At 41.2% G+C, this 144,179-nt stretch overlaps 4 protein-coding genes across 5 annotated transcripts; 1 reads left to right on the top strand and 3 right to left on the bottom strand.

The window, feature by feature from the left end:
* Positions 1-46,925: 46,925 nt before the first annotated feature.
* LOC125288271 (rab effector Noc2-like) lies at positions 46,926-66,335 on the bottom strand. Its single transcript, XM_048234485.1, has 6 exons — positions 66,276-66,335; positions 64,349-64,401; positions 60,135-60,234; positions 59,777-59,920; positions 49,409-49,538; positions 46,926-47,488 (listed from the first exon to the last, which is right to left on the bottom strand). The coding sequence occupies exons 3-6, from the start codon at positions 60,209-60,211 to the stop codon at positions 47,357-47,359; spliced, it is 483 nt and encodes a 160-aa protein (XP_048090442.1). The 5' UTR covers positions 60,212-60,234; positions 64,349-64,401; positions 66,276-66,335; the 3' UTR covers positions 46,926-47,356.
* A 1,997-nt stretch (positions 66,336-68,332) lies between these two features.
* Positions 68,333-84,232, bottom strand: tmem248 (transmembrane protein 248). 2 transcript variants are annotated; one of them, XM_048236187.1, is made up of 8 exons: positions 83,842-84,232; positions 79,403-79,561; positions 78,864-79,149; positions 78,461-78,611; positions 78,100-78,283; positions 73,045-73,188; positions 72,820-72,925; positions 68,333-71,884 (listed from the first exon to the last, which is right to left on the bottom strand). In XM_048236187.1, exons 1-8 carry the CDS (start codon positions 83,842-83,844, stop codon positions 71,832-71,834), a joined length of 1,086 nt encoding a protein of 361 aa, XP_048092144.1. In that variant the 5' UTR covers positions 83,845-84,232; the 3' UTR covers positions 68,333-71,831. The 2 variants fall into 2 exon arrangements, with proteins under 2 accessions (XP_048092144.1, XP_048092154.1); XM_048236197.1 differs by lacking the exon at positions 72,820-72,925.
* A 44-nt stretch (positions 84,233-84,276) lies between these two features.
* rad51d (RAD51 paralog D) lies at positions 84,277-87,769 on the top strand. Its single transcript, XM_048236209.1, has 11 exons — positions 84,277-84,340; positions 84,630-84,722; positions 84,824-84,885; positions 84,999-85,117; positions 85,405-85,486; positions 85,839-85,973; positions 86,071-86,166; positions 86,266-86,353; positions 86,610-86,680; positions 86,784-86,945; positions 87,479-87,769. Exons 1-11 carry the CDS (start codon positions 84,292-84,294, stop codon positions 87,590-87,592), a joined length of 1,071 nt encoding a protein of 356 aa, XP_048092166.1. The 5' UTR covers positions 84,277-84,291; the 3' UTR covers positions 87,593-87,769.
* A 593-nt stretch (positions 87,770-88,362) lies between these two features.
* lig3 (ligase III, DNA, ATP-dependent) lies at positions 88,363-100,490 on the bottom strand. Its single transcript, XM_048237962.1, has 21 exons — positions 100,366-100,490; positions 99,030-99,603; positions 98,574-98,702; positions 98,017-98,226; positions 96,369-96,520; positions 95,968-96,134; positions 95,484-95,561; positions 94,496-94,664; positions 93,903-94,058; positions 93,570-93,701; positions 93,409-93,488; positions 92,705-92,792; positions 92,229-92,306; positions 91,223-91,346; positions 90,554-90,696; positions 90,374-90,448; positions 90,118-90,264; positions 89,838-89,988; positions 89,539-89,642; positions 89,335-89,418; positions 88,363-89,155 (listed from the first exon to the last, which is right to left on the bottom strand). Exons 2-21 carry the CDS (start codon positions 99,571-99,573, stop codon positions 88,922-88,924), a joined length of 3,045 nt encoding a protein of 1,014 aa, XP_048093919.1. The 5' UTR covers positions 99,574-99,603; positions 100,366-100,490; the 3' UTR covers positions 88,363-88,921.
* Between the last annotated feature and the right edge of the window lie 43,689 nt (positions 100,491-144,179).

Here is a 144,179-nt window from a genome sequence, read left to right on the forward strand (position 1 = left end):
ACCTCCAAAATTGAATCACTTCATCTTGAGATGTCACGTTCACGAGAGTGGAACATACATGTAGTCACAGTGACCTTGAACATTGACCACCAAAAAAAAAAGTCAGTTCATCTTGGAGTCCAAGTAAACATTCATATTCAATTTGAAGCACATGCCTCAAGGCATTTTTCAGATATAGCGTTCACAAGAATAGGACATACCTGTCACAGTGACCTTGAACTTTGACCTTTGAGCTCCAAAATAGAGATGCATAGAATCATTCATTTTCATTCAAAATAGAGTTCATCTCAGTTCAACTTTCTCACCCCATTTGAAACAAGTGCCTCAAGGCACTCTTGAGATTCATGAACGTTCACAGGAATGGGATTCTCATGGCCACAGTGACCTTGGACATTTGACCATCATCTGTACCATCATCTCTATCAAATTGAACATTTGTACCAAATTTGAAGCACATGCCTTGAGGCGTTTTTCAGATATCACATTGACGATATTTGGTCGGACAGATGGATGGACAACCCGAAAACATAATGCCTCCGGCAATGGCTATTGCTGGTGCGATAATGATTTTTATTACATTATTGGGAAGTTATTACATTATCAGGAATTTATTACATTGCTGGCTCTACAGGGGCCCATCTTGAGCCTTCCACCTCACGGTTCAACCAGCAGTGGAGGTAATGTGTGTGAAATTGAGGAAGGAAAGTAAAAGCTTTATCAAACAGGATTCCCGCAGTCTTGGTCTTCCTGCTGCCTGGGTGTTACCATGGTGATGCACTGTAGGCTGCTAACATGGTCATGCAGGAGCCCCTTCACAGGGACACATGCCAGAGACGAAAGGATTACTCCCATCAGTCCCTCTATCAAATATGCTTTCTCTCATCACTGCCATCCATGGCTGCAACTCAAAGGCATGACTAAGGGGAAAAAATGAGGAAACTACCAAGCCCAAATCAGCTCAGAAAATCATATTAACCTTTAAATCAAATTAAATGAGAGTTGACTTAATCTCATCCCAGAACTTAACAAAAACACTCACAAATGTCCACAACTGTATATCATGCAGGAAAAGAAAGATGTGTTTTTAAAAAAAAAAAAAAAACGCTACAAATCAATTTCATATTAACCAAAAAAGAGAATAGAGGGAGCCAGAACAGACAGAAGCAGAATGAGAGAAAAGCACTGCTGGTGCAGGAGCACGACAGAAATGAAAAGAAGAAATAAACGATGGGGAATGAGAAAAACAGAAAGTGGTGAAACTGCAGAGAAACACATGGAAACAGAGGATATTACAGCCCTGTGGTCTGCTGTGAGGCAGTGGGGCTCTTATTTATGTGATTTACCCCCGGAGAAGAATAGAGACCTTTCCCATTATTCAGAAAAGTGTTGAAAACGGTTGGGTTCTGAACAAATGGAGACATTTCAAAAAATGAAATGGGACAAAAGTATGGTATATTATTCCCTTGGGGGCGCCAATAAGCATGAGCTATTCTGGAATTTGACAGAATAGAATGGCTTATGCCCTTGTTCTGCTGATACTATTGTTCTATCAAATTAAACAGCTAATCGTTTAAAGCGATTAACCGCGGTGTCAAGAAAAGGCTAAATACTCTGTGAAGACATGTTGGTAATTTGCACTTCACATTACAACCCATTGTAGCAACCTGGCAAATACGCAGGTCCCACAACCGCGGCAGAGGAGAGTCCAAAGCCAGTCGAGAGCCTTCAGGCTTAAACAAGAGGCACTAAGTACCACAGCTGCGCATTGCCTTTAGGAATCCAACCCTTATTACAAGTCACAGTCTGTTTGAGAAAAACATTACAGGAACCCAAGACAGCATGTTGTACAACTGCAGCTTCTGCTTCCAAAGAGAACACTTCAGAACACAAGCATGATACTCTGCTCTTCTTTACTCTGCTCTTCTGTACTCTGCTCTTCAGTACTCTGCTCTTCTGTACTGTACTCTGCTCTTCAGTACTCTGCTCTTCTGTACTTTGCTCTTCAGTACTCTTTTCTTCAGTACTCTGCTCTTCAGTACTCTGCTCTTCTTCTGCTCTTCAGTACTCTGCTCTTCTGTACTCTGCTCTTCTGTACTCTGCTCTTCCAGCCACAGTTAGACAAATAGCCAAAGACAGAACAGCATGCTACAAGTACAGTATGTCACCTGAACCAATTCCTATTCTCAAATGTGAAATGGACTTATCTCTCATATGCTTATATTTATTCTCTATTTATTTTTCACTTTATCTCTTCCCAAAATGTTGAACTTCTTGAGCTTTGCACATACAGTAACTTCCTATGTACCGTACTGTCGGTGCGTGTACAAATGGCAAATAAATATCTCTCATCTCTCTTGTATCTTTCTCTCTGAACACCATACTGGAAACAAGTCCATTTTTGGATTTATTGTGTTTCATTCCCCCTACACTGCCTCTGTACACTCAACGTGTGAAATTTCATCTTAAAAAGATGCTGAACTCACTGTAGGCTATTTAAGCCAGTGAGTCATCCATGACAATGTGTCAGGCTGCTGCAGCCCGAGCCAGCACTCTACTGTATATGAAGTACCTTTAGTATCCAGGACCTGAAGAGTTTTTAAATAGCGTGTGATGACCATACTTGTTTTAATTGCTAGTCTCCCACATTGGTGGGAAGGCTGGCTTCAGACTACATGTCAACTGTGGCAGTCAGACCCTTCAAAGCGGTTCTGCCCCAGTTAATAGCATAGTATAGCCAAGAGGAAAACGCCATGGTTCCATAATCTATTTAGCACAGCCCTAAGGCATTTTCACCTGGTAAACAACCCTAAAATAACGCAACAGGCGCAACAAAGAACAACTAATTCGGAAACTTCACCCAAATAGAGACCTCAAACAGTTTCCATTGCAAATCGAATACCTTCATGTACCTTAATGAGTCTTTTCAGCTTTTATTATACTTCAGTAGAAAATGCTTCAAACTATTATTCTATTGCTGATTATGTAAGATTAGGAGCATTTGCTTTCACCCAGATCATCTATTGTTATAGTTGAAAAACAGCTGTAACAGTCTTTAAAAAGTTTTGCATGTAGGCAATATAACAATATACAGCAAGAAATACCATCTGTGTAGTCACAGAGATGAGCTGAAGGTGTTGTTGTTATGTGAGAAAATAACACTATCAAAAAGAGACAAAAGCTGCTCATTAGTTAGATAATCACCAGAATACATTGAAAGAAACAAATCATATGACAAAATGAATCAGGACACGCTGAAAGCCCCTCAACCAATCAGTTTGTGTCGCTGAGAGCAGTCAATGTAGTCTACATAACTAAGCCTCCAAATTTAGAAAGTATAATATTATAACCCTATGTTGTAAGTTTACCAGTAGAACTTGTACATTCTGTACAATTGTAGGGTAAATTGCAGGGTACATTATGTCTTGGTGTAATTTTACAGCACTAGTCTGCTCAGTACTCAATTAAGCTCTTGTTGCTCCTGAACTCCAGACAGGAGCGCTGTGATTAAATACACAGCAAACTTTGCAGCACAGTCGGTGGGCGACCTTGCCTTGCCGTTTGTAAAAGGGCTGCATGTCGCAGAAGAATGTCATGCTTCCAAGAAGCCGCGGAATATGGGGGCAGGCAGCAAGCCGCGTTGCCTAAGCAAAAGCAGGCACTGCGTTGTATTGTCTGTGCTCGGCGCACAAGGCCAGGCTGAGTGCTGCCACATACAGCATCTTTGCTGCAGCTCCGCTTCTTTGTGTGCCACGTCCAGCTCTGCCCACACAGCCCAGAATATTCTCGGCAAAGGCTCACATCAATTCCCCCCACTTTAATGGACTAAGCATTTGAAAGAATGGCGTCAGTGCTTTCTTTTTCGAATGACGCTGATTTTGTGTACACGCTGGCCGATTAATCCTACTCTGCGTGTTGGGTACTTTTTGTGAGACACGCTGAAAAGCTGCTCTAAAGCGACAAAGAAAATGCATTCTCATAATTTCAGTAGGCGTCATGGCCAACCTTGGAAAATGTGCTGAATGTTATGCCGGCTTGTATTAAGGTGACGAAAACTTTCAGACAAGTGAAGAAGTACAACAAATATCAAAACTTGCCTATATGAGTATTTAAGCTGAATTTCTGAAACAGTTCACCTGTGCGGTAACAACCAGGCTGTTGCAGATTTAGGCTAATTCAATCTGCCTTCACAATGGCAACTTCATGTTCAGAAACAAAGATTGTGGAACCTCCTTCACACAGTTAAGAGCCAATCTTCAAGTTTACTCAAAGGAAACAGATGTGAATGGAACCATTATAATGAGCATCAACAACAAGACAACAATAACAACAATAACAACAATAACAACAATAACAACAACAAAAAGCAGATACAACAAATAACAATTTATCTTCCTAAGATTTGCACATATACGCCTGTGTGATGTTGTACACATTTTGAATTGAAATATTATGTACCAGTGCTGCCACATAACACAGCTTAAAAAAAGAAAAGTGCCAGTGTTAAGACCAACTGACAGGGGACTGTCAACAAATCTGCCACAATATCAGTCTGAGCACAATTTCAAACCCAGTCAAGCAATTCAAATTGCTCACTGACAGAAAAATAAATACATTTCCTGTTCCTAGACTGGTTCTCCTCCCTCGCCCCATCTCTACAAACCCCTAGCCCACAACCCCACTCCCCTCAACATCAAGCGCTCATGGGCTCCCCCTGTCAACAATGGTGCCTTTGTGATTTGTTATTGCAGTGAGTCAATGTTTTTTTCATTTAATTTGGGTTTCAGGGTCAGTGAGAGAGCCAAGTCTCAAGTGCAGCACACTGATGAGTGAATGGTTGAACTGATTGCTCCTGAGCTCTCTCTCTCTCTCTCTGCATGCATTGTGTGCGTGTGTGTGTGTGTGTGTGTGTGTGTGTGTGTGTGTGTGTGCGTGTGCGTGAGTGTATGCGTGAGTGTGCGTAAATACACACATGGCAGAGAGGTGGAACCAGAGAGCTAACTCAGGCCCTCTCCACCCAGTGGCCAGAACATGGGTTGGTGATTGGGACAGCAGGGTCACAGCCCCCGGTCCATCCATGCTGGAGAGGTTGTGCTAATGAACGAGGCAGTAGGGGAAGAGAGGAGAGGCAGAGGAGAGGAGAGGAGAGGAGAGGCCAAGGGAGATTTTTGGAAAAAGGAGCTCCTCGGCGAGACCTTTTGCATAAGGCACAGAGGGCAAATGTGTGCGGAGACAGAAACCTGGAATCAAGAGACAATGGAAAACAATCAAGAGACCTGGAAAGTGCTTGTCTTTTAATGACATCAAAAGCTGCCATTATCCACTTTCTATCCAGTTTTTCAATCTAATGCTCTTGCTGCAAAGGAGTGTGTGTGTGTGTGTGAGTGTGTGTGTGTGTGTGAGAGAGAGAAAGATTAAGGTGGTTTATGATCAGTGTCTGTCCCAGGCTGTTGTTCTCTAGATGGCATGCACTGATATGATGCAGATGGCTTATACGAAAAGCTCCAACTTAATATCAGATTGTGTAGTAACTCGTTTGCGGTGACACTTCTACTTAAAATGAGTAATTAGCACAAGAGAATGATTTTAATGTTTTTAAATACTGTTTTCAGTGTTACAACACATTGCTTGTACTCCAACATGCACAGATGCTTAGAAGATGCAGAATGACACTAAAGATTTAATAACAATTTTTATACACAGGCACTGCAGGGCATATAATGTATATTAATGTATGTTTATCATAATTCTAATATATTTCCAGTACTTCACCCACAGTAAATGCTCAGTTTACAAACCTCAATCATCACCACCAATACAAATACGCACACTCTACTCTCACAACATGTAAACACACACACACACACACACACACACACACACACACACACACACACACACACAATGAAATGGCAATGGATATATTATTCACGCATGCTTTATAACATTTTCACTATCTAATGTAATTCATGTTTGTGCATATGAACAAATCCACGTCGACTTATGTCAACTAGTCACATAAACATGGAATTCCATTAGGGCCTGTCTCTGCTGCTCTTTCATCTCAGAAGTGAATTACATTCAAAGTCCTGCAAATGACACCCTGTTCTGTCAGCACCATATAGTACATCATAACAGCAAAACTACAGCCATCATATATGCAAGAACACTAATCATGGACCACCACCCAAGGCATTAAAGCACAGAATAAATATATGCTACAGTGGGCAGTGCTTCGACTTGGCCAGCTTCCCTCGCGGTCCGCGCGAGGGATCGCGCGGGATCACGCGGTATCACGCGACTTTAATTTGTATTTTTCCAGTGACGCTGCAACGACGCTGCAACAACCCAAACAACCGGCAGATGTCTCAAGTGAGCAGGGTGTCTGGTAAAAAGAAATGGAGCCTGGAAAACCCTACACAGACTTCACTACAGACTTTAGCAGACTGGTTTAGAAATAATTTAATAGCCAGAAATATGTCTGCCCTGCCCTAACAAAGAAATATTTGGTTAACTGCGAAGTGAATCCCGTTTGTAGTCAGAGAAGAAACGCGGGACAAATTAAACATTCTGGTTTTCTCCGAAAGTGCAACGATGATAGACAGACATTATTTGGACAAAATATAGAGCATATTATCCTCCGTTGCTCAGCCAAATGCCTTCCTGTTACGTCCTGTTATCACAGAGTTACAGGCGATAAACGATTTTTGATGGTCACAAGTTTACTTCATTAGCGTTTATTTTTTTTATTATGAAAGAGTGTTTTTTATTTAAAGGCTTGACTTCGTGCTTATTCAGTAGAGCATTTAGTGCTCTCCCCACATTGCATGTTTGTTTGTAATGGATGCAACCACGAGATACTCTTGTCATAGGCGCCGATACCGTGGGTGCTCCGTCACTCGAGCACCCACGGAAAACATCGAGCACCCACGTGTGCCAGCTTACAGTCCCGGCTAAATTTACATCTACAAGACTGCTTTAACGAATTTTTATGATAGTATGAAGTACTTTTTGTATAGGCTACTATCTTAATTGCTTTATACTCAATACTTGACCAATGACTATTGCATCTGTCTCTTGACAGTGAGAATGTGGCAAGTGATCTACTGTATAGGCTTCATAAAATAAAATAAACAGATTGCTAATGGCCTACAAGCTGATCTGGGGTGCGTTTCCCGTACAACTACGGAGGTTAGCTTTTTACTAACAGGATGCATCGTTCAACTAACCAACATGTAAGTTACGACTGTTTCCCAAAACTGTCGTACTTACATAGTACTTTGTAAGTTTGGACCATGATAGTTTCCAAACTTCAGTAGTCTGGACTAAGGTGGTTAATGATGTTTAGTAGGACGTGAACGGGCACCTGCACATAATTCTGTAGCGCATTAAGGCCGGCAGATGACAGTCGCCGTTGCGCAGCAGTTATCAGTCCCCTGTCCAAGAGTTCGAATCTGGGTTAAGATTTTGACAACAATATTCGTTGAAAAATATCGTTGTTTACCTAAGTTTATCTTTTGTGCAGATCATATTATCAAAATTAGAATCAGCCTTCTTGGCCTGGTTTGCGTAAACTAACAAGGACCCCCTCCATAAAAATCAAAGGCTACATATTCTCAACTGACTCGTCAAAAAGTGTGCACCACCTTATTATTATCTGCAAGTGTGTGACTTTTACTTACGTGCACATGGCTGCAAATTGACTTTTAATTTATGTATTTTCTGCCTTGGGCATTTTAAAATATGGATGTATGGTGGTTAGAAGTGTAAATATCAATTAGAAACCTAAATATATTTATAATTATTAATTTGCAAACAAATAACTGGCGTCAGTGACGTCTTTGACATGAAGATCCCCGGAACTATGCTTCTACTAGCATTCTACCACAGGTCGAGAGGTGTAGTTACTGTAGTTAGTAGTAACTACACAACTTTACGGTAGTGGTTGCGAACGTTCGTTGCTACTATGGTTTTGGGAAACACTAACGTAGTGTAACGATGCATTGGACTATGTAAGTTCCAAATATGAATGTAATTCTGCGGCATAAAGCAGATGTATTTGTTTATTGTACAGAAAAATAAAAATGACATGTCAAGCAGTCAGCTGACTACATTGCAGTCAAGAAGTAGGGCAAATTAATTTACGAAACCAAAACGTGGGTCATAGTTGTCTAAGCCTCTATAGCGTAGCCTGTTAAAAACGTCGCTAGATAGTATTAAATCGCCAACATTGTTTTCTGCAGAAGCCTACACAAGGCTACAGATTAATTCTGAACAGTTATTTCTCTACTGGCTCAATTATCACACCACTGCTTTGATTTGCGTAGTTGCGTTACCCCCAACACTGACAATAATGTAGACAGCAAATTTCAATTTCGATTTTCGTTACCACCGTGTAGTCAAGCCTTAAGCCATACCCAAGTAGCCTAAATCGAGGTAATGCTTAATTATGCATGATTTATTTTGTTATTGAATTCGTAGGCTGGGATTTCTCTCGGCAACAATTATGTTTAATGGTAGCCTCCTGCTTTTTCAGAAGGGGCGGCAGGCAGAGCGATGTACAGTGGCAGAGCGACGCACAGTGGTTGAAAGTGGTACTAAAGCTTCACGCAGCTTCACGCCTCTTAATGCGCGACTGAAGTGGCCATTTGAAAGCGATGCCCACTGTATGTATTAATGTATATTGAAGCAAAGTATAAATGACCGCAGCATTTACCGTGGAGCTAGCATGGATCAGAAAAGAAGAAAGATCACTCTGCCCCTATGACAGTCCCGTCCTAGTGTGTGTGTGTGTGTGTGTGTGTGTGTGTGTGTGTGTGTGTGTCGGCTGGGCCCGGCACTGGGGGAGGCCTCAGCAGTTGGGCCGGTGGTAATCACCTCTCAGCAGCAGCACCAGCACCCCCACAGCCCAAACAGCACACACAGAGAGCCACGGCTCCTCCAGCCGACCTGGGTGTAATTATCCAATGACTCATCGCAGGGGGAAAAATTAAATAATGAAAAAGAAATTAAAAAAAGGTACAAGCACGGCGCTCTCTTATGAAAATCAGCATTCTATACTCATCATCAGGAGAAGGAAATTAGTTTTTGTCAAGAGTGTAGAGATTTGTACCCGATCTCGACAAGGCATCTCAATGTGGTATCACTGCTATCTGTATCCTGTGCCCTTGCGTGGTACGCTTCTATTTTGAGAGGAAACAACATTTACCACATGACATGTTCTCTGATATACTAAAATGCATTATGCTGCTTTGCTTGATAATCTCCAATGGTGCGACTTCAACAAGGCTTAAGGTTTTGGCTAATTAGTAATTTCTGCAGACCAAATGATGAACCAATTTACCTTACTCTCTCCAAAATGTTTCCTGACGCACCATAGCAAAGCACGTTAATAAATACATCACCAATCCATTGTGAATCATTATTGAATCATAACATTTATATTTCCACTAATCAATGGCCCAAACGGTCCTTCACTAACAGGGTCTATTACAAGACTACTTGTTTTCCATTCAACTCTTAAACAATGGATAAATGAAAATCATAACCTCAGGTAGGCTCGGTGAGTCATATAATGTTCCATGTCTCATAATGTCATTTCATTAAAGGAACCGAGCCGCACATGAAGCTAGAGGTAAGCCTTGATTTTGTGTCTCCAAGCAACCAAAAGCATGAAATTGCAGTCACAGAACACAGTCAGTGATGATACATGAAAATATTCAATGCTGTTGCAAGGGGGCTGTCAACCAATGTGGATGGAGGGGACAGGAATGTGGCCATTCACAGAGCAACAAACCAGTTCTTCCATATAGACTAGAGGTTGCAAGCTAACATGTAAGAAGAAAATGTACTGTATGTGATAAAACAGGTTAAGATTACAGTACAGTGACAGACTACAGGACTTGCTAGCACAGATTTCTAGGGTGCACCCAGTGCATCCATCATATATGCCAACGATGGTAAATCATCTCCTGTTCTGTGCACAAGACAGCTGTCCCATTATCCTTGCAAGCATCTCTTTTGTAAATCAAACTTTAACGCCACAATGGTATTGTGCATCATAACAATAGACACTGTGTAAAAAAAACAACAGAACGTGTTAACTGTGGAGGCAGTAAATGAAATGCATGAATGAATTCAACAGGAGAGTATTTCACTTATCAAAAAGAAGAACATCTGCAAGAGATGGATGCAACCAAATAGGACCTCCACTCTCGCCTTAAGCCCAAAGCACAGGAGGTTTTCAGAGACGGATAGATATTTCCTCAGACTGATATGAAATGCTAAGATGTATAGCCTACACGGTGATAAGCATGCGAGAGGGACTGGAAAATATATGGGCCTTAAAAGATGTATGCTCTTGGCCACACAACATATGGGATTTTGAGGAGACCCACAGACATTGTGAATGTGATGGTACTACAGCTGAAAACTAATAAGATATTGAGGTGTCCATTTCTCTTCTCACTAACCTCCCAAACTTCCAAGACTTGCCCAAAAAAGGACAGGCTAACAAGATTCTTTTTTTATGGAAATTATATTATAATCAAAATGTTTAGACAGTATAGGGCCTAAAAACACAATAAGCACTAAATTGTGGCGGTAATTGATGCTTTGTGGCACAGCGCCGTCAGAAAATGCAGCTTGTGGACAAAGATTATGCTGTTTTTAAAAGCACCAGCTGAAAGCTAGAGTCTAACAGCTTATCATTATCCTCAGGCCTTCACTGAAAATGTGGTCAGCCTCTCCTTTTCTACTGTAATCATCCAAACACTTATATATGGTTACTGAACAATGTAGTTATGATAATAAAACCCGTCACAAACCTTTTGAACGTTTAACATTATAACCCATCAAATCCAATCTATAGAAAAAAGGCTTTTGGGATGTGAAGATGTGAAACAAAGTATTTCTCTATTCTTAACACAGATCATTATGCTAATTTAAAGAATGAGTAAGCATGATTCAGTGGTAAATCACAAAAACCACAAAGCTAAACAACCTAAACATCCTGTTTGAGGAATATTCATGGTTTTTCGACTTCTTAGAATGCTAATAAACATTCAATGACTGTCACGCCCGGCTATGCCGTGCTGGGTGTCTCTCTCCCTGACTTGGCCCTGTGTGGGTAATCCAGCCTGCATTTCCTACTGCTGCTGTTCTGTCGCCTTTAGGTGGAGCTGTTGCTGTGGGCCGTGCCGCGCTAATTGGTGGGCCGATGAGAGGGTCTTTAAAATCACCACCTTCGAGTCGGCTCGGTCTCTTTTTCTGCTACCCCGGCCTGACGACTGATATGCACGACACTTTTGGTTTGCTTACCACTTACTGACTTCGGACAAAGCATTCGTTAATAAACCAACATCATATTTAAACATTAAGTTCAGTGTGGTCTCCCCTATGTCAGCTCTACTTTGAGCCAAGTGGTCCTGACAATGACAGACAACTAAATTTGTTTGATGGGTTAAAAAAAATGACAGTGGAAGATGCAGTACTATGAAAAAATGCTTCAAGTTTAGACCTGAAACATCCCTCCCCCCCCACAAATTTCCTGAATGTGTTGGGTAAAAGTATTTGTAATCAAAGCTCTGAAGTTTCACTCATAGTTCTGCCTGTTTTGGTTTTCTATTCTTGCCAGCAGATATGTTAATATTATTGTTGAGCATATAAATTGTATAAATTGCTTAGTTGTGTTTTTATATTATATACTTTTAATTACTTTTTTTGCTGTTAGTGAATGTGTGTGTGTTGTACGACGGAGTATTAGGGCCACACATGAAGAGAAAAAATATTTTTGCCATGGCGAGATTAAACTCAACATTTCGAGAATAAAGTTGAAATTTAATGTCGACTTTAATCTCGACGTGTCGACTTTAAAGTCGCCACGTCGACATTAAACCTCGACATTTCGAGAATAAAGTTGAAATATCATATCTACTTTATTCGACGCACGACTTTTAAAGTCGACATGCTGACATTGAACTCGCAATAGGCCCTACTGTTTAAACATATACCTACACAGTTTAAGCTATGTAGCCTACACTAACACACAATATGTTACATAAAAGAAAAATGGGCTTCAAATAGGTGTTATTTCAGATAGATTGCAGATATTCAGATAGATTGCGCCTTGTCTGTTAACTACTCATTGCCGCATCGCGGAAGTGCTGTCTCGCGGTTATGGAAATACCATGCACTATGCCGCTTAGGCTAAATTGCTAGAAAAATATCCAATGATATAATGTTTCTATACAAAATGTTATTTCACTCTGTTTTACGGGGTTAAGGCCACTGCACATCCAAATAACTGCCCTTCATGACCCACAGGCCGCCACTCTCCAGGATAACATGGCAAAACTCATTTTTCTAAAACTGCTTTTCCATGTCTCACCTGCAATAATGTATAGGAGGCTAGAAACACAGGTATAGCCTAAGCATATACTATTTTGATCCCGGTGAGAGAATATGTGTGCATGCACTTTATTTATGCACTTTGTGTGCATATGTGTGCATGTAGGCTAGCCTACATGGGGTGGTCGGAGGACAGCTTAATTCGTTCCTCCATAGACATTCAGCAATAGGCTGTTTTGCATCCATTACAAACAAGCAACGGAAAGTCTAGATTGGGGAGAGCCTATGCCTCTAGTGCATAAGCATGAAGTTGAACCTTTAGATGAAAACAACACTTTAATAATAGGCCTACAATAAATAAAAAAAACGCTATGACGCTTAGGCTACTTTTGACCATTTATCGCCTGTAACTCCGATAAGGACCTAACAGCAAAGTATTTGGCTGAGCAACGTAGTTAATATGTTCTATGTTTTGTCCACATGATATAGGCCTATGTCTAATCATTGTTGCACTTGTTGCATTGTTTCATTCGCCCTCCCTTTCAATCTTCCCGAAAGTGGTCGCTTCTCTCCAAACTAACTTTATTCTCAAAATGTTGAGTTTAATGTCGACATCGCCGAGATTAAAGCCCGATTACGATATTTCAACTTTATTCTCGAATGTTGAGTTTAATGTCGACATGGCGACATTAAAGTCGATATTACATTTCAACTTTATTCTCAAAATGTCGAGTTTAATGTTGACATGGCGACTTTAAAGTCGACATGTTGAGTTTAATCTCGTCATGGCAAAAATATTTTTTTCCTTCATGTGTGGCCCTAATACTCCGTCGTAGTGTTGTCTGTATGCTACTGAGACCTTGAATTTCCCCTGGGGATCAATAAAGATCATCTATCTAAAGATCTATAGAAAAAGATTATAGAACATAGAGAGTATGCCTCACAGACACAATGTTGAGACCAGTACACATCACAGGCTAGATGCCCACACCTATGATAAAAAAAGCAGTACACATCACAGGCTAGATGCCCACACCTATGATAAAAAAGCAGTACACATCACAGGCTAGATGCCCACACCTATGATAAAAAAGCAGTACACATCACAACCACAGGCTAGATGCCCACACCTATGATAAAAAAAGCAGTACACATTACCACAGGCTAGATGCCCACACCTATGATAAAAAAGCAGTACACATTACAACCACAGACTAGATGCCCACACCTATGATAAAAAAGCAGTACACATTACAACCACAGGCTAGATGCCCACACCTATGATAAAAAAGCACAGGCCTGCGAGAGAGATGCTGTGATGATTTCATTTTGCATACCAATACCTTTTTGAATGGCAATGCTAAAAAAAAGCCGCTTTCCCCAAAGAGATAATAAGCTGCATGTCAAAGGAATGCATCCATCTGCAGATCAACGGAGAAGAACACATTAAAAAGCCACGGGGTCAAGGGTTAAGCACTCCGCTTCTCGTTAGCATTTCATCCACCCTGGCCATTACGGAAGCACATTTGCTCACACCAATCCATTCCAGCACCCCACACTCGCTCCCAACGCTAGCGGCTTGCTGCCTAATGATTACATGACCCTGATGCGTATGACACATGATGTATACATGCCTTTACAGAGGGGATAATCTCACTGAATAATACAGCACGGCAGAGAATGATATTACTGCATTTACATAATATTTGTTACGTCTCTCATCTGACGACAGCCACAATAAAGACATCCTGGGGGAAAACTAACTGTGACGCCAGCCAAAGAGCTCTCTGTTGGACTGGAGTGGAGTGTACAGGAGATGTTCACAACTCATGTTAATTTTGATTGATTTAAAAAAGAAAACATTTCCGCCACACTAGAGGCAGTCAGTAACATCTCGCCACTGTTTATTTAATAACTGCTCCCAAATATATCATTAGATTGAGTAACATATTATCTGTTGGCATGGAAGATGGTCCCCAGGATGTCTGCTGGCACAACTAATCTTGTATGCAAGCCTTGTCTGGAGCTAATCAGAGAAGACTGGAGTGTTATTAATTATGGCTGCAAATGACACCCCCCACACACACACACACACACACACACCATCCCAGGCTCCTGCATGCCCCCCCTTCCGCCACAGCCATTATTAGAAAATGGCAGTGGTTAGTCATCAAACATTTACAGTTGTTGTTCTCTATCTCTCTCTCTCTCCCTCTCTCTCTCTCATTGCCCATTTGTATTCTAGCAAGGTTGCTAGCTGTTTTGCATTTGCCTGGATATGATTGACACCTTCAAGCCATTAGTCTATCGCTAGAAGGTAATATCTTCACCCTGAAAATATATATATATATATTTACAAATACTTTGATCGAGATGATTACAAAAACATGGCTTGGACTAACTTCAGCATCTCTTTATGAGGAAAGAGCAAGCTGTTCAAAGCAGAGTAAATTGTGGTTGCAGGATAAAGGCTTAATGTTTTGCCATGCGGTGCTGTGGACGCACAGAAAAAGGTGTCCTTCTGCCGTTCTGAACCCAAGCCGTTAATTTGATTGTGTTGATGTCAGTAATTTCCTGAGTGGCTGTTTAGCAATTAGATGTAATTAATGGTATGATCGCATGGTAAAAGAAGAGTCTTGTAAAGAAAGCTCCCGTTCATTTACCAGAACAAGCACACCCACAATCCAATTACTACATAGCCTTAATTATGACCGCCGCTAGTGAAGCGGTCATATAGGGATTGTCAAAGTTTTTTTATTTTTCATCTATTTCCTGAATTTTTGGTCAACGATACCCGGGACACCGAACCACATGAAATTTGGTGTGTATGTAGCCCCACTAGACTTTTACGGAAAAATTTTGTTTCGTCCCCGGGGGCCACTTCCCCCCCCCCGTGCTGGGCCCCCCGAACCGCAAAAAAAGCAGTTTTTCCTAAATAACTACCTGAACCGTGGCACTGAGGATGAAGAATTTTAAATGGTATGTTGGTCTCAAGGGCCCACATCAACCTGGCCCATAATCACTCATTTGTGATTTGCACCCCGCCGGTAAAAAATGAAAATGCAATATTATTCTGCTTTAATCGCCCCTATCTTCAGTTAAGATGTTCAGAACTGCACCAAATTTTATTAGGTTATGTGTACATTTAGTGACTGTACACTCACTGGCCTGTAGATGGCGGTGCACACATATACACATGCACACACACACAGACACCCACATACTATCGGTATTAGAACGGCCGATACATAATTACAAATTCAGTAGGATTAAAAAAAAAGCCAAAATAAATATTCATCATCATCATCATGGCTGCATTTCCAGAGTCGCTTTGTCCACTAGATGGCGCATCGTTGCAGTGAGACATAATTTTGTTGGAAGTTAAAAGTGGGTTGGAAAAACAATGGACGCTTCCTACAAGGACTGTACCGCAGAGAACGTCTAATAAGGATAGGACGATGTTCACATGAATTGTAATTCCCATTTCTTCTTGAAGCCTAAATAAATCTGAGGATGTTTATCGGACATGCTTGGTTTTACTGCAGGTACGTTAATCTTATAATATCACTAAAGACTTGGTTGCGTTGGTTGAGTGATGGAGGCCAATTTGATTGATTGCATTTGTAGAAAACTATAAATGCGGTTATACCAAGCAAATTGATAACAGCACTGTAATTGTATCTTTCGACTGTCATTTGTTGCACGCTACAAAAATCATTCTGTGCAATGGAGGTTTTACCAACGCTACACTGGTCTGATACAGTTTTGCCTATACATGATGCGAGACTGAGACGAGACTGTTTATTTTGTTTTAAGTGCTGCAGGGTGTGAGAGGGGAATCGATGTGCTTTGATTCCAGCTTGGTAGTTGTAATTCAGAAATTAAAAAGCACGCGGTGTGTGAAGTATCCAAACAATGACACCTTCATTTCATTATGGCTGCTTTAGCAGCACACCTTTAACTACTGTGTAGTGGGTCCCATTTAGAAGTGGCTACTTCATTCAAGGCTTTCCTTGACTCATGGAGCTGCGAATTTTATTACAACTTTTCGCCAATGATATGGCAGTTTAAGTCCGCTTTGATACTGTAAGGCGTGAGCCATTGGTTTCCAAAGGAGATTTTATTTGTGTCGCTAGCCAGCATAGCCTATTGACAATTTATGTTGTAAATAGGCCTATCTTATAAGCCTACCTGTAGCTTAGGGAAGCTAACAAGCTTTCTATTAGTATCTAGTTTGTTAGTTACAGTTTTGTCATAACTCCCTGATGCATTTTTGCATTTAGAATAGCCAGAGCGTGGATATCTTAATCGAAAATGAAACAATATCGGTGCCTGAGGACTAGGCTGGGTGAACCCAGCCTGATCTGCCCGCTATTTTTTATTTTTTATTTCTTAAAAGATTGAGCTTGGTCTGGTGAAAGCCAGACTAGCCATGGACCTCAGTTACACAATGCAAGGGAACATGAATCAGCCTATATTTGCAATCTAACAATAACAACAGCTCTTCAACTTTGGCCCGTTAAAATGTGTATGAACAGTCTAGCGAATGATTTCATCAAGGCCCATTTGGACATGTCAGTTATTTGCACCACTGGTTAGATGTAAAACAGCATTTCGCTTCAGACTACTGTTACTTAATTTGTGCATTAACAATAACGCTTCAGACTACTGTTACTTAATTTGTGCATTGACAATAAAGTATTACATGAACTAAAGATGACTAAAATCTTATGTAGAAGAAGAAACATTCACAAAAAATCCATCCATCCAAAAATGACCTTTGTTTTTGATAGCTGTTGAAAACGGCATGGAACTGACAGAGATGTTTTGTTTATAAATACATAAAAAATAAATAAATAAATAAATAACATTATGCTGATACCTTTTGCTTTTTCCCAAATACAATGTAGCCTACAGGTGTAAGTGACCTTTCATCAATCCAGTTGCAATGGATGAACTGTGATGAACTGCCCTACTTGTGATTGTTTAGAGATTTTAAAGGTTTTATAACAATGCTACATCTTCTTTGGCTATTCTACAATCTATTCACCTTTTCAGCACCAGTAGGTTACTTTCTGTGCAGCCACACACACACTCAGGCATGCCAAACAAGCATACACAAAAGTTTCAAGAGTGGGGGATGGAGTAAAATATGGGGACAAATTGAAGTGTGATTTATTTTCGCGGAACGGATGTACAGGACTGAGCGGCGGTCATATTTTGTACCGCTATGCGGTACATCTAGTTTCATAGACATTTACAGACTTTTACAGTGAACTTCATCTAAAAACCGATGAGGATCTCATAAAAGCGCCTCGAGTTTTACACTGCCAGTCAAAGCACTGCTCACCTCAAATATTATCCTTTAATAGTGCTGTTTGTCTACACACGGCTACACCCAGACCTACATATATACCTGGTAAATAAAAACAAACTTTTTTACCTTTTCCCAAATATCTTGTTACAACACACAAGGGGCAAATATGACTATACTTTCTCCAACACCCAAAAAAACCTAGCCTAGAAATCTAGACGCACCCTAGCGGCGGCAAATTAATTTGCTCAGCCTGTACGTCTAGTATCAAACCATAGGGATTTCTATTGGCTAACGCCGTGGACTTCATCCAATCATCTTTTAAAGACTTTATTTCTGTAATAAAGTGTGTTTCCAGCAAAAATACTGAAGGGGAATGTCCACCAATGTCCATAATTCTTCCGTCAACCTATGATTTAGCTGGCAAAGTTATGGTGATAAATCCAATGTCAGTAGATGAAAAAACATTAGATTGAATCTTTAACAGCCACACTCCCTTAGCGGTCACAGAAAGGAAAACACAGCATAGAAACAAATAAATATCAGGGTGAACTTGTGTCAGCGTGGCACAAAACCCATTACGTGGAGATTAACGCCACACTACCACAGAAGCCTGCTCCAAGCATACGACAGAAAAGAACCAGTTTCTCGCATCTTTGGGGAATTTTCCATGTCATACTCATTCTGAGTGTATTCTCGAGTCCTATTCACTTGCAAGTGTTCTGTCAAGGCAACCCATGGCACTTTTCCAAGGTGACGAATTTCAGTTCTGACTTTTTTTTAAACCAGACTACCTTTGACTTTTGTAGCCAAACGACCCCGTGCCCAGAATGCTAATGAAATCATTACGTGATGAAGAAGAAGAAAAAGCTGCCGTAATCGCCGCATGCCTCCTTGTAGTGACATAATTGCTCTTTGAATAAAAAATTGCATATGGGGAAAAGGGTGCATGAAAGATAAGGTTAGATAGTGCGCCGCTATAAGTGGATTACTTTAGAGCGTGAGGGAGAGAGAGAAATCGGCCAATAGGGGAGAACAATAACACACTCCAAAGGGTCTATCAACTTAATAAGGACTCGCTCAGACTGTCCAACTTAAGTCAAGGGGCATGGGAGGTCTCACTTCAAACAACCGCCGTCACAAGACCGCCTGTGAAGACATGTTATCTTCCTGAGACTTCTATAGAAAGTGTTAACCTCTCACAAGCCATCGTTGGGCAAATGCAGGCTCATTAAGATGGTCCAGGTTACTAAGTAGATGACTGACAAGATAATTAAAATTGCACGGACAAACCATGCACAAAATATGGCAAATAAATACATTTTAATAGGCTGACAATGGTCCTAAAACATGTCTTGCTCAGTTACCATACACCACTTCAGAGAAATAAGAAGGCTTAGCACAGTAAAATCTGAAGTTTTGCATGCGTTTTTTAGTCCCTGAAATACAGTGCTGCAGAAGGAAACCTCATACACTGACAGATGCGAAAAACACAGACAATTAAACCTGTTCCGAAAACTTTTTTGACAGACGCAAGTTTCAGAGTCGGTGTGCAAACGTGATTGACAAATAAATAAAACCTCACGTTGTGTCAATCATCCGACAATTTTGCAAGAAAATTACGGTGCAAAGGCTTTGACTGACAGTTAACAGAGCGACGGACTGAGGCCTGACTTACTGTGAGAGAGGCGGCTGTGGTCGGTGTCCTCGTCCTCGGTGGCCGGGGGCAGGCTGCTGCGCTCGCTGGCCAGGCTGGAGTGGCTTTCTGACAGGACAGTGCTGCTGAGGCTGATGGGAGCGTGCACCCGGACCAGGCTGGAGCTGCCGCTGGACTCTGTGATGGAGTCACAGGACATGAGAACAGGGCAGTTGCGCTTTTCCCAAACAGACATTCTAAAAAGAATTTTACAAAGTTATTATCTTTTGCTTGTGACCACTACTTCTGTGTTTTATTGGGATGTTGACCATATTTTTTGCATATTGTTGACTTTTTATGCATGTATACATCAAGACTTTCACTCAAATGTTCCTATTTTTCTAGGTTTAGAAAACAGTAATTCATAATTCCATTCTTTTCCAGACATACGTCCTGAGGACATGTCCTTCAACTCACTTTCTCGGAGGAAGAAATTGTAACTTTCCTTTAACTAAGACGGAATGGAAAATGTTGACCCATTATGGCTACATTTCTAAATGTAACAATGCAGGATAAAAGTGGTGAAGTGGAAAGAGTGAAACTTTTATCAGAGTAACTTTATTTAAACATCTTAAAAACGAGGTCTGCTGAATGCCCCAGGAGGGCTGCCCTGTCACCTGCTTAATGGATCACAGACAGTGAGGAATGGCCTGGAGGTGACACAACAACCTCGCTGGCTGTCTGGGCTGTGAGGGACACTGTGTGTGTGTGTGTGTGTGAGAGAGTGAGTGTGTGTGTGTGTGTGTGTGTGTGTGTGTGTGTGTGTGTGTGTGTGTGTGTGTGTGTGTGTGTGTGTGTGTGTGCATGCGTGATTGTGTATGTGTGTGTGCCTGAGTGTGTATGTGCGTGCATGCGTGAGTGTGTATGTGTGTGTGTGTGTGTGTGCATACGTGTGTGCGTGAGTGTGTATGTGTGCGTATGTGTGTGTGTGTGTGAGTGAGTATGTATGCGTGCATGCGTGAGTGTGTATGTACGTGTGTGTGTGTGTGCGTGCGTGAGTGTGTATGTGTGCGGCACACCTGATCCTCTCCGGGGCCTGCAGTCTGAAGCGAAGCGAGGCCTTTGTAGTTCTCCACTACAAATGCTGAGCTCCGAGTCACTGTCCTCACTCTCGCTGGACACCACTGCAGGGAGACACACAGGACACCAAGTCATCAGCCCCGTTGGAAGGAACGTCCTCCTGGAGTTCCAGGGAGCAAGTAGTGTTGCGCTTTTCTTTTCTCTTCCTCCCGAGTCCAACTTTTCTTGATTTTCTTTTGGCGTTAACAAACATGTAACTAATGATCTTTTCAAACTCAGGAACACAATATTGATTCCTGAAAATTAAATTGGTTTGATATTCATTACTTTTATCTTACGTGAAATATGGACAAGACAAGTAGACAAATGCAGCCTGTTCCCTTGGTAATTATGATTTAACGTCACCCAGACTTATGGTGGCACAGCGAATCAGCCAATCAGCATTAACCCACAGATAGCTGATTTGAGCTTTCTGTCCTGGAAACAAGGACATTATCTTTTCTCTCCTCGGGACCAAAGATAGAAATGAGATTAGTATGTGTGAAAATGTAGCCTCATCAAAGCAAAAGACCCCATTATTGGCAAAGCTTACGAAGACGCGACTTTATATAAACAACGTAGGCTACATTTCAAGCGCAAGATATCTGCACAATATATACAGATGGGACTTCATGGGCTGATTGCTGCTTGTAGACTATGTAAGGTGAGGTAAGGTAAATGGATTCATATAGTGCAATTTCCCGTGGCTGTGGCTGCTCAAAGCGCTTCACATAGAAACAAACAAAGCCAGCAACAAACAAAGATATTGTTAACATCAATTAAACTTGTACAAATAATAATGACCATATTGTGAATGTCAATTCAGACATGGTATCCATTATGAAGGCTCACAATCCACTGAACTGCAGGAGTAGCACCAAAGCTAGGCCACCTTCAGCTACGTTGCTATGACACTGGTAAGCATGGCAACATTAGCCAGTATCTTACAATCATTCAAATGAACTTTGTTTTCATAATAGACTCCTTGGCCTTGACTTGGTTTCTAATAAAAAAATAAATAAAAAAGACTGGATTCAAACAGAATCTGGGGTATATCATAATCAACATTTTGTTTCACAAAGATAATTTGCGACACTGCAATTATAACAACAAAAAAAAAGACTGTTTCTTACTTCTGTAAGAAACACCGAAATTTGGTCTGCTCTGAATGAGAAAAAAACCAAAACTGTCCTAATCCTCAGACTTGCTGTAAATATTTGATAAAAAAAGAAGCTAAGGAGAAATTGCATTCACTTCAGAGCCCTCATCACCATAGGAGCACCCACATGGGTGGCCCCAGGCCAAGCTGAAAATGAATAACGCCAGCGTAGAACGACGAGGGGGGACGAGTGTGCGGAGAGGACCTGCTTCCAATTTGCCACACCCCATCTGATGCCGCTTCAATCAGAGGCCGGGGAAGGTCGGCAGAGAGGGAGCCGTGGCACACGTGGAACTTCAAGCGCTACCCCAATCTCCCTCCTCCATCTGAAAAAACCTGCTCTCCATCGCTCTCCCCCCACCCCTCTCTCTCCATCTCTCTATCTCTCTCTCTCTTCTCTGGCCATCACTCTATCCCTCTCTAACCTCTAACCTACCTCATTCTTTTTTAAAAATATCAAAATAACCTGTTCTGTGCTTGGCTTCTGGCACAGTGAGTCAGAGCAAATCCTTGTTCTTGGTTCGCGCCAGCCACGTTGCGAGTGCTTAACCCAGGCAGAGGGAAAACTTTGCTCAAGTCATTGCCTCGGCAAGGGCAATGGGTGACCAACCAATATGCTGAGACCTAGGCCATTGTGAGGGAAAGGTGAACACGTAATTTGCCCACACGTGTGTTGAGGACAAGCAGAAAATAGAAAGTTGTCATGACTATGAAACTAGGACTATACACAGAACAATACACAAGGAAAGAATAGAACAAGACATCTGCTTGTGATGTTTCTGTGTTACTGCACAGTTCTGCCATGTGTGAATGGATGTTTTATAACAAGTAAAGTCAACACTGCCACACACAGCAGGTACTAAAAACATTTTCAAATCTGTCACAAACATAGAGTTCAATGACAAAGAGTTTATTTAAAAAACATAAAGCAGTTATGTGATGTTCTTCTTGACGACTTGGACATTAAAGCAGTGAAACTGAAGTCCTTTTGCCGGCTGGATGGAGGGGATTTACTGTATACATGTCAGGTAAAGCACAGTGCTGCAAACACAAGATAGTTCAGCGTGCAAAAAATTGTTATAACTACCAGTCAAAACAGGAAAGCAACCTGCCATAGAGAGGCACCACCATTACGTTCCATTATCAGATACTTATCAACAACATGCCACAGAAACATGGGATTCAGTATGGAATAAATCTAATAGGATTACATAGGTCTCTGCAGCACACTCAACAAAATGCTGCAGTTGTTTCTTTCACAGTGTGTGCCTTTAAAGTTATGTGGTCAGCTACTCTAGGTAAAGGACACATACTCATCCTGCCCACGCACCTCTGGCGAATGAAAGAACTCACACTCTCCGTCATTGTATCCTAAGATGTTAACACCTACATTCCTTCCAAGTCAATATGCAGCATGAGTCACTGGAGAAGAGGAGTGTGCTTATTATACATCTGCCAGGCCTCTATGTGCCAGCCAAATCAATGTCAAGCTAAAAAACCTGTGCCCAGCTCCCGCAAATTCCTCCCCTGTCTCTTCTTTTAGATCCATCAACATGTCTGATGTACTATGCGCTATTTCAAATCCATTTGTAAAGACAAGGAGAATTGGCATGTGTGATCGCTGGTTCTTCCAGCTAATTCCCTAGCCAAAAAATAACCCTTCGTGCGCATCGGGTGCTCAGGCAGCGGGCGCAGAGGTACAGTATGTACAGGGGTTTCCATAGCAGAGTCCTCCCCGCCGGCATCAAAGGAACCTCTGGAGGGATGGGAGCCAAGGAAACATTTACAGGTAATGTCCTGCTGCTGAGTCCATAGAATGCGTTTGCATTAAATGTGCCGTATTTTATCGCGGAAGAGAGTCCATTTTGGCGTCCACTGGGGCCTCGCACTGAAGTGTCCCAATGCTTTAGCTTTACCTCCCAAATCTAGACCCTGAACGTGTGTGTGTGTGTGTGTGTGTGTGTGTGTGTGTGTGTGTGTGTTGGGGGGTTATAATTTAAGCAGCCCCAGAATTCTTCTATAAGCCTCAATTGAAAGCCCACACTACTCCTGGAGTAAAATATGCACCTACTCTACGAAGCATCTTCAGGCAGAGGGCACTTTAACACTGAGTACAGAACATGTGGGGAGTAGGAGTAGCACTGGGTATTCAGCACGCAGCATACAGGGTACTGGGTATTCAGCACAGTTCAGCACATACAACATACAGGGTACTGGGTATTCAGCACATACAACATACAGGGTACTGGGTATTCAGCACATACAACATACAGGGTACTGGGTATTCAGCACATACAGCATACAGGGTACTGGGTATTCAGCACAGCATACAGGGTACTACTGAGTATTCAGCACATACTGTAAAGCATACAGGGTACTGGGTATTCAGCACATACAGCAGGCCTTCATTATCTTCCTCACCGCAAAAGATAGGAGCTACAGGGGGCGCTGTGACATTTGGGCCCAAGTGTCATTTCCCGATCCCACCCCATCTCTATCTCCCAATCACTCCTGTCAGTCTCTTCACTGACCTGTGGTAATAAAGGCAGAAAAAGTCCAATATATATGCATATAGGCGCTATATGCATGTAGGTGCTATAGCATTACATTAATAACAATCACAATTCCAAATTTCATGTAAAACTCTGATTTGAAAAACTTCCAAGAATACAGTATATTGCGAGGAAAGTTCAATTAATGGGTTGCAAATAGCTAAGATGTTTCCCATCTACAGAAGAATACTTAGCATATACAGTAGACAGTGCAGTCCCTGTTATTGACAAATAACACACACTTATACTGTAGGAACATGGAGAATATTGAGCATGGGAAATTTAGTTCAGGTTCAGATCTCCCACTATAGTAACAGCAATTATACTCTTAATAATGTAAATTGATCCACTTAATAATATAGCCTGGCTGATCGATGGGCTGCACATGAGATTGCACACTCCACTGAAAGCAGAAATAAACAAACAAACAAACAAATACCGGTAACAACTTCTGTATTTGTGCCGTCCCCTTTTCAAAATAAGCATTCATTTAGCTCTGAAAGGCCATCAAACTGGTACATTATCCTCCCAAATCCGTTATGACTACCAGATGCAGTCATTTTATGCCATTCAAATGAATGCCATTTCGAAAATTTACATAAATTTAGTCTAATTAACCCGGGCAGATTAACTCGGGAAAATATAATACGCATTCGGAAAATTCAAGTCAAAGCTAATTATTTGAGATTGCTATACTCTCCATGATTGTGCCATGCATGTAACTAATACTTTTGGGAAATAAGGAGAGTATAAAAAAACAAGAGTGAGCGGGTTACTTGGACCAAGGCCAAACCTGGTCAAAGAGCAAATAGATTTTTCATGGAAAGCAGATCATTGCTTTTAAACCTGAGGTCAATATTGTTCGGAAGGCCAGTCTGAAACCCCCTTGTGTACGGTTAAAGGCAACTGTACAATACAATATAATCAATATCTCCCAACTGCGCTGCAAAAGTGAAATCATACCTGCGTGTCAAATCCATTTCAAAACGTGTAATAAGCCCCAAAGCTTATTTGTGTGGGGTTATATGTGCTCTTTCGAAAACAGACATAATAGGATACTGAAATAGAGGACTGCGACCTTCATTGCACACATCACACAGCTGGAATAATATTTATCCATATTGCAAAGAAAAGTAAGAAACACTCTTCCTCTACCGAGGCACTGAGTGTCTGACATGTTGAGATCATCTGTTTTATGCTTTGTTCATGTTACAAACTGTTGGAAAATGTTTATAACATAAAATAAATAAAATAAGTCAATAGCTGGATGGACAAATGAATTCATGATTACAATGATTGATGGATGGATGGCTGGAAAGCAGTGTTTAGTGTTCCATAATGGAAAGCTGAATTGGCAGAAAGAATAGCTGCAACTTTTTACTGTTGTTTATAGTTGCTGTTGCTCTTGGCAAAGGCATCCTCTCGCCAGCAAAGAAAAAAGAAACTAGAAGTTAAAGACAGTCAACTAGTGACAATTTCATTGGTCATTGTAATTCAATTTCAGTTATGTTAATGTGTAGCCTAAATTCATCAGTTCATCAAATCTTCTAAACAAGCCTTGGTATAAACTTTTAATTAAAAGCAATTTGTCATCAATGAGTGTTCTAGGAGATAACCCACAGTTTGTTAAGGAACCTAAAAAAAAAGAAGCTGGCCAAATGCCTCAGCATTGATAGTCAGAATGTTATTCACAAACAGCTGGGTAAGAGCCAAGAGCAGTGCACAGACTTTTTCATTTCAGACATCAGATTAGCCTCCTCCCTTCTGTTTGCATCCTCTATGGTCCAGATTGTGGCTCCGCGGCCCTACTGTGTGCCGTGCATCCGCCACCGCGTGTCACGACGGCAGCGTGCAGTTCACACGGGTCACAGACCCAGCTGACAAAACCATCTGATTTCCCCACAGTCATGCCAGGATCGCACCGGCATCCCATCAAGTCGGCCAGCTTCAACCAGAATACATGTGGAGCCCACTATAACATGACAACTCCATTCTTCAGACAATAAAGCACACCTCGTAGGGCTGACAGGAACGGATGGACGATGGTGGGTTGTCAAATGGTTAGCAGGTGGATGAAATATCTGCCACTGGCAATACACACAGTAGCATAGTGCTTTTATATAGATGCGCATGCTGGATGAGAGCACTAGGTGTGTACGCCACACTGTGACTACAAGCATAAGACAGTAGCCATACCATTAGGCAAACATAACACCAGTGTTGGGAGTAATGCGTTACAAAGTAACTCATTACTGTAATTCCACTACTTTTAGTGGTAACGAGCATGTAACAAAGTATTTTTGTAAATCAAGTAACGCAATTACAATTACTGAAATTTCCAAGAGTTCGTTATTTGCGTTACTCTGTTGATCTTGAATGAACGACTGCAGACAAGATGACAAATGCACATTTGCTGCTTCTGATCTAACGTCTCCCGACATTAGCTGTGTTTCCAGCGATTGTGTACATGTTTAAATTGCAGATGCATTCTTTACATTTAATAGGAGCCTCCTCACATTCCTCCTTATTTCGTATTTATGCTAAAACACACAAGAGTGCATTAGGCTACAATTTAAATGGGGATCTTAAAAGCCTTTTCCCTTTCATTTCCATCTCGTAAGCTCCACTACAGTAAAAGCGCATTGTTGTTTATTTTATCTCTGCTCTTTTTCGCCTATGTGCAAAAGCTTCGTTATATCAATTTCTCATTAACATAGCCACGCCACAACACCAATAGGCCTACATACAGTAGCCTATATATAGCCTTGGCACAAGCAAGCACACGTTTAACTCGAGAGGAAAATGCAGATTTCACTTACCAGATAAAGAAACCTCCAAATAGCCTACCGCATTACTACAGCTACTTTGAGTTATTTGCACAGTATGTTTACATCGGAATTGACGTCCGTGGTGTTATGGATTCATTTGTCTGCGACAGAACATGCAACTTTTCTCTGGAACACCTTATCAGCCGAAGAGTAACCTTCTGCATAGTGCACGACAACCCCAAACCCTCGGATGCGCATCAGAACTTATTTCGGTAGGTCAGCACTTGTGAAGCGCAGGCTTTTCCCAAACTGGTGGTCCTTAAAATGCTATATAATACAACTGTGTTCAAAGCAGGATGAGGATAACCTAAGGTTGTATGTGTCTGTGAGCAGACAATAACTGCTTTGAAAATAAGCCATTTAACATTGTTTCACATTACATCCCATTGAACTCATTCCATGTAGCCTATAAGGATTGCAATAATAATGATAATAATAACTTACTATATTGCAGAATTCAGTGTCAGTGCACCACCATGCATACCATGCAGTAGTAGAAGGCAAGCAGTAGGCAGTGTGCTGTACATATCTATCAAACCACCTAGATGGTGAGGGTGGCACAAAACAAGGTCAGGGAAGCCTTCATGCATTGTAGAATGTTTTGTGGTCGGAAAAAGTTTGAGAACTCATGCACAAGGCTATTGATTTGAAGGCCCGTTGAAACTACAATAAATAGGTCTAAAAATTAGGTTTATTGTGTGACTTCGGTACTGTTCATATTGACATTTTAAAAGCAGACTTAAAAGTAACTCAAATATACAGTAATTGGTAAGGTAATTCAATTACTTTTGAAAGAAGTAACTAGTAACTGTAACTAATTACTAATTTTCAGAAACTTTCCCAACACTGCATAACACCTGGGCCCACTTCCCCGAAAGCATCTTAAGCCTAAGAGCGTCGTAAAGTCCCTCTTACGAACGTCTTAAGATTTGCCGACTGTTTCCCAAACCATCGTGAGCTTAAGAGCATCGTGAAAACACTCAGAGATCTACAAGTGCTCCAGAGTACTTTCGTTACCGCTAAGAGCGCCTTAACAGTACTTCTCACTGAGGTCACCAACAGGACATACAGAGGAATTACAACTTAGAATACATAATCCAATTTACGTTCCCATTCTTTATTGTGTTTACTTGTGATGAATCAGATTTTAGCGTGCAAAATAGCCTACATTTAATGGTCATAATAGTGTGATGAAAAGCGGACAAAAAATGCAATCAAGTTATGAAACGAGACGCTGCCAGAATAGTTTGACATTATCTTTGCTAAGTGAATATTTTATTAGGCCTATGAGGTAAAAAAGCAGAGAAAGCAACATGTGGTTTAGTCTGTAGCCTACTGCATCAAAAATCTAAGCCTACACATTTCCTCTCTTTTTACTCGACTTCTTTCTTATCTTCAAACGTGTTCTTAAGTGGCACCACAAAAATTATTGCATGGTGCAACAATCTAATCTTAAAATAATTACAATTATTTATGTATCTGTGTGGTATATAACCTACTTGGGATCCTTACATGCAGATGTCAAAGTGTTTCTATTTTCGTATTGATGTGAATTAATGTGTAGATCCGAAGTTTAAATGGTAGGCCTATAGCTGTGACGATGCAGTCACCTGACATCACCGTCAAAATCAGAGGATATTTCAGAACTATTAACGTGGACAGCTCCCCTTAAGAGCATCTTAAGAGCAGTGCATGCGCTGCTCACGCCACGAAAGCATGTTCGGGAAACAGTCGGAAAAACCAAACGAACGATCGTAAGATGAATCGTAGAAAACCCTCTTAAGAGCGTGTCTCCGTCGTAATCGGGGAAGTGGGCCCCAGGTCCATCTACATGCATTTGAAACCTCCCTAACTTTGTAGTCTTAATGGTCCCTCTGTGGACACAAACTACTATATGAGGTTCTGGCTAAGAAGCAAGAATGCTTACTCCAAGTCATATAAAGTTTACTGAACATTTAATGTATGTGCTTTGAAGTACTACTACATGCACAAATGCCTAATCAAGGGAATTTAAAATATACGCTCGCAGTACAAGAGGCTATCATTTTGCAAATGCCAAGAGTTTCTCCAGCTCTGTCAGTTCTGTCACAGAATTGAACACTTTGAAAACACTGGAGGAATGAACTGAAAACATCTTAATTTAATAGACCACCAATTAAAAAACAAAATGTACCTGTGGCAGTATCGGCAATATTACGCAGCATAAGGCCTCAGGTAAAGCTGCTGAAGGCATGATACTGGTGTTTTTTTAATTGGTGGCTAATTAAGATGTTTTCAGTTCATTCCTCCAGTGTTTTCAAAGTGTTCAATTCTGTGACAGAACTGACAGAGCTGGAGAAACTCTTGGCATTGGCAAAATGATAGCCTCTTGTACTGCGAGCGTATATTTTAAATTCCCTTGATTAGGCATTTGTGCAAGTAGTAGTACTTCAAGAGAGTGGATGTTTACTTCTAGCATAAAAATGAGGTCATTTATAAGATTTTTTTTAATTGGTAAGCTGGAAGATTTTTTAGAAGATTTTCTTCTTTCACACCACCACATTAATATATATTATACTTACTTATTATACTTATCATATATTATACTTACTGTACAATCCTCTGTGACCACCGCTAGCAAAACTGTCAGACCCTTTCATAAAATGTTCAGAGTTACGACTTAAATGGACAGCTGGGGTAGACCATAAACGAGCGTGACTGAGGAAAAATACTGTCTGTAATCGTGAGATGTTTATGACTGTTTAGATCATTTAGACGGACATGAGCACACGAGCCGTGGCACAAGGAGGGGAGCTGCTTTCCATATGTTTGTTTTCAGATATGCAGTCTGTGTAGACACAAGGAGATTATCATTCATGAAATGTCGCCATTATAAAAAAATGGAGAAAGAGTAAACAGAATACAAATCCGTGTCCTGGCATGGCCAGAAACCTGGACGTAATTGGAGAGCACAGGTGACCTCTCAAGTTAAGAAACTGGGCATAAGGTCTCCCACGGAACTGCAACTAGAGCATTCTGAGAAGCAAAAATGTGTCGTTCAACAAAAAAATAGGATCGGCCCAAACCTGGAAAGTTTATTGTGATGGCTTCTAATCGGGTATCAAACTACACAAAGAATTGGGCAGGAATTTGGGCCGAGTATAAAGTTTGATCAATCCGATTGATTCAGAGCTAAAATCATGTCAAATCATCTGTTTAGCTTTAAGTATGGCTCAGAAAATGGCTTAAATGTCCGTTTTGAGGGCACATACAAAGTCATTATGAGATAACATTGCTGCAACAGTTGAAGGTTTCCAGCTTTATGTGCTGCTTCTCCCTGTATAGATTCATGGCATGCCTTGTCAGATTATGCCTTTGTCAAAATAGTTTCACTAGAAACAAATAATGAGCACTGTACTTTAATGACAGAGCTGTGATGACTTGAGAGCTGTTTGCATAATGAGAGCAACGTTCACAAATCCACCTCTCAGACAGACAAAAAAAGGCAAATTATATTGTCCTGAGGGCTTAAAATAATTGGTCTTAAAGCAAAAAAAACATGAAACACCTAAAACTACTGATATTTCCAGCTAACCAGCAGAGGCTAAGAAGGGCAACTTCAGGCTGTAACTCCAGACCTACGCCCTTGTTATTTATACAGAAGACAGAGAGGACAAAACTAGCGCAAGTGACCGGTTAATCAAACTCAGTGGTTTGGCTCTATTCCTAATCATCTTCCTCAACAAAGGTTTCAGGGTGTTCTCCATTAGAGCTTTTAGACTGATGCTGCCAAGGCATGTCATGTGTTGTGTTTATTACAGGGTAACAGTATCCAAGGAGACAGTTTCCATTTTTGATTTTATAACACTACTCTTGTGCGTGCCTTCTTAACTGCTTGACAGCATCAGAATGTTCCTTCCCCCACCAATAAAATGTACTGTTGCATGAAGAGGCTTCATGCAGAGAGTTCTGAACCGCGTCATTCTAGCAGTGTGATGACGGGCTGACGTCAAGTCTGAACGTTCCAGTGTAATATGCATCCCAAGGTAAGTGAAAAAAGGTAAGTAGATTATATGAACTTTCTGTTATTTCAAGAGTTCCTTTACATGCAACATTATCATCAGAAACAAAACAACAATGAAATGGAAGCTGCATTACTGAAAGCATTACAGCTTGTATTAGCACATGCATAGGCCTACTGGTGATATAAACTGTGTGCTGAGTGTGTTTCACTAATTCACAGATTGGGTTAAATGCAGAGACCAAATTTCCCTCACGGGATCAAAAGAGTATATACTTATACTTAAAATTCTGTGCTAAAAGCATAGCTAGTAAATGCTTCATTAATGAAGCACAAGAATAGGGCTCAGTGTCTGTGCTGCTTGTGTAAGGACAAACATAACTGTTATATAATTCTTACATTGTTTGATTCTGCTACAACACACGCACACACATACACACACACACTTTATACACAATCGCAAGGACAGCTCACCTTTGCTGTGTGCCCACTTGAAGGTACGGTTAATTTGCAAACTGCTGGCTACCTTGGGGTCACTCCTCTCCTCAGTCGGCACCCTGCACCCGAGAACTCCCTCCTTCATGGGCCGCACGTGCTTGGGCAGAGCCTTGTAGAACCAGGCTCCTGAGCGTTTCCACACCTCAGAGAGACACAAAGGAATGATGAGCCTGTGTGGTACAACATGAATCATTTCTCCATAATAATATGAGGATATGATGATAATGTGATGATGAGCCTGGGGGGCCTTAACTGATGGCCTTAAAGTGCAACTGTAACCTTAATGACCAACATAATGTTGCTGTTGTCACCGCTGCCGTATAACACTTCTGTGTGCTTGGGAACCCAATTCCCACAGATTACATCATGTATAGCGTTCTACCGATAAATCGGCAAGACGACTAACCATTTGCTAATCTATCAGTAACGTCATCTGCGTTTGTAATGGCTAATAAATATTTTCGAATTAAGTAAAGGAAAGCTGAATGTTAAGTCAGGTGAAGATAACAACAGGGTGTTATCTGTTGCTTGCAGAGCCCGTCTATGATGTGTCCTTAAAAACACTTGGCTGGAGCAGGTTTTTCTTTTAAAACATGTTTTGCTGCTGTTGAGTCATTTACCAACGCTGTCACATCGTTCATACCATTTCTGGTGCATTGTACACTACATTATGAGACACCCACTTACCCCCTGGTTTCATTCTTGGGTTTCTTGCATTTTTAACAAAGGTGTTTATACCAAGAAAGGAAGTGCATAGTTTACCATGGCTTTTTAAATTAAAAGTATCAGATGGCAGTTGATTCATCGATAAATGACATCAAAGTCATAAAGTTGTCAAGTCGTAAGCACAAACTGTGAATACTTTAAAATAGCTATTGTGGCAATGGTGTGAGAATAAAGAACAAAAACCTGACACTACCTATTTCATAACTAGAAAAGAAGACTGCCACTCAGTGCCACACCAATTAATTTATTGTATGGCCCCCCATGAACAGAATTCCACAAAATTTGGCATACATTCAGAGGGTGTATAATAAGATAGTCAATCAAGGTATAATCGAGATATTCCCAGAAAACTGTGTCCGGCCTTCCTTCCTTTTGGGGGGTCCAGTCCGGCAGGGGGCGACGAAAATGACACGGAACAATGGTTCCGTGTCATCTATAGTGGCTTCTATAGTGGCTATAGCGCCTACTAATAAAGAGAATATGTGTACCAACCCACACTGAAGAAAAGGCTCTGTTAAACCAACTGAGCATGTACATTTAGACAGACAGGGAGGTCTGATCAGCCCTGGATACAAGCACTTGGCCATAGTGGCAGACTAGAGGCCTGCCACCAGACGATACCCTGGGCTCTCAAACCAAGACTGAGGGATGGCAGACCAAAATGTCAGGTCTGATAGCAGCTGCTTGGCAGTTGGGAGGGGACTCCTTCCAGCTGTCAGCCAACGCAACCTGCCAGCCTCACGCCCAACATCTCAAGGAAGCATTAGACTAATGGAGCTCACTTATAGTAGCCTATTATTCTAGCGCAAATAATGCAATAATTATATTCCAAGGGCAATAACAATGCTACATTATGGAGAAGTTCATAAAACATTAACTGAAAGACTCTACATACTCTTGTCTAGAGAGTAATTATTTGTAATTATAATCTTAAAAGGCAGATTAAAATGTGAAAAGCTTCAACACGGCTTCTCAAACATAAATGAAAAACACGAGTGCCCCTGTTCCATTAGCATTTTTTCATATACTGGTTTACATCCAGATAACAAATATTTGCCTGCTATAAATCTTTACTTCATGACAGTACAACATGTTATATCTACAGATAGATATTAATTGTGAGCCAATGATTTGAGGTCTGACACGCGCTATGACTGTCTAGCATCCACATCGATAACTCAGACGGAACGCAGTAGAGGACACACAGAGTAGCCATGCTTAAATCAGAAACATATACATTTCTGATGTGCTACTCAGTCTCCATAATGAAAGACATGTCAGGACCTAGTCCACTGAACTGATGACACAGAGAGAGCCATACTCTGTATCGGCCCTGTTGAATATTGATCCTAAATCCCCACATCCTCACTCGGGCTCTCTGGCCAGGCCCTGAAATGAAGACACAATATAAGAGTCCAAGATGAATAGATAGGATAAACCTGAACTGACAGAGCCCCTCTATGAAGATCACTTTCACATTACTATCTCAGCCACTGTGCCCTTTTAAGAAATGATAATGGCATCCTAGTGCAAAACAGCCACCATTTGAATTCACATTATGGTATTAACATACAGGATGGGGAAGAATGGTGTTTCTCTGGCCAGAAAGAAACTGGGCCAAACAGACGTAGCAGTAATTTCATTTGCACTAAACTGCAGGTACAGAGGGAGACAGAGAGAGAGAGAGAGAGAGAGAGAGAGAGAGAGAGAGAGAGAGAGAGAGAGAGAGACAGAGAGAGAGAGAGAGAGAGAGAGAGAGTATACAGAGTGACTGCCACGCAGAAGATGAAAATGTTATGTGTCCACAGCTGTGAGAAGGGAATTCATCATCAACTTCTTTTTGTTTTCTTAAATGAACATATACCAATTGCATTTGAAGATAATACAAAAACTAAGCCCTTATTAGCTTACTTCAAAAACTATTTATTTTTGTTTTATTTATTTATTTACCTTTTGGTTTTTTGTTGGTGAGGATAGCCAGGACAGACTTCTATGCATTTATTTATCACAATGCTCTGGACGTGTGGAAAGCTGTCATCCACCTGGCTCGGTATTATTCATGTGCTGCCTTTAGGAGTTTGGGAGCTGTCACTGCTGACACTGCATTTCACAAGTGTGGACTATAAATGATTATCACAGGGGGACTAGGGAACCATCATGGTGTCACCTGAAGGACATTAGAGGAGTAGGAAATGGGCAGAATACGCAACACCAAACGACCCCGCCCAAACACACACATGCACGCACACACACATAGAATAATTCAAACACACACACACAAAAAAATTATTCAAACACACACACACACAGGATCTTACAGAAAACAGGTCTACCAGTAAATTGTACTTGACATCCCCTTGTTACTGAAGTGACTATTCAAGATTCAAGACATTTATTTGTCACTTGCATATTTGCGTAGAAACAAAAAGCAGTGAAATGAGGGATCTTGACAGCAACTCCATGCTGTGCAAAGGGAAAAAAGTAGAAAAAGTAAAAGAGCAAGAAATAAAAATCCTATGACCATGTCAAAAATGTTCTCGCTCCACCTGGACAGAGACATAACCACTCAATTTGTAAATCTACACACTATGTAAATGACTCAAATAAATAATTTAGTCAAAAAGTAGAGGTGCATTTCAGATTACTAGACTGTCTCAATATGACATCAGTGTTATACAAGAAAGCTCAATGCTAGGAGAAACGTGTACAATAAACAACCAGGAAAATGGAACATCTCAAAAGGTTACAAAGACATTTTACCCTGGCAAATGGCAATATTCAGAAAAACAATCTTATGATCATGACATACCAGACATGAAAACTGCTTTGCATTCCCCCCTTCATCTAAATGTTAAATGCATAGAAACCTTGACCCATTTTTCTATTTCTATATTGATTTGGCAGCACACCATCCATTATTAAATCGAATGGTTTTCTGGCATTGGCTGATGTCTCTGCTTTACATCAGATTATATATTTCCATATACTGTTGCATCAGGATCAATACATCAAGTTGCAATCATTTAGAAAATGCCTAGGGAAGTTGTGAGTTAAGCAGGAGAGTTTTGAACATTCTAACAGAAGACTCTGTTCTGCATCAATGTAAGGTTCTAAAATTCCACGTTAAATTCAATGAACCCTTAGAATGTTAAATTTGCAACATTCCTGTCACACCGGTGTGATGGTACTGGCTTAAGGAGAAAGGTCAAGTGTAGGGACCGTCTGTGCTAAAACATTTCCTATGCACTGCAATTATTCACCAACACAGGGACATTGAGCAGCAGGACTCGGGGAGATTGCAAACTGAGGAAACCTTTCCACCCACCAGCAACTTGCATTTGTCAGAGCTGCAGCACATATGTACCCCACAGAAATGCCTCTCAATCATGTCGCGCCTGCTTTATGGCAGTGTTAAACTCCGAGGCACCTAGGCACCCTCAGACTTCGCGTAAATGCTTCAAATCTGGTGATGGAGAAGGTCGAGGGAAAACAGAGAACATTGTCATCATCTCATGTCATGCGACTAAATGATCATATTTCCTCGGCGGACATGATCATTGCCGTTGTGGCTGACGGCGCACTACTACTGCTACTCGCTCAACTCGAAAGGGAAGGAAAGGTAATCGCTCAGAACCAAAACAACCTGACAACAAGCTTGCCTTCCTTAAGAGAGTGTGTCAAACGCCAACTCATAAACTAACCGAACGTGATAATATCCTACACAGTCTCATAAACCTGTCAGATTATTTCTAAATACATACAAAAGAATCACGAGGCTAGAGGCTTAAAGAGCTCAGAAAAGACAGCGTGGTTAAGAGTGTGCAATTGATCATGCTAATAAATGAATACATTCATTATGTGAGAAGCTGACTGAGGTAAAAAAAAAAAAAACGCCATTTTTGAGAGTAGAAAAAAGAAATAACATGTTTTGATTCATTAGGTCTGATCAGTTTGTCAGCTTCCTCTATTAAGTGAGCTGTCTGAGGTACAAAAAAAAACCTTTTGGAGATTTTTGCTTCATAAGTCCTGATCAATTTGTCAACTGTCTACCAATGTAATTACTAGCCTATACTAGATGTGAAATCTCTCTGTCTTTTCCTCATGTTCATTGTTCCGAGGCCACAAAATCTCTCCGCCAGTTATATCGCTGTACACCACTCAATCAGGGACATGCTCATTATCCCATCCAGGCCCGTGTCGCAATCCAGCTCAGGGTCATGATCACATAGGCCCGTCAGGAACCTTGGGATGAGGACTGACGACCAATAACATGGAGTCACACCAGGACCTCCAGCTAACTTGGCTGACTTGGCTGAGTTCAGTCCAATCTTTAGCACTGACTTTGTACTTTCAGACTCTTGCATCACAGTCACTGGTGGAGAGGGCCTCGTGAGCAGCCTGCTGGTGGCTGCCTGGCTTAATTATCCTTCAGAACCAATTGGGTCTTCCTGATGGGGCCTTTTCCAGTGGATATACTGGACTTTCATCTCGACAGGTCCTGCGGAGAGGAGATACTCTTCTTTTCCCTGGTGCCAGAACATATTGGATATGCTCCAGCTTGTCCGGTCTGCTCCAATAACTGCTCCAGCTTGTCTGGTGCACCAATAACTCCTGAACCTACTAGTGGGCAGAAAGTCGAGTCGAGATGCTGCTTTGTAATGGCCCACTCATAGGTTCCCTTGTGATGTAATTGAAATTTTCTCCAGGAATGGAAAACTCCAAATTTTTACCAATTGGCTTTGAGCCTTTACCACAGTAGTTCCAATTCATCTCTATCTAGACTCCACAGTGATATTCAAACTTTTTCCGTCATTACCATTATTATTGGAGGAGGGGAATTTTTAAGCATCACCTGACCCCATCATCCCAGCAAAATGGTAACGTTAAAACGTTCCAAACGGTTCCACATTACATTTCCCATCTCGGTCCCCTGGGTCTGATGTTTCAATTCATTTGTAGGCCTGTTTATGACTCCTGTGTTGGTGTGTGGCTATTTTGCTTTGAATGTATCATTGTCAAAAAAGAAAGGCATTAATAAAGATAGGCACAAAAAAAGACACATTTCCTCCTGTCATGCCCCACCTGTCATGTCTCTATTCCGGGCCCGCACCACACTTTGAGAACCACTGACCTAGACAGTTAAGGGGTCGGTCACTCTTTCACTACACTTCACTATGGTCTAACCTGCTCTAAATGACAGGGCTTCTTAACGTAGTAGAAGTGGTCGGAATTTCTAATATACTTTCTAGAGTATATTTCTAATACATTAAGTTCAACCATCAAATTACTCATGCATTGTAGTGATACGTTCTAATATGATTGATATAGGAAAAAATTCATGCTTCTTTGTTGTGAGTATCCTCATAGCCCTGGAGATGAGATAACTTCTAATCTCATCTAGGTGCACCACTCCTGTGCCAAACATGCTTGTCCAAAGATAACAGACTCTTGTCATCAAAGCTGCCATTGAAGATGCTATCTAATTAATCACCCCCATCCAAGTTTGATGATGACAGATGATGACACCCAGCTGACATGCATGAGCTGAGTTATTGCAATCTACAAACATTTCTCTGTGTTGCTTCAGGTCTGGAACAACTCCAAGGCCTACATATTACAGCACACAGCTACAAGCCTGCTAACCGACTTGGGTCATTGTGCCCATGAAAAGCTAGACATCTCTTACCTCCTGGTTAAAATCACAGCACTCAAGCTGTTTGAGGGTCCAGTAAAGGAACTGAACCCAGCCTATGCCCACCCTGGCCCTGTTTGAGGTCCGCTTTATAATGAGGAGACACAGCACTCAAAGAATCTTCCATAGAAATGTATGAGGTTAGTTTGTAATGGCAATGTGGCAGTGGTCTACACATATCCCGCACCTTCCTGTAATGTACTGTAAGTAACCAACTGCATTGTTGGAAACAGCATTATTGATTTAATCTGCCCAAAATAATTGCCCGAAGTCGTTACCAAGATTGCCGCCGAGTGGTTAGACTTTCCCATAAGGACTTTGACTTAATTCAGGCTGTTTTGGTCTCATTGATTGAAGCTGAAGCTATTTGAGGTTCTAGTAGAGGAACACTGATTGACATGCCGTTTAGGTTCAAGTAGAGGAACATTAATTGACATGCCATTAGGTTCTAGTAGAGGAACATTGATTGACATGCCATTAGGTTCTAGTGGAGAAACTTTCATTGACATGCCGTTAGGTTCTAGAAGAGGAACTTTGATTGACATTCCATTATATAAGTATAAGTATATTCTTTTGATCCTGTGAGGGAAATTTGGACTCTGCATTTATCCCAATCCATGAATTAGTGAAACACACTCAGCACACAGTGAACACACAGTGAGGTGAAGCACACACTAATCCCGGCGCAGTGAGCAGCCTGCTACAACAGCGGCGCTCGGGGAGCAGTGAGGGGTTAGGTGCCTTGCTCAAGGGCACTTTAGCCATTCCCATTGGTCGGTGCTCGAACCGGCAACCCTCCGGTTACAAGTCCAGAGTGCTAACTAGTGGGCCACGGCTGCCCAAGAGGAACATTGATTGACATGCCATTAGGTTTTCTCATGCGCTGTTCTCACTCTCTTCACAGCCAGTCAACAAGTGAGAGCCACTCAACGTAGTCACTGCATCACAAAGGTCTTAGTTTAGACACACCTCACACACAACAACACTGACGTGTTTGTAATTGGTATCATCATACTCAAACAGTGTTCTATCTCGACAGTTATTTTGAGACTGTGAATCACCAGGAACCTGAGTGGATGACTCTCTCTTTGCCCCCAGTAAAAATGTGTCATGCAGTTAAAACTGTAACTATAATATTATTCTGGCTATTGCCAGTGGATGTTTGCAAAATTGAAATCATTAAGTACAGTTTAAGTTGTCTTCTGCAACTTTATAAGATGGTCATGAGTTGTTGAGCATCTACTGTACCAAAGATCCTTGATTACTAGCAAGATAGAGCAAAGTAATTTGTTACTATGGGAGCAAAACGGGACAGTTCCGGTCTGCATAAGTGGGTGTGTCACCTTAGTCAAGTCAAGTCAAGTCAGATTTATTTGTATAGCACATTTAACATGCACAGCCACATATAAGACATTGTCATTGACACAGACTAACAAACACAAAAGATGCCGGACGGAACGGCGTAGTCGCCAGCGTACCCGTGACACCAAGACATACAACAAACAAATTAATAAATAAAATAAATAAAAATTAAAAATAAAATTAGTCCAATTTCCAACCGGCTGAAAATGTGCAAGGGCAAAGATGAACCGTGTGAAAACTGCGCACAGCTGTGTCTTCACGATGCAACACCAACAAAGTTCTTTATAACTGACCAACCCGGAGAATTCACTGGCAGTCTGGAGAGCACTGGAAGGACTAGACAGTCCGAATTTGTGATGGGCGACCCTGCTGATTATCAGCTCGGTGGTCCTAGACAGTGACCGTTTGTTGTTTGTTGTTTTATGGTTGACGCTGTCATCAGAGTTTCTTAGCACTCAATTCAGACTCCAGGCACCGGTAGATGCTAGCATGGCAGCTCGCATGTCAGCCGCAGCTCGGTGGTCGTGGCAGCTGCAGATCTCTCACAGATTGAAGTTAGGCACCCTTGCTGAGCAATCCCTCCATCCAAACACTGGATGTGCAGCGATTGGATGTGTGTGTGTGTGTGTGTGTGTGTGTCTGTGTGTGTGTTGGGGAGGGGGAGGAGGATGGGGGTGTTGAGAGGACCATTTCATGTCACACTAAACATATCAATATTAATCTCTGTTCAACATAAAAACTGGCCACGCCAACATAAGTCTGCTTTACAGTGTAACCCTGTAGCAAAATGAGATCAGACACTACAATATCAGACACTACAATATTTTGTCTCTCACTCATCAGGGCTATTATCATCATGCAAACAATGACCATTACTCAAACCACTGATAATGTCAACTATAACACTGTCAACACATCAGTGGCATGAGAAATTCATTACAATTGTGAATCCACACAGCCTTCCATTCTAGTGTCATCTGAAGCTAAGCGTCTGTTTCCCTTTCTCTTTTCAACAGATCTGGGAGGTGCTCCCTAAAAGGCAAATCACAGCCAACAATTTCCTCTCAGCATTTTAATTAGCAGAATGATAACATCCCCTAATTTGCATGGCAAAGCCAGTGTTTCGTGAAATTAGTTTTGTGGATGGCATGCACCACCATAGGCAACGACATCCAGCATTGTTCGTGGACGCGGCTCCCAGAGCAGCCGGCAAGGACTCTATTAGCACTCTATTGCTCCACTAAAGTGGCGCCTGGACAAAAGTAGCACCTGAGCAGAGGTCAAAGGTCAAAGGTCACACAAAAAGATCAATTGCAGGAGGCTAATAGGTGAAGATCGATCAGCTGGGTCATGTGCTGGAGCTCCTTAAAAGGGCATGGTCCTTAGGTTCGATTCCGACCTGCAGTCATTATCTGATCCCACCCTATCTCTCTCTCCCACTCGCTTCCTGTCTCTCTCCATGGTCCTATCAGCATAAAGGCAAAAGCCCAAAAAAATGGAGGTCTTGGGAAGAGGCCTGGCCATGTTAGAGTGAGGTGGACTTTCCCAGTGCCTCAATGCATCTATTAGTTTTGGACTAATAAATGGCCACATGTCTCCCACTTAAAGCCCACAGGTGTAATTGCAGCATAAATCTTTCCCTCCCATATCATTACATTACAGCACAGTGATATTCACTATCATCCATGGTCATATTCATTTCATTTTTCACAAGATGACTTGGTAATTATGCCATAAAAGTAGAAAAAAAAAGAAATCACACTTCAACTTTACCGGTTCAGTGTTTGTCACTCTGCTGTTATGAGCAAAGCAGAATTCATAAATCCAGTGTGGCTGCATAACACAATAAAGCCTCTACTACGGGAAGCATCCAAATGACAAGCAGAAAATGATGAAATGAAAAGTAGGGCAGAAGTAGTGAGCAATGGTTGTTGAAAATGGAGTTGATGCAGCAAGAGTTGCCTCAAGTATATTAAAATGCACTCAGCAGAGACCAGGAGTGGGAGTTTGTGTTATGATATTGACTCATCACTTTCCCTTCTTTATCACAATTAAGACAAATCAAACCCACTTGTTGGGTCAGTGGAAATGTGAATACAGCAAGTCTTACATGATTTGCTTGTCTCTTTGACAAACATATAGGATAAATTTACCGACACGGCATTGACACGGGAGATTGAACCTCGAGGGCCATTTCCCTTTGGAGAGTGGTGTCGTTCAACGCAGTCCGCTCCATATTAGTGCTGGGCGGTATACCGGTTCACACCGTAAACCGGTGTATATTTTCGTTATGATATGAATTTTTAATATACCGCCATACCGGTGTATTTGATTAGGCCTACACAACGCTTTGGAACGCCATACCGCGACAGTGTTTCAGACGGGACTTTTTCACACGCGACGATGGTGCGACCACTGCAGGCAGGCATAGTGAGGGTAAACGCAGGTTTTTCCCCTGAAGTATGACCCTTAAGGCTTAATTTATCCTTAGGTAAGGGTTTATTTAAGGGTGTTGCACAGAATACCTTAAATTGTTTCTTTAGTTAAGGAAAAACGTTAAATGATACTGCATTGAAAGGGATTTACCACAATAAAAAATTCTATTGAGATTGTTCAATAGCTGTAACTAGCTGGCTAGTAGGTGATGTCGTTAGTTAGCAACCCACCAACACAGTGAAGTTTAATGATCTTATCATTCATCTCACCTTAAGAATATTCGCTGAAATTATCCAGGTAGCAAGTAAAGCATGTTATAGACATGAACTGAGCAATTCTAGCTGGCTAGTTAGAAATGATCCTGACTGTCATCAGTGCACCAAAACGAACTTTTTGTTAATGTTTTGCCTAGCGAACCGAACCGAAGCTCATGGCAGGCAAACAAGACATCTACATCTACATGAAGTTAACGTTAGCCTACCACTAACGTCATGCAAACCACACCATAACAATAAGGCATGTTTCTGATAGGCCTATTTGACAGAGTAAGCATATTAGCAGAGAGGTTTTAAAAAAAGTATAATTATTGCAAGTTGCACTACTTTTTGTATTGGTTTTATACGTTTTATTGGTTATATAAGATGTTTGTGAAATTTGCACAGTAAAAGTTATGTATTTTAACTGCAATTGTCTTTGCATTCTGATAAGATTCTTCATTAGAATCATGAGTGGCTCTTTGTAAACAGCATCATTTTCTGGGGCCATGCAAAACTGCATTACCAGTGTGGAGTTATTCTACATCATGACAGTAAAATAGACCATCCTTAGTCAATGTACTGCAGCAATTCCTCTCTCAACCTGTAGAAAATGCTGTGACCATCTGATTATGCATGAAAAAAAAAATACCGTCATATACCGTGAAACCGTAAGAATTTTGAAAAATACTGTGATATACATTTTTGGTTATTTCGCCCAGCACTACTCCATATAGATTTAGCCTTGGGACAGATTTCAGGCCGGACCCATCCTTTACGGAGCGAGACTAAATCTGCATTAATACAGCCCCATTCTGCAGTGTAATAACTCTGCCTGAAACCGGAGAGCTGCTCACCAGTGGGACAGCTCGGCTGGTCACGTCAATAGCTCTGCATCAGCTGCATTTCTCTCTGCCAAGTTATGATGAGTGCAATTCTTGGCCTGTTTTAATGAAGCTCTCATTCATTTGTTTTCTTGAAGGGCTACGCTTCTAAAAATTGAGCTATGCTGTGAGCAATTTACAGCTACATCTACCTGCCAAAATGCAATTGAAGACAACCCCCACAATAAGACACATTACACATCTAACAGGAACAGCTGATTTTGAGAAAAGAATAGCCTGCTACTATGTGTGAGAATCGGTGAAATTTAGCTCTCTTTAATTAGCCACATCAAAGGCTCTCTCCAAGGAGGCATTGCAGATGCTTTTTTCATTATATGTAATGTCCTGAGCCAACTGTGAGAGAGCGATAAGCTTTCACTGCACCCAAAAGCCATCACATGCCCATTACATGGCTAGAATGTTGATGTACCCCAGTGTTTCATTTCTGCTTATTATTTTCTGCTAAGGATATATGGGATGAAGCAGGGTGCTTTTCTCTGGAGGATAAAAATATTGACTGTGGCGAATTCATAAGAAAAGAAAGAGCTTAAAGATTCCACTGAAACATCTATCCTGAGCTGAGAATAAAGAATATAAATAGTGCTGCAAAAATATATCCTCTAGCTTTTCCGATTCAACAAGTCAGAGCTGTAGTCACTAACTCTTAATCAACTGAAAATCAATAATTACGTAGTGTCCTGCTGCTGTCCGTTTGTCACGTATGTCACGTTTTAGAAACCATCTGCTGAAACTGATGAAATGCTTGCAAAAGTATGATATGCTAATCCTAAAATATAATGGTCTGTGGAAGGCTACAAAGCAGCAGTATAGCATGGACAAAACCCGAAGTAAATGATTAGACAATCCCTCCCATAACTTGGGATGCCCAGTGCCCATGAAAAAACATAAATATTCCCCCACCCTCTAGACACAGGAAACATTTCTCCTGGCCTGACTCATTGTAAATGTACAACCAATCTTCCAGGCTTGGCAAGGCACACACAAGCAAACACACACAGAAAGAGAGAGAGAGAGAGAGAGAGAGAGAGAGCGCTGTGTGAGGGATGTCTGAATCGAGGGCGGTGTGGTTGATCAACACTGAATGGCAGTGATAAAAGCAGGCTGTCCTGTGAGGGTGCATGGGGCCATCTGATAGAAGGCACTTTGTTAGCATTGGCTGCCCGAGCACGCAAGCCAAATGGCTGGGCATATAATGGAGCGGCTCCCTGGTCTCTGTCTGCACGCCACACAGAACAAAGATAAGACAGCCAGAGACGGCTACTTGGACCAGAGACGGCCTAATTGTGGTGCCGAGGCAGGACCATGCACTACGCTGGATGAAATCAATAGCAATAATTATTAGATAATGTGGAGCAAATTCTGTGCTCAAAAAAATTAGACCAGGGATTTACCTAATGAGGCGTTTTTTTCCCTTAATTTAATGACATGGTGACAGTAACAGAGAATGCAATTAAGCAGATGTGGAAAAAATTGATTAAATGAAACAGTAGTGAATCCAAAGAAAAAAAAAGTCTGCAATCAGTATCAACCTCTATTCCACCATGTTGGAACGATGGGGGCAGTGGTCACTACTAGAGCTGACCAGAGACAGCTTTCCCCCAGAAGTTAGTCGTTTTGCAGCCCAGAAACCAAACCCACTACACTCTCTTCCCACTATATGCTGTCCCTTGCACTCGCTATACTTGCTGCCATGGCTACAGCAAATGACTGACAGGCAGTAACGATTGGTTGGATACTGGACCTAATCTTTTTCTTCATATTACCTGAGCTTGCATTGCTCACAGGCATGACATTCTTTGTCCATATGATGGACTAATAATGAAGAAGGTAAGGATCAGATGTCATAAAACTATGATTTAACATACTTATTGCTGTTTTTTAACCCTCAATCCCAAGTATTTCTGTTGCCCCTAGCATGGGGCAGTGGTGATGAAACACACCGAGTGGCAAGACACTGTAAAGATGTTAAGACATAAAGATAAACAGTGTGCAGTAATACAAGACACTGTAAAGATGTTAAAACATAAAGATAAACCGTGTGCAGTAATACTAGTCGCATGGTATGCAGATGAGGCTCAGGTTAAACTGCAAAGGTTTTCATCCATCATCTATCTATCTATATCTATATACTGTACACACATAAACACACACACACACACATATTTATACACACCGTATGTGTCTGTGTGTGTGTGTGTTTGTGTGTGTGTGTGTATAAAGCCAAGGCATTGCCTCAGGCAGTGTGTTGAGGATAGGGACAGATAAATTATTCTTTCTCAGTTAGACGCCTGTCATGCTGCAGAGCTGGTAAACAAAACCAGAATGGCTTATTGATTCTGTAAGTACTATTGACATTTCTATGTCACTTCAACCAGGTTAAGGCTAGCCAGCCTCCCCATTTCAATATTCCGAGCATACATAAAATAACTGGCAGGTAGGGCTGCCCCTCTCTGAAGAAATATCCTGATTGGTTGCTACAGCAAGACAATAATGTGAGTGGCTGATTACAGTGCCCTGGAGAGACCCAGAATTGTTTTCTTTCTGTTCTGCAAGCATCAATTTCCGTGATGGCTATCAGCATATGAAGCAGCTCACGTCCCTATTCCAGAGGAGCACTGCTTACATCAGCTTTAATGGCAACTCCACGCATCTGCCACGGCCAGGTAGGCATTACTTGTAATGGGAGCCACGGCCATTGTCTGGCCCATGCACACAAGCAGGGATTCTACACAGAGATCACGAGCAGACACCCCCTTTTGCTTTGTTCCCTGCAGCGCTCATTGCACAGGATGTTCTGATAGCATCAGTCCAATTAGATATTTCTGAGTGCTGTCACATGTATCTTCATTGGATTTCTTTAATGAAAGCATTACGGCAGATGGGGAGATAGACCGCTGTGACAGGGAGGGCAGAAACATCCGGAAGTGAAAGTGATAACCTGCAACAGAGGCTGGTCATTTGTGTCAGGCTTGCTTATGCTGGACTGATAATAAAGGGTGGGGTGGGTCATCATCAGTTAAGGTTACAGATGGGTTTAAATAAGGTTTTCAAAAACCTTGAGGTGAAATCCTGGTGGCTAGTGCTTAATAAACTAGTGATTCAAAATTTAGTTGAACATTTATTATATTTCATGACAATTCCTCACTGGGTTTATAAGTTATCTTTTTCACCCTGTGCTCAATAGGGAACTTGCTATACATATGTTATATATTTAAGTAACGTTATGTTATGTAATGTAATTTTTAATGTAATGAAAAAGTGAAACTACACCTTTGGATACAAAGAAGTAGCAATCCCTCATCATATAAAATTCAGCAGGCCGATACTGATCTAAAAACATTCTCTATTCTTCATCCCCCAAGCCAAAGTCCTGGCGTGAGGCCCAGCTCCCTGGTTGGGGAAGAAAAGCATTAAACTCACAACACGTATTGCATTGATCTTCACAGCTCCTTGCATGACCTTTTCAAGATTTGACAGTGGCAAGTTTGGGTTGCAATGTGCCTTGGGCAAAGAGTCATCCACTCGGCCGGTTGGAAAACTGAATGAATATGTTTACGTTCTGTGTGAAAACACCAACATACAGTAAACGTCATCCCATAGAGTGTTCAAAAACAGCCCATGAACCACAGTACAGTGCTTCAGGCTTTGAAGACATGTTCAAAGACAGCTCTTGACGTCTACCGCGTAAACAACACAACGACCACTTCATATCTCTATAATGTATGATTTATTCAGGAGGAAGACCTGGAGAGAAAGAGAGAGAGGGGGTTAAGAGAGAGTGCTGGGAAGCATCACCCTGTCCCCAAAATCCAGCAGGAAACAGCCCTTCTGACAGAACGCTTCCATTATCTGAGCGCATATGATAAGGTGCCCTGTCATTTGCCATTTCTCACAGCCCAGCCCTGTCCTCTTAGGCTGCTTGGTTCACAGCAGCGGTGGCAAAAATGAGCCCTTCTTTATGCAAAGCATGCAACACACTGTTAGGGCATTCAAAATTAAACAGTGTTTTTTTATTTTCATTTATTAACATTTCCATTTTAAACTGCAACCATCCACCAAATCCTGGCAGACAATTAATTATTATTATTAATAATTAATTATTGCAATTTTGCCTGCCAGAACTATACACTGTATCCGTCCTCTGCATCATGAGAACTCAGAATCCCTCTCCCTAGTGTCAACACACGGCTACATGGGTAATATTACTAAGCTGATTCATATTGGAAGGACATGGGACTGTGACCACAGGGATTGGGTGAGGATTGTCCATAATGTAATAAGGGAGTGACCTCACTAAGGTACTTCATCACTACGAGCAAATCTTGTACCTCAGCCACAAAATCTTCCGTGTGTTCTTATCATACCAACCAAACTTAACCAAACTGATTACTGGCCATTTCGTGCAAAAGCTCTGAACCTTGTTTGTCTAATTGCACAAGGTGCGTTCATCATTTGAAAGTTGTCTTGCTGTGTGGTTCGTATTGTTGCTTTGCTTAGATAAGAACGGCAAGACTCAGTCCGCAGACTTGATTAATCTAGTGTAAGAGTCAATAATAAGGCACTGTAGGAAGGTACCTCTCGCTGCTCACTGCAGATTTTGCACAGCCAATGGAGTCTCTTCTGACTGGACGCAGTCTCAATGCCACACTTTGTGCACACTTTCTGCAAACACATAGAAGGACAAATGCGGTGTCATGCATGGAAACTTAACAGAATTACACTCATTCATACACCTCTGTGGGAAACTATGATACAAAGGACAATTGGTACGAACACTTTGCAACTCACTATCACCACCAAAAAAAGAAAGCAACATTAGCAACATCAATTTCAATTGCAGAGTTTGAAAAGTGTCACCCGTGCAAATACTGTCAAGAGATGTTATGATGACAGTGCTTAAGGAAACAACATTCATTTTCTCTAACTATACCCTTCCTCCAAGCATGCTATTAGAAAGCCAGCGCTTTGCTGCCTTTGATTGAATTGTTTTTCACAGCGCGACTTCCCATATTAATCTATAAACCTGTGGAAAAGAGCACATGATGACCCATTTAGCATAGCAGTTGATTGAGAGAAACAATACTCTCCTGCTAAAAAGAAATTTAATTAAGACTGGAAATATTATATTGGATTCTGGGGATTCAACCTTAAGAATCAATTTGAACGCAAGGCTGAATATGGCATTATAATAAATACACAAGAAGGATCCCTTAATCAAGCCTCATGAAAAGGAAGACAAAAGCCAGGGAAAAGTGCCCATAATTACATCTTAGCTGAAGGAGCTTTGTATTTTTAGAGCACTTTACAGGCAACTCTTCAGCGCTTCCCATTTTCCACCGTCACATGTAAAAACTTCTCACTTAGTGCTATATTAAACACTAACAGCTGCCATAAAAGGGGCTGAAGGTTCACTTTAAGGACTGCTATAGGGACAAGTCCTACCAAACAGAATGTCATCACTTTAAACTTACATTCCTTAAATGTAATAACTTAAGTTCAGTGTTTATAATAGTCATACCTTGCATACATGAAGCAAAAAAAAAAGCCAAATAACGACACGCTCATGACTATGCAGTAAAGAGACAGATGCTTCCTCCTTCTCTTCACTGCCTCCTGCGGAGGTCCATCATGGCTACCCCCACTCGGGTCCAGCTGCCCAGACTGGCACTACGTTTGCCCATTTCCCCTTCACTCCTCACACATTGTGTGTCTCTCACGCCTCTCTCTCCTGGCCCATGTGCTGCTTCGAGGACAAGTCGTGATTCACCTGCGCCATCTGGACTCTCTGACCCCTTAGACCTGAGGTAGGTCGGTGACCACAACATCTAAAAGAACTTCATACACCTGTATGCTAGATGTGGGCTAGAGTGCTGCTGTAGACAGCCTGTGGTAGACAGGCGTATACTGCCCTCTGGTGGAGCTAATGCAACTTACAGTGTAATTTATCTTCAGTGACACAGTCACCCATCATAATGAGTGAAGGGCTCAAACAATCAAAGATGAAAGCAAGCAGAAACAGCCCAAGGGCATGCCTGTGTTTTATTTTATTCTCCAGTGATCTTATCAAGTTTTGAATGATCAGATATGACATGCTTTTTATGGACTGACTGTATGCCAGAGATAAGAGACCAAACTAAATATTTGCATTGGTAACATTCTATGATACTAGAACAGCAGGCAAACAACAGGGATTCCAAATCACCATTCAGTTAATGTAGAAGTAAAACTTAATTGGCTGGCGAGATGTACTTTCCAACACACTCAATAATGCATTAATCAGACAAGCAGCCCTGACCTAACGTGGGATTTAAATGGATGGTGTTGCCTATGATTGCTTGTGTGACACCTTGTCGTGTCAAGTCACTTTATTTATATAGCACATTTCAAAACAACAGGAGTTGACCCAAAGTGCTGCACAGTTGAGGCAGGCAAACTAGAATGATACAAAATAGAGACGAAGACAGATAGATAAATACATAAACATAAGATTAATAGAAGTTGTGCACTTGTCTGCTAACATCATGATGAATGTGTGAGGTGTGGTGCGACGCTGAGCAGGTGGGTGCGGTGCGACGCTGTTACCTTGCAGCAGTCCTGGCACAGCACTGACGGCGCCCCCAGCAGCCCCAGCAGCTCCCCGCACAGCAGGCACTGGGACAGGCCGTTCCCCACCGCGCTCCGCCGCATGTTCTCCAGACGTTCCACCAGACGCCTGCCAAGCCAGACACAACACAGCCCAAGAGATCAGACACAACACCTCAACCATACTCAATCATACACCACCCACCAGCTCAATCTTTCAGCAACGTTCTCCCAGTGCCAAACTAATGCCCAACGTTCAGGCAAAAATAATGGCTGTGTGGAGAAATTAAAATGAAGGAGTAATCCGTGCCATCCTGGGGCCAGTAAATCTGTGAGATGATGTGTGTGATGAGTGTGTTGGACTCTTTGGCTGCCCAGGGAAAGGTTGTGTTGTGTTTTTGCATCAGTGAGCAGTAGTGAAGTCTAGTTTAATAGATAGATGGTTTAATGGTAGTTTAAAAGTAGACCGTTTAAAAGTTGAATGTATAGTTTAAAAGTTGTTGATAGAAAGCTAGTTTAATAGATAGATAGTTCAATGATAGTTTACAAGTAGACCGTTTAAAAGTTGCATGTAAAAAGTTCAGTAGTTTAATGGGTTAAATTGTTTAACAGTGGATTGTTGTAGTGAGGACTTTTATTTTGAAACAGTTCTGGGCAGAGGAAACAGTTGAATAGGATGTGTAGTCTTAATTGACCCAGATTGTATGCTTAAAGTGGAAATGAAGCAGTGAGAACTGTGACCATTTTTGGTTGCTTTTTGATTTTTGAAGATACATGGATTATCATTAAACCCGATATTCAAGTAGTTTCACTGGAAAATGACATGTCAATAACGACTTTCGCCACTAGGGCGCGGCCATGTTTTAGAAATGCAGACGCTACGTCATCAGAATGATTAGCATTTGTTCGTGGATGTTTTATCCATTAGCGGACGTTCACTTTATTTCAATATGCCTACGCAAATTATGTTGATGTTTGTTTTTGTGTTTGTACAAGAACAAGGGCCGCTGTAATGTAGCCTGTAGGCCTATCAGAGACAGTACTTAATTAGATTTAACTTCAGTTGCAATAATGTGTTTGGATGTTCTCGCACAACTTGTGGATTACCACGACCTGAAAATGCAGTTGCATCGTTGATGAATTGGTGAATAAACTCGAGGGAGCGAACTTCTCATGTGTGAGTAAGATGTTTCTTTTTGTGATTGAGTAGTATCGATGATTGCATTTGTTTCGCTCAAGTAGTAGTGGAAACTATTTGCACAGACTTGCGAACCTGGTGAGAACCTGTTTGGGTACGCTAGCCTACGTCTGACTTGTGTAGGCTACTCTGTAGTAGCCTAGGTCTGTGATTGTGACAGGCATGGTTTTGTGGGTAGACGTTGTTTATGGACAGTAGGCTAGGCGTCTGAGTTTTTATTTGTTTATGTAAGCTGACATAAAATAACAAGCTGTTCACTTTAAGTAAATAAATGCACGGATGTGCCGCTTGTGGCAACCATAGATTTTAGGGTTCATGCTATGCTAGTTACAGTATGTGCTTGTTATGTTATGCTATGCTAGTACTGTATCGCAGCTTCTACAGTACCATGATAATACATTGCAGAACAACTGAGTATGGGTGTAAAAATTAGTGTAGTCTCAGGTGATCAGTGTAGTCCCCTAGCCTACCCCCTCTGCACAACCTATCAAGAGTGTGTGTTAGTTGGTTAACTGCTGTTTTTGGCTGCTCCAGTGTTTCGCTCGATGTCCCTCAGCGTCGCGATTAAGACCTCCAACGTCTCGCTTTAATGATAGCATTTGGCACGTAGGATTGGATATAGGATATATTGGATATATCTGTTATTTTGGATGAGATGTCCCAGGTTCATTTCCTAGCAGCAGACACTCTCCATGTGTGCCATGTCAGTGAACATAGGGACACAACCCCCACATAAGCACCACCGATGGTTTTCTGTGCGCTCAGATACACCTCTCTCTCGATCATCTATTTCTCCTCCATAGTCAGGCTCTGTGGGGGGCACTAAAACTCCCACTGCTCCTACTGGCTCAAAAGCATAGCAGGGTACCCCCAGAATTGTCAGACCTAAATTTAAGACTTTTTAAGACCTTTTTAATACCACTTCAGATTAAATTTAATACCTACATCGCACCCATTCGGATAGAATAAATAATATCAAAGGTAAGATTAAACCTCAAATAATTACTATTTAAGTGTTTGAACATGCCAACATGAACATGATAGCAGTGCAGTGGCAACGGAAAGATTTGTCGCGGTATTAACGTGACTGAATGTCCTGCTTCATGGACACGGAATAGAACCTAGTTGATTTCAGGGATTAAAGTGAAAAAAAAAACTTTTTTCAGGCCATAAGTCATACGTTGTTCATATCTACCTATCTACCTAGATAGCACCCCTTTTGCGGTCGCGATCTATTGGTTTTTAATGTACAAAAAGATGCAAACAGCAAAGTAAAGCACCAAATAAACACCAAAACGAGGCTACAGGGTACTCTTAAGTTACTATATAATTAATGCCACCTACAGGTGAATGCATAGAACATAACAATCCTATGGTTTGTGTACCCTGTAGCCTCGTTTTAGCCAATAATGGCCCATGTGAATAAGGCTTAATTGAGAGTGTTCTTGATTGAGATTGAGTTTTCCTGATGAACAAAACAATATTTCAATACCATCCCTGACCATTGCTGATTAGCCATTGCTGTTCTTTTCTACTGCAGCAATATTGTAGCAAGGCTTTAACTTACATTCTTATTTAATTACTTCAGGCCAAAAGTATTTAAAGGGGAGATTTTTTTTCTTGTTAATATGTAATTCAACACCAAGTAAAATCTATAAAATCAAGTTTGCAAGACTTCACATTTCCTCATCAAAGTAACGAATCAGAACAGTCTAGATATTGTTCATATTTCCATTTGTTGCCTCCTCCGCATCTAATGAAAACATGGTAATTTTGAGTTTTACAGACAACTCAGTTTTCCAATGAGCAGCAATACTGTGTGTGCTCATTCAGGAGGTCTGCGCATCTGATAACGACAATCTGTAGAGGGCGCTTTTGTCTTCAGCAACAGATTGTATAAGGTTGACAAGAGGTTGCGATATACGATATAATATTTGTAGTTGCCTTAAAAAAAGGAAAAGAAAAGGTGATAGACCCCCTCCTATTTTTTTTTTTCTCACCGGATCTGCATCGATCTCAAATATGACATTTCTAAAATCAAATTGACGGAAATCAAATCAACCAAGAACTTTAATCCTTGTCACGCTACGTGAGGATATTAGACTAAATCTACTGATCATTTTAAAAATTAAGACCTCCGTGAAAAATTCCAGACTTTGAGGTGAAATTCAATACTTTTTAAGGCCTTAATTTAGGAAAATGAAATTTAATACTTTTTAATACTTTTAAGACTCAGCGGGTACCCTGCATAGGCAATTGGATGCCTGTCCTCATTGGTGGGTCTATCCCATTCGTCCATATCCATTTTGTTGAGGCAGTAAGCTAACTGTGAGGCTATGACAGCCGCTGTGTAAACAGCATAGAATGTTGTACCAACCATTCTTGTGACGTCATAATTTTCTGAAAACAAAGATGGCGGCGCACAGCTGAAATTAATGCAACTTGTTTGTGCTTTATTCTGAATAACGGGTCATATTTCTGACTTTATTTGTATTTATGGTATATTTAAATATTTAACTAGTGCTATAGACATCTGTATTATTTGACTGCTTCATTTCCACTTTAAAGCCTGAGGCTGCAGGTGGCCTGAACACCTGGCATAGGATTCTAATTGCTTAATGACCGTATTATGATGTCACAATCGGCAATGTTAAGTCTATGGGGATTTTTAAAACGTTTTTCTTTAATAGTTTAAAAAGTATAAAAGTTACAAAGTTGAAAAGACATAGCAACCTGATCCATTTGAAGACCTACGTTACAAAGTTTGAATGAAGTTTCTAAGTTAAACTGTTCAAGAGAAATTGCGTATGGAAAAAGTGGTAAGCGGAATAATAATAACTAGAAATGCAATTCCAAGGAATTACCAGTGCATGAAAATGCTAAAGTTGTGATGTAAAATATCATGTATAGTTAAAACAGATAATACAGAGATGGTTACTACGGTGATGCTAGGATAGACATGGTGGTTGCATAGCTTAATAAAAGTTGATAGTTTAAAAGTAGACTGTTTAAAAGCTGAATGTAGATAGTTTAAAAGTTGTTGATAGACAGTAGATAGTTTAAAAGTTGTTGATAGACAGCTAGTTTAATAGATAGTTTCAAAGTAGACTGTTTAAAAGTTGAAGGTAAATAGTTTAAAAGTTGGTGACAGACTGGAAGTTTAATGAATAATATTCAATTAGTTTAATGACTGTGTATAGGTAGATATTTGACGATAACTGAAAGTTGGAATGGCTCTAATGTTTGCTAGCTTATGGTAAGATTTTTAACTATGCTAACCATGCTACTTAGCTAATGTTTTATAGCAGTGCTAGCAATGCTAACATGCTAACCATGCTACTTAACTAACTTAGCTAATGTTTTCTAGCAGTTTTGATAAACATGTTAACTATGCTAGCAATGCTAACTATGCTAACCATGCTACTTAGCTAACTTAGCTAACGTTTTCTAGTAGTTTTGCTAAACATGCTAACTATGCTAGCAATGCTAACATGCTAACTATGTTAACCATGTGACTTAGCTAACCTAGCTTATCATTTTTAGTAGTTATGCTAACTATGCTAACTAGCATGCTAACAATGTTAATTATGTGACTTAGCTAACCTAGCTAATCATTTTTAGTAGTTATGCTAACTATGCTAACTAGCATGCTAACAATGCTAACTATGTTAACCATGTTACTTAAAAAGTGGGAGGGGGGGGGGGGTAAAAAGTGCAGTAGAAGGGGTTTAGTAGATTAAGTGGCAAGGGCTGCATAAGAAAGGTGGGGGAGGATTGGGATTGGGCGGGGGGCACCAACAAGGAGCACCCAAGAGCAACAGGGGCAAGGAAAAACTCCCTTCCCAAGGAAGAAACCTTGGGCAGATCCACGATCCACGGCTCAAGGGGCTAACCCAACTGCCAGGGGTCTTGGTGTGTGTGTTGGGGGGATGGGATAGTGTGCTGTGTATGTGGGGAGAGGGCAGTGTGCAATATGTGTGTTGGAGAAGCTTCCGCATGAGACAATGTGCTGTGTATTGGGGGGGGGTCAGTGTGCTGTAAGTATGTTGGGGATGTGTGTTGGAGAAGCTTCCTGATGAAATAATGTGCTGTGTATGTAGGGGAGAGGGGGGGTACTGCAAGTATGGTGAAGGGACTTACTATTGCAGAGTACTGTATGTATGATGTATGTGAGTGATGACAGTGAAGATGTGTGTGTGGGCGGAAGGGGAGTGGAGCAGTGACTGTGTGTGTGTAGTGTGTGTGTGGGTAGGTGGGGGCAGTGTGCTGTAAGTATGTAGAGGATGTGTGTTGGAGAAGATCCTGAAGACAATGTGCTGTGGATGTAGGGGGGCAGTGTGCAGCAAGTATGTAGAGGAGGCTTACTGTAGCAAGCAGTGTGCTGTATATATGTGAGGTGATGACAGTGATGATGTAAGTGTGTGTGTTTTTTTGTGTGTGTGTTGGGGATGGGGGGGGGGGGGGGCAGAAAGGCTAGGCAATCAAGGACATGGGTAGACAGATGGAGGAGAAATCAAAAATAACTAGATGTACAGCATAGCGGTACAAAATATGACCGCCGCTCAGTCCTGTACATCCGTTCCGCGAAAATAAATCACACTTCAATTTGTCTCCATATTTTACTCCATCCCCCACTCTTGAAACTTTTGTGTATGCTTGTTTGGCATGCCTGAGTGTGTGTGGGGCTGCACAGAAAAGTAGCCTACTGGTGCTGAAAAGGTGAATAGATTGTAGAATAGCCAAAGAAGATGTAGTAGCATTGTTATAAAACCTTTAAAATCTCTAAACAATCACAAGTAGGGCAGTTCATCACAGTTCATCCATTGCAACTGGATTGATGAAAGGTCACTTACACCTGTAGGCTACATTGTATTTGGGAAAAGCAAAAGGTATCAGCATAATGTTATTTATTTATTTTTTATGTAGCTGGACGGTTCTAGGCTACTCTGCAAAAGATCTGCCGTGGCCGCCGAGCTGTTGCTGACCTGCGAGCTGCCATGCCAACTGCAGACTCTGACATCCTTCCATCCATCCGTGCACTTCACTGTCTGGGCGAGGGGATCTCTCGGGACAGCTGGACCTAGGCTAGCTACTCTGCGAAAGATCTGCCGTGGCCGCCGAACTGTTGCTGACCTGCATAACTGACATGTCCAAATGGGCCTTGATGAAATGCGTCGCTAGACTGTTCATACAAATTTTAATGGTCAAACGGCCAAAGTTGAAGAGCTTTTGTCCGTTATTGTTCGTGCAAATATAGGCTGATTCATGTTCCCTTGCATTGTGTAACTGAGGTCCATGGCTAGTCTGGCTTTCATCAGACCAAGCTCAATCTTTTAAGAAATCAAAAAATAAATAGCGGGCACATCAGGCTGGGTTCACCCAGCCTAGTCCATAGGCACCCGATATTGTTTAATTTTCCGATTGAGATATACACGCTCTGGCTATTCTAAATGCAAAAATGCATCAGGGAGTTATGACAAAACTGTAACTAACAAACTAGATCCTAATAGAAAGCTGTTAGCTTCCCTAAGATACAGGTAGGATTATAACGTAGGCCTATTTACAACATAAATTGTCAATAGGCTATGCTGGCGACACAAATAAAATCTCCTTTGAAACCAATGGCTTACGCCTTTACAGTATCAAGCGGACTTAAACTGCCATATCGCGGGCGAAAAGTTGTAATAACATTCACGCAGCTCCATGAGTCAAGGAAAGCGCGAATGAAGTAGCCACTTCTAAATGGGACCCACTGCACAGTAGCTTAAGGTGTGTTGCTAAAGCAGCCATAATGAAATGAAGGTGTCATTGTTTGGATACTTCACACACACGTGCTTTTTAATTTCACAGACTACAACTACCAAGCTGGAATCAAAGCACATCGATTCCCCTCTCAAACCGTGCACGCACTTAAAACAAAATAAACAGGCGTCTCAGTCTCACGCATGTATAGGCAAAACTGTATCAGACCGGTGTAACGTTGGTAAATCTTCCATTGCACAGAATGATTTTGTAGCACGTGCAATAAATGACAGTCGAAAGATACAAACAGTGCTGCTATCAATTTGCTTGGTATAACCGCATTTATAGTTTTCTACAAATGCAATCAATAGGCCTCCATCATGTAGCCCCACTAGACTTTTACGAAAAAATTTGTAAAAGTCTAGTGGGGCTACATACCCACCAAATTTCATGTACCCCGGTGGTTCGGTGTCCCGGGTATCAATGACCAAAAATTCAGGAAGTAGATGACGGGAAAAATTCTTGAATTGTGTGCATGTGTGCGTGTACAAGTTTATGTTTATGTGTGTGGGTGTGTGTGTGTGTGTGTGTATGTGTGTTTGCCTGCGTATGTGTGTTTGTGCATGTGCATGCATGCGTACATATGTCTACTGTGTGAGTATGTGTCATACGTATGATTACTGTAAATGTATGTGTGTGCGTGTGTATCTGTTTATGCACATGTGTGCACATGGAATGGGTTAACATGACCCCTGGAGGCAAACATACGGAAAAAAATTGGTCATCCGAACTATGTCTGCCTTACCCTCCTTTGAAAAATGACGGTTCCATGCTATCCATGTGGGGGTACATGCCCACCAAGTTTTGTGTACCCCGGTCTTTCAGTGTCCCGGGAATCCTTGTTGGTGTACGTCACTAAATGTACACATCAATTATTTTATTGTAAGGCCCCCCATGAACGAAAGTACACAAAACTTGGCATGCATTCGGAGGGTGTCATAATGATCCTACACTTCACAGTTTTGACCTTGTCAGCCAGAGATATTGTGATGAAAACACCTAATTTTTTGCTTTTTAATTTTTAACTAGGTGGCGCTATACATGAAATAAGTGGTAATGGGATGGGTTGACATGCCCCCTTAAGACCAACATACATAAAAAGGTGGACCTCCTAGGCCCCACGGTTCTCGAGATATTCACAGAAAACTGTCTCCGGCCACCTACAGGCCAGTTGGTGTATAGTAACATAAATTAATTTATTGTGTGGCCCCCATGAACGGAATTCCACAAAACTTGGCGTGCATACAGAGGGTGTCATGATCCTACACTTCCAATTTAGTGCAGTTTTGACTATGTTAGGTCACAGATACCTTCAATTACAACACCTCATTTTTACTTTTTGTGTTTAACTAGGTGGCTATACATGAAATGAGTGGTTATGGAATGGGTTGACATTGCCCCTTGAGATCAACATACAAAAAAAATGGTCCTCCTAAACCCCACGGTTTTCGAGATATTCACAGAAAACTGTGTCTGCCCTATCCTCCTTTTCGGGGTCCAGTCCAGCTGGGGGCTACAGATCAAAACGAAAAACGATGGTTCCATGCTATCCATGTGGGGTTACATGCCCTCCAAGTTTCAGTGTCCCGGGAATCATTGACGGAAATTTGGGCATGCGAAAAAGAAAAAAAGAAAAAAAAAAAAAAATCTGACTAAACCTATATGACCGCTTCGCTGCGCGGCGGTCATAATAAATAAAAAGTTCTATGGAGATGTGGAGTTGGAGAAAGTCAGATATGTGTGTGTGTGTGTGTATGTGTGTGTGTGTGTGTGTGTGTGAGTGCTGAGGAGTGAATGAGTGCATTCACTCATATAGTGTGAGTTCAGAGTTGGGAAATGTTTGAGAGTGCTGAGGAGTGAATGTGTGCAAAGTCAGTATAGTGTGAGTTCAGAGTTCGGATGGCCTGGGGATAAAAACTTCTCCTGAGTCTCTCAGTTCTGGCTTTGTGACTACATAGGCGTCTTCTTGATTTCAGCGGTAGGAATAATCCATTGTTAGGATGAGAAGAGTCCTTCAGAATATTTTGGGCTCTTAGGAGTACTCTTCTGGAATAGATATCTTGTAGAGCAGGGAGTTGAGTTCTTATAGTATGTTTAGTTGAGCGCACTACTCTCTGCAGAGTACTACAATCTCTAACTGTGGAGTTCCCATACCAGGTGATGATGCTACCAGTCTAGAGATAACGTTAACGTTAGAAGCTAGGCCTTGTAGACCGCAGTCTGGAGATGACTGGAGCACAGTCCAAAGTACTGGGCGATCGTGTAGATCCACAATTCGGTGGACTTAACAGCGACCGTTTGTTGCTCCGTGAGATTGCAGCTCTTCACCGTTAACGTTAGTCTGCAGTTGGCAAGGCAGTTCGCAGGTCAGCAACAGTTCGGCGGCCACGGCAGATCTTTCGCAGAGTAGCTAGCCTAGGTCCAGCTGTCCCGAGAGATCCCCTCGCCCAGACAGTGAAGTGCACGGATTGATGGAAGGATGTCAGAGTCTGCAGTTGGCATGGCAGCTCGCAGGTCAGCAACAGCTCGGCGGCCACGGCAGATCTTTTGCAGAGTAGCCTAGAACCGTCCAGCTGTCCCGAGAGATCCCCTCGACCAGACAGTGAAGTGCTGCATCGCTCACGGATAGATGGAAGGATGTCCGATGCCAAGCTAGGGCAAAAGCTAGCCATAGCAAGCTCCCAATGGACAAATGTCAACGACATCAACTGACTTAGAAGCAGTAAAAAGGACTAAGAGTAACACGAAAACTATCAAAAATAGCGTAAATAAATAGGGAAAACATTTAACTAGACAAACCAATACAAAAAATAAACATGACATTACATAAAATTACGAACATTACATAAAAACAAACAAAAACATGATGCCAGACGGAGCGGCGTGTCTCGCCAGCGTCCCCGTAACCTAGCAACTCTAACTAAGAAGCCTAGGAAGAACAGTACAGTGCATTTTCATGCACTGTAATTAAGTAAGGGATAAGGTATTGTCCACCGGTCATTATCGGAAAATACGTCCCAACAGGGTGAACATAACCCTGACACAACAAGTGTAGTGTTAAAATAAGAGGTGGGTAAACTATGAATTCTGTGATCACGGTAAGGTGGATTCAGAACATATTTAATGGGATTCAGAACATATTCAATGATGGTGGAGGTTATTGTCCAATGTTTATAGAAATACCATTAAATGCTTCCTAGAGTGTTGATAAGTGCAGTGTGATTTTTTAATGTTAAAAGTTGGTAAATTGGTAAATAAACTCTGAGTGGATAAGGTGGATAAACTCTAATAGGAGGTGGATAAACTGTGTTTACTTGCGTTTAGCCTCCACTACAGCCCTGATTGTAAATAGAAAGTAGGTTCTGTACCCAATCCTGTGCTGCTCTAGCTGGTCCAGTTGCTCCGCTCTGTGGATGACACTCAGAATGATGTCCAGCTCTTGCTTCTCAAGCACCTGACTCTTTCTTTGTCTCTCGGTTTGGTACGAGTGCACAGACCAGCCAGTCTGAAGCCTGCCCAAATTAAAAACAGACACAGTAAGTGGGCAAATGAAGATATTCAGACAGACAAAACACTTAAAGTGGGATACTCAGTATCCCCAGTTATCCTCCAGTTGAAGCTGCACAATCAGGGGCTTCACAGCGGCAAGACGGAAGACATAAAACACAATATCACATAGTTGTAAATTAGTAATGAGAAAAAAATAGTAATGAAGTTCATACTTACTTGGCCCTCAGTGCTAGCTGTCTGTCATTGGGACAGATCCACTGATCATTGCCACTCCCAAACATGGTGTCAGTCATCACTGCTGGGACAACGAGGAGTTCTGCAAAACACAGCACGTGGTGTTCATAGATGTTTTGAAAGAAGTGGAAGAGGTTTATTCATTGGCAACTAATAGATTTTTGTCTTTTGTCAGATTTGCCAATTGTTTGGATTTTTGGTAGTAGCTATACTCAAGCTATACTTGAGAGCAAGGAGGATCATAGGCAATAATGATGAAGCAGAGTGCAGGTTACACACATCCAACAACTTAAACAGGTGCTGGATCAAAACTTAACTGAAAGTAAAAATAAAAGAAAGATCTGCACACTGTGTTAGACAGGCTTGTGCAAAAATCAGAATTTTAGAATTGACCTCCATTCAATTCATGAATTTGAATTGAATTGGCTCCGCCCCACAGGAAGTTGAATTTGAATTCGAATTGAAATGCCCGGAAGTGGAATTAAATTCATGGCAATTCAAAGCAATTCCACAGTCACACAACAGAAAGAATGTGTTGAATGCCACATACATTCAGTGTTGGGAAGGTTACTTTGGAAATGTAATTGGTTACTGTTATTAGTTATTAACTTATAAGTTGTGTGTTTGATGCAATCATATCTGACATATAATGTGGAAGCTTTATTTACCCTACCCTTAAATTACGTGTATGAATTTCTTCAAATTTCATTGAATTTCAATTCTACTTCCTTTAATTCAAATTCGAATTTGTAATTCTAGATCCTGTTTTTGACCTCTATTCAAATTCAATTCATATTCAACAATTGAATTGGAATTAAGGAGTCATTCTCAATTCAATTCTAAATTTTGCACGAGCCTGGTGTTAGACGCTCCTAGAAACTTTAATTCATAGCAACGTTTCGATCTTATAGATCTTTGTCAGGCCACCTGGGTGCCCAGGTCAAGTTGTTTGGCTGTGGTGGCACTCTGTTGTCTCTCGCCTCAACAATTTGCTAAGAGGAAGATCTCCCCTGGATTCCCCCTGCTTCTTCAATATGGTGGGAATGATTTGCGGACAATTGGAAGCCTGTGATGACATACGACATACAACTCACAGGCCTGAGTTGTTTCAATTAAATTCAAAAGCGGCCACTGAAACGGCGCTGCTGTCTGTAACAGAAGCCTTAAAGGAAGCCAGGGCGACCGCTCGGTCATCAGTACTCATTCTGCTTGACCTATCGGCTGCCTTTGACACGCCATCCTTCTCTCTATACTCTCTAACCTGGGAATCTCCGGCTCTACTCTCTCCTGGTTTGAACCATACCTCACAAGACGCTCGTTTAACGTATCATGGCTTGGACAGCTATCTGCACCTCACTATCTAACCACAGGGGTCCCCCAGGGTTCAGTGCTGGGCCCCCTTCTCTTTGCCATCTACACCACCTCCTTGGCTCGCATGGCTTCTCATACCACTGCTATGCAGACGACACACAGCTCTATCACAGATCTCGGATTGCCTCTCAGACATATCATGGATGAAGGCACATCACCTTCAGCTGAACTGCTGGTCCTCCCAGCTAAACCTACCGTACACTATGACATCAACATCAAATTTGACTCCCTGTCTGTTTCACCTACCAGGGCTGCAAGAAATTTAGGAGCTGTTCTCGACAACCAACTAACCTTCTCCGATCATGTTGCCTCGGTCGCCCAGTCATGCCGGTTCGCACTTTACAACATACAGAAAATCAGGACTTACTTGACTCAATATGCTACCCAACTCCTGGTTCAGGCAATAGTCATCTCACGACTACTGCAACGCCCTCCTGACAGGTCTCCCAGCCTGCACAGTAAAACCTCTTCAGATGATCCAGAACGCGGCGGTGCGTCTGGTCTACAACCAACCCAAAAGGGCACGTTACTCCGCTGCTCATCCAGTTACACTGGCTACCTATGGCTGCCCGCATCAAATTCAAGGCTCTAACGCTTGCCTACAAAGTAGTCTCCGAACGACGTCTAGCTCTGTCACCGGTACGCTCAGGCCAATCCAAACTTTTCTCATCTGTTGTTTCTCGTTGGAGGAACCCTTCTTCCTAGAAGGGCAGGGACATCCCTCTCCATCTTCAAAAATCTCCTGAAGACCCAGATCTTCAGAGAACATCTCCTCTCATAGCACTACTTACAACTAGTCTTGCTGATCCTAGCACTTACTACCCGTCTAGAACTGACACTCAACTGTTTAAAATCAGCACTCACTGATGCACTTATTCTTACTGTACTCTACCTTTTTTTAAATTGTCCCATAATTGTTGAGAGAATTGCTTTAAAACTGTTTACCATGTTGTTAGTCGCTTTGGTTAAAAAAAAGTGTCAGCCAAATGTAATGTAATTTAATGTAATGTAATGTTTCTTGAGGATCAGGTTAATTTGTCCCCTTTAGGAATTATTTTTTTTTAAATGGAACAGGTTATAATTTGAAAAGCTTACCCTGATTGTGAAACTACCCACATACGGTAAATCTAGTCTTAAACCCTCTTTAACTGTTCTGTTATATAAAGCTTTGATGAAATCAAAATGGATATATCGCACCGTAATAAAATTGCATACATAAAATTGGAAAAGATGGTAGAAATAAATCTGCAGCCTTGAGCTAAGAAATAGGTGCAAAGGGTTCAGAGTTTCTGCAGTACGCTCAACCACCAATGAGAAACAGATGTCCCATACTCATCACCAGGCAAAGACATAAATGGAAGCACTCTCTGAGTTTACTGTGTTTCAACTGTGCTGCTTCTTAACAGGGGCATTAGAGCACACAAATCACCATGTACTAGAAGACAACGTTGAATTATCTTAAAAGAAAAGAGAATAGCCACTCATGAATGAAACTCAATGGGCATCACTATTTACAGGGAAGCAGTACTGAATGTTAGGTTCAATTCAATAACGCGCTACAGCCATGTTACGCCAAACAGCTGTCCACTCTCTCAGTAACCAAGCAATGAGTCACCAATAGCGACATTAATGAACAACAGGGATCGTTCATCTCGTCGTGGTTACAGCAGAAGTGGACAGATTTTATTAACGGAAAAAACACATAGGAAATCAAAACATAAGGACAGCACACTGTTCACAAAATGTGATATAACACATGTGAAATGTATACATAATAACATGATCAGAACTCCCTCTTCCAAAAGCACAAGACTAATCCAATTCTTTTTCAAATGTGGCTTTCCTATGTTTAGACCTTGTGTGTGTCTCTCTCTTTCTTTCTACCTAATTTAGTCTACCTCTTCTTTTACTCTTTTCAACCCTTCCGTAGGAGAACTTTGAACATAATAAAAGAATGCTTCAACAACACAAGATTTTAAAATGTCAGGTATATTTGATGGACCCAGATATTCTTTAGAACTTTCATTGTACAACATTCTAGTCACACGAGTGTAATGACGATATCTTCCTGGCCCCTTCCTTCCCAGTGATTTTGGCCTTTAATTCACTGGAACAGGTGCACGCACACACACGCACACACACACACACACACACACACACACACACACACACTAGCCACTCATTTATGGCTAAGCGATTAGCTCTATTTACATTTCCATGCAGGCTAATGGCCTTTGTGCAGAGCTAACGTTCTGGCCTCAGGCACTTTTAAATAGCACTAAGCTGGTCACAGCAGATGCAATGAACATCAAGACAGCTGAGACTAACTATAACAGTCTTTACAACTGATGAAAGGACCATTTACATACCATAAACTTGCAAATTTCAATTTTCCAGCTTGTCAATTTCAATTTTCAGCATAAAATTATTATTAAACTTTTCTTGATAGAGTTCCCAGGAATAAAAAAATGAAGACTGTACTTTTTAGTCTGACACTTGTGAAATATGAATTTCCCCACAGGCACCATCTACAATGTACGGTCATCATCAACAAAGTACTTCTGCTAATTTTCCATTCCATTCATAGTTGTTGTCTGGTAGTCTGGTAATAAATGCTTCACTGACACCTGGTGACTGAACATCTAAACTGAAGAGAAATCTATTACATAAACTACATGATTCTTGCTGTGGGAACTGCGCACAACTCCCACCACCAAACTCTTCACACCTTGATGTTTGTTCAGTACATGGGCATGGGTCAAAATCCCATAATAGCTGTTAGCAAACAGAGTGACAGTGGAGGGGGAGGAGGAGGGAGTGTTTACCTTCTGTGAGAAACAGCGGAATCCTGTTACTGGAGGGGGGGGAGCAAGGCCAACTGAAAAATTGACAAAGAGAGAAGAGAAGAGAGGAGAAGCGAAGCGAAGAGAAGAGAAGAGAAGAGAAGAGAGGAAATGAAGACCGGGGAAGTGGTGCCGGCTCTCAGGGCACACACACACACACACACACACACACACACACACACAGACACACACACACACACACACACACACACACACAGACACACACGGGCTGGCTGCCTGCTACGTCGGTCACATGACAGGAGAACAATTCCCACTGAAACATCCTGTTCCTCCAGCACCTACCTTCAAGAGAGGAGCAACAAAAGCGCAGCCAATAGGCCAACAACACGCTAGGTTTCACTCTTTCAACCTTTGTGTTGAATAGTGTACAAAAGGACTCGTCTTGTATCTGTGCTGCATTTAGCCATTTCAATCTCTGGGGAACCCCTTTTAAACATCATCAGAGAGTGATTCCATTAGTTTCAACTAGATTACCACTGATGGATGTTTGTTGACATTATTTCCCCCAGTGACCTTTATGCATCTCCATCAGCGACTGCTCTTTTTCACTGAGGCATATGGTCTCTGACCCTACAACAAACTCAATCAAAGGCACAGGGGTCAAAGATTGTTGTTCTTGTTTCTTACATCTCCTTCATAAATACATTCCTGCTACCTGTTGAAGTCCACAGCAGAATAGTACACAGCTGTGCAAGAAAGATCAAAAAGGTAAAACAGACAACTGTGCAAGAGAGATCAAAAGAGGAGGAAAAGCAGTTCAGACGTTTTACATGGACGAAGGTTCTACACCTATTCTCTCTCTATTCATTCTGTCATAACGTTTATAATCCCAAAGAGTTCCAGCACCTGCTCAAACCTACAGCTAGGTCTATGTCATGTAAAACATTTCCTCCCTCTTCATTTTATCTCATTGGCATAATTTAATGGCTTTTTTACAGCCCCCAAACCCACATGAAGCAAACAGCACTTGAAAATTCAAAACAAAGCCCACGAAAGGCAAACAAGTGTCTTGTCTAGTCTAGTCTTTTTTTTTTCAGCAATGAGTAAGTAAAGAAAAGCATGTTTGCTAAGCATTTTTTTCTCTCCCCATGCAATGCTGTTAACTTCTTCTTCAAACTTTTTCACTCTACTTTATCTGAACACCAGGAAAAAGCAACTTGCACTTTTATAATATCCTGGAGTATTCCGCACCCTATCTGCCCAACAGACTTCCTGAAAGGCTACATGAACACTGTATGCTGAAAACTTGATGGACACAGATGTGGACAGATGTGCTTGCCACTGCAAGTAGCATAAACTAGGCTCAAGCAGCATCAAAACAGAACAGGTGGCCTGTCAAGGAGGACTAGAAGAGGTCGGTCCCCCCCACCACACACACACACGATGTACCTGACAAACGCTTGTGAATGCTGAAAAATCATTCACTTTCTCAGTGGCTAATATTCCAACGTAAGGGGTGTGTACACTGGAGGAGGCGTGTGTGCCAGACAGTCAGAATGATTTATTTTGTTTGGGCAGAGAAAACTTCCCTCTAAACAGGTGAACGATGCGCGAGCTATGTTGAGCAAGCACAAGTCAATTTACTTAAACGTTTTCAGCATTTTAGCACTATAACAATTGCATGACAGTTGAAACGTCAATAGCAAACATAAGTTTACTTTTTAGATCGTGTCAGAGACAACTGTCAGAAATACTAGCTACCGACATCTGTGAGAACACCTGCTAATCAACCTATGACAGTTCCACAACTAAACGTTAAACGACATGTTGTTTAACCATTAGCCTACGCCGTTATAGGTCACTGGAGAACCTTTCCTGTGAAAAAAGTGACTTCTATTCATATGAAACTGATGTAATAAGATGAGGTAATATTAGCAGTCGTGCTTACCAAGGGTGCTGAATCTGTTCAACTTCTTGTCAGTTAGGGGTGGCACACTGCTAACGCTGGATCAGTGTAGAAACAATCCACACCTTGTCAGTGGATGGCAAAGGAGGTTTCATCTGGGATTTCAGCCAATCTTGAGTCACTCTTCCTGCTACGTAACTGCTGTCGCCCTCTCACGCGCATACACTCAACTTGCATGCATGCTCTTCTTCATATGGTTGGTGACCACTAAAGAAAATCTAAAGGCCTATATTCAAAAACGAGCCCAATAAGCCCAGGCAATGATTTTAAAGTGCAGTATTTTTTTCACAACTGAAAAAGTATTTTTATGCCTTTGATAGCCTATGCTGTCTAAATAGTCAGAAAGTCATGAAAAATCTAGTTATCAACCTGCAAAAAAAACTGAGCAGTTGTCACCAATTATGTTTTAGTGTTATCCTTCAATTTTACACAACATAAAACACCACTTAAACCTTTTCATGCAAAGCCTTAAGTGGCCATACCATTCCGTAGGCTATTACAAACACCTGTTCAGACTTTAAATGTTGCATTTTTAGATGTTTAATGCAGAATGCTCTGGAAAGGTCAGTTGGCCTGGCCCTCAGGTAAACTGGCTTACGCAGCCACAGCATTCATTATTGGAGGGAAATAGAATTAGTCACAAACAGATGGCCAGAAACAAAGGGCATCCGTCATCCTTCCTCCTTTCCAAACATGTCAACATGTGGCTAGCATTCAACAGTGATGGATGGATGTGCAAAAATACCAAATACCCTTGTATACATATTTTAAATAAATAAAGTAAAAAATGCAGTATAGCCGCAACATGTCAGTATCATCAGAATAAAATACTGTATTTATGTATGTAATACTCCAAATCATTTGTGCAAGGGAGGGAAATTGAAATCAATTTACAAACCTTCCATGTCATTGACACCAATAAAGCCTCATACTGAATACCATCAGAAATCCCACAACAGTCAAAAGTTCTACCATGAACAGGCAAACTTAAATGTGTGGGTGAGAAATTTAACTGATCAAGTGAGTGTGTGGCTTTGTGCACAAGCAATGTTTTTAAGTCTGTTGATCGATCCAGCAAAGGAAATCCTCTATTGGAACAGAGAATGGGATGACTGTTTGCCTGGTTAGCACCAGATCTTATCTCAATTGAAATTGGGTCTGGATAAAGTTTATTCACCTCTCATTTCCAAGGGGCGTCACCAACAGACACCGATCAAAATGCCTCTGGTCGCCTAAAACCAATCAGAGTAATGAAGATGACATACTGTATGCAGAGCAACAGAAAAAAACATCTCAACAAACGAGCGTTTTTCAAAAACTGCTTCCATGTCATCATGTAAAGCTCGCCTCAACAGTTGTGATTTGTGCCCAGGTTTTAAAAACATTGGGAATGGGAGTGAATGGCCTCTTTGCCAGAGACAGACCTGCAGAGCAATTTCAAATTTGCCAAAGGTTTAAATTGTCTCGGTTCTCCCAGGCTAGATGATTGTGTTAAATCTTAAAAATTTACGGGATAGGCCCACTGTTCCAAGTCCCACTTAAGTCATGCAGGCCTTGGATCGCGATCCATGTGCTCAGTGTTGGATTATGTTTGTCTGCTCACACCGGAAGACAGCTGGCAAAAAATACACAAAAGTATAAAACACCAGATATCCAATCGGATCAGACTGAACCTGAGACATTGATTTTTACCTGCCGTGGGCCTGCTCAAACTACACAACATATTGGACAGCCTTGTAGGTCATCAGCACCTATCAGAAGCTGCATGCGTCATTTTGCACTCTTATGACATCTCACAAGTATTTTCATACAAAATACAAAGCCATTTTCTTCAACCCAATAAAATACAAATTTCAAAATAGTATTTTCTATTTGAAATATGTATTTTAAATACATGTATGAGAAATACTGCCCATTGTTGGTCCCCTGACAGTTAAATACAAAAGTAAATACAAAACTGTGATGTCCACTGGAAAATTAACATTATAGCCTGATGCAAATTGGAACTGATTTCAGGAATAACACACCAAAACACAACCTATTTTCCCTTCCCAGTGATGGAATCTGTTATATTTGATTTTATTCAGCAAAGCATGTGCCTACAGTATTTTACAAACAGCACAGAAACAGGGATTGTCTTCATACAAACATAACAGCAGTTGTAACATTTACGGTCATGCAACAAGACAGGTGAAAGAAGTGTGGGAGCACGTGTTCTCTTCCCAGAGAGCAACCTGTGTAAAGGGCACTCTCCAGGTCACTTAAAAGGGACAGCGGTAAAGCATCCATCAAAGCGTCAAGTCCACAAGAGAGACAGTAAACTACGATCAGAGCCACTGACTTCTCAAGATTTTGCTGTCTCTTCTGGTCTTCTTCTATGGTCAAAGAGAACAGTGAAAAATGTACACTGTATTGATGCTCTTACAAAAAAAGTAAGCTGCAATGTGTCGATCAATCCTAGATCTTCGTCAGGCAAGAGACAGATTTATCTCTGGAGCCCATTTCCATCAGTTAAAAACTTAAATGGATATAATCACTGATGTGTCAGGTGCATTGTGTGAATTTCAATAAATTCAAAATGAATTTCACAGGCTTGCTGTTAAAAACAGTATGACATCTGTGCAAATATATCAATACCAATTCATTTAAACTTCAACAATAGTTCGATAAACTGCACTCTCCTTTAGGCGAACACTCATGCCCAGAATTACACTATCAAATCTGATAGTTAAGAAATTACAAAATGAGAAATAAAATAGGTATGTTGGACACGTGGGAGAACATTAAATACTAACAGTATTGCTCCTCTATAAGCGCTTCAAATATTCAAAGAAAACAAATCTCAGTGCACAGTTCATGTGAGTTCAGTTCAAATCATCTTAAATCAAAAACAACCAAACATTTAAATCACTCTAGTCCTGTTGCTACAAAAGGAAAACCTTAAGATTCATTCACATGAATTGGACAAGTATTATTTGAGCTGGCAAAGCAAAACAAAGATTGGATCCAAACCATACTGGCCCAAATGCAATGTTTTAAGGAAACAATAACATGGGATAATGCCTATGTGAACACACAAGATGTACGGCACATCGGACAGATTTGCTCATACTTTTATCATTTACAGCAGTTTAATGAAACATTAAGTCATTGTAACAACAACCTTCGTCATTACGTTATGAAACAGAAAAAAACACAATTATTTACAAAGGTGTCAGAGGTGGCCAGTGCAAAGGCACATATGTGGCTAGATGGGTGCTTGCATGTGGTGCAAATGTCGTTCTGGCAGAAAAATGTCAAGACAAGAAAAGGACTATTAGAACTGCCAGTCAGAGACAGTTGAGACATGGTGGGGTAAAAAAAAGGTGAATTACTTCCTGAAATATTATACTCATGAAGCATGCTCCGACTCAAATGTAACCCAATACTGTGTTGTGGGAAATTCAAATGATGTGCACTAAATGTGATAGTGTTTTAAATTCACTGACATATTTGGCCAAACATCTCAAAAGGTAATTTTCCCCCATTTCAATTAAGAAAACAACTCCAGGAATTGCCTGCAAAGCTATAGAAGTTAATGTCCACCATGATATGCAAGGATGCATGTTGTGTACAGTTAGGAGTGGTCAAGTACTAGCGTAACAACTTTCTGAGAAGGCAAATCGTCGTGCTCTGCTACAAACACCTTGCAACTCAATGTTAGGATGAAGGAGAAAAGCAGAGTGGCATGATGGTTTCAGTAATGAATAATGGCATTAAGGCATTTTACAGTACGGGCTTGTGTACAACACACACACACACACACACACACACACACACACACACACACACACACACACACACACACACACAAACACTATTTGACAAAGAATTTAAGGATCAGCCATTTTAAATACATTTGCTTGACCTAAAATCTCTCATGCCTTCATGTGCAGCCAGCCATAGCTCTAGGGCACACTGGATTTGTTTGTGGTGGCCATATTCCAAAACCAGTGCAGATGCCACAAGCCCTACGTCTTTACGATCACGCCATATCAATGTTTGGTGATGGAAAGACCGGTGACCACCATCAGAATGTCAGAAGAAGCAGAGTTTCAAGGGAATGGAAATAACCTCAGCAGACACCGAGTCTGGAGCACAGGGTGCAGGTGTGATGCATGACTAGGCAGCCATCGTGTCAGGCTAGGCTATGACATTAGGTTTATGAAACCCATACTAACTTACTTATTATTTCCACAAAATCATGAAAAAAAAAAAAAAAAAAAAAAAAAAATTATATATATATATATATATGTTTCATATGAAAAGGCTGCAGAGAAAACAGTGTGTTTTACGAAATAGCTTAAAGGGATACACTGCCAAAATAAATAAAAGTGTTCATGATGTCAATGACGTTATCAAAAAGAAAGAAAAAAAAAAGAGAATGGATCGGAAATGATGCAATTGATTATCAAAGTCAGAGTGCTGCACTGTCGGTGTTAGCTTTGCTGTAGTAAAGTACATTCAATCCTACAGTGAATTCATAAAGCAAAACAAAAACAGAAGCTATTCATGACTATTGAGCCGCTGCCAGAGAAGCATTGAATAGTAAACTGAAAAAGGCAAGTACATACTGAGTCCTATAAGCAATGAATGTGTAAAATCCAACAGAATATGCAATAAAAACACCCATACACTTAAAGTGCTTTAAGATTCCAACACCATCTTGAGTACATCGAGATATGGCGACGGCCTCTGTCTTAAGTTTCACTAGGGGGAAGAGTCACACAGAAGTAGAAAGGATGGTCAGTGACTGATAAAATTACAATTCAAGGGAAATTTGGAACCTAAAAGTCTGGTTTTGAGTCAACTAGTAGAAATAGACTAAAACAGAAAAAAAAAAAAATAATAAAACTTTGCGCATGACAGGTAAATATGCCACTCAACCTCTCTTCACTACTACTTGAGGCAGTAAGCCAGGGACACGTCCAAATTATTTACCAGCTTCGGCATCGGTTATCAAACAGGGCCCCATGGCCGGTTTCTTATCCACCCAGTTTTTAAGACCCATTGCACCTCAATGCCAAACTAAGGAAGGAAGTGACACAGGATAAAAACAAAATTACAACAAGACACAAATGGACAAGCAAAAAGGCAAAAAAAAAGTTCTTTCAGGATCCCAGACAGTCACCCTCAAGTACAGATGAAGCTGTTGTGAACATGGAATGGGAGAACTTCGGCTATCAGAAGGTTAAAGAACGCGACAGATTTATCATACAGAATGAAGCGCTTTAGTCCCGTTCCTCCATCCGCTGTCATGGGGTACTGCTGATCTTTTCCTTGCAGACACAAATTAGGATGGCACAGGGGGGAGGTGAGGTGGGCTCAGACAAACTGCTTCTGTACTGAATAGGAGTTCTACAAATATATACACAGTAGACACAGGCACTTATATGTCTTTGGTTGGAGGGACCCAACATTGCAGAGAAAATGCATTCACAGAGTTTTGCACCCTTCCCATGGGTTCAGTAGGCAAGTTTCTTCTTCAGATTTTTCCCCTCACCAGATATGATTCTGTTTAGACGTCGCTTTTATCCCTCCGACAAGGCCACCTGAGGAGTAGAGAGGAGAGACAGACCCATAAATATCAGACTGATTCGTCTAACGACTACCATGCAGTTCTCAGCATATCTCAGAACTGCCAGAATGAACGATTACAAAACTGGAGCAGCATTTATAGAATTTAAGATAAGTCACCATGACTTGACCAAAAAGCTGATAAACTGGTTAGCGATAAAGAAAAGTGACAACACCACTTTTACACCACTAAAGTACAAATATGGCATTGTAACTTAACCATGATTAGTACAGGATGACTTTTAAGGGGCCTAAGTAATTAAGTTGCTCTTGCTCTTTTAATTAACAACAATGTACTATATGAACTATGTGAAACACTCGTTCCCTATGTATTTAAATGTAAATCTTAAACGTTATTATAATGTCGGCAGAACCAGTCAGATATTTCACTATTAATGACGTACATCCGCATCACTTACATCCTGCAGGCAGCTACATTTGCCTCTGATAGGATATTAATTCCTCATTATGTGGAAAAACATAACTGGAAGAGATAACTAACAGAATTGTGTGTGTGTGTGTGTGGGGGGTTGTCTCTAGAAAGACTTTCTAAATATCCCAAACCCTTAACAGAATTGGCTGAAGTGTGTTTTTTTCTGGTGTCCCTGGACCCTAGGGCTGACAGGCATAACATACTGCAGATGTTCTCTTTGGGGTGGCTCCAATAACACTGGAAAAAGAGCCAGCCTGAAAGGAACCCATGTTATTCCAAGGTCTGTATGCAGTATGCAGTGTGGACACTCAAATGTGACAAAGTTTATCTGGGTTATACACACTCATTTACCGAGATACCAATTTATGTCAGTAATGTGACTTGTGGGTGATAACACCTTACATTTTTACACTTATGCAAAAAGACAGCTTTGTTGCAGCTAACAATGGTAAAGATGGATGACGTGAAACCTCTCACTTTTGTAGGATGGTTGAGGTTGTCCTGGGTTGCAAACATTCTGGGCTGTCTTGGAGTGAAACATGTGGCTAGTGTTTGGGCAGTTACCTCGGGGAGAATGAATCATCTGAGCATGCACAGGAGCAAAGTTAACAACACTGGTAGCTGCAAAAAATCTCGGCGTAAACTGTGATTTATTACCCAACAATAACAATATAAAAAAGGAGAGACTTCAATTTCGCCTACCTTCTCAGGGCAGAAGTCTGAGTTGTTCGCTCTTACTTTTCCAGGCCGACCCTTAATGACTGCATAGCAGAACATTGTGATCACCATCACAAACAGGAAGTAGCTGGTGTGCATTAAGTGAAGGTTTATCAGGGAGCGGTCATCCTGGCAACAGAAATGATTGCATTACCTGTTAGCAGAGCAGCCATCTTGACCATTAAAAATAACTGACATCCTAGCCATTATCTCTCTATTAAGCGAAACAAAAGTATAGAGTAGTACATCAACATGTATGTGCAGTTTTCCATAATAGATGATCCAAATACAGCTGGGACACACATAGTGGTGGACAAGCATGCACATCGAACCTTTTAACATTTTTGTCTTGGCACCTATAATTTGTGTGTGGTTTTCAGTAGTGCTTTCTCTTGTCACTGTTCCATGTTTAATTGATGTAGCGGTCACAGTGCTATAATAGGCTCATAGAAATGGATGGATTTAGACCCCTTTTACTTAAGACACACTATACTAGACCTCTGAAATAGTTCAAATCAGTTTCTCAGGGACATGGACATACTAAGGACCAAATCAGCAGTATTATAACCAAAAAACTAGGTCTACAATGAGGCTAATAACTAGATGTACCGCATAGCGGTACAAAACATGACCGCCGCTCAGTCCTGTACATCCGTTCCGCGAAAATAAATCACACTTCAATTTGTCTCCATATTTTACTCCATCCCCCACTCTTGAAACTTTTGTGTATGCTTGTTTGGCATGCCTGAGTGTGTGTGTCTTGACTGCACAGAAAGTACCCTACTGGTGCTGAAAAGGTGAATAGATTGTAGAATAGCCAAAGAAGATGTAGAATTGTTATAAAACCTTTAAAATCTCTAAACAATCACAAGTACGGCAGTTCATCACAGTTCATCCATTGCAACTGGATTGATGAAAGGTCACTTACACCTGTAGGCTACATTGCATTTGGGAAAAGCAAAAGGTATCAGCATAATGTTATTTATTTATTTATTTTTATGTATTTATAAACAAAAACATCTCTGTCAGTTCCATGCCGTTTTCAACAGCTATCAAAAACAAAGGTCATTTTGGATGGATGGATTTTTTGTGAATGTTTCTTCTTCTACATAAGATTTTAGTCATCTTTAGTTCATGTAATACTTTATTGTCAATGCACAAATTAAGTAACAGTAGTCTGAAACGTTATTGTTAATGCACAAATTAAGTAACAGTAGCCTAGTCTGAAACGGCGTGCTGTTTTACATCTAACCAGTGGTGCAAATAACTGACATGTCAAAATGGGCCTTGATGAAATGCGTCGCTAGACTGTTCATACACATTTTAACGGGCCAAAGTTGAAGAGCTTTGTCCGTTATTGTTAGTGCAAATATAGGCTGATTCATGTTCCCTTGCATTGTTTAACTGAGGTCCATGGCTATTCTGGCTTTCATCAGACCAAGCTCAATCTTTTAAGAAATCAAAAAATAAAATAGCGGGCAGATCAGGCTGGGTTCACCCAGCCTAGTCCATAGGCACCGATATTGTTTAATTTTCCGATTGAGATATACACTCTGGCTATTCTAAATGCAAAAAATGCATCAGGGAGTTATGACAAAGCGTAACTAACAAACTAGATCCTAATAGAAAGTTGTTAGCTTCCCTAAGCTACAGGTAGGATTATAAGGTAGGCCTATTGACAACATAAATTGTCAATAGGCTATGCTAGCGACACAAATAAAATCTCCTTTGAAACCAATGGCTTACGCCTTACAGTATCAAGCCGGACTTAAACTGTCATATCGCGGGCGAAAAGTTGTAATAACATTCACGCAGCTCCATGAGTCAAGGAAAGCCAAATGAAGTAGCCACTTCTAAATGGGACCTACTACACAGTAGCTTAAGGTGTTTTGCTAAAACAGCCATAATGAAATGAAGGTGTCATTGTTTGGATACTTCACACACACGTGCTTTTTAATTTCACAGACTACAACTACCAAGCTGTAATCAAAGCACATCGATTCCCCTCTCACACCCTACACGACTTAAAACAAAATAAACAGGCGTCTCAGTCTCACGCATGTATAGGCAAAACTGCATCAGACCGTGTAACGTTGGTAAATCTTCCATTGCACAGAATGATTTTGTAGCGCGTGCAATAAATGACAGTCGAAAGATACAAACAGTGCTGCTATACATTTGCTTGGTATAACGCATTTATAGTTTTCTACAAATGCAATAAATCAAATGCCTCCATCACTCAACCAACGCTAACGGTAACATTACCTAGGTCCTTATTGATATTACAAGATTAACGCATTCCTGCAGTAAAAACCAAGCATGTCCGATAAACATCCTCAGATTTATTTAGCCTTCAAGAAGAAATGGGAATTACACTTCATGTGAACATCGTCCCTATCCTTATTAGATGTTAGCTGGGTGGTAAATTACAGTCCTTGTATGAAGCGTCCATTGTTTTCAACCCCTTTTAACTTCCAACAAAATTACGTCTCACTGCAGCGATCAAAGCCATCTAGTGGACAAGCGACTACTTCTGCCAATACTGAAAATGCAGCCATGATGATGATGATGAATATTTATTTTGGCTTTCTTTTTTAATCCTACTGATTTTCATTTTTTTTACGGGGGGCAAATCACAAATGAGTGATTATGAGCCAGGTTTATGTGGGCCCTTGAGACCAACATACCATAAAAGATTCACAGAGAACTGTGTCTGCCCTACCCTCCTTTTCGGGGTCCAGTCCAGCGGGGGCTGCAGATGAAAGCGAAAAAATGACGGTTCCATGCTATCCATATGGGGGTACATGCTCACCAAGTTTTGTGTACCCGGTCTTTCAGTGTCCCGGAATCCTTGTTGGTGTCGTCACTAAATGTACACATAAATTATTTTATTGTAAGGCCCCCCCCATGAGCGAAAGTACACAAAACTTGGCATGCATTCAGAGGGTGTCATAATGATCCTACACTTTTAATTTTGTGCAGTTTTGACCTTGTCAGCCAGAGATATTGAGATGAAAACACCTAATTTTATGCTTTTTTAATTTTTAACTAGGTGGCTATACATGAAATAAGTGGTAATGGGATGGGTTGACATGCCCCTTAAGACCAACATACAAAAAAAAGGTGGACCTCCTAGGCCCCACGGTTCTCGAGATATTCACAGAAAACTGTCTCCGACCACCTACAGGCCAGTTGGTGTATAGTAACATAAATTAATTTATTGTGTGGCCCCATGAACGAATTCCACAAAACTTGGCGTGCATACAGAGGGTGTCATAATGATCCTACACTTCCAATTTTGTGCAGTTTTGACTATGTTAGGTCACAGATACCTTCAATTACACCACCTCATTTTTACTTTTTTTTTGTGTTTAACTAGGTGGCGCTATACATGAAATGAGTGGTTATGGAATCGTTGACATGGCCTTGAGATCAACATACAAAAAATAATGGTCCTCCTAAACCTTACGGTTCTCGAGATATTCACAGAAAACTGTGTCTGCCCTACCCTCCTTTCGGAGGTGCAGTCCAGCGTGGGGCTACAGATCAAAAGCGAAAAAACGATGGTTCCATGCTATCCATATGGGGTTACATGCCCACCAAGTTTTGTCTACCCCGTCTTTCAGTGTCCCGAATCATTGACGGAAATTTGGACATGCGAAAAAGAAAAAAAAAAATCTGACTAAACCTATATGACCGCCGCTTAAACTCTTGCGGTCATAATAAAGGGAAAAACCTTTGAATGAGACTGGTTAAGTCTATAAGGTGGTATGCCCATGTAGGCACAAATCTATCACAGAACTTTTGAGAGGTGACAGATTGGGATACTCTACACAAATCCATGTATCAGCACAAACCCATCCCAATAAGAGAGTCCCATGGCAACTACTGTACTACTACATTTGGGATAAGTTACGCAGGACTAAATGCATGCTAACAATAAAGACAAATGTGCTATTTGTATGGAACAAAATGAATACCATGATTTCCCAAATATTAACTGTGGTACATAACATGTTGCAACATTTCTACAACCCTGCGGTTACTACTGAGGGGAAGCATTGCTTCATTTACTACTGAGGGGAAGCATTGCTTCATTTACTACTGAGGGGAAGCATTGCTTCATTTACTACTGAGGGGAAGCATTGCTTCATTTACTACTGAGGGGAAGCATTGATTCATTCTTCTTCATATGACAAAATATTAATATGTGGATTTTTTGTTCTCATCTATGTGGTCACAATACTTTATGAGCAATCTGAGCGAAAAGTTCATACTGACAGTAATGTTAGCTCAAGAGGCTAACTGTTGAATGGAGACATGTGCAACCAAATTAACCTATTTATCCAGGTCAGTTGACAAACATGAGAAAATGCCTACTCGCTCACTTCTATTTAATCGATTAGTCTTATTTGCAAATGACACAGTGTAACATTATGTGCAACATGCCTAACTTAGCTCAGCAAGAAACGAATCATGGATCATAAACTACTTTAAAAAAAATACTTATCTCTGTTATTGTGTGGTTAAAAAAAACATAACGTTATTGAGCTGTACTTAAGATATAATAAACTGTCTAATGTCATCACTGTTTTGCTTTTTATTGTATTTGTCCTGCATCACAGACCAAGAGTTCATTGTCTGAGAGGGAAAGGGACAGACCTTTAGAACACAACCAGCCAATGTTTGTGAAAAGTACCGGCTTAACAAGATCATTTGACATGTGTACCTTACCATCCCTCACAACAGTGTGGTGCAGCTAGCTAGATGAACAACATGATAATAGCTGTCGTTGCAACCCCTCAGACTGGAAGGCATACGTGCTAACACGAAGGCTAAAATCCCCATGAGTTCAAGCATCGGTCACTAGCACTACACCCTGGCTACTGAATACCTGCCTGGCTTGTGTCTTGTGTTGATGAATACACTGATGTGGAAAGCATCATTTTGTGCTTCATGCATTTTAGCATGTTATTTTTTGTACTGGCTAAACTGTGCTGCTTAACAAATAGTCTGCACAAAACAATGGCATTTACTTACATCTGGGACAATGACGGTGAGTTTGGGGTTTAGCGCATGATACACCTTTCCAATAGCTCCTTTGTAACACCAGAATGGGTTGTAATCCTGTGTGTACTTGGTGTCGGAGTCCCGGGCTGTCGTGAAGATCTTGTACCACGACGTGGCATTGGAGTACGTCTCTGGGACACAGTGGGGTGGCTGCCTGGAAGGTTATATGCACCATTTTCACACCATTACCACCATATAACACGGGACACGAATCTGAATCAGCTCATCAAACCCCCCCAAAAGAATAACTATAAACTATCTCAGTGTTTTACTCAACTTCAAAGGGAACAGAGCATGCTGTAGGGTGTTTATTTATTTATGGGTAACTCACACTGTGACGGGAAAGGCATTGCTGGCTGCAGTGATGGTCATGCACGTGCTGAACACCACCTGCTCACAGTGGCCATGCAGAACACAGTCGTCTGAGTTCCAGGACGCCGGCAGGGTGAAAGTTATGTTCATCTCCTCGTGAGCTTCCCTTCCTACAAGACAGATCATACACACACACAAAGATTACATATCATTGCAATTAGAATGGACGATTACAATGGATGACTAAAATACTGTTTGTATTGTAAACATTATAAACATTGTAAACACTGTATACAATCTTCTTTGTGTATCTGAATCTAGTACCAATAGATAAACAACCAAATGAGCAGACATAATAATTCAATTAACAAACATGAATTAATCAACCATGAACAGTGGCACTCGGCAGCAGCAGTACCTACCAGTTAGGCCAACCTGCTGGCCCAGTATGGTGGCGTACAGGTGGGTGATGTTGCGGGAGTAGCCCCCAAACGGCCGCTGGGGATCCAGAGTGAGCGTGATGGGCACGGAGATGTTGATGGGCCCCGGGTCCTCCAGCACGAGGGGCGCCTGGGTGCTGGAGCGACCCTGGCCACTGGGGACCGTGCTCTCGGGAGTGATGGACTCGTTCAGGCCGTGCTTCAGCGTCTCATTCTCCGAGATGCAGAAGTCCAGCTCGTTGAAGCGGAGGAGAAAGGTGTTCCAGTCCTACAAGGAAAAATGACAGTCATGAGCCTTAAAAGTAAAGCTTTGTGTCATGTTGTTGTAATATTTTGGAAATACCATATATTATTATACATTATATATACATATTAAACACACATACAATATATTTTATTACTAAATGACTTACTGTATTTTTGCAAAACACATTTTCTTTATAACAGTTCATAATTCTAACTTTTGCGTTCTAAACGCTGCACCTATTATCAACTCAGAATTGGCAATTATGTCCACTTACCTCAGTCATCTCAGGGGATTTGATTTCTTTGATCTTGAAGAAATACCCTATGGTGAGGAAGGTGATGGCCACAGCACTCACACTGACCATAAAAATGACCAGGGGAGGACGGTTGCTTATGTAGGTCTTCAGATTCTCTAGAGGATTTAACAGGTACACCTGGACACAGAAAAAGACAAGAGCAGTCAGGCAACAACAGACCCCCCCTGTCACACAATATTAACCAAAGCAAACCAAATTCTAGCATCAGCATTCTGAGCTACATCCTGATGATCATGTAGGAAGACAGAGAGATGGTGACCCTCTGCCTCATCTAAAGATCTATCTGGTCTAATATCCAACAGTGGACCAGTACTTTTTAAAGTTATGTGAGTAGACGCTCACACGGACAGATAAACACAATCCCCATACCCTCTTGCCCAACACCAACACTATAATCTACCACTAAAATCTACATCTACCAAAAACACAAACCTAGAAGTGGAAGTGCTATTACAAGGCCTTTTCACACAGAGATTACGCTAAATTTGCGGGCCTGCTGATCTGTACACATGATGCGGCATTTTGGGGAGCCAGGAGGCAGGATCACCAAGCAAATTAAAATGTGACGTTCAACAGGGGGCTTGTAGAGTGATAGTCGTAGGCCTTATTATGCGTGGGCCTTCAGATGCAGCAGGTGTGTGATTTCCAAAACCCTGGCGGGAGAACTGACATTCAATATTACAACAATAAAAATAGCTTGTGTACCGTCTTAATTGAAACATGCTTCGCGCACAAATGATAGCCTAGGGCAAAGAGATTGGACATCTCAACATAAGGATACATTAGAAGATGATTGGTGTAAACTTTGTCACACGACGTGATAAGCAGTTCTGGCGCTTAAAAACGTTCCATTCAGTCATAAATCATTCAAGCGTAGTGCTCCTCATGAAAAGAAAACAACAGTTTAATATGTTTCAGGTGTTTAACAATAGGCGCACTGTTAGCAGTTATACCGAAGGCAGTGAGATTATTAGGCATTGCATCCTACAGTCACTCTGTTTGGAACATCGCAGTTCGGTTGATAAGATTCAGTTAATGAGTATATGGATCGTCTCAAAGTTTGGGACAACCAAACAGCTGTGTGCAAAGCAAATCCTAATTGTTAGGTTACCATAGCGGTCTTTTCTCTAGGCCTAGGCCTATCGGAAATCGCGACATGAGCTCATTGGTTTCTTTTTTCTTTTCTTTCTTGTTCGCGTGTAGGCTATAGCGATAATGCATCTAAAGCACAAGAGCCGATATGGCCAGAGCTGCTTGCTCTGTAAAGGTATTTCTGTCCTACCCAAATTTGCTGAACTACTTGCGAAGTAGCCTATTCATCACAGACATCACATGTATCACACAAAAGAGCTTTTTCTCAGATTTTAAACGATGTTAGTGGTTAGTTGTTGTGGTAAACGGTTCGCGAGAAAAGTAACTTTAATTTAATCATATTTTCTGCGCCCGTCTCCCTACCCATTCATCTTGGTGGAATACTTCGCGAACTTTCCCTCAACACATGACAAACCATTTATCAAAATAAACAGCAGACCTTACCAAACACAAAGGTGTAAAGCATTCCGCTGTACAGTTAGCCATTCCAGAGTAATTGGATTTATCTGGGAATAGGCTACTGAAGGTAGGGGCGAGCCATCTCGCTGGCGTGTTTAATTTGGTTCCCTGGTTAACATAATGTAGGCTACGTTTTTTTGCACAAAATTGCGTCTGCTAATAAACTTAAACATAAACACAAACAAGCGTGATCTCCTGTGGAATCCCTGACTGCGCCTTCAACGTTAGCCTACTATTATTTGTTGACATGAAATCTGAACGAACGGCAGCTGTTCCTGAAGTTCACTTGCGTCTATTTTTTTTTTTTTAATTAGGCAACTCTTTTTGCAGTGGCGCTTGAATTCCAGGAGCGGCGCTGCGCCGCTGATGAATACATTGTAGGGGAAACACTGCTCCTGTGGTGGGCTGGACATCATCGAAATGCCCGCCCAGATTCCCCTTTCCGCCTTGACCCATTCACACTGGTGCCGGAACGAAAAAACTCGGCAAAATGTCTAGGGGGCTTGGTAGTAAATTTGGCGAGACACTTTGTCCCGCCGTTCAGCCTCGGTCTATGTGAAAGGGACAGTCATTCCGCGATTCTGGTACATAAAATCGCGGCGATTTTGGCAGTGCGAAAAGGCCTACACACTTGTTTGTTCTTCAATTACCACAATGCTGCTACAAAAAGTATTCTCATTCACACCAAAACAAATCCACTTCCAGGCTAGTATTTTGGAGCACAATGACACACATTATAGAGGATATCCTCAAGATGGGAGATAATGGAACTAAACAACTCTAAAAGCTTCCTAACAATAATCTTTTATGTTGACAAATGATATACTGAGGAATGGTAAACAACAATTGAAGCCACATTGAACAGGTTGTCGGATTGTGACTGCTCTGGTGATGGTTCTAGACTTTGCTGTTGTGGTTTCATTAGAGCCACTACTGGCAAGGAAATTATGGCAGTTCGCCAAATGAGGAGATAACATGGAAGTAAAGGCTGAATATTAGGCCAGATGTCTTTCTATCCAATTAGGCTATAAGCCACATAAAACAAGCTGGCATATTTAATGCCAAATGGAGACCTTTTTATAGAAATTTACTTTCCATCAATAAATTAGTTTCTGGTTTTGCTTATTTGGAACCAAAGACTCGAGAGCACTATGCTCTAAAAGCTTTGGTTGTAACCAACTGAAGAATAGATTATCTGAATGTGTCTGTCTTTAATAATTATATTGACATTGCGAGCTGCATAAACCACAGGTTAGGCCTCGCCATTTGGCACAGTTAGTGTCATTCAAATTGATGCACACTGCAACAGGTCTAACAACTCCCAGGACTCTTTGTTGAAAAACTGGAAAGACTCCACACTATCTCCATAGCAGCGTTTACCAAGGCATGCAAAAAGCCCAGTAATGATAGCACAATCCATCCAAAGCAACATCCAGTCGCATCACTGTTGTTGGTTGGTTACACTAGGACAAAGGAAACATTTGTTCATCAACTTCACAGCATGCTCAGCATATTTTTTTGATAAAAAGTTTGTTGGGGCCCATAACCTCTGATTTACTTTTGTTCCAGTTTGTTGTAAGGTAATCCCTTTATTTACAACATTTGTCTGCTTGCACAAATGAGTCACAAACACACACTACGACCTTTTTTATCAGTCTTTCCCCCATTTGCATTGGGGACACAGAAAATGATCATAGCATTTCTTAGCAATAGCATGTAAGTCCTTCTATAAATATGGAGAGTCCTACAGTACCACCTCTGCTTATTATCATTCTTAGGTAACCAACTATACATGCATGATATAGCACCAGGTTATACAAATACTGGAATATTAAATCACAAATAGCTATGCCTGTTGTAGGCATTAAAGCATAGGGTCTCATTTCTATTACATAGAGAGGTTTGCTTAATTAATTTCCACTACAACTCTCCCACTAATGATTCATCAACTCATTTTCAGGACATGTCTGTTTTAACCAAGGGGGGGCCTTGGACTGGACACCACTGTATATTTAACCTTGTGAGATGCGGCCTAACTGATTTTAAAGGGAACATCTAAGACGTGTAATATTATCCTAATTATTAGACTTAACCTTGTAACAACCTCGCACAAGCATTTTTGTCTTCTGAAGTCAATGCAGGATTGTATGAAGTAGTGTACACTAGGCTTATAAATGTGTGCAGTAAATGCAATGCTGCATTTCACAAATTGTCAGAGGCTACTAACACGGCAAAACTGCTCAAAGACATTGCAAGTCACAAAATGGGTAGACTGTTCATATACAATACGCACCGGTCATTCATTTTATTCTTCAACTAAATTACTAACCTGGAAACAGTGCAACTCTAACTAGGTAACAATCTCTCAAACTACCGTAGCTTGGTCTCCAAGGCTAACTGTGCTAGTTCATCACCCATCTGTAAAACTGTGCCCACCATGGATAATATATTGCCACCGTTTCAGTCCATATAGCCTAAGTTACGTAACAGGAATTTACTTTACATTTGCAAGGACAGATTTTTATAGAATTAAGATATACATAATCGCTTTATAGTAAATTAAACCCTGAGGATAACGTCCGACCATTTGACAGCGTTATGGCTAACATTTAGCCAACCATCGTGAGTCTGTAAATTAGCTAGCTACCAATCTAGCTCGCAAGCTAGCTAGCTAGTTAAGTTGCAAACCAAGTCAGTCAGTTTCACAATCGGGCTATCAATACTATTTTGGGGATATGCTTATTCTTCCACCAGTCAAACACATAATGAAAAAACGTATTGCTAACGCAAAAACATAATTTCAACAATGCATAAATTAAGATGACAACCACGGTGTTTTTACTCACCATTTTTACTCCGTGTGCGCACGACGGCTGCAGGTGGGTCGTGAGCTAACCAGCTATCGTAGCTAGCTTGTGTTGGCTAGGCTACTGGCAGTGAAGGAGAGGAGACAGGGGTTTGGGGACAAAAAGGGCTTGCGGTGTTGAAAGAGTCGTGAATACTCCTTCCCATTATTTTCCCGTAACCGCAAACCCCCGATGTTTCTTCGTGAACAGAACTGTCTTCAAGCTAACGTTAGTTATGGTAGCGTCTGGCTTTGATCAGTGTTTACTGCTATCGTCTCGCACTGCAACAACGTTAAGCTAGTACGCACTCCTCTAACTACTTGTCAGAGTAACGCAAAAGCACTAACCATGATGGTATACGTTGAGTTCACTTACGAAAACAACGTAAGCGATGACAGGGCATGTTCATGCCCAACCAGTGTTTACAAAAAACCCCATAGAAGTGACGTCATGCTGACGTTATTTGTCAGCGGCGCGGGCTGGATTGAACATGAGAAAGGTAACCTGCGAGCTAACGTCAAGTTTCTGCCGAGAAACGTTTTTGGAAGAATGATATTTATCTATAACACAGTAACTTCCAATATAAATGGCTGTTACGGTGGCATGCATTTGTCAAGGAACATATTTATAATGTGCATAGTAACGTTTGCAAGAATTCTAGCTAACGCTAAGAATGCAGCTGAGCCAAGTCTCTGCTTTGAGCGGTTTGAAGACATACGCCAGTCAGTCTCCAATGAACATTTTTTCAAGTCTTCGCTTTTAAAAGTCTCCACTCTACTATCCCTCAGACATAGATGACATGGTGGTCTTGAGAGAGGGTATATGTCCTGGGCTGAATAAGGACCTCATCGAAGCCTTAAGAAATGTGGACATCAGAACAGGTATGTCATTCAGTTTGATTGAGAGGGCACTAAAACATCATCGCAATATGCCAATTAATTATTAAACGCAGTACATTAATCTGCTGTAAATTCTCTTCCAGTGGAGGAGTTGGTTTCAGCGAACCTTGAGGAACTGGCCCAAAAATGTTCCGTCTCCTACAAGGTTTGATGATGGGGCAGATACAAACTTGGTTATTGGGGTAAAAGTGTTTTGTATCAGCGAAGTGGCATTCCATAAACAACGTTTAAACATCTTATTTGTCTACAATTTACTAGGCTTTGATTGCTGTGCGTCGGGTTCTATTGGCCCAACATGCAGCTTTTCCTGTCTCATGTGCTGACATGTATGAAGAGCTACTGAGCTCAACTGCTATTCTCTCCACAGGCAGTCATGGGTAAGTATCATGAACAAAAGCTGTTCAGGAAATGATTTTGGCTTTGATGAATGTCATGGTTAAACATTTAACTTCTGCTTAGTACAGTCTCTTGTTCTGATTCAGGGCTTTGATATGTGACTGTTTCCACATTAAATTTGAGGTTCATTGATCATTGCTGAATTTATCTATGAGGATGTCAATGTATGTGAAGGTTGGGCTGGACTTCACACTGCACAATGGAATCTTGGATAACTTTTAAGAACTTTAAAAACAGGCTCTTGTCTGAGTGTTCCCATCTCTTCCAGTCTAGATAAGCTGTTAGACTCTGGTCTGTACACAGGGGAGATAACCGAGCTAACAGGAGGTCCAGGAAGTGGCAAAACGCAGGTGTGTTTTTCTCAGCCCTTTAGTAAAACATCACACACGTCTTTACATAAAACATACACACACACACACACACACACACACCCCTATCCATAGTAAGTCACAGTGCTCCGTTGTAGTAATTGGTTTGTTGTTCCTACACACTCTGATACATTTTATGTGAGATGTTGGATTTATTTTATATTATTTAATTTATTTTAGTCACAGAGATCGGGTCTGACTGTGATACTGATCAATACATCTTTGTCAATTTCAGTGAATTGCTCCTTGCTGTCCTCACTTTGTTATCCCCCATTAGTCTGCAATGTTAAATGAGATGTAATTTACTTTACCCCCCATATATCTTTTCCATTAGGTGTGCTTTAGCACCGCTGTTCATATTTCATGCCAACTCAAGCAGAGCGTTATCTATATCGACACTAATGGAGGAATGTCTGCAAATCGTTTGCTTCAGATGCTGCAAGCAAAGGCCAGCACTATGGAAGAGCAGGTTGCATAAAATATAAAGTGATGATTTATATACACACTACTACACTAACAGCAAATATTTGCAAGTATTTAAACCAAATATACATATTCATCCTTAGATGGCTGCTCTTCAACGAATTCAAGTTTTTAGAGTGTTTGATGTCTTCTCCTTGCTTACATGTCTACAAAATATAAGAATCGGTGGAGTTCAGATGGTAAGAAGAGGTTTTTATCACAATGCTAAATTGGATTGAATAGCTAAGGGGACCAAAAAGATGATATTTTATTTTATTATTTTGTATTTTTCTCTTCAGGAATGTGTTGGATGTTCAGTAAAAGCTCTTATCCTGGATTCTGTCTCAGCTGTACTCTCCAATATGCTGGGAGGCAAACAGAATGAGGGTCTGTTGACAGCATGTTCTGCTCAAATCCTTTTGTGTAATGTGTATTCCTTATTTTTAGACCAACTGAACCAGGCTGCTCGAGCAACTGTAACCTGCATCCTAATGTATAGTATCTGGACGACTTGGTAATATTGTGACTGATCTCAAAGTCTGCCAAAGATCTAAAACAAGCGCTAGCATGAGATGCACACATTTCTTTTGGTTATGGCAGATTCCACAACAGTCATGATTTTCTTCTTAACTTCTAAATACAGGCATGTCCTTGATGATGCAAGTTGCTGGAGAGCTGAAAACTATTTCGAAGGACCTTAATGTTGCTGTTCTGGTAGGGCCACTCTGAACTTTTGCTGCGTGTTATTGTTGTGGTTAATGCTGCGTCACTTGAGCACCTGTGTATTATGTTGTGCAATGGCCAATTACCCAATCAGGTGACAAATCATGCGACGCGAGATGGCAGTGGCCAGCTGAAAGCGGGTTTGGGTCAGTCCTGGAGTCACGTCCCGAGGACCCGCGTTCTCCTACAGCAAGTGGAGAGGCCTGGCAGCTCCTCCAGCCTGCGAGTAGCAACGCTGACCAAATCATCTAGACAGGTGGAGCATTTCAGAGTTAAAACGCAACACGGACATCAGAATCACTTTTTACTTGTTGAAATGAAATGCATTCTTTCTGACTGTGCTATACACTGAAATGGAAGTGGAGGAAGAGTTTTGTTTAGATGTTTGAGGGTAAAACCAAAGTCCTTTTAGGCAAGTCCCTCCACTCGACAGCCATATTGCACCGCTTTTTGGGCACTCATCGGGCATCCGGTTCGGCAGAAATGCGTGTGAGCAAGGCTTCACCACACCAATCTTGCTCCAGCGGCGAGATCACAACACATAATTGGCACATGTCTTCACAACACACCACATTAATGGCTCAATGTATTCACAACACAGCACATGATTGGCTCAGTGTATTCACATGTCGACGTTTTGCCGCAGAAGGGGTGTGATATGCGTAGACAACTGCCATAATGGCGTTACAAACTAACCCCATGCATTTCTATGGAGGATTTTTTTGAGTGCTGTGTCTCCTCATTAGAAAGTCTCTGGTAAAACTCAACTCTTTTCCCGTCATGTTGTAGTCATGTCAACTGGAAGAAGAATTTGACTTGAGATGCTGGGGAGCACCTGAAGATATGAAGGCTGGATCTTCAGGCAAGAGAAAACTGGAGGGGGGCAGCCCTGGGGTTGGGTGAATGCTTATTCATCTAGCTATAAACGTACAAGTTTGTGTCTTCATTCATTCATTCATTCAATGATTATTATTTGTTCTCTCTCAACTCATCAATAATATTGGTGAACATACTGTGTTTTCTGTGAGTTTTTGTTAATACTGAAATATGGAAATGTGGTTTTAGTACATCAGTGAAAACTTTTTTAAAAGTATTTGCATTCAGTGTAATGTTATGTTCTGCACTCTAACATACATTCTAAGGAGTATTTGTCTGAAAATGATACTGCTGTGGGCCTCACACTGAAAGCTTGGCAAACAAAGTTTAACAGAAACTTTTTTAAAAAAATTTTTTTTTAAAAGAATTCCCGCTGGTGCTTAGTTGCACTGTTATTTGTGGGCTTCCAGACTGGATGGGTAAAGGGAGTTGGACAGTGCATCACTTATAGTCAACAGTCGGGGGGCAGCCATGGCCTACTGGTTAGCACTTCGGACCTGTAACCGGAGGGTTGCCGGTTCGAACCCCGACCAGTAGGCACGAGCAAGCATGAGCAAGGCACCTAACCCCTTACTGCTCCCCGAGCGCCGCTGTTGATGCAAGCAGCTCACTGCGCCGGGATTAGTGTGTGCTTCACCTCACTGTGTGTACACTGTGTGCGTTTCACTAATTCACGGATTGGGATAAATGCAGAGACCAAATTTCCCTCACGGGATCTCAAAAGAGTATATATACTTATATATAGTCTCAAAATAATGATCAGCAATATCAGTTATACAAGAGCACATCACACTTCGTTTCTTCAGGATCAAAGCCATTCACAAAATGGTTTATTTCATCATTTACCATTCATTCAGTTAACATTCTTCATATAATTTGACCCATACAGAATAACAAAGAAAAACTACTAGACATGACAAACTACCCATTAATATCGCTTAATCTTCTAAATGAGTGTACATATACTTTTTGAAACCTTAATACCTCAAAACTACCAACTACTTCCAGAAAATAATCTACTTGATATCCATGCTGTAGCTAATACAGCAAAAATCGCACACCTGATCCCTAAAAACAAAATAAATATAAAGATTGAAGGATCTCTGCTCCTTATGTCTTCATGGTATCAAATCCCAGATAACAGGCATGTTTATGTGTTTTAAAAAAATCCCACCAACCGGGGCAGCTTACAATACTGACATTATACATGGTCATGAAAAACAATCCAGGATGCACTGGAAGAGATAGTATTGTTCATATGATGGAAGTAGTTTCTGAGGCAACCACTACTGTTGAAGGGCACTTTTATTCATCTGAAAAGCAGTTCATGTCTCCATTGGTCGACGCCCGCCCTGATCAGCAAGGGGGAACCACTCTCCTCTTGCGAATGCACTTCCAGATCCAGTTGGAGGTGACTTTCTGAGCCTGACTGTCTTCATCGGGGTCGGTTAGTGTGTGGGTAGCTGTGGCAGCGTCGTACTCTGGGACCAAGTCTCCGTCGTAGGCCACAAAGTAGCGCTGGAGTTTGTCGTAGTCCTGGATACCCTTTGGCAGGTAGAGCTTCACGCCACTGAAAATGTCCAGAAGCGTCTGCCGCAAACAATGACAAATGTTAAGAATACATGAAAGAAAATGCAACTTTTTATGTGTGTGTATGACACACGCACACATACCCCAAAACATCACACTGTACCGTGTACCCACATAATAAAGGAAGCACTGATGACATCTGCATGGCAAAGTTGAAGTTGAACTGAATGCTATCTCACCTTCTCAGGACCTGCTTCAATCACCTTGGTGGAGCTGCTCTTCCCTTTGCTTTGCCCATTGCTATGGACAACTTCAGTCTTAATCTGAAACGCGAGACCAAATAAACAAAGCAACTAATCAGCCTTGAAAGGGGGAATTTGGCGCATTTAGACATATATGAAATATTTAGTAAGTGCATAGGTTTGCAAGTGATGGAGCTGTACCTTCTTGCTGCTGTGGTCCTCTGCAGGCATCTTCCTCTTGGCAGGGGAGGGAGTGGGTGGGGGTTCTGATTTCACCTGCTTCGCCCGAGGAGCAGCACTGGCACCTGAGTATTGTAAAAAGAGCTTGATAACCCACAGCATTTGCATAATGAAATGAATACACAGCCAATGCACGATCCATGATGAATACATTTCAGTCGTCAATTTTAATAGCAAAACGAAAAAAAGTTTCCCACTATGAATGATGAATTCAGTAATAGCTTACTTTTTCCACAGTGACTTTGTAAGAGTCTACTCACGGGCTTTGCTGGGGGTGGGTTTAGCGTGTGATGTGGAGGGTGGAGAACTGCCACCACTGGCCCCACCAGAGGAGCTCCCATCATCCTTATCTTTGGCGTCGCCCGCAGTCACCTCAAAGTCGCAGCGCTCCTTCGATATGCGATAGAGTTCCTGGACACGAGAGAGGAAGCATGCGGATTAAAACCCTATGAAGACCTTCCTGACCCAGCTGTAAGGAATCTACTTTCAGCTGCATGTCTGGATTGATAGTACTGGTGTAGTAGGCATCACACACTGCACCTTCAGCTGAGGAAGGTTGGTGGCAGTCTTCCAGTCCTTATCGTCACGGATACGCGTGCAGCGCGGGAAGCGGATGGAGATTCCGTCGGCCGTGTGCATCTCCGACTTGGAAAACTCAGCTCCAGTGATCTCCCACACCGGTGCTTGCTGTTTATGAAATATTCAAAAATGTCAGGAGTGATAATTCCATTAAGACGTGTTTAAATGTCAAAGCACCAAATAATGATCCTCCCCACTTCCTTAAATGGATGCGCACCTCTGGGTCCCGGGTAATGAAATCTGGGTAATAGTTCTTAACAATCTTTAACCAGCCAGGGATTTTGCTTGGGTCCTGAAAACAAGGAAATAAAACAGTAAATGTCACTGGCCATGTTGCTGTGGACTGTTACTATGAAAGGTAATGCACAGAATGGCACTAGAGTCTTGGTTCCTCTACCTTGCTGATCTTAATCACATCCAGCTCCTTCTGAAGTCTGGCCAGAGTGGCGTCGTCATAGCCTCCAGAACACTTGGTCACTGTGCACCACTTCTTTGATGCAGGGTCATAGCAGCCCATCAAGAAACTGGACATTATTCCACCTGTGGAAAGACCAATATAATGGACTAATGTGGAAATCAACAGACAAGACAACAGGTTTGGAAATCTAAACTGAGGATTAATCACTGTTCACAACTGGCTCCAGTGACTATTTTGTAATAATATTTCATAAGGATTCATTTTAATGAAATGGCATAGTGGCATTTATAACATTATGCCAAGAGGTAAAGCAAAAAGGAAGACAAAGGAGGTAATACCTTTCAATTGGACAAATTAAAATAAAAAAAATCATTGGGCAAAAACATCTATTCCGGGAACTATTACAACAGACACTGATCTCCTTTGCAAGAAGCTAGATAAATGTATTAATCTGCAGCAGACTGTGCTTACACATCAAAAGATTTAAGATGGCTGTTTAAAAAGCCATTTGTTCAAAAGCAAGTTATGAAGGATGTTCACCACCAGAAAGAATGTTGAAGAGAAAATGCTGAGAGAATGTTGACCAAGTTATTCCACACAAATAGGGATGTGCTACCAGTCCCCAGGCTGTAAACGACTACAACGCACCATTTGAGCCTTTTCCATAGAAGGCTCCCAACACCACCAGGTCAGCTGTGTCCGCCATGGCACCCTCGTTCAGGTAGTCCTTCTTCACCTTCAACCAGTGGCGCTTCCCAGGCTCATAGGCACCCTGTCACAAACATCAGCAGATGTTATATGTGCAAAATAAATGTTGAAACGCATTGTGCTTGCTCTACCATTAAACAGCAAGTTCATTCACCATAACATATTGGAGTTTGTTCTTCATGGTACTGACAAGTTCTTTATCATCTCGAGAAGTGTGAATAAAGGGGGTCCTTTTAAGATTAAGAAAGTACAGAGGAATATGACCCATACCTTAAAGCTGCAGTTGGCAAGATTTTTTATCATATTCACTGAAACCGACACTATGCTCCGACAGAACAACATAAATCAGCCGCTTTTAGAAAAAAACCCGCACTTCTACCTCCACCTAGAGCCTGTTATTTGTTTTGCAAAAATCCACAGCTCCCGGTTCTTCTGGTCCAATCAGAGCAGGGCTGTGTGAGATCTGACTGTCAATCACAGTCTGGTGCTGTCTGGTGCGCACTGACGAGCACAAACTCGATGAGAGGGTGCTCGGTGGTAGTGGGGAAGGGGCATGAGAGTTGTAAACATTAAACATTTTGGCTAAGTCCCCTCAATCTGTCAACTGCAGCTTTAAAGGAGAATTTTAGCGATTTTTCACATAGATCTCAGTTTCTCGAGGTCACCGAGTACTGTCGGTAGGAAAAAAAAAAACGATGTTAATGCCCCCAGAGTATAGCACTGTGCTGGCAGCTCTAGTTGTTGGCTGCAGCAACTCGAGGTAGGTAGGTAGATTGTTTTTTTTGTTTTTTCATACCGACAGTACTTGTGACCTCGAGAAACAAAGATCTGTGAAAATCGATGAAATTCTATTTGAAGAAAGTACAGATGAATGTGACCCATACCTTCAGTCATCCTAACTGAAGTTCATAGTGCAGATATGAGCGCTGTGTTGTGAGTGACTAACCTTGAGGTCCTTCAGCACCAGGCCTTCCAGTCCCTCTCTGATGACACGGGTGATCATCTCCGCTAGATCTGATGCTCTCTGTGAGAAAAAACAACACCGTCAAGCAAGTCAATTAGATTAGTTTAGTTTATTAGTTTAGTTGACAGGGACCATGTACAGAACTAGTTCTATACCAGAGTTAGCTAGTTAGCTAATTTGCATCTGCAATTCATTTCACAACGAGGGTACATTTTCAAGAAAATGTAAAATGTGGCAGGGGATGCTTCTTTGCCAGTTGGAAGAGAGCGAATGTGAAAAGTGAATAATTGTTAACACTGGAATCAGTCAGTGAAATCAGATTGTAGACATTTACCCAGTATTCATTGTATATCTATGACCTTAACAAGACAACCAATTGATAACCTAAATGAATACATTTTATAGTTTTTAAATGAAATATTCCTGAAAAAGAGGGTGCAGGTGTGTAGAACACTTACTGTAACATGTTTCATTTCTGAAAACAATATCCTGTTTGGAACCTCAACCATGTTGTCATGGAGAAACTTTCTTCGTTCACAAAGAGGCCTTAATAGAAAAGGAGGGTAGTAAAGAGTACGTCATCTCGTTGCACCACGAGCCGAAAAGGAAATGAACAACATGTGACCCAATGTGATCATCAAATCAATATTGAGGTGAAATGTCCCTCTCTGGATTGCAGTCACATTTCCGAGAATTAAATAAAGGTTCAATGAAAAGGATTAGTGTACGCCCCGTGGTCTACACTTTACAGTAATCAGATACATGACCAATCAAATGCACAAATAAAAGATTAAATGACCCCCTTGCAGGAAAGGGAGAGAGAGAGAGACATGTTCTTTTTTTACAGATCTGAAAAGCATGCACTCCACACCAGCCAGGGGAACTAAAACCTCTCTTGGATGTAAGAAGGAGGAGGATATCCACTATAAACTTTATGAGTACAGCTAGGAGGCCAATTTATAGGGAACGGGCAAGCTTTGTTGCCAACAGCAAGCCCACTGAAGACTCCACTCAGTGAGAGTCACAGCATTAATTACATGTGAAAACCTGGCTCCAGAATCACAGCATTTTTCCAATGGCGTAAATGGCCTTGTCCAATTTCAGTGGTTAGCAGAGTGAGAGATCATGCAAAGTGACTTGTAATGAAATGACTGATACTTACTTATCCATCAGGCTCACGCCATTAAAGAAGATGCAGTCAAAGACGAACAGGCACACACAGGCATCTTGGAAGGCAGCTTTCTGCAACAGAATATGGACACGTAAAGCTTTTCTGTGCACTTGACTGAAGTACTGCACTGCTCAAGTTCTCAACTGTGCTACCTTGTGCACTCCCAGTGTTCCAAAGGGCAGGGGTTTACTGGTATTGGTATCAATGAGAAGAACCTCAGCATCCAAAATCATACTGTGGCCCCCAACAAAAGCTTGAGGGATGAACTCTTTGAAATGTGCCACCTGAAAAAGACCAGCATTAAGTACCTCTGTACCTCATAAACATTTATTCCTTACTATGTTGTCTATATACTTTAGTTGTAGGACTAAGGTGAATCTAGTCTTTTTTAATCAGTGGTAAGTGTAGGGATCCATAGTGTGTATATGGCTTGTCCTGAGCTTTATTATTTTACCATTGTTTTTTACCAAGAGTTCTTTACTGACCTTGTGTGGGAGCACTGGTTTGAGACTGCGGCTGAAATAGCTGAAGTGATCTCCATTTTTGTGGACCTGCACACGCTCACCATCATATTTGATCTCGGAGTACATCCCGTTGGGGCATTTCTTCATGGCCATTGACACAGATTTACAGGCCTCTGCCTGCGGAAGGAAAGAAAAAGCACTCCTTACTTTAAACCGAACTGCCATTTATTTTCATAAAGCAGTGTTCCAACATCTTAGCGATACTTTCGAAGTGGCCTGGTAGGGAGGTAGGTAGACAGTTGGACAGTGCCCCACAAAAGTGCATGAAACATTAACAGTGGTGTCAGTGGCATCATGTGTAAAATGCTGTCAAACTGTCAAGAATAAAACTACCTTTTTACTTCATTCTTCTTTCTGATTAAAGCAATTATCTGATTCTGATTCATTGGGCTATTGTGGTTAATACACGGGCGATGTCAATACACGGTATACAGGACGCGGCTACTACACACGGCTATTACTGTACTGCCAGATAGCACCTCAACAATCAACTAATTCAACAATCAGAATTGTTCTAGCTCTCCATTAATGAAAAGCATGCATATAGTGCTTACCAGCATGGGCTGCACCGGGGTCATGAGGGTGGCCTCCACGCTCAGACTCTTGCGGGGCCCGGTGCCATTGGAGGCATCCTGCTGGTTCCGCAGCACTCGCTCAATGACATCACCCAGGTTCCGCGAGGCTTTGAAGGCGTCGTAGGCATTGGGGTCCACAGCGTCCAGCCTATGATAGGACACAAACAAAGAACATCCAATGGTAAAATGATGATGTATTACATATTCTGTTGTACTGTACTGTGTGCTTTTTTGAACACATTATCATCATTATTATAATTATTATTATTGTTGTTACAATTATCCTCCTCCTCATCATCATAATCATCATTCAAATGGTTTTAATGGTATAAAGGAGTAAAGTAGTATGAATGCATAGAACAGGATTCCCACTCTAAGTCTAAATTTCATGACTTCTCTGACAAAAAAAAAAAATTTCCATGACCTATGATGAATGGTACAATAAACTGACCAAAGAGCAGCTGCGTAGCGCTCAAACATCTTTGACTTTTTTTAAAGCGGAAGATGAATAAATGGGGATTGAATTAAGAAAGTTGGGCTAACTATAACCACTCAAGAAAGCAGTAAAACTAATACCAGATACAGACCAATTCTGAGTGGAAACATATTTGTATTAATGCATTTTAGCAAGTAAATTATAAACTGATACAGCAAAATTCCCTGATATTCCATGACTTTGCCCAAAATATGATAAAATTCCCTGACTTTCCATGTCTGGAATAGACTTTATCAAAATTCCATGATATTCCAGAAATTCCATGACTCGTGAGAACCCTGATATAACTACACATCTTCACATCTGCATCAAAATAAAAAATAAAAAACAATGGCCCTGAAATACAGGTGCAGTAACAGTTTCATTTGTTAAATTACTCCGTAATAATTTGCTTGGGTCAAAAGCACATAATCTCTGTGTCTGTTGTGGCTGCTGTGAGATTAGTAGCCAGTGTATTTTGAGCTCACTTACACGTGCTTTGCTCCTGAGTTTATTTTCAAATCATGCTTCACAAGCCTGATGATACACTTCAGATCATTTCCAGTGCATCTGAAAAGAGACAGAAAAGAACCATGTAGGGATGCTGCTGCTGCACAAGCCCCACGGAGGGATACATTCTCATGCAGATTAACTGATACACAATCCTTTGTGTTATGGTCCATTTCTCCAAAACACAAAGGAAATCATGGTTGTTGCCCTGAGACAACATCTTTTCACCCCGGGAAAGTATGAAAGACCTTGGCAAGACAAATGATGCATTTTAATAGGGATTTAAAGGTGAAAGGAATTCAGATCAGTTCTTCGACCATTGAGATTGCTGCTAACTGGTTTCAAATAATTTGCACAAAGGCATCAACTGTAACTGAAAATATATTTATATTCACAAAGGATCATTTTGAACTGAGCTTCCGTTTGTAAACAAATGTAGAAAAATATACTAAGTATGTTGGCTCACTTTTTGGCTATGTCCTGTAGCTCATTCTGCTGTTCATCTTCCTTGGTCAGTTGAGCCAGACGGGTCAGTGAGGCGTCGACCTCTTGAAGGGTGAGAAGACTCTTGTTTGAAGGCGGGAAGGACTTACTGTCCTCAAAAAACATCCGCACGGTTTCCGACACGTCCCCCTTAACAAGTCAACACAATCTTATTTCAGTCATACAAGCTGAGGCTCACTTAAGATAATTCCAGAATTGGCTTAAAGTAACAAAAGTACTGCCAGACTGAATGCTTTCTCTATTGTACTTGTTCAGCTATACTACAAACACAGCTGTATTAGAAACAGCTAACATCAGCATTGGACTTTTAGCATTGGTTCTAATTTTGCAAACCAAACATGCATATTAAGACGGTAGACTGACCTGTTCCAGGTCACGGACCATTTCATCCTGGTTGCAGTTTAATATACGGCTGAACAACTTCACAATCTGCTTGTCATTTAGATTGTAAACGTTCTTTACCACTCCCGGGAGAAGCAGCTTCACAGTGAGGTACAAGTCTCCTTTAAACTTATCTGACAAGTACAGAGAAGAGCAGATTGACAAACGCAGTCAACAACAACAAAAACAAACATATAAAACATCAAAAACCGATCGACTGTCACAAGAGGAGGACATCAGTAGAGTTGGCCGTCTTTCATGTGGTCCAGCACACATTTGCATTAACACTATTGTAAGAATGTGGCCATAATACGCGTTTCAGGAGACCTCTCAAGGGAAGTTCACACCTGTAATCAGTACTTCCAGGTGACACCAGAGGGGTATTTCACAAAACCTAGATAAGGGATTAAGCTGGGATTTTTAGGCTATCCTGGATGAATTTAGCCTCGACTTTCACAAAAGAGATGGTGCATAAGTTACCATGGGGATTTATTCTCTGCACCTAGCCTGGTCCCTACCAGGCTAACAGCCAAGATAAGTTAATTCTAATGGTAATTATGTTGTCTTATTGGTTGAGCTAGCTGTCATTCACATCAGACCTCCGTGTTAATTTTTAAGGAGCTTTATTCCATTTATAAACTATTTGCTAAATGTATTTGCTTGCAAAACAAAAAACAGATTGTCTGCCTACTACCATATGGTTATTATATTAATTGTGATAGCCTTATGATTATTAACATAGGCCTAGGTACTCATTTTTTGCTTATTTTATCGTTAGACGTTTGATGAATAGCCTACTGTAGTTGATTAGAAGTGGAGGGGCAAGTTTTCGAAGGTATTTTCAACTATAATATTAAGGTATATCATACCATGTGCATCTTTGCAGTGGCAAGTGGCTTTCTTATTGACGTTGCGTGCCAAGACAAGGTAGCACTCACACGTGGGTGCATACGTAAATTTGCATTCAGTTGGTCTACCATGCCTACTCCTGCTGTTTTACCGAAATAGCCATGATTCCCCATTCCAAAAAGGACAACTTTACTTCATTGTGAGTCTATATCAAAAGCGGTTGTTCACTTTGTGTGAATGACATATTTTCTGCGTCTTTTTTATTCCAACCATGGGCACTTTGGAGCAGAAACGAGAACGCACACATCCTGAATTACTTACACCTGGCTTGACATAGTCGCTCCTACTCATCCTGGATTGGCATTAGTGAAACGAGTTGAGCTAGGATGACCAGACAACACTATGTCAAACCTCGCTTTATCACTTATCTTGGATGTCTTAATTCTGCCTTTGTGAAATACCCCTCAGGTGAGAACAATGGTTCGTTCAAATTGCTTGAACAGAGGCGAATATGTTTTCTCTGAACTGTTAAATTTGAATGATTTTGTGTAAACATTCCATCTCAATTGTAAACCATAAAGCATCCTGCTATGCATGTTCTCCTCAAACTGTTATAGTATTTGCTAATGTTTGCCTGTTAGCCATTCTGAATGCACCTCAGGCTCTCACTTGTCTTGTGCCAAAGAAAAACGTTTCACCTTCAACACAAAAGTGTGGCAAGTCTTACACACCATTAGATTCAGACAAACAAACCACAAAAGTTAACGAGTTTCTGAAGTACCTCCACCACTGCCTTTCTTCAGGAAGTTCTGTATGATCTGAGTCTTGGTGTTGTAACTGGAGTGCTCTGCCACCATGGCGCACAGCTTGCGGAACTCCCGCAGAAGACAGTCCTTATGGTTGGGGTCACACAGCTGAGTGGACAGGGCACTGCCCTGGCTTGGTTTCATTGCAGACGGCCCCGGACTGGCAGAATTACCAGCCTTGGTAGCTAGATAGGTAGAGATAGAGACAGATCTACTTTATTCATCCCCTCAGGGAAGGGGAAATACAGTGTTCCAGCAGCCAGAAAAGCACACAATGTGTATTCTTATTATTTGTTTATTAGCTATGAGTCATCATCAAACATCAAACATAGCATTAGTGTTTGTTACACATCAAAATCCAGTAATCAGCTGTAGAGGGAAATAAAATGTTGTTTATTTTTTATAAGTATGGTGAGTGTTTGAGGGTAATACATATTTAATCTAAAAAAGCTCATGAAACTAAAAACTGTGTTTTGCACTCCAAGAAGCTAATACAAGTCCATGGCATTAACAATGCAAACACGGTTCATACCTGTGAAGCCTGAGAACTTCCGAGGAGCATTAAGGGATGGGTCAGCAGGTGGGGCAGAGAGCTGCCCACTGGTGTTTAGCTTCGCCTGTACTTTCTTCTTTGGGCTCGCATTGGTTTTGGCAGCAAGGTCTGTAAGATGCCAAAGAGAGTTAGAAAGGGGGGAAATCAGCCTTCACCTTTAAACACAAATCTGTGTGTTGTGCTATTCAGAACAAACATTATCTCTTCTATAACCTCACTTTGGAGTCAGGTTTCAAAATCATTAAAAACTACAATTTGCACCACAATAGCTCAACAGCTGGCTTATCACACCATTTTGCCAGTTGGGCTGTCAAACAACATTGCTGTGCAGCAATGTTTAAAACACATTTCTAGTATATTCTATGTCAAAGCATTTCTTTCCCTTATGTAGATGACCTTTAGACTTCAGAAGGCAAATTAGAAAGAGTGCTATACCTGAAACGAGTTTATTAATAAGATCTTTGTCGTCATCCTGAAGCTCTTCCCACCCCTCCAGGTCAGTGATGTCTTCGATTTTTTTGGTGGTGGCCCTCGCTCGCTCTAGCTTCTCGAAGATGCACTTCACGTGGTACCACTCTTTCATCTCTCCAGCAGACTCGCTGAAGGGGTTGGGCACAATCTTGCCGATGCGCACCAGTCCCTTCATGATCTTGTCCTTGCACTTCTTGCAGCCTGCAGTACCACGTTTGGCATATTCCACACAGAACCTCTGCTCTGCCATGTCTGGCCTCTCGGAGAGTCTCTGGGGCCACGAAAGATGAATATAAAACCTTGAGGACGTGCCAAACTTTCGAGATGGCGGGATACGATCAAAGCAGTGGTAATGACTGGGATGACAGCCCCAGTGAAGAGTCGGTGGATGAGGGTACTGAGGGAAATACTGAGTGCTGCCAAATCGCCAGATAATATGTTCTCTCAATAAGGTGGCAGCTGGATTCCTGATGGTGTGTAATGCCTTGCGAAGGCAAATGCTATGCATCCAGTCAAAAAAGTCCTGGTACCTTGATACCTATAATAAGACATAATAGGCACAAATGGTAACATTTTTGAAGAGAATCAAAGACGAAAATTACATGAATACATAGCCTACTTAGGCTATATTATTAAGTGAGGCAGTGAGGGTGATTGATGTTGGTAACAAGGAATTGCACCACAGCCATGACATTATAAAATAAACTGAGATCTGATTAACCCAGTATGCATCTTGAAAACTAATCGCTCAAAATAAAAATGCGTAGCCATCTACACTTGGCTCATCCAAGCAGAGCAATTCTCAGGGCGAACACTTCCAGTAACGTGTAGACCTAAGCTAACTAGCATGGGGAAGTAGTCATTGGGGTTAGTGGTCGAAATGACGAGTCTACATAATCAGTTCTGAACGAACGGTCACAAAGATTACAAATCAAACGGATCATAGGTTAACAGTGCATTATACGGAAGATAGAGGAGACAATGCAAAGGAGACTACTGCAGGAGGTCCTGACTCCTGTGTATATATAAAATATCAACACCAAGAAAATGTCATGGTCAAAATAGATAGCACCCGGTCATTAGTTGCTGGTGACAACTGCTATGCCGCAGCTTTGAAAAATAACAGCATGCTTGACGTTACACGATGTATGCAGCAGATGTTGTAACTCTTTGTTGAATGGTGAAGCTAGCAGTCTTGCTATGAAGGCTAACATGCTGGCAGTGTTTTCAAGACTGTGCGAGCTTTCTAAGTAATGTGAGGTAGGCTATCCATCACTGGTAGCATTACTGGACTATTTACCTGGTTCCTGACTGTGGCTTGATGCACATTCGAAACCTACAGCTTTGGTTTAGCTGTACAGAATATGTGTGTTGGTCCCGCAGTGTGCACAATGTACACAGAGTCCAACTCCCTTTAACACACGCATTTCCTCTTTGTTCGGAGGAGTTTCCTGTGCATTGCGCATGTGCAGGACTGGAAATTATACGGTATGCCGACAATTATATCACTGATAGAGTGAGTTTATGCTCATACATACACAGGTAAAAGTCATCCTCGATTTTAATGTGTAGGTTAGGTTTCTTTTAGAATGCGTCTATTTAAATAGCGTAGGCCTATACTTTAACATTAAAACAGATTCGGACAGAAAATTATCTTAATAATATGAAGACCAGTGACTCATTGTAACCTAAATCAATGTAGCCTACTTACATAGCCTGTATAGCCTACTGTAAATAGCCTATATAAGCCTATGTATAGGCCTAGGCTTGATAAGTAGCCTACTTACTACAAACAAGTCTTGTTGGAAAACATAATGGTGTGTGGCTTAACTGTTTAACACTATTTGCTATTCTCCTTTATTTCCATTGTTTTCATTAGGCTATTGATTGAATTGACATTGTTGTTTATCATTGCTATTCTCCTTAATGTAGTCTGACCAACATTTTAAATTGTTCACTGTTAAATGTAACTATTGTATTGTTTTTTATTTGTATGTTGCTTTGGTTAAGCATCTGCCAAATCCCATAGGAGCAGGCCCATGTTGGACTATTGTCCTCTGTTCCTTAATTCTGGTGTTGTATTTCTGCTGAGTTTGTATGATTAAGGCCAGAACAGTAGTCCACTAACTTAGCTGTTCTATAATAAGAGTACCCTGACCCTTTATGTCCTTTCTGATTGAGAACACAAGACTCATTAAGAGTTGAGTTGATTTTTATCCCTATTCTGAGTTTATGGTCCCATTTTGAATCTTAATTGATTTTAAGATTCTTCTGATTACTTTTAAAGCTCTACATGGCCTGTCTCCCAACTACACATCTGATCTCCTAGTACCTTATACACCTGTGCGTACTTTAAGATCATCTGGTAGTGGTTTCCTAACTATTCCTAAGGTCAATCTCAAAACTAAAGGGGAGAGAGCCTTTAGTGTCAGGGCACCTAGGCTCTAGAATGACCTGCCTGATGAAATCAGGTCAGCCAAGTCAGTATGCTCTTTTAAATCCCTCCTTAAAACAAATCTTTACAAGCAAGCCTTCCTTAGTTTTGTTTAAGTAATATACTTCATTTTGTGTTAAGTTTATTAAGTTTTATTTCAGTGTCAAGTTTTATTTCAGTAAGTTTTATTTCAGTGTCAAGTTTTATTTCAGTAAGTTTTATTTCAGTGTAAGTTTATTTTCCTTTTTCAAATTTATGTTAAGTTCTAATTGAATTAATATATATTATTTGATTGTTATATTATTATGTCTTATTTGCATTTTCATTTATGTTGATATTGTACAGCACTTTGTAACTTTGTTTTGAAAAGTGCTATATAAATAAAGATTATTATTATTATTATATTATTATTTGATTTGTGTTAAAATTAGGTTATTCTGACTAAAGTTGAGCATGTTGGCCTAGAGTTTGTTATTTTCATAAAATCAAAAAGGCATCATTTAACACTGGGGTGTCTTTGTCTTTGTGTGTCATAAGCATCTTTGTGAATTATGATTGATTGTACTTTACATATATGTCATATAGAATATCATATGATCATTGGCAAGGTGTCAGTTAGTGTAGGCCTATCACATGTTCCCAAACACAATAGAAAAGCAATGCAGAGTGAGAGAAAGAAGCAAACAGTTTTTCCTTTAATGGATTTCCCCACTTTTACACATGGGATGAGCTTGAAACCTGTTAATTTCCTTAGAAGGAAATTAGCAGGATAAAAAAGTGACTTTTAGTGGACAGACAAAGCGCACTATAATTAACACCACTTTAAACCAGATAACTCGGACACAATGAAAAGTAATGGAGGGTGCCGGAATAGATTAATTGCCACTCTGAGATCAGTGCTGCATCAGAAAGGAAAAGAAAGAGGAGAAAACATTGTGAGCATGGCAGAGTTCACTTACATAACAAGTGAAGTGCAGATATTTTGAAAGCTGGAGGTGGACATTTAGTTAATCAATATTACTGCATTAAACTTAGGTGCTAGCTTGATATTTCCCACAGGAAATACAATGCTCCCAAGCTTGCAAATAGGGCATACATTTATTTTTTTTTCTTGGGTTCTGGTTTCCGACCGACCCTGTCAATTTATGTGCGACCCAAATTTTTTTATGAGCTTGGGGAAGAAATAACACTAAATAGTCTAGGCTACATTAAATAAATCCACAAATAAAAGGCGAACTATAATTACATTAATTACCCCTTGCATTATGTATAGGGATGAGCGTATTCTATCTTTTACAAAGTAGCCTATGCACAGCTGTTCACGAAGACGATTGTTTTCGTCACTTACCAAGGCACTCGCAATTTTGTCCAAACACCAGTGCCGGACAGTAACGGAGTACATTTACTTGAGTACAGTACTTGAGTACAATTTTGAGGGATCTGTACTTTACTCGAGTATCATTTTTGGGGAGTACTCATGACTTTACTCAAGTACATTTGAGAGGCAAATATTGTACTCTTTACTCCACTACATTTCTATCCATAACCGTGAGTACCCGTTACTTCTTCTAAAAAAAAAGAAAAATCTCGGAAACCCTCAATTTGTTGTTTCCCTCTCAAACGTGATTGGATTGTGCAGGCACCACTGGATGTGCACCACAGCCTATCAGCAATCACCTTTGCCTTTCTGCCAAAGTCAACTCCATGGTCAGATTTAGATAAGAGACGAAACCATAGACGAAACAATAGAAGAAAGACGCAGCAGGTCCATCCCAGGAATGTGCCAACCTGTGGCCCCACCTCACCAAACTATTTCAGTTTTCTGAACAAGTTAATGATAGTTTTCGCTTCAAGTGTTTCAATTACAAAGTAGTATTTTGTATTTTAAATACGTATTTTATATACATGTATTAGAAATACTGCCCATCCCTGGCGACGTGGTAAAAAGATGAAAATGACTTGATTTTACTTTAAAAAAAATTTACATTCTCCAAGGTATTAACATTAACATTTTTCATAACTCCATCAGTGTTTCCCACATTGACTTATTTGTGGCGGCCCACCACAATATCAACATTGACCACCACACAATGATTTTCCAGGTTGTACTAAATTGTGCTTAAATCTGGTTAGCATCATAACCACGCTGTGCTAATTTGTTAAAAACTGTTGTATTCAAGTTAATTTTGCAAACCAACCACCACAAATGGAATTTAATTCTGTGGGAAACACTGTCCATGTAGGACGTTTCTATAAATGTAAGCATTGTGGTAGTAGTAATGCAATATTTAGAAAATGTAGGCTACTCTTGTACTCTTGATACTCAAGTACTTTTAAAAACAAGTACTTCAGTAGGCCTACTTTTACTTAAGTAAACATCTGACTGTTGTACTTTTACTTGTACTTGAGTAAAATTTAGCAAAGGGTATCTGTACTTTTACTCAAGTAATGAAGCTGTGTACTCTGTCCGCCTCAACACCGCAACTTTTTCGCAAATTTGACCAATCATCGTAGTTTCACCGTGAAATTTCACCTACCACAACGGTCCCTCGCGCAGAATATTGAGCCAGATGCCACACTTCTGCACCTTCTGCATATGACACCAAAGCAGGGGCGTAGATTTGCGTGGGGACTGAAGGACGTGTCCACACCAATGTCACATTACGACTGAAATGTCCCCACCAATATTCAGGTTGAAATGGGGAAAAAAGTGCTCACATGCGCTACACAAAGAGTTAATAACCGTCTTGTAGGCTAAAAATGAACACCGTTTTGAAACATGTAGCCAACTTCCCAGCTAGCACAGTTACATTGCCAGTACGTTGCTGCAATGTAACTGAATGACCCAAAATACATTGCCACAACGTCGTATCCAACGTTGCCACAACATGCAAAGTGAAGGTGAGAATTAAGTAACCGCTTACGTCACTCCTCAACGTTGCCAACCGTAACTGCAACATTAAGTTACGTTGCAGCAACGTGGAATTGAAAGGTGCCGTTTCGTAACCGTAACGTAAGTTACCAACGTCGCCAGTCCTTAACAACAACTTCAGGCAACATTGCGGCAACGTCGCAAGTGAAAGGTTTCATTACATAACCGCAACGTAACTTGCCAATCCGTAACCGCAACAATCATAAAATTATAGTACGAGCCTTACATGACAACTACCCTTCTTACAGCACTTGTACATAGGCCAATTAATACCTGTTGGCACAACGAATGCTTTGATCCGGGTGATATTACTGTTACTGTGGGACAGAGACAACCTATGTAACATCAGATCACATCTTCATGGTTATCCATTTTGCTATTAATTACATACAGTCTATATATGAACTTTCCTTATTTGTGTAGCTGATTTTCAACCATTCAGGCTTATGTCCTCCAACAAGATACACAATGAAATTGTCAGCTGGACTTTTATACTGGGTTAGAACTAGTAGTTTCACGTCCACGGTTTCTTTTTTTTTTTTTACTAACTATTCAATTTATTGTTCAAAACATCAGTAAGAGTTGAGCCTAAGCTAAACTGTTTCAACCATATTGTTTCAAAATCAATAACAATAATAGCCTATACACGAGGCAACTGACTTGCAATGCATGCTGGGAAGCAAACCTCAACATGAAATAAGAGACACCTTAGGCTACATTAGTTCCCCCCCTCATTATGAAATACTTTTTACAGTTTTTCACTGTTTTTCTCAGTTGCTAAAACACTAAAACCCATTGGCTGAAGAAGGTTTTCAGTTGCCTGAACTCATTTAGCTAATTGTTCAGTCTGTTGTCAATACCTTAAACCATTTCACATGGTAAAACACAATTTGCAGATCCCACTTACACTTTTCAGCAAAACTCTAAACACATTCGCATTCTCAAAACACATTCTGAACTCTAATGCACATGTCATCCATACTGGTAAACACAAGTGACAACAATTACAGTTTTTTTTCAATTGCTAAAACACAATTTCTGAAACTTTGCTCCATTTTCTTAAAGCATTAAACACAAAACCCTATTTACAAGCACTATTTACAAAACCTCTGACTCCTCTTGCAAAATCAAACTTTAAGCCTCAAAACAGGAAACATCAAGTAGAAATTACTACTTTGCTTTGCTCTTTGCATTTTTTGTTTTTCCTCCTCCTTGTACCTCTATTTTTACAGTATCCTGCATCTCACAAACTTGTCCTTTGATTCTTGTTCTTTGTTGATATGAACTTGCACTAGTCAAAATCTATTGAGCAGTCAGTACTGTAAACAAATGGAAAGCACAATGTTCAGGGCCATACGATTTGTTTACAGTATTGTACAGTATACAGCCTACAATGCACTGTACTACAGTGTCCAATAAAAATCCTCTTTCTTGCCATCCTCCCCTTCCTCCTCATCCCCCACCTTGCATATGCACTCGTCCTCTTACATAGTTTCTTCTATCCATTTTCATTCCCACCTTCAGCAACCTGTTTGCTTTCTGAACTGGCGTATATTGGTTTTGTCACATCATTTGAAACAAGTGAAATCAATTTTGAGTGGTTGTGTTTAATCGATGACATGTGTATGTCTATTTCTATTTCATTTTTACCACTTGTGTTTACCATAATGGATACAGTACATGAGCATTAGTGCAGAATGTGTTTTGAGAATGAGTGTGTAAAGTTTTTCTAAAAATTGTGTTTTACCATGTGAAATGGTTTAAGTTATTGACAACAGACTGAATAATTAGCTTAATGAGTTCAAGCAACTGAGAACTTTCTTCAGCCAATGGATTTTAGTGTTTTAGCAATTGAGAAAAACTGTAAGTACTGTAAGATGTTACATGTAATGTACAAATACTGAATATATCACCACATATGTATTGTGCATACATTGTATGTGCATGGTCTCATATATACATATATATTGTAACATATATTGTGCATATATGTTACAACATATATGTACATATATCTTTACAAATATTACCAATACATTTTCCCATATACATCTGAGTACATTATGGTGGATATTTGGGGCAGTCATGGCCTACTGGTCAGGACATGAAACCGAAGGGTTGCTGATTCGATCCCCGACCAATAGGTAAAATGCTGACCTGATCACGATGTTGTGGCACCATTCTTCATGGTAGCAAATGGCAACATCATCAGCTGACTACTAGTTCACAATGTTGTGGCAACATCACTCACAATACTACATGGCAACGTCATCGGCTGACGTCGCAGGGACGGTTCCCATGGCACCAAATGGTAACGTCATCAGCTGACCAGTTCACAACGTTGGGTCAACATCACTCACAGTACTACATGGCAACGTCATCGGCTGATGTCGTGGTGACGTTTCCCACGGCATCAAATGGCAACGTCATCAGCAGACCCGTTTACAACGTTGTGGCAACATCACTCCAAATACTACATGGCAACCTCATCGGCTGACATCGCCGGTACATTTCCCACAGCACCAAATGGCAACGTCATCGGCTGACCTAATCACGATGTTGTGGCAACATCACTCCAAATACTATATGGCAACATCATCGGCTGACGTCGCCGGTACATTTCCCACAGCACCAAATGGCAACGTCATCGGCTGACCTAATCACGATGTTGTGGCAACATCACTCCAAATACTACATGGCAACATCATCGGCTGACGTCGCGGGGACGTTTCCCACGCAACCAAATGTCAACGTCATCAGCTGACCCGTTTACAACGTTGTGGCAACATCACTCCAAATACTACATGTCAACGTCATTGGCTGACGTCGCGGGGACATTTCCTGATACTAAATGGCAACGTCATCAGCTGACCTGATCATGATGTTGTGGCAAAATCACTCACAATACTACATGGCAACGTCATAGGCAGACGTCGCGGAAACGTTTCCCACGGCACCAAATGACAATGTCACCAGCTGACCTAATCACAATGTTGTGGCACCGTTCTTAACGGTACCAAATTGCAACATCATCAGCTGACCAGGTTACGACGTCGCTGCAATGTCAGTAATGGTACCAAGTGACAACATTGTCTTGCAAAGTATCTGTGACGTTGCAACAACGTAGCCAGAAGGTAATGTCGCGGTGACCAAATGACAACTTTATGGCGAAGTTGCTGCAACGTCATGTGTTAGCTGGGTAGCATGAACTAGCTTATCTTATAACAAACGTGACCCAGCGGGGTTAGTTGTAATGCACTGTTACAACTAAGCCAATCATACTGTACAATGATGTTGCAATACAAAAATATGCGCGTAGCCTGTTAGTGTTAGTTTAGTCAGTTTTTGTGATGTTTTGCATTTTGCCTCATGTTTTTTCAGGTTTGAGGGCTTTTCTTGGCAGGATTGACCTTGGTTAGACTCTTACTCCATTGGCGCATATTTCTCATGTTATTTCTCCGTATAGAAAATAAAGTCAATTTTCGACACACGCCTGTTGTTAGTTCATGACTTATGTATCATAAATAGTCAGATCTTATTCTATCATTCACATTCAGATACATTTATTGTTGCGAAGGACTGCTTTTTTAGCCACAACGCTGTTCACGTAAGCAGCCAGTTGTCGCCGCTGGGTCATGCTCGCAGCGCATGCACCCCTTCTGACTCCACTTGTTCAACCTATCAGAGTGTGAGTCTGGGGATGGTTGCGCTGAGGGTGCTCAGTGGCGGGAATAGAGAAGGAGCAGATACATTGGAGACGGCTATACACCAATCCGCCGCAAACTTTATGGGCGCTGCCATCTTGCCTGCCGCCCTTACTGCGTGCCTGCGGAGTGTGACGATGTGACACTTGCCGGTGCCTTCTAATGGCTTTTCAATGAAAGCATCCTGTCAGAGAATATCAAATAGGAGATCCTGCTCATGAAAAAATGTCAGGTGAAAGGGAACATTGGGTAGATGATGTCAGGCAGTGGCCAAAACTTACCAATGAAGGTAATTTATTGACAACATAATGTATTAAGACGTGTAGGCCTATTAATTAATGACAACAATAAGCCGAATGCCATCATTAGTAGCTGTGTTGCTAATATGTTCACAAGCTTCAAAAGTTGCAAATAACTATTAGCCACGACCACTTGTAGCAGTAAAATACATGTTCTTACAGGTATTCAGGATTATTTTATTAATCGTATGTATTTCATCCACTTTTAACGCACATCTTGGTCCTCCACTCCACAAGGAACTCTGTGTAATCCATAAGCCTGTAAACATGGGCACTCAATGTGCAACAAAGGTTTGTGAATTTCACAAACAGTTTAATTCTAGGTCTGTATCCTACTGTTGTTAAAACAGCCAACCACACAACACGCTTTTCCCGGCATCACTGGACAGCATATGTACTAAATAAAAAATAAGAAAAATTAGAAGATTTCGCATCTACAGCTAACGTCTGCTACAGCCGCCTACAGGACCAACACATTACTTCGCTACTTCCTTAGCAGCAAGGCAACGCAGTAATGGCGGCGCTGCTTTCCTTCCGTGTTTCGCCGGATTTGTGTATAGCCTTTACAGAGTGGAATATTGCGTTGGACTGGACATTGTATTTGTATTGTTACATTGTGTGCGTTCGAAGACCTGTAAGTATTGCTACATAGTTACAAATTGTTTGTTATGTATATTGTAATATTTGTGCTGAGATTGCCAGTGATATTCCGTGTGGTAAATGTGTTATTAGAACGCAAGTGTTTGGCGGTATTAACGCGAGTGCGTGTCATTTAATTATTGTTATAGGTTCGCGGTTACTGTATACATGGGTTTCCCGTTTACCAACAAAACTAGATGCGCGCGCAGCCGTGAGGCAGAAGGCGCTTGGTGGCCGTCCACAACGTTATAAACTTAAATAGTCAGCTGCTGTAAGCTACAATCTGATTTTTTTGTATACCCCTGTTGTCTCAATGATAATAACATCTCATTTTAGACTATATTTCAAAGTTTGACGTTCATTTGCATTATTAATATAACATCGTATTTTGTCATTTTTGGCGAAGACATGCATTCCTTTAGGGATATTGAACATATTTAACATTCTCTAACCATCGTGATTTCGAATTGGTGCAGTTTTCAGCACAAAAACTCATTTTATTCTTTTGCTCTTTTGCATTGCTCTATGCTGTTCTATGGTGCTTTCTGCCTCTTGGTTGCGCACGCATGTTTTCGTGACGTTGCATAGAAATCCATGTGTAGGCCTACATTGCTAATTTGCTAGTATAATGTTTTGTATCGTGCCTTTCCCTCTGAAGGCTCTTGTGCAGCGTGTTTGACTGTAACTCCTATGGAAAGAATGTGGTGCACTAGGCTGCACACTGTAGGAGAAGATTTGCTGCTAGCCTATATCAGGGTGCTGCTCATATGTGTGTCACTGTTAGCCTTAAGCATTAATCTGTGGATGTTTATATTGATGTGAATAGTAAGTATTTCTGTATTTGTCTCTTTTCCAGAACCACACACTCACATATACACAAACTCAGACAATAATATTCATCACCAACTCCATTCATTCCTGCAATAAATACAACCATTGAGTGTACATCATCTCCGGCATTTTAATCCAATGCACCACAGCGGCTACTAATTATTACTGATCAGTGACTGCCACTCTCCTTAACATTTATTGAATTAATTTAATTAAAAACAGCCTTTGGGATGAGTGTTACAACTAACCCCGTGTAACCTGCGTTGTGTTGAACCTGCGCGATTCAGCCCTGCACACGCCCGGACTCGAACCCGCGAAATAGCAGCACCTCGGATCGGGAGGCGAGCGCGCTAACAATTGAGCCTATAGCCCACTGGCTCGCATGCCAGCAGCACTCTTGAGGCGTCGGGGAGTGAGGTTTACCAACGTTCCACAAGCACAGCTAAGCTAGCGATGGCAACACATTACCCCCACACTCAAGCAGCTTCACCGGCTCCCGGTGAAGTCACGCATCACCTACAAAATATTACTCCTTACATACAAATCCCTCAATGCTATTGCTCCCCAGTACCTCTCCGATCTCATCCAGCATCACTCCCAGCCAAGGTCCCTGAGGTCCTCTGGCAAGGACCAGCCCGTCATCCCCGCTAGGGACTTTTTTGGTGACAGAGCCTTCTGTGTTGCTGCCCCACCTAGTCCCTCTCCATATCCGCCAAGCCCCCACACTGGCTAATGTTCAAAAAGCACCTAAAATCACATTTATTCACTGAGGCCTATGGTCCTTAACCACCCTGCCCCCCAACCCCACTTCTACCCCCTCCTCTCTTCTCCCCTCTATTCCCCTGCCCTATCTCCTTTTGTAAAGGGACCTTGGGTTACTTGAAAGGCGCTATATAAAACCAAGTTATTATTATTATTATTATTATTCGTTACACCCGCATATGGGGCAGGTTGTAACATTTCACCTACCGCCACTCTCGGTGGAATTGTAAAAGAACAGTAGCTCCTACAAACAAACTTCCAGTGCATATGTGTAACAGAGATATGTATGTTGCTTTTTAAAAAGTATAACTAGTAAACTCAAATGATTTTAAAATTATTTAGCCGTAACCAAAAAGTGTTACTTTGTGCCCCGCGCTCCCCTGTTGATCAAGCAAGTCTTAAAAAATGTGAGTCAAGTCATGTGACTCGAGTCCCCCATGTCTGCTAGCTAGCATAGTTATTGCTGACGTTAGAGCTACAGTAGTTAAGTAGATATAATATCAACCTAGTCCCAATTATGTCTTTATTTCCTCATTCTCCACTACTAGCTATTTTCATAAATAATCTGTAAGATCGCTTGTACCTTCATCTGTGACCGGATGCCACTGTCTAACATCATCAACCCCAGAGGCGCACCTTGTCAACAGGCAAGGCAGGCAACTGCTTGGAGCCCCGAGCTGCTAGGGGGCCCCGACCTGGTCTCAGCGTGTTTGCCGGTAGGTCAAGCGAGAATTTCATCCATAGAGATTGAATGATGTATTTTGCGTGCTCCTGCCCTGTTGTACAAACAATACATCTGTACATACGCGTAGATTACGGGGGGGACGGGGGGACTTCTAAAAATGTGCAAACCAATTGCGACCGAAAAAATCCCCACATACTGAAATCATCGAGTCTAAACCATGCGATAGGCGCGCACAATGACATCCTCACAGCATGCACACCTGCCTAGATATGTGTGGATCGAGTGTTGCGCACATTGTGAACCCCAAAGTTGGAGACATGCATATAGACATTGCTGCAAATTTAAAACCGGATTACTCTGGAATGGCTAACTGTACAGGAGAGTGCTTTAAACTTTAATTAAAACTTTAAACAAATTACACCTTTGTGTTCGGTAAGGTCTGCTGTTTATTCTGATATATGGTTTGTCATGTGTTGAGGGAAAGTTCGGAAGCCAAGATGAATGGGTAGGGAGACGGGTGCAGAAAATAGGCTATGATTAAATTAAAGTTAGGCTACTTTTCTCGCGAACCGTTTACCACAACAACTAACCACCAACATCGTTTAAAAGCTGAGAAAAAGCTCGTTCGTGTGATACATGTGATGTCTGTGATGAATAGGCTACTTCGCAAGTAGTTCAGCAAATTTGGGTGGGACAGAAATACCTTAAAGAGCAGCAGATCAGGGCTGGCCATATCGGCTCTGATGTACATTGATTTAAATGCATCGCTTCACTACCCAACACACGAACAAGAAAGAAAAGAAAAAAAGAAACCAATGAGCTTATGTCGCGATTTCTGATAGGCCTAGGCCTAGAGAAAAGACAGCTATTGGTAACCTGACAAGTAGGATTTGCTTTGCCTACTCTGCTGTTTGGTTGTCCCAAACTTTGAGACGACCCATACTCGCATTAACTGAATCTTATCAACTCGAACTGCGATGTTCCAAACAGAGTGACAGGATGCAATGCCTAATAATCTCACTGCCTACGGCATAACTGATACAGTGCCTAGGCCTACTGTTAAACACCTGAAAAATATTAAGCTGCTGTTTTCTTTTCATGACGAGCACTAGGCCTACGTTTGAATGATTTATGACTGAATGGAACGTTGCGTTTTTAAGCGCCAGAATTGCTTATCATGTCGTGTGACAAAGTTTACACCAACCATCATCTTCTAATGTAGGCCTATCCTTGTGTTGAGATGTCCATTCTCTTTGCCCTAGGCTATCATTTGTGCGTGAAGCATGTTTCAATTAAGACAGTACTCAAGCTATTTTTATTGTTGTATTGAATGATTTCATGAATGAATTGTATGCACAGTGCGTAGGCTACAGGATTACGGCTGGCGGCGCCACTGACCAAGGCCACAGTAGCCTGTGAACCTCTGATTTTCAAAGGGAATTACGCCAACGAGGGGCAACTCTTCTCTTCAATTTCCCTTCCAAATTACTTTTTATTGTCTGAAGACATCTATCGCAAGAATCTAACATTCTTTTTTTTTTTTAAAGTATATTTTTTTTGGGCTTTTATGCCTTTAATGCGACAGAATAGTGGAGAGTGACAGGAAGTGAGTGGGAGAGAGTTGGGGTGGGATCCGGAAAGGACCACGGGGCGGGAATCGAACCCGGGTCGCCGGCGTACGGTGCAGGTGCCCCAGCCAGTTGTGCCACAGCTGGGGCCAAGAATCTAACATTCTAAGCAACATCAAAGCAATGCAAGCTAACCAAAGTGCAGTCGGTTCTCCCGCCATGGTTTTGGAAATCACACACCTGCTGCATCTGAAGGCCCACGCATAATAAGGCCTACGCCTATCACACTACACGCCCCTGTTGCACGTCACATTAATAGCTGATGCTGCCTCCCCAAAATTCTGCATCATGTGAACAGATCAGCAGGCCTGCACATTTTCACCTCGTTTTCAGACACACGTTGCGGCAAAAAGACGTGTCATTGTTTTTTTTTCAGTGCATATTGAGGGTCGAGTGGGTGCATATTGACTCTCCTGACGGGTCGGGTGGGTGCGGATGTTAAAAAACCTTAACCGGCGCAACACTACTGTTGAGCATATTGTAATGCAGCGTTGAATGGATGAATAGCTTACATAAGGGTACCCCACACTTTTCAAAACACACTCAAGCTTATGGTTATTGTCCCCACCACTTCTAAAAACAAACTGACGCCCTTGCATCTGTACATATGTAGGCCCTATGCTATGGCCTTATAAACAGCGGATCTTTGTTCAAAAGAGTTCAAAGAATCCGCACATATTTTGGCTACTGTGCTAAACGTCAATCGAGGGTGCAGTGATGACGGATCAACATCGGAGTTTGGCATTTAGCCTAGCCCAGGGGTTCCCAAACTTTTCCACGACAAGGCCCCCCAAATACCACTAGGTTCTGGCCAAGGACCCCCTTGATGTGTTATTAAACCCATCGACAATACTATGGCAAATGTAAAAATACATTAAGCTAATCCTAATAATTATTTTAGCCGCAAGCACTTTGCGATGGAGCATACAGTGTGTAAAAATTGCATTTGGGGCTTTCTGCTATATGAGAGCTATCATTCTACTATTATTCCCAGTCATTATCATGGAAAATATAATGTTCAGATATGCGACAAATTATTATAATGGCATTGTATAACAATCCTCATAGTAATAGGTATATTTTAAATTTTTCAAATGTATTTATTTGTTGCTTTTATTTTTCCTTCCAACTTGCTGAGGCCCCCCTGGCACCCCCTCGAGGCCCCCCAGGGGGCCCCGGCCCCCACTTTGAAAACCACTGGCCTAGCCTACTCAATGAAGTTATAGTAGGCTAATGTTAATTGGCAGAAAGATTGAACATGGTTTGCTACATCTATACGACAGTAAACTTCAGCTAGCGACAGTTACAACTAGTTAAGCAAGGAGATGGTTAACATTATGTTTGTAATAGGGCTGTCAGCCATAACATGTTAATCGCGATGCAGTAATAAGGACCAAGCATACGTGTTCATTTTTTAGAACCCGATTTGACGCAAAGTGCGTCAAAAAACACACCCTTTCTTCTTTCAGAAAATGTCTAATAAGGGGAGAACCATAGACAGTAAAAGATATGGACAGAGTCATCACGTAGACGTCAATCGAGGGTAACGAGGGTAAAGCAAATTTCAACCGTTTCCTGTTGGTCGACGAGGCTTTCTGCACAGGCTCAGGGGACGGAAATGTAACGTAGGCACGTAGTCTGACTCGTGTAACTCTTGTGATAGCTGCACCGAGAGATTGGGTATGTAGCCACCTATTTGTTACCACCATGTCTACATTACTGTTCTAAATGTCCTAGTTGTTCGTAGATAAATGTGATTTCATATCAACAGCACTCGCCACATTCATAGCCTAGGCTACTGTCAATCCATCAAACCTTCGCAGAAATGTGCTCCGATGCTTTCGTTCTTATCCAGAGAATACGATTATTTTGCTCCTGTGCGACGCTTTCACCCGCTCTGGTTGTATGCTCATTACGTCACTTTAGCATTGATTTCGGAAAAAAAGTTAATTACTCAGCCGTTAAGTCAGTTACGAGGTTATGACGCCAATTACACAATGCTGTATTACTCCGAAAATAGAAAAAGTTCATATAAAGGCTTAAAACGCTCCAGCTGTAACGTTATTTGATGTTAAAGTGGCGCCAAAATTGAATGGGCTTGTGGCAAAGCATGTTTATAATCCAACGCTATCGTGTGTTTCTCTGTGGCAAAGCATGTTCATAATCCGGTTTTGAGATCCTAGCAAATTCCTGCATGGCATCCAAATCAAGGCTCACATTGTATCCCAATTTGTTCAACAAAGAAACCCCTTTTTTGCCTCTACTTTGTTCATGGCAATGCAGTAAAAAGTTGTTGTAGAGAATCATTATGAGTGCATACACCTAGGCACTTATAATGATATTTTGTGAGATACATGTCAAAATATAATAATTTGTATAATACGCTTTTTGCATTTGTATTATTTAACATAATAACCTAATGGTGATAACACTTGTCGGTAGGGCCCCCTTGGAATTTTTGCTTGGGGCCCCCACAGACTCTAGAATCGCCTCTGATCAACCCGACAAGCCATACTGCCTGGCTATAGCCGTCATTGAGGGTGCGTTATCACAGAGGTTTGTTTACATACCAGTAACAGCTCAGTAATGGCGTCACCACAAGATGGCAGCCTCCACAGAACGCTCGTCGGATTCATAGAACGCCGGTCATTATTGGGAAAATAAGTCCCTTCAGGGCGGAACAAGACCCCTCCGCTGCGCGTCGGGGTCCGGTTTGCCCTGTCGGGACTTATTTTCCCAATAATGACCGGTGTTCTATACATTATCCCTTACATGACCAATGAGGGGAAAGCAGTTATTACATTGTCTCTGACCCAGTATATGTACTGGGAGCCTATGATTAGGCCCATTCGTGGAACGCCACATGTGGTCCAATCCTGCACAGCTCATCCCCACTGATTCACAAAGGCCATAATCAAGTCCTTGGCCTTACGAGAGCAGATGAGAGATAGGGCTATAGGGACCATTTTTCTGGATTGCCTGATTGTGGATTCAGCCAGCCCTGAAGATGCTTGGAATCAGCTAGTAAGTCACTATCTATAAAACGTCTGCTGTAGTCAATTGATTTTGGACTAATCTTATCACACAGTCTACTTATCACTGGATCTTTTACTGTTTATCATACTGCTTATCACATTTATGGAGGTTGGAACATCATTGAATGTAATACTTTTTCAAAGTATTTTCCTAAAAATGTAATGGCTTCTCTCTTGTATTTATGGAGAAACAAATGCGATAAAAACCTTTGTTGGCTAAGTCAGTAACTGACCTGATGTGTAGTCAGTTTTAAATCTGCTGGAACCAGAAGTCCATTGCCCTGGAGTCCGGTGTCAAGCACTGTTTTATCAAAGAGTAAACAGAGTCATATTTCTCTGAGGGTTTTTTTTGGCATTATTCACTGCTATAAGAGGCAAAACCTCTTGGTGTTGCTGGGAGTCAAAATGGGTCAGTGTTTTGTATGCCCCATGTTAGCCTTAACCACAGCATGAACTCGTCTTGGCATTGATTCCACAAGTTTCTGCAGTGAATCCACATTATCCCAGCACTCTGTCAGAGTGCTCCCAGAGGGTGTCTCAGCATGTCACAGTGCGGTTGGCCTTATCCCAGGGTGAGAACCACAGAGGAGAAGCCATTCAAGTCGCACTCACTGCTCTCAGTTAGACTCCAAATTGACCTGGAAAATCTTTGATGCATGTTTCGGATTATTAAGGCTGTACGACTGGGAAATGAATCCTCCTCCATGAAACTTTGAAGACATCAGGGATTTTCAGCAGAGCACAGCACAGCAGAGTGACTCCGTCTTCAGAATGAGATACCAACCGCAGTGAACACTTTTGAAATGTTTTAAAATAGATGTAGTATATGCCTACATACATTTTAAGATGATCAAATTATGAAAAGAAAAAATGAGACTGTTTATGAAATATAACTGGACACAAATTGTAACAACACATTATAATAAATTATGAAATAAAAAAATATTCTCAGTGGACCCAGACATTTTTGAGTCCTATTTGCATTCTATACAGGTAGTCAATTCAACATATTAATGATCCTGCACTCTGATAGAGGGGAGTGCTTGAGGAGTGATACCAGGAGAGGGCGCTCTTCCTACTGTCATCCGGTGTTCTGTGTGACTTTTCAATGAAGCATCTCTTCCATCAGGGAGTTGTTTGAAAACCCTTCTCTCCTCCAAATGCAGAATTTGTTTGTTTACGATAGTGCTTATCACTTCAAGAGGTCCTCACATTAGTAATGAAAGATTGAGATAAAAAATGATTAATTGAGTCGAGTCATTTCCCATGGTTTTACCTTGCTAACTATTTTTTTACCCTGTAAAAAGATTTTGTGTAACATTCTGTTGTTGACAGAGATGAATATTTTATTCATTATAAACAAATCAAAAAGTGTACAGAAGTATGCAAAGTGTACTGTAGGCAGGCAGTGTACACAGAGATTGTCTAGTGCTTCAGAGGCCTGAAACCTCAAACACAAACTGCCCTTTTGAATAGCAAATGATGTTAATTGTGCCAAATCAGCATGGCATTTCTAGTCCATCTTTTGAGCAACACATCATCTACTGTACTGCTCCACTCTCTAGCTTCTGAAGATCTCAAATAAACATTTTTCTTCATGCCTACTCTGTATGATATGAGAATAAATACAAGATTGTCCTCAATGTCCAGCTAGGTTCCTTCCCAATGATGCTCTCATTTGGACCAAATTACAACACTGTATGATGGAAAGGGATTTTATAGTTAGATATTGTAACAAAGAAAAAAACATAGTTGAATGAGAATACTGTTTGCAATGAGCATTAAAGAGAAAAAACTGAATATGGCGAATGCCCCCTCAGTGATACTGAACCTGACATGTGACACACTGATATCACCGGCAAGATAACAATAAAGGACTTCAAGAGAGTTCTACAGAGACGGGTAATAGGGAAACAGAGATAAGGCCAGATATTTGGGGGTGCAGAGATAAGAGCCAGGTGAAGATAGGAGGGAAGAAATCCCAAGTAGAGATGTGGCTTAAATGAGACCGATGGAACAAAGAGAAATGCTTCATAGACTAGAAGCACACAATCGAGAGAGAGTCAGGTGATTATTGTTTAAGTCGCGAGAGAGAGAGGTGGTGGTGGTGGGGAAGGGGGGGGTGGCTAAGGAGTGGCGGTGATAGAAAAAGCCTCTGGCTCCCCAGGCACAGGGAGTGGGGATGGACAGCTAAAGAATTGGATGAGAAGAGGGAGAAGTATTGATTGGCATCCAGTGGAATTGGTTTTGTTCATTCCTGTTGCTAGTTTTCTTTGTTTATTTATGCAATGCCATGCTGTGTTTTGTTTCTTGTTGACTGGGTTCTCAGGTTTTTCCCCTTCACAGTTGGTTAATAAACAGTCCGGAGTCTTATGATATGCTTTGTGTGTTGTAGACACTGGGTCTCCTTTTTTCTACCACAAGGGAGCACTCAACTCTCACAGAATTCAAATGAGTAGCCCGGTTTGTTCTCTGCCTTAAAATGACAAATGGAGAGATTTCTGACATTTTTTTTTTAATGAAAAGTATAGCTTACTTACATTTTTCAGAGGCTCTTTGAAATAATATACTCAGTAAAAGGTATCTAAAGCCAATGTTCAGCAAAATACACAATGCTTTGGATGCATTAGGCGTTTCTAGATCCAAGTCTTTCCATGTCTGTGGATCAAAGACTGTGTTGTTTGTTTTGGTGTCTTCTTGAATTTAATTTACATTTTTTAATATCAACCAGCCATAGCCAAATAATTCTTCCTAGAGACAGGCACATCAACAGCCACACCCTGAATTAACTATCCAGCATTTATCACCAGGGCACACAATGTGTAGCGTAATGAGAGAGAAGGATATGTGGCCTAGCAACAATCAATCATAAAACAGAACCATGACTTCGTCTAGTCCTTGTAGTGTAGTGCTGAATAATTATCAAGTCATCACACACTCACCATTAAGGACAAGAGGTGAAAAACCTCTTCAACGGGTCCTCAAAGAACCAGTCTGTTGCCATTTTTCAGAGCCATAATTCTCTTGAGACAATAAAAGGTGTGAAATGCAGTGAAAGTGAATTCCTCAGACGATTTGTGTGTGTGTGGGTGCGTGCGTGCGTGCGCGTGCGTGTGTGTGTGTGTGTGCGTGAGTCTTTGGTGGGAGTTCAATAGCTTCAGCAGCACAAGACTCAGCTAAGCCACTCTAGCCCAGCCTCACAAATCCTGCAGAGGAAGACAAGCGGGACTCCACTCTAAACTGTATCTGAAGAACGGAGTGGAGCACAGCTATCTCTTTGGGGTTGTGTGTGCTATCTGTTTTACTCCCATACGCAGCATTGAGGTACCCTCTCCTACCCCCCCGCCCTCCTTCCTCATGTGATGATGCCATTTCCATCTCTCCGCTTTGCAAAAAAAACTATCTGGAGTTGAAAACCATCCACCCATTAAATTGGTTCTCAGCACTGTATCGTTTGATTATGTGGTGGACGTGACTTGTGTCTTTACGTTTTGTTTCACTTTTTTGTCTCATGCTTTTTTCAGTTGCAACACCTGGCAGCATAGTTTGTCATCTGAGTGGTTTCCCTCTCAGCAGCTACACACGCATTTCCAGTTCCTGCCTCGCAGCATCGTTCTAACACCCTGGTTCCCAAAGTTCCCTGATTGTACAGACCGCAAGCATCAGTACTAATTATCATCTTATCCGCACAAGATTAAAAATGTGCAAATTCATAATGAAAGATCTTGTATTTACATTCAGACTTTGTACATCTCTCAATTACAGAATATTACGCCACAAACGGCTGATGAGGATACAGGGATTCTTTCTAATGTATTCAGAGATGGTTTGATGTGCCACCTGCAAACCTCTCAAGGTTTGTTAGCTGACTACTTCATAGACTGTGGGTGTAATTATACATAAAACACGCTGGGAAAAAAGCTCCTCATCAGAATCATCTTCTTGTCTTGAGTCTTGAGAACAATGTTCCACTGATGTATGCCAAAACCACTGACTCACAGAGCTCAACTCAGTATAAAATGCAAAATAAAACAGCTCTCATTATGAGAGTGCATCATATAATCACTGGTCAGCAGGTGGGTCCACCTTCTCAGAGGAATGACAGCCGAAATACCATCATTTAAGATGAGGGACCGAGTGTATCTTCATACATTTGTGGACATAGTTTTGCCAAAATGTGATCCACAGCAACTGAGGTGTGAAAATAAATGAAAGCGAATGCAGAGTTGAGAGCACTGTAAGGCTGTAATAGTCACCTATTCAGTGGAGACTGAGAAGAGTACAGTCATGCGGTCTCAGAGGTATTGTGCCCAGAGCGGCCGGTTCTGGGAAACCATCTCCCGTGAGATTTGGTGTCGGCACAATGAAAGCAAAACGTCATGTGACCACAGATAACAAGGACACTGGCGAGGTGCAGTGGGAGGGAGGGAGGGAGGGAGGCATAACAGTCCACACAGACAGCCCTTGCAAGTCCTATATTTCAAATCCTTGAGAAAGCCACACAGGCTGTGAGTGAGTTTGTGTGTGTGTGTGTGTGTGTGTGTGTGTGTGTGTGTGTGTCTGTAAAGTAGTAGTAGAGGAAAAAGACAAACATGCAAAATACTTGAATATGTTCCATCTTTTCTTCAATAGAATACATTATTTCAGTCGGGGAAAACTCATTTGTTCTCAAAATGTACAAATTATCATGTCACCTACAATGGCAAAGACCTAATTTCAAGAATGCATAAAATTACTCAAATAATATAGTTCCACTCCATGAGCCAAATCTATTTTTAAACTAGACTGATTATCCCCAATCTCATTAGCCAGCCCTAGCCTTCCTTTGCCGCTAGGATTTGATACGGCTATATGCAAAGTTCAAGCACCACATTGTCCAGGAGTCCTCCCTGTTCCTTCACTATGGTCAGTGCGGTTCATTAGATGGTAAATGGCCCTTTGCTCCATTCACTACAGGACTTCAGTCTCTCTGTCTCTCACCCTCATTCTCAGTTATCCCGTCTCATTAAAGGCATGGTATGCTCATTTAGGTCTGAGGTGAGGAAATGTTTAACGGACGACGAAAATGTGAATAGTAATTAGGGGACTGCCAGGAAGCCGCCTTGGGTGGGTGGTTTCTGGACACTCCTTCCAGCCTTGATCATGGTGGATTTCATAATGTGAAGCGCACCTGGCTGTAGCCAGTTATCAACTACACAGAGCAGTCACAGCCACACTAATGAGCCATTTTGAGATCAAGAGCATGTTTTATCAAACAATTTTAAAATGTCCCTCTCATTTCTGTATTTACAGTAAAGTGGTGTGTTAATGTTTATTTATTACAAAGACTTTTACAAAGGAATAGCATTGGAAGTTTAGTGTAGCCCAAGTGATGTTTTTAGTTCACTGCGCAACCCTCAATATATGTATTTTCTAACAGAGTTGACCTATTCCATGCGCAGAAGTGCATGAACCATCTGAGCAGCAACTAAGCTATGATGTGAAAATGGGATAATGCCTTTTGAATCTGCAGAAGGATTATGCTGAGTCATATGCCTTAGAAGTTTTAGAGGTATGCTACATTTCCTGATATTTTCCTCACATTCAAAGCCAATAATTAACCCAGTGCTTTCACTTCAGGTCTATATAAAAGTTTACTATCATCAGAGTAGAACAAAAACGTTTGACCATTTATATCTTGCCATTTGTTATAGCCTGTCATCTCTCTCATCACATGCTTATCTCTATTGTTTAGGTTAGTGTGCAGTTCAAATAATGCTCATGGGTGTGTCCAGACCTGAGACAATGATCATTGGTGTATCAAGCATCTTGTTTGGTTGTGCCATTCAACACCTTTATATGGCGATCTCAGATTTATTGTTAGGTCCCATATCTGTCAACCGTTTATTGGCTTACACACAGAGGAGAACTCTCATACAGCGGGGAGAACAGGAGACGTGTCTGTCTTTACAATGACACAGACAATGGCTGTGAAAAGATGATCGCTGAACTAATTACTGACACAATCAATACACCCACAACTACTGGATGGACATGACATTATGAACACACACACACACACACACACACACACATTTATACAAACAAACAGAGACTTTTACTAGATACAACAGGAATCTTAATCTGAATGTTAATACCATGACAACAACAATCAAAATACGGTCCAGTGCCTAAGGCTAGCTCAGAGCCTATGCAACCATTTGACCTGGAGGTCCCATAGCCTATTCACAGCATGGTAGGCTACTGTTACCAATACCATTGGGTATGCCGTGATAATAAGTAAGTACAATTCTAGTAATGACAGACATCTACATTTAACATCAAATATACCTATACGTTTTGAGTGTGTAGTATTTTAAATGCTTAGATATTTAACATTTTAGATCTGCTTTCAGCATGTGCCTTTTAGGAGAATGTGCACATTATTTTTAGACTCTAAAGTTTAGAGGAAGCTTCAAGCTTCTTCTGTAAAAATGTACAGCAAAGAGAAAAACATTATAGGCCACAAATAGTTTGAGTTAAGTTAAAGCTGCATTCTAGCCATTACTGTAATTATAGTGGATGGAATCCACTATCTTGAAATCTCCTGGCTTCTTCTTATTATTATTAGGGGTCCGAGCACCGTAGCTGCAGGACCCCTATTGTTTCTGTACCGTTCATTTTTGGCCAAATTTCTGTAAAAGTCATACTGCAGCCTAAACTGTAACTCCAAAACTCTTTTTGAAAATTTTCAGGTATGGTTACCAGTACCCCCCTCTACCCATAACCCAAAATTTGGGGTACTGCACCCAAAGGTGGCACTATTGGGAAAAAAAGTTAATTATGCTAATTTCTCCTTACCAGATTGACCTAGACTCAAAATTCTTTCATAATATTAATCTCTAAACTCAGATGCATCTTTTTGGCCCTGGTCTTATGGTCTAAAAATTTTTACTTTTGACACAATTTCATGGAAAAGCCAAACATTATAAAAAGTTTCACACTCTTCAAAAATAATCAAATCTTCACCAAAATTCTCACAGACAATGTTTAGACCAAGCCTCACAAAAGTTATCGCTCAGAATTTTGTTCCATTTCAGAGATATAGGCCAATAAAGTTAGACCACTTAGGCCATTTTTCCTAGATCACCTATATTCCTATAAACCGTAAGTCCTAGAAACTTCACATTTTCAAGTATTGTTACCAGTACCCCCCACTACCCATAACCCAACATTTGGGGTACTGCACCCAAAGGTGGCGCTCTTGTCAAAAAGGCTTATTTCTCCTTACCAGATTGACCTAGACTCAATATTCTTTCATCATATTAATCTCTACATTCAGATGCATCTTTTTCACCCTGGTCTTATGCTCTAAAAATGTTTACTTTTGCCACAATTTCAGAGAAAAGCCAAACATCATAAAAAGTTTCAGGCTTCAAAAATTATCAAATCTTCACCAAAATTCTCACAGACAATGTTTAGACAAAGCATCACAAAAGTTATCAAAATAATTTGGATATGTTGTTCCATTTCAGAGATATAGACCAATAAAGTTCAACCACTCAGCCCATTTCTCCTATATGACCTATATTCCTATATGAGTAAATTTGGGTTGTGGATGTTAGCATACTACAATAGACAAAAAGCTGTTGGGTTGTGGATGTTAGCATACTACAATAGACAAAAAGCTGTTGGGTTGTGGATGTTAGCATACTACAATAGAATGTTGTTGGGTTGTTGAGGTTAACACACTATAACATTACAGCTACTTGTCAATATGGACTTGTAGTGCAAGGCAAGTATAACTCTATAATTAAGTGGGCTTGCAAAGCAGCACACTTATTGTTCTTAAGTTTTATTTTTCCCGTCTCCCTAATTTTTTGTCAGCTCTAGCGCCTAGGCCCTTTGAGACAGAGACACCGTTTCAACTTTAAAAAGTCCGGTGAGTACCGGTGTAGGTTGCTCGCGAAGACGACGTCAGGTGGGCGTGTCGTTCATCCGCCATATTGGATTGAACAGAAAGCGAAACTAAATGTTCACAGGTCACAAATTTGGTCCGAACGCCACGAAACATGACGTACATTATCCTTGGACCAAGCCTCACAAAAGTTACCAGAAGGATTTTGATTTTTCGAAAAGCCGCCGTCACAGCCAAACGAAATCGGCGGCGAAGCTCCGAAACAGGAAGTCGTCCATATCTCAGGAACACTGAGCCTTGCCCAATCATGAAATCCTTGCTCTGCCAACATATCGATACCAAATTTTGTATTTGAACTCGGGACTTCAATGTGAGGGTGCATAAGCTAAAAAAAAAAGAAAACATTCCAAAAGTTTCCATCATTTGGCAAACCACCCATCCATATTTGATAACTATTACCTTTCACATTTGCAGTTGTAATGCTATCACAATGCCTTCCAAGTATGCACAATGCCTCTGGGCAGCCTTGTCCAATCATGAAATCCTTGCTCTGCCATGGGATAGTATGGATTTACAAACTGAAATAGCATGGAGAACAGTAGTTATATATACCTTACATAATAGAGTTGTTTTCACATTGACGGTATTCAAATTAAATTTTTCATTATTGTTAAATATCATGATGGGAGAGTATTATTAAAAATGTTACAAGTATGCAAATGCATATGTTTACGGGCATTTAGGTTTTACTGTGTTGTTTTGTTGTAAAGACATGCAAAGCATTCTGGGCCGTAATGAACAGTGGTCGGCAGCACTCCACAGGCTACGTATTAATATGAATAGGTGTTTCTGTAAACCTAGGGACAATAAACAGCTATCTCTGTTACAAAAACGAGCTGGTAATCTCTCATTGAAGAGGGAACTATGATAAAAAGATTGTTTTTCTAAAAGCATGAAGTTGACGAAAGAATATGCAAGCAATGTCACGTTAATGTTAAATAGCCTACATCTGAACGCTAGGTGGCAACGTTGTATTACATTTCACTAGTGTACTTGAAATACGGTGTGAGCTTCACAAGTAAGGAAGGTGCAAATATTATGTAATTTATCATGGGAAATTATTGGAAATGTTATTTCTTTTTTATTCTAATTGCAAACCACACACATCCATTCGTAATCACAGTACACTTTTAATACCTTGAAAAGACTCTCATTTCGTTTATTTGATGTTGCCTAGCAACACAGCGTTCAGAGCAAAGATTCTAGAACAGAGCTTCAGAGAGACACGTTTTGAGTTCGTGGCCAAGTACCTAAAATATTGGTTTCCATGTGTATGTGCTGGATGGTGTGCTTACTTTATGAAAGTAAGTGTTTTATAGAGTTACAGACATAATGAGTCATGTTGTAGTGGTCCACATAAATTTGCCCCTTCTGTTATTAGAATGCTAAGCGGAGTTTAACATCATTAATTTCTTGTGTGGCTAGAAGCTGGCTAGCTATGTCATAGGGAGGAGATGTGGCTGTAACGTTATGGGATTTATGTTAGGGTGACCAGACGCCCCCGATTTCGGTGACCTGTCCCCGGCTGGAGCTGTCCCCGGAAAAGTCCCCGGTTTTCACTGTGACTGACAGACCCGAAATTGGAATAAAAGAAAGAAAGAAAACACTGACCAAACGTACAGTTGCGCACCCTTCACGCACAGTCTCAAGCTAGTCAAAGACCATAGAAATAAACACGACATAGGTCAAAGCAAGCGCTCAGACCTCAGAGATGTTCTAGAATGCCCATATTTCTGGTCTGCTATTTCGGTTAGTGGAGTAGCAGCGCGGTAGAATCTTTGAAATGAAACCACTTGTGCAGGGGATTCAATAAACTAATGTCATCACTAACGTGCCAGCTGCTCAAATCCAGGTGAAACTAAAATTTCGGAGTAGGCTACTCGTCACACAGACAGCATACATCCTATAATACGCAGATATCACGTGAATGGCCGGAATCTAAGCTTTCCAATGATATTAGCGCCAAGTTGCTGTGATAAATGGTTCGCGAGAAAATTAACAATGAACTTATGTAACAACTCTAGCATCGGTAGGCCTACAACAACAAGCGGTTCCTGAGTTATCCGGTAGTTATCCTGCAACAAATTTCTACATGGTCTCCAACTTTGGGCCAAAATTATAATGTAGGCCTATTCTCATGTAATCTATTTATGTCAGTAGCCTACAAACATTTTTGTTAATTGTTTAGCCAGAGAATGCCTATCCCACCATGGTTCTCATATTGCCAGATTCCAGACAATCACCTACAAATATGAATATAGCATATATTTCTACTGGCATGCTTCATAGTGACATTAACAGAAAAATATAAAGAAAAAAAATTCATGAGACGTGAGTTATTTTTTCTTGATATAAGACTGACAACACATACTGTAGGCCCTGAGGAAGATGCATGAAGCATCGAAACGTTCCCTTTTGTGCACCTTAATTAAAGTTTATAGCTACTACATCTGTGCTGCTCCGAATTTTTACTTTTAGTATATCTACACGGTCCACTCTTCGTCTGATGCACCAGATGTAAATGCCGAAGAAGCGCGGTGGATCCACTTTTTTGTGAAAACACATAGGCCCTATTAGGCTACATAAGACAAATATTATCACATCATACATTCTCAGATATGGGTATAGCACAGACTGTCCTGAAAAAAAAGAAGATGGGTATTACAATGACCAAGATAGCTAGATTAACTAGCCTATCTGAACAACACGGCCACTAGGATATAATTCAATGTAGGCCTAGTGCTGAAATGTAGCCAATACTCTTTTGGACCATTTCTGAACTTTGAAACTGAAGAAAATATGCTTTGTGGTTGGGCAATAACATAACTTATTGCAATATTATAACCATTCAACCTGTGTGTGCATGGATACAATTCTGAAGTGCAAATTTAGGCTACAGCACAAATATTTTCATCCATAGATAAGAATAATGAAGTCTAACCTCTGAATTTCTTTTAATAGTGCACCAAATTTATGCATTTAAGCAACAAAATATACCACATTTTCTTACGGGGGAGCATGCCCCCGAACCCCCCTAGGGGGGCTTGTGGACTAGTGCAGGTCTGGTGACACCCCTGGGACAGTGTCCCCGTTTTAAGTTTACAAAAATTAAAACATTACATGTTTTACGCTTCTCAACTGAAAATGTCCCCGGATTTTGTCTCAGAAATCTGGTCACCTTAATTTATGTTGCTTAGCGTAATGCCATGGTCATTTGATATGAGATGCTTGTAGGCCTACTCGTAACTTCGTCACTCGTAACTTTAGGACTCCTATTTTTTTACTAAGAGTAATTCAGGAAGCATTTTAGCCCTAAAAGTAGCGCCTGAATCTGTGACCGCTTAAGCGAGGACTCAAGACCGATTCACAAACAATGTTTTGTGGTGGCATTTCACGTTGCGATGTTTTGAAATGTGTCTAACAATCACGAGGAAACAATTTTGCATTGTAGGCATAACTAAGGGATGCAGTAACACCACCAACAACAACCAAAAATATAGCTGCAAGCAGCAATGAGGGGGCCAAGCAGGCAGTTCAGCAGTCCAGAAGTCCAGATTTGCCATGCAACTCAATGCCGTGGCATCAGGCATATAGCATTAAGCAGTCACAACAAGTTCCATGTCAAACAACCCAAGATTGGCTGAGTTACAAGGTCAAGTTTCACATCAAAACATAACTGATTTTGTGTGGCTGAACCAGGGCTGAGTGTTGCCGCCCCCTCACCCAGCCAACCCACCGCCGCAATCGCCCCTGCCCGTCCCACCCGCCCCACCCTTTGCACGCATTAGCATTAGAATTAACTGGATGGAACTCGCTGTCAACAGTTTCACATCAAAAATAAAAGATCGATTGAGATATGATCATGCTTGCTGTGATTTCAATGCCCCAATAGAGGTCAAAGGTCACCAAATTATTTGTGCATCATCAGGATGAACCAGACGGTTCTATGGGCTGCCATTGACCTCCATTGCAGAATAATACAGCAACTACAGGCCAAAATACATTTTTGCCAATTCCAGAGCCCCCTAGAGGTCAAAGGTCACCAAATTTCTTGAGCGTCCTCCTGGTGGGTCCTGAGGACCATGTACTAAGTTTGGTTTTGATACATGAAAGCGTTGCTGAGATATGAGCTCACTTCCTGTTTGGCGGCTTCGCCGCAAATTTCGATTGGCTGTTACAGGCGAACGCTTCTGTCAATCGTTCCAGAAAATTAAACACTGATAAGGCAAGGTCTGAGGATGGTCTGAGCCAATTTTGGTGAAAATCAGATAAAATTTGTGACCAGTGAAAACTTTTTCGTGTTTTTGATTAAATTCAATATGGCGGCCGAATCAATTATGTTGACATCACAAGTTGGCCTGGGTCAGCCTAAGGACATCCAAAAGTACTACCAGACACCACTAGTATGTTTTAATTCCAAACACATCAACAGCTACAGGCCAAAATGCATTTTCGCTAATTACAGCGCCCCCTAGAGGTCAAAGGTCACCAGATTTTTTGAGTGCTCTACAGATGGGGATATAAGTCCATGTACTAAGGTTGGTTATGACCGATGAAAGGGTTGCTGAGATATGAGCTCACTTCCTTTTTATGCTTCACCAAGATATTTCGATTGGTTGTTACGGGCTTAACGGTTTTAGTTCAAGACAAAAATCGATAACTTTTGTGAGGATTGGTCTGAAGATCATATGTATTAAGTTTCGTTAAAATCGGACAAACTATGTGAGGCGTGAAACTTTAGTTTCACTTTCGATAAAATCCAATATGGCGGAAAATCCATCATGGCAGAAAATGACGTCATAGGGTGCGTTGAATTCGGCTTGGTCCAAGGATTACAACGATACCACCTTTTTGACAATCGGCCATACGGGTCAAAGGTTACGCGGCGCGGAACGCACATCCAACTTTGGCCTGTTGGTGGCGCTAGAGTGCTTGAGTTGCCATCATGAAACTTGGTGACATTAATCATGGTACTGTCCCTAATAAGTGTGCCAAATTTCACAACTTTTTACCAGACGGTTCTATGGGCTGCCATTGACTTCCATGGCGGAAGAAAGTATAATAATAAGAAATCATAGAATCACAATGGGTGCCTTCGCAGCTTCACTGCTTGGCCCCCAACTAGCCTACTCATTGTTTACATGTACATTAAATGTAACGTTTCATTGTGAATCAAATTAAAAGATTCTCCTCTTTGCAAACGTTGGCATAGGCATATGGTGACAGATTAATTTAATAATGTTGCTTTCGTGAATCCCGCGGTAAGCGTGAATGAAGTGGCCACTTCTTAATGGGAGTCATTGTATGGAAGTAGGCTAAGTAAAATAGAGATGTTTAAAATAAGATAAAGTTAGAATATGCCCGCTTGACAACGGCAGAGATAACTGGCCTTTGGCCATAGCAACCATCCATTTAGAACGACTGGCCTTCATAGCAACCAAGGATCTTAGCTGTGATTCATGTTGCTACAGTATGCATGCAATGTGATGCAAAGTATAGAAAGGTGATGAAATATACAGAGACAGGTCAAGAAATATAGTGCAATGTAGACAGTAGTATACAGTTGATTTACAGAAGGTGGTTTAGAGTAATATGAATTAAATATAAATATGTGCAGTGTATTAGCAGTTATCTCATACAATAAGTAGAATAATGTATGTAGATGTAGTATTAACATTATAATAGTAGAAATAATAATATAGATAGGCCTATATGTAGTGTATTAACAGAATATAATAAAACAGAATAAATATGGATATTCAATATAACAAATATATAACAGATATGTACATAACATACAGCTATGTGCAGTGTGGAAACAGTGTCATTGTAGTGCAGAAACAACATTATAAGAGTAGTAAGAATAAGTCTATGTGCAGGATGAATAGTATAAAGATCAGTAGAATAACTATGTATAAATGTAACAGGCCTATGTACATTTGTAAATAAATAGAAAACTATGGGTGAGAGGGATAAATTAATTTTATTTAATCGGAAAAGTAAATTGCATTCAATTAAATTGCAATTAAAAATCTTTCCAGCAGGCTTTAATGTCACGCAAAAAGTACAACCAAAGCTGAGCTTGATCAACTAGAACGTCTAAAGAACCAGAACTTGAGTGTAGTTTTTTGCTGGGTCTCAGGCCATGTTGGTCTGAGGGGAAATGAGAAAGCGGACAGTGCTGCTAAGCAAGCCCTCAATGAAAAAGTCACAGAATGTCAAATCCCTGCCCCAGACCTTAAACCTATACTGAACTCTTACATCTCAGATAAGTGGCAATCTGAATGGGATTAATGTACCAACAACAAGCAAGGAATGTGAATTTTGGCACATTTTCATGATCCACTGGGTCGTTATGGGCCACACAAAATACGGTGTTGCTAAAATTACTCCTATTGTGGCTATTAGAGACATGCGCTCATGAGTATGCAGCTACATTCAATGAGTTAAGTAAAATACATTCACACACACAAAAAAAACATCACTAATGTTGTGGACATTCCTATGTTCTGAGATACATCAATAGGCTCTCAAAACAATCCCAAACAGACATAAGGTCTTTATAGAGCAAATCCATATAGATTATTTGTCAAATAAACCAGTAAAACAGAATTAGGGGATGGAATATATAACGTTCACACTCATAGCTCATATTTTTTAAATAAATCAGTGAAAAAGTATCCTGACAAACAAGCAGCATTTTAATGCCTTAGTCATATTTCAAAATTTTCTCTAGGTTACCTGATAGCCCAGTTTGAGAGGTGCAAGACGCGTGACATTATTTATTTTTGCAGCCAATCACTGCTGTTGTTTTATTTTATTGATTTGATTTTAGTCATAGAAGCTAAATTCGAAGGCAGGCCACAGGTAAAATCCAACGAACCGCATTCACCCCGCAAGGCAATATTTGAATAGAGCTTTTGAGGTATTGCCACTGCTCCAACACTGAAAGGCACTGTTAGAATGCTTGGATCAAGCCAGGTTCAGCATAGCGTATGTCACTGTCTGCTCACGTTGGTGACCGGACCAGAGCAAGCACACTTTCGCAGTTCCCGCCGGAAATGCAGTCTAGTTATAGGCTGTTTATCTTATTGACTCCGACACAGCTGTAGCCTATAATTATTTGTTATTCTTATAATATTTGTCATTTCTTATACATATTTAGTCGGCTCTTCCACTTGACACTGTATCGGTTAAGGATGTCACGCATGAAACAATGCTGCAGAAACACGAAAATACGACTTGAGTTTAGTAGGCTATAATTTTCAGTTCCTGTTTATCTATTGCACGATGGGTAATAATTTAAAGGAATCGTGTTGCAGTCTTGTAAATAGTGACCCTGCAAGATCCCTAGTCATTGCAAAATAATAGTCTGTATAGCTCCGAAACAGGAAGTCGTCCATATCTCAGGAACACTGTCACATATCGATACCAAATTTTGTATTTGAACTCGGGACTCCAATGTGAGGGTGCATAAGCTTAAAAAAAAGAAAACATTCCAAAAGTTTCCAGCATTTGGCAAACCACCCACCCGCATTTGGTAACTATCACCTTCCACATTTGCAGTTGTACTGGTACATCTATCACAATGAGTTCCAAGTATGCACAATGTCTCCGAGCAACCTTGCCCATTCATGAAATCCTTGCTCTGCCATGGGATAGTATGGACTTGCAAACTGAAATGGTAAGGTGAACATTTAGGAGAGCTATTTATTGCTGATGTAGTACAGTTATTTTCACATTGATGGTATTCAAATTAAAATTTCATTATTGTTAAATATCATGATGGGAGAGTAGCATTAAAAACGTTACAAGTATGCAAATGCATATGTTTACGGGCATTTAGGTTTTACTGTGTTGTTTACTGTGTTGTTATAAAGACATGCAAGGCATTCTGAGCCGTAATGAACAGTGGTCGGCACTCCATAGGCTACGTATTAATATGAATAGGTGTTTCTGTAAACCTAGGGACAATAAACAGCTATCTCTGTTACAAAAACGAGCTGGTAATCGCTCTTTGAAGAGGGAACTATGATAAAAAGATCGTTTTCCTAAAAGCATGGAGTTGACGAAAGAATAAGCAAGCAATGTCACGTTAATGTTAAATAGCCTACATCTGAACGCTAGGTGGCAACGTTGTATTACATTTCACTAGTGTACTTGAAATACGGTGTGAGCTTCACAAGTAAGGAAGGTGCAAATATTATGTAATTTATCATGGCAAATTATTGGAAATGTTATTTTTTGTTTATTCTAATTGCAAAACACACACACATCCATTCGTAATCACACCTACACTTTTAACACCTTGAAAAGACACTCATTTCGTTTATTTGATGTTGCCCTTAGCAACCCTGGGTGCAGCCTACAGTAGTCCAGTTTCAGAGTGACGAGTTCGTGGCCAAACAAGTGCCCAAAATATCGGTTTCCATGTGTAGAACTGTGCTGGACGGTGTGCGTCCTTTATGAAAGTAAGTGTTTTATAGAGTTACAGACATGAGTCATGTTGTAGTGGTCAACATAAATGTGCCCCTTCTGTTATTAGAATGCTAAGCGGAGAAGCATGCTAAGCATTAATTTCTTGTGTGGCTAGCTATAGGGAGGAGATGTATGTTGCTAATTGGGATTTATGTTGTTTAGCGTAATGTCATGGTCATTTAATATGAGATGCTTGCACTCTTAACTTCGTCACTTGTAACTTTAGGACTGCTATTTTTTTTACTAACAGTAATTCACGAAGAACTTTAGCCCTAAAAGTAGTACCTAAGTCTGTGACAGCTTAAAAGAAGTGTCGAGGACTCCTAACGTGATGTTTTTAAATGCGTCTACTATTGTCTACAGGAGCTTCCAATCGCGAGGGAACTTGCATTGTAGGCATAACTAAGGGATGCAATAACACCACCAACAACCAAAACTAGCCTACTCATTGTCAACATGTACATTAAATGTAACGTTTCATGTGAATAAAATTAAAATGTTTTTTTTTTTTTTTTTGCAAACGTAGGCATATGGTGACAGATTAATTTAATAATGCTGCTGTGTGAATCACGGTAAGCACGAATGAAGTGGCCACTTCTTAATGGGACCCACTGTATGGAAGTTGGCTGCCTGATTTACAGACGGTGGTTTAGAGTAATATGAAGTATTCCTTTACTCTGAGATACATCTGAGATAGGCTACATCAATAGGCTCTCAAAACAACCCCAGGCTCACAAAACAATCCCAACCCGCAAGCCAATAGTTGAATAGCCCTCTCCTAGAGCTTTTGAGATATTGCCACTGCTCCAACACTGAAAGGCACTGTTACAATGCCTGGATCAAGCCAGGTTCAGCATAGCGGATGCCACTGTCTGTTCACGTTGGTGACCGGACCAGGGCAAGCACACTTTCGCAGTTCCCGCAGGAAATGCAGTCTAGTTATTATTACCTTTTCTTTTTACCTTTTCAAGAATGAATGCGACTCTAACCACTTAACGTACAGACAAGGCAAGGCAACTACTACTGAAACCGACCATCAGAACAAAGCAGGGTGAAGCTGCTTTTAGCCACTATGGCGTCCATCTCTGGAACCAGCTTCCAGATAACATCAAAAACGCCCCAACTATAGCCACTTTTAAAACGAAAGTTAAGACCAAACTCTTTTTAGATGCTTTCTGCAGCTAATGCACATTGTTTTTTTTATGTTTTTATGTTTTTCATGTCTTTTTTATTCTCTCATTTACTTTTAAACTGCCTCTCTGCTGTTGGTGTTTCATGTACATATATGTATTTTACATCTTACTTTATTATTGTCATTTATGTGTGAAGCACATTGAATTGCCACGTGCATGAAATGAGCTATACAAATAAATATGCCTTGCCTTGCCTTGCCTACAGACATGTTGAAATAACCGTTGTGTAGGTCTGGAGTTGGACAAGAGATGTATTTTTTCAGATTTTCTTTTTGAGAAATAGGGGATTAAAAATGTCAAAAAGCTAATTTTTCCCCCATAGACTTGTATGGCTGTGATGTCATAATGGCCTAAAGCCTGCTGCGCTCGTTAAGCTCCCAGAGAAGTTCCCGGGCTAATCAGAACACTGGCACAGGTGTCACCTGTGAAACTGTCTCAGCTTCTAATGCATACAATCTGGTGCTCTCTAAGGGGCCGTTTATACGAGAACGATTGCAAAGGAAGACAACAAAATATTTTATCATAAGTGCCTTTCGTTTACATGGCGACCCCGCCATCGGGGCTTGAAGACGCAAAAATCTGAAGACTCCTTCCAGAGTGTAGAGTTTTGAAGACGACCCGGGTTGCGTCTCCGTCTAAACGACTAAACCAAAGATCCTTGATTACCTCTCTGGCTAAACTGAAAATTAGAATGTCTGCGTGTGACGTACTGGGGTTCTATCACACCACCACCCAACGGTCTGGAATGCATATCCAATCAAATATCACATACTCTTGCGTCTTCATATAAACAAAGATTTCCCCTGAGAATACTCGTCTAAATCTAAATAAAAAAAAAAAGTCGAGGCGCCACTTCGTCTTCTCTTTTTCATCGTCACCCCAGCCTTAAACTACACATTCTGTGTTTCCGTGTGTCAAATAAAAGTCACAGCCATATCTCATGCTTTAGCATTATATCTCCAACCGTTTGACGCATATGCTTGCCTGAGTATTTGTATGGATTCAAAGATGGAAGTGAATTGATGTTGGAGGTCAAAGGTCAAATGTCATGGTCAAAAACATCTTGAGTGTTATATCTCAAGAAAATCTCACCTGTTCCAGAGTGTAGAGTTTTGAATGCATACAATCTATGCCTCCTCTCTAAACGACCAAAACCAAAGATCCTGAGAGATTGCAAAGGAGAAACAAAATAAATTAGAATAGTCTATTTAGAACTTGCAAAGTTCTATCACACCACCATATTTTATCTGGAATGCATATCCAATCAAATATCACATACTCTGCGCCTTCATATAAAACAAAGATTTCCCCTGAAAATATCACATACCTTTGGGCCTTCATATAAACAAAGATTTCCCCTGAGAATACTCGCCTAAAATGCGAAAAAATGAAGACGAGACGCGCCACTTCTAAGGCCTTCTTTTCATCGTCACCGTATAAACGTAGCCTTAAACTACACATTCTGTGTTTCCCGTGTGTCAAAATAAAAGTCACAGCCATATCTCATGCTTTGCGCATTATATCTCCAGAACCGTTTGACGCATATGCTTCACATTTGGTACAAGTGTTTGTATGGACTCAAAGATGAAGCGAGTTGATGTTGGAGGTCAAAGGTCAATTCAATGAACACTCTGAGTGCGATATCTCAAGAATGCCTTGACATACATGCCTGAAATTTGCCTGAGTATTTGTATGGATTCAAAGATGAAGTGAATTGATGTTGGAGGTCAAAGGTCAAATGTCATGGTCAAAAACATCTTGAGTGTTATATCTCAAGAACGCCTTGACACACAAGGTCTTTTGGTACGAGGGTTTATATGAACTCAAAGATTAAATGATTTAATGTTTTTTTCCAGGAATTTCCCCACCAACATTAAGCCAGCAGCTTTCCATCCACTATTGTAATTCCTCTGGCATTACATTCTAGTTAACCCTTAACAACTAATCTCAGTTCCTGAAAGATTCATGGCAGATTTTAATGGAAAATCACACCACACACCAATCACTCCCTAGCAAATGTCTTTTTTAATCTGTGATGTTTCGGGGCAAGGGTTTCTTTACAGTTATTACTTTTGTTTTGGCCCAGCACTCAGTTTTAAGACTGTTTGGATGTGCATGCTTGCTGGACAAAAATCCCTTCATGGCCTGGCCATGGCTTGTATGCATCTCTACTCCATCTGCCTCATCTCCAATATGGGAAGCTAATTGCCCCCGCCCGACACTGAATACAACTCATACAATACACCTACACATCAGCTTTATCAAATGGCTAAATGTTAAGCTCTTACACGAAAGCTTGCTTATCTTGCAAAGCTGTATGTGCAGATGTGTTCTCAGGAAAACTATTTTTCCCATAAATGATCTGGAAAATGTCACCCTGCAGGTCATTCAGGATTGGGTTCCCAGGGATCTGATTTGTTATTTTAAAACATCAACTAGAGCACTGCCCATCAGAAATACTTAGCCATGGTGTTTACTTGTTATTTCACTCATGATGTATGTCATGATATGTAATACTGTACATCAAGAACAGATAATGAACATTTGGAACTAAACATGTTTGATATGATTAGCTGCCTGCCCCTGCTCTTATATCTTGTTGTTGGTAATTGCATGCGACCAGTCTCCTCCTACATCCTCCTACTGTATATACAGGAGAGTTAATAATGCCTGTGATATTTGTGTAGCTATTCTTCGAGCCTGAGGCAGACACAGAAAAAGTCTCATTCAGTCTCATGGGCGAGACAGTTGTCAAATACCGCGATTAAGTCACACAAATTTAGTTTTAGTCTTAGGCTCTCTAACACATTACTTTGATTCTTCCAGCCCAATGTGTCTATAACTTTGGCTGTATGTGAAAAGGGAACTATTACTGTAACCAGCATGATGCCAGGAGCATGCCAGTATTTGCATTGCAAACCATGGAGGCCTTCCAAACACTTATTGGCTTTGTAGGCCTCTTGAATGAAGCCTGCCAGTGAGTCGCAGAAATACTTTCACAGAAATAATTTCTGTGTGAACATTTTCAGAAATTGAATGTATTTCATGTCTTCTGTAATATTGATAGCTGCCATTTGTCAGTAGAACAGTTCCTTTTCTAGTGAAGCCCTGGGTCTTTTTTGAGTAGTGGGTAGGGTGGTTGAGACAGGAAGCGCAGCCTTTTGGCCTGTAGCTGCAGTTGTGCTTAGAATTAAAACGCACTAGTTGTGTCTGGTAATACTGTTGGAGGTCCTTAGGCCGACCCAAGCCAACTTGTGATGTCATCGTAATTGATTCGGCCGCCATATTGGATTTAAAAAAAAAATACGTACCAGTTTTCGCAGGTCACAAATTTCAGCGGATCCTCACCAAAATTGGCAGAGACCATCTTCAGACCATGCCTTATCAGTGCATTGCTTTATAGAACAATTGACAGAAGCATTCGGCTGTAACAGCCAATCGAAATTTGCGGTGAAGCTGCCAAACAGGAAGTGAGCTCATATCTCAGCAACCCTTGCATGTATCAAAGCCAAACTTTGATACATGCAAGCCAACCCAATCAGGGGGCACTCAATAAATCTGGTGACCTTTGACCTCTAGGGGGCGCTGTAATTAAGAAACATGGCTTTTGGCCTGTAGCTGCTGTTGTGTTTGGAATTAAAATGTACTAGTGGTGTCTGGTAATACTGTTGGAGGTCTTTAGGCCGACCCAGGCCAACTTGTGATGTCATCGTAATTGATTCGGCCGCCATGTTAGATTTTAAAAAAAACATCAAAAAGTTTTCACAGGTCGCAAATTTCATCTGATCTTCACCAACATTGGCACAGACCATCTTCAGACCATAACCTATCAATATTTTGCTCTCTGGAACAATTGACAAAAGCATTCGCCCGTAACAGCCAATCGAAATTGGTGGCGAAGCCGCCAAACAGGAAGTGAGGTCATCTCAGCAACCCTGCCATGTATCATAACCAAACTTACTACATATATTCATGACCCCATTAGGAGGACGCTCAAAAAATTTGGTAACCTTTGACCTGTAGGGGGTGCTTTATCAATCTTTTATTTTTTGATGTGAAACAGATGACAACATGTTCCATCCAGTTAATTCTAATGCATGCGTGCAAGGGCAGGGCAGGACGGGCTGGGGTGATTAGGTGGGGGGGGGGGCTGGCTGGCGGAGGCGGTGGCAATACTTAGCCCTGTTGATCCCTGTATCTGCTGAGTTATATCTTGTCACCGTGGCTACTCCGGCCTATTCTGCTTGGCCCCCTCATTGCTGCTTGCAGCTATATTTGCTACTACATTTAGTAATAGGAAGTAGTGCCGCAGTTTAAAAAGCGTAACCAGCTGACTGCAGCCATTTGAATAACGGCTCCTACACACAACTGCGTGCGTTGCGTTGCTGGAGACGCATCCCATTCACTTTACATGGGCTCACGTCATCCGTTGCCGAACTGAATTGTGGGTCCGTTGCGTCGCGTTTTTCCCGTAGCTCGCGTTGAGAAGTTCAGCTGCACCAACAGACGGCACCGGCCAATCAAGCCAATCGACGGACGGCACCAACCAATCAAATTACGGTTATCTTTCAAGTCATTTGCATAGCTACCGTCGGGAACACCCACTGGCATGCGTTGACGGAACGCAACTGTGTGTAGGAGCCGTTAGGTATTGGCCTTCATCTGTCCAACAAGCCACTGTTTTTCCTGGATTTAACTATTTCGTTTTATTTCAATTCATGTATGTATGTGCCTCGGAAATCTACCACACCTGTTGAGTGTGTACTGGGAACTTAGGTGGGCCTAGGGGGAGGCCTGCTGGTGGTAACCTGTTAGCTTAAATGTTTTGTTTGTTTCTTTGTCTGTTTGTCTGGCAGTCATTGTAATACGTATTCGGCCTGGGAATTGTGCAATATTTCTTATGGGGACAGTGCTTCGTTTGCAGTGCTCACTAGTGTGAAGTGTGAAACGCCGTGTCTGTGTGTACGGCCCATTTGGTGTGAAGTGCCTCTTGCAGATTGGAGTGTTTTAGATTGTGTATGTGAAAAGTATTTATTAATGTATTCGACTTTATACACTGTAACTCATCTGGAAGACCTATTCATTCATTGTAATTTATTATAGAATTTCATCCACTATTGCCTATGTGGAACATTTGCTTGTCCTGATTGCCGATCAGTGTATTTATGGTGTCTGTCTAGTGTCTAATAAATGTATATTTTTTGATTACATCAGTTCCATTCCTCTTCCTTCATTGGACATAACCTGCCTAGATAGTTTGAGGGAGAGCTCTGTTTGGTGGTCTAGCTTAGCTATACAAATTGTGAGCTTGAGCACCCCCTGGGGGTCACATTTGGATGGAATGTTAAATGGAATATTCTACTGTGCACATTTTCACAATGACTATCCACATTCAAATTCATAGAACATTTATTTGTTCTGCTGATTGTGCCTTGATGACTGGTCCAGATTGCTAAGTGATCATCATTGTTAAATTAGAGAAATAAGTGTTCCATTAGAACATGCCACCAAACCACCAAAGCCATTCTGAGGTTTCTTCACTCTATTACTATAACAGAAAAGCCTTTCAGCATGGATGGATCTAAATATTTGTCTTTGAAAAGTGTGACTTACTGTATATGACGCTTCCATGGTAGGTAGGGACCATAACATAGCATCTCACTAGATCGTGCATCTGAGAGCACTATTATTGTTCCGGGGTGGTGGTCATTGCCCGTGATGTAAACTGTAAATGACCCAGGCCTGACCAACTCATTCCAACCTATGCTCCCTGATTCTAATCATGCAGGGATACACACCCCACACACACACTGAACACCACACAAGATAAATCTAGTTGTTTTAATTAAGGCTTCAGCATTAGCAAAGGCATTTTAGAAAATGGAAATTGCAATGCAGCACAATCATTTCAGCGGGGGTCACTGCAGCTGCCTGTGGACTCCATGTGACTTCTTAATGTATATGGCGGCCATAGAGCAACCTCATCTCCCCACCCAGATGAAAACAAGGCAGAGACCAGTCGTGTTGAATTGGTAGCGATATCATGCTGTCTTGAAAACAAGTGGATGGAGTTATCAAAATGAATTTTGACCTTGATGTATGTATATTTGATTGAGTGATTGAGTGAAGCACTAGACAGCTATTAAAAATGGTTCAATGCAAAAATTTTACTCAGACCAATTTGTCTTGGTAATTTGGTCCTGTAAATGAACTAAGGCACGAAGAGTGGTTTGGGTGCAAAATAGTATATGTATGATGTATGCTGAGACTATGTGATTTGGATGGCAATGGGGTAATTTTACATTCAAATTTGTATGATGTTATTCACAAGTGAAATTTGTTTAAAAAAATGGTGCAAAGAATATTACCATCAATCTGCATTTGCCGATAACACCATTCCTCTTTTCTGACAGTGAGAGCGATTTGTTTTAGACGTGAGAGAGAGAACAGCAATTTAAGGCATCGGACACCACTCCACTATCATTTAATTACATCTAGTTCAGTGTTTGCCTGGTGTTCTTAATCTGCTCCCTTTGCTCAACATCCTTTGTTATCACGACTCTGTCTCCAGCAGAAAGGATTCAGTCATTATAGTGTTACATTAATCACTCTCAACTTTGGAGAATTAATTGAAGTAATTTGCTCTAAATCAGGGCAAAATATATATCATTGCAGATAAGGTTTACTCATTGCTGGAAATACAGCCGCAGATTAGAATGCATATACTGTTAATGCAGTGTAATTTGTCTATTTGCATTCCTAACGTGGAAAAATACTTTGCAGATTTGTGGCCTCAAGGGTTTGAATTTCATGACTGAGTGCTTGGGCGGAATAGGAGCTTAGTGTCCATGGTGCTGAGCGAGAGCATGGTTGGCAGACACTTGTCGTGCAGGCAGTGTGCCATGCTGCAATGTGCGCTTGCCCAAACACTGCACGATGGCTTTGCGGGGAAGGGGAAGAGCAATGATGCATCAAAGGGGGTGTGGGGGAGGGGGTTGGGGGTGAAGCGACGCGAACACACAAAAATTGTGTTTAAATGGCAGACAGCATCGTCATTATTTACCTCCCTTTGAAGTTTTTTCCCCCCTTCATTCTGCTGTGAAGCCCCCTTCCCCCCTCCCTGGTAATGATGTTTTCAGAGGCTCAGACCACAGGCTCCTCACTCCCTGGCAGGCAGCCCCCTGGTCCAGAAGTCGAAGCACCAAGGACAGCAATTACTTCATGTCAGACGGCTCACGACCATAACAGGGGGACATGGCACTGGGCACGTGAGCGGGCAGGCAGGCGGGTAGGCAGGCCGGCCGGCATGAGGAAGGGGGCTTCCTGACAAGAGTCAGACAGGCGGGTGCGTCTGGCAGCCTGGGATGCTGAGCACCTGCCTGCCACTCCAGACGACTCATTTCAGCTGCCATGAAATCACTCTGGGAAGGGGCAGGAAGAGTCTGGCGCCTGCTAAACACAACAGCACTCATGCACACCCTCTCGTGTGTGTGTGTGTGTGCTGTTCCTGGAGATAATGCTTATGGAGGCTGAGGCAAACACCATGCCAGACTGCCAGAACAATTCTGGCACCCACCTACTTGTCCACCCTCTTCCGATAGCCACCCATCCTTCTGCACAAGGTGACCTACGACCTTCAGCCACATTAGCCGTTAGCCAGCTGTTTAAGATTCCCGTTGCTGATGAGTGATCGAGCGCTGCTGTTGAGCACCGCACTGTCGGTAATTTGTTTACCGAAAAAGGTGATTCTGAAGGTTATTGGTCATTTGCCTTTATTGACATTCAGTTGAAAACATTATATTACATGCCACCCCCTCCTCCTCCGCACACACACTCCGACAAACAAGACTACCGACAACACCACCACCACCAACCCACCCCCCTCCCCTCCACCCCCACACACAATGCACAGCTCTCAGTACACAAATATAAATTAACCTTCACTTACCCTGCCCAGACCGCTTGCCTCTCTGCTGATGAGATATTTATGCTTCTACAGAGTATGCTGTTATTTTTTTTCACACCATCATGAAACAGTTGGTCCCAGTAATTCATTTATTTAAAATCCATAAGCTTATTAGCATACAATCTCAAGTATTTTCAAATTCTAAAACCTTTTTGCTGAATGTATATATGTCTCCAGAGGATCCAACCACATTGCCCTGTATTAGCAGCTTGGCTGCAGATGCATTTATGGGCATCATAAATACTGACTTACTGTTACAGTCATTAGTCAGCTTTCATTTACACTCTGAAACAGAAAATGGGTGTAGAGAGTAAGAATAAAATGAAATATGCTATTATAGAGAGTTATGTTGTGCTCAACAACACAGTCTAGTCTTTGTAGCGTAGAGAGAGTTATGTTGTGCTCAACAACACAGTCTAGTCTTTGTAGCGTATAGAGAGTTATGCTGTGCTCAACAACACAGTCTAGTCTTTGTAGCGTATAGAGAGTTATGCTGTGCTCAACAACACAGTCTAGTCTTTGTAGCGTATAGAGAGTTATGCTGTGCTCAACAACACAGTCTAGTCTTTGTAGCGTATAGAGAGTTATGAGGGAAGAGACCCCCCATACATGGCCCACAGAAGACACCTGTATCGCTGGCTAATAGTGATGAATTGTTCCATCAGATGTTGTCAGAGTCGCTCCGTCAGCGTATAATTGTGTGATTGCCCCTGCTGTGCATATGACAAGGACTCATAGGTGGAAGAGCAGTCGTGAAGGTGAGTACATCAGGTTGTCTCGCTACGAACAGAAGTGACTTTGACAGGCCATCAGGACGAGCCTACTAAGGGTATGGAAGCCCTAACAGGAAGTAATAGTATAACAGTGCTGGATAAGGTGTATTTCGACAGCCCCTCCCCTCTGTCATTTATCTAAGCGAGAAATGGACTTGGAGCGCAGTGCAATCATCCAGAGACTTTTAAACAACATGGCTCCATTCACAACTTTTGATTTCTAAAGCAAAGAAACAAAGGTTTGTGAAGTAAAACCTGTTTGGGCGGCCGGTATTTACTTATTTACTTTGCTTAATGGAATCTAGCTGCTTTCAGTGCAGTGGTGTGCAGGGAGGATGACGTGTGGGAGGTAATAGTGTTTCCCAAACACTGAGGAGCCGCCTCAGAGAGAGATCTGATGTCCTCAGTGTCAACAACAAACAAGATAGGAGTCGTCTTTCGGCCGCACCCCATCTGAGGGACGTGCGCCGCGCGGGGTCGTAAATCTCTGAGTGAGGGAGAGGGCGTCGGCACGGGCGGGTGCCATCGTAAACACACTCGCCTTGTTATCCGGCTGACCTGAGTATGCGGGACAAGGATTTTCACATTCCCAGGATGCTGCTGCTTCGAGATGGGAGAGAGAGAGAGAGGGGAGAGAGAGCATGAGACTGTCCCAGGAGGCTGCACCTTGATGGGAGAGAGAGAGAGAGAGAATAAGAGACAGAGAGAGAGAGAGAGAAAGAGAGCATGTTAAGAGTCGTCACCTCCCACACATTTTTATGTTCTGCTGGTGCTGGGGTGCGGCACTGTTACTACCCTTCGCAAAGACCTCGCGATTTGGGAGTTTATTGTGTCTGACACCGATTGGCTGGTGTCATGTTTGACGACCTGCTGTGTTTTATGTGCCTCTGTTGAAATTCGGTGGCTCGTGCACACAAAGCAATCTCAAAGCCCTTCTTTATCTAAAGCTAATGAAAGATTCCTGGGAGATATAAGCAATTTGACAAAAGTGTTGGGTACCTAGAAAGAAATATCAGCCCTATTTTCTTATCCCTTTCAAATGCAATTCATTCATTTGAGAATTTAATTTGCCCACAAGGAAAGGGAATTTAAAGTGTAGGCTTACCACACTGTGGTTAGTCATTATACAGGCGTACGGTAGATACATTTGATAAAAATTATTTAGTGGAATCAAAAACTATTAACAGGAATTATATAGCAAACATCATTTGTTTGTGTGTATAAAACAGTCTGGTGAATTGGGGCTAGAGCTGACTCATAAGATTATTCTTCTTCCTTGGATGGCGGAACATCATTGATGGTGCAACCCAGCCCATAATCAACAGATCCATCTCCTACTCCTCTAACATATTGTGCTTCACAAGTGGACAAAGGAAATCATTAACCTTCCTCTCCAATCAGCTCCCATTGATTCATTGGCGCAGGTGAATCCCGGCTCTGCTTCAGTGCCCGTGACCATTTCTGGCTTGGGAGCAGAAGATTTGTCTTGAGTGCCGAAGAGGGGCTTCTCAGCAGGTCTGCGTGCATCACGTCTTGCACGTTAAACACACTCTCCTAAATGGCATCCGTTGCTGTGATTTATACTGATCAACAATGCCAAAAAACTGTTTTTAATGCGTTGCGACACGTTATTTGGTACTGTGAGATCGGAGGTGTTTGCGCCAGCATAAGGAGGGTCTGAGAGCTGACAAGAGCAGATGCTACAGAATAACTGCGCAAAAGCCTCGAACAGGTCAAAGGTCAACGTCTCAGCATGACTGTTTAATGAAGCATTTTTAATTGAGCAGGAGATGATAGG

The sequence above is a fragment of the Alosa alosa genome, chromosome 2, assembly GCF_017589495.1.
Source record: "Alosa alosa isolate M-15738 ecotype Scorff River chromosome 2, AALO_Geno_1.1, whole genome shotgun sequence".
Lineage (NCBI taxonomy): Eukaryota > Metazoa > Chordata > Actinopteri > Clupeiformes > Clupeidae > Alosa > Alosa alosa.

Coding starts and splice junctions, on each gene's coding strand:
- rad51d (XM_048236209.1), top strand. CDS start 84,292: ATGCTGACGTTATTTGTCAGCGGCGCGGGCTGGATTGAACATGAGAAA. Junction 84,341..84,629: donor CTGGATTGAACATGAGAAAG/GTAACCTGCGAG, acceptor ACTATCCCTCAG/ACATAGATGACATGGTGGTC. Junction 85,974..86,070: donor CCAGCACTATGGAAGAGCAG/GTTGCATAAAAT, acceptor ATTCATCCTTAG/ATGGCTGCTCTTCAACGAAT.
- tmem248 (XM_048236187.1), bottom strand. Junction 78,284..78,460: donor AATGCCTTTCCCGTCACAGT/GTGAGTTACCCA, acceptor ATAACCTTCCAG/GCAGCCACCCCACTGTGTCC. Junction 73,189..78,099: donor TCACCGTCATTGTCCCAGAT/GTAAGTAAATGC, acceptor TTCTGTTGCCAG/GATGACCGCTCCCTGATAAA.
- lig3 (XM_048237962.1), bottom strand. CDS start 99,573: ATGCATAGCATTTGCCTTCGCAAGGCATTACACACCATCAGGAATCCA. Junction 98,703..99,029: donor TATTAATAAACTCGTTTCAG/GTATAGCACTCT, acceptor GGCATCTTACAG/ACCTTGCTGCCAAAACCAAT. Junction 90,449..90,553: donor ATGTGATTAAGATCAGCAAG/GTAGAGGAACCA, acceptor CCTTGTTTTCAG/GACCCAAGCAAAATCCCTGG.
- LOC125288271 (XM_048234485.1), bottom strand. CDS start 60,211: ATGACTGACACCATGTTTGGGAGTGGCAATGATCAGTGGATCTGTCCC. Junction 49,539..59,776: donor CTAGAGCAGCACAGGATTGG/GTACAGAACCTA, acceptor CTGGCTTGGCAG/GCGTCTGGTGGAACGTCTGG. Junction 47,489..49,408: donor TGTGCCAGGACTGCTGCAAG/GTAACAGCGTCG, acceptor ATGTGTTTGCAG/AAAGTGTGCACAAAGTGTGG.